At 45.1% G+C, this 130,902-nt stretch overlaps 1 protein-coding gene and 1 long non-coding RNA gene across 3 annotated transcripts; both read right to left on the minus strand.

Annotated features, from left to right (window-relative positions):
* Nucleotides 1-2,316: 2,316 nt before the first annotated feature.
* On the minus strand, nucleotides 2,317-7,096 carry LOC307190747. Its single transcript, XR_013829529.1, has 3 exons — nucleotides 6,835-7,096; nucleotides 4,949-5,042; nucleotides 2,317-2,774 (listed from the first exon to the last, which is right to left on the minus strand). It is a non-coding gene; the product is annotated as an uncharacterized lncRNA (long non-coding RNA).
* A 3,197-nt stretch (nucleotides 7,097-10,293) lies between these two features.
* On the minus strand, nucleotides 10,294-98,286 carry MAP6 (microtubule associated protein 6; the record flags this gene model as incomplete). 2 transcript variants are annotated; one of them, XM_079930168.1, is made up of 4 exons in its annotated part: nucleotides 10,294-11,385; nucleotides 36,895-37,091; nucleotides 39,388-39,601; nucleotides 97,376-98,286. In XM_079930168.1, 4 exons carry the CDS (start codon nucleotides 98,284-98,286, stop codon nucleotides 10,404-10,406), a joined length of 2,304 nt encoding a protein of 767 aa, XP_079786294.1. In that variant the 3' UTR covers nucleotides 10,294-10,403. The 2 variants fall into 2 exon arrangements, with proteins under 2 accessions (XP_079786294.1, XP_079786293.1); XM_079930167.1 differs by lacking the exon at nucleotides 36,895-37,091 and having other exon boundaries at nucleotides 11,254-11,385.
* Nucleotides 98,287-130,902: the final 32,616 nt, after the last annotated feature.

A 130,902-nucleotide genomic window follows, 5' to 3' on the forward strand; every position in this document is an offset into this window, starting at 1 on the left:
AGACTGGACTAGAAGCTGGGACTCCTGGACCCAACGCTCAGCCTGCAACAGCTTCCCCACCAGGTGGGCATGGGCAGTGAAGGAAGGCAGGGCTGAGTGTGGGGCTGCCCAGATGACACAAAGGGGGCCCTGAGGCCACCTGCCTCCATCCGGGCACAGGCGGGAGGGTGGTGGGAGGTCTGTGCTCCCACCTCACAGTGAGGGGTGGGGTTGCTGGTGTGAAGGGTGGCAGGGCAGGTGGTGGAGGTGGATAGGTCAAGGTTGGGCTGGGGCTGGACCAGCCACGTCGGCGCCCTTGATGGCCCATCACAGCTCTGTGTGGAGCTTTCTTGCCACCTGGAGGCCACTGAAGGGACCTCCTTGTTAAAAGTCTCAGAAAGATGATGACCCTGCTGCACTGTGTGGGTCTTGGATGTGAGCGCAAGTGTGGGGAGATGGGGATTAACTTTTACTGAGCACCGACTATGTGCCCTGCACTGCCGGGTACACATGAGGGAAGCTCTTAATTCTTAGAGCTTCCCTCAGGGGTAGCTATTACCATCCCAAGTTATAGAAGAGAAAACTGGGGTTTAGAGAATAACGTGACCAGCCCAAGGCCACCTAGCAGGTCAGTGACAGAGCCTGGCACGTATGGGAGCGCAGGTCAGCTGGCTGTGGAGGAGAGAGGTGGTCGATACGCGTGAGCTCCGTGCTCCACGGTTTACAGGAGGCGGTCAGTAACCAATGGGATTCTATATAATCTTTACTCCAGTCCCCGCAGCTAAAGCCGCCTTGAGAGTAGCCCTTGTCTGCCCACGCCCTGGCCACATCCCCAAACCCAGCACAACGCCTGGCACACAGGAGGTGCCTAATAAATGCTCATTCAAAGGAAGTGGTCCAGTGGGTGCTCTGGTGCTTAGCAACAGAGGCATTGGAGCCTGGCAGACCAGACTGGAAGCCCAGTTCTGCCACTCCTAGCTGTGTGGCCTTGGGCCAGATACTTAACCTCCCTGAGCTTCAGTTTCCTCACTAGTAAGATGGGAATGATAATAGCAAGTACCTCATAGAGCTGTGGTGAGAACGAAATGAGGTAACCCATGGTACCTGGCAAATAATATGTGGCCGAGAAATATTAACTATTAATAAGAGAAGGTAAATCAAGATCATACTGCAGAGCTGGGATTTGAACCCAGATCTCCACAACTTTAAAGCCTGATTCTTTCCATCATGCCATACAACCTGGGGGTCAGGCAGAGCTGAAGTGGTCAGGGAAGACTTCTTGGAAGAAGAGGTGCTAGAGGTTGGTAGGAAAGAGGGGAAGAGGCATTCTGGAAGAGAGGCCCAGCGTGAACAGAGGTGCGGCCGCTGGAAGGGCCATGGGAGCTTGGGACACAGCGAGGGGCCCAGGGGAGGGTGGGGGTGAGATAGAGGGAGGCCTGGCTGCCAGGTGCTGGGCTGAACTGCTCTGAGAGGGGCTGGGAGGAGGCGGCTGACGGGGAGGCCCCGAGGTCAGTGAACGCTTCTGCAGGAGCAGAGCAGTTGGTTTTGCCACTCCCACCCCTCCAATTTCCCTCCTTTTCCCACAGCCCCCGCTTGACTTATCCCCTCCCCTGGACTTTCCTCCCTCTACTTTTGCTCATGTGGCCTCTTCTGCTGGTATCATGCCTCCCCCTACCTCTGCCAGTGGAGCCCTCCTCATCCTTCAAAGCCTATCTCAAAGGTTACCGACTCTCCAGAGACCCTTCCTGGGCCCCTGTCAGAAGCGCAGCTGCCTCTGTGCTCCCAGAGCTCTGGGGAAGCATCTCTGGGCAGCACACACCACATTTTCCCTCCAGGTGCTCTCTGGGGGACTTGGTCCTTCAATACCTCTTGCTGTCACCTTTCTTCCTCTCTCTCTGTGACATGGACATGTCTGCTCAGCTCCCCTACGTGCCTACCACCAGGGTTTCATTTGTTGGGGGGAGCACGGAGTCCACATGTCCGGGCATGAGCTGATCCACCTGGCTGTCCCAGCAAGAATTAGAAAGTGTTCTGACACTTCAAACACACCTACTGAGAAGCGGTCAGCTCTCAGACTTCCTTTTGTTTTTCATGTCATTCCTCTGTCTTGGTGTAAACCAGAGATGACAAACTCAACAGGGGAGCCGAGAGGAGGCCCAACAGGAGGGGAGAGCTAAGCTGTGTTATATAACTTACCAAGACAGGAGTTTGATGCTGCCGTCAACAAATTACATTGTCAGTTTGTCAGCTGAATTCACAGTGCTGCTAGATCTCAGGTGAAATTTAGGGCACTGATCTCAGGGAGGGAATTAGAGGCCATATGGCAGGATTTGGACGATTTAGAGCACCCCTAGCTCCAGTAAATCCCCGTGCAGCCCAAGCTGCCTTGCCTGAAGACCTTGAAGTGACCTTGTCTTGGAAGTTACCCTGCAAAGTGTTCTAGTTGTTTATTGCAGAGAAACAAGCCATTCCACACTTAGTGGCTTAAAATGACAATTCACTCTTTTTCCCAGTTCTGCGGGGTGGCTGAGCAGTCCTACTGGTCTTGTCTGGGTTCGCTCGGGTGACTGTATCCACTGGACGCTGGGCTCAGCTGGGATGGCTGGGCGCTGAGCCTCTCTCTTATGTGTGCCTGCATCCCCGTCTTCTTCCTGGCACCGTGGTGGCCTCAGGATTCTGAGAGGATGAAGGCGGGAGCTAAGCCTCTGAGGCCTGGGCTCTGCAGCTTATAACATGTCGCTTCCATCACATCCTGTTGGTCAAAGCAAGTCACGAGGCCAGCCTGGATTCGAGGGCTGAAAAAGAGACTTCACGTCTGGATGGAAAGAGCAGCGAAATATCATGGGCATGATTTCAATCTACCCCACAGGGGGAGGCCAAGTCTCTTCACGCACCAATCCCATTGTCTCCAGTCCTATAACTGGGATTAGACACTTTCCTGTCTCAGAAGACTAGTTCCAGAGTCAGATGGGGGAGGAGGAAGCAGCCACATCAGAAGAATTGCAAGATTTTGCTAATTTATGTCACCAAGGAGTCTGGATGATATATGTGGGAACGTTTTCTGCGGGTGCTAGTGCATGGAGGCAGGAACACAGTTTTCACTGGGCTGGATTTATTAATACGGGTACATTTACCTCAGATCGCAGAGTCAGTGTGCCAGTTTGAGCACCTAGGAGTGGTTTTCATTGTTTGCTTAGCTGGTTGACTGAAACCTGGATTCAACTGAGGCCTATGCTTAGTTGATATTGAAATGCCAGAATTCCTTGCTTTAACATAGAGGAAGGAATCCAGTGCTAAAGCAGGGAGCAATGTTGGTGTGGATTTACCCTGTGTGACCCACTCACATACTCCCAAGCCAAGTTCCACACTCCCGACTTCCTCTTATAGAGCCTGGAGGAAATTCCCTTCGCCAAGGCATGAAGAAACATGTTAGTGAGGGGAGCATCTCTGAAACATGATGCAGTACTTGTTCTCTGCAGGCTAGGGATACTAGTGAAAGACACTGCCACAGAAATGGGCTCCATGATTTCAGTGGAAATGATGGGATCCCAGGGGAGCAGAGCACAGACAGCAGCACTTGGCCATCTGGGACGTCAGATGCCAAGTGGTACTCAGAATGGTCTAACCCACAGATGTCTTTAGCAAAGACTAATTGTTTAAGGGCCAAATAGGACCAAAGGGACCAAATGGATAGGCAGCCTCTAAGTCCTCCTTAATGTATAACAGAAACAACAAAGCAAAACAACGACCAAAACCCTCCAGGCCTGGTAGCAGAAGCCTGATTTGACCCACTATGAAAGAGAACTTTGGTCTCTCACCCAAAGCCCCTTGAATGGAAGAGAGGTCAGTACCCTTCAGAGCGGCCCCTTCAATAGCACCCCAGATACATACTGTAAATCTTCCTTTTAGCAGCCTACCTTCCACAAAGGGCCCTAGGGCATTTGCCAGAGAACTGTGCTCTGTGAAAGGAAAATACACAGGCTTTTCAGGGATTAGCAGACCTTGAGCTTATCTAATGCTAATTCCTGAGGACACAGAAAGCCACTGTGTAGAGGCTCAGGTGCATCAGGTGACAACTGGAGCTTTGACTCAAGTCCAGGCATCATCCTGCAATTGTATTTTTAGTTTCAGGGTGTATAATTGAAATTTACAGCACACATGAGCCTCTAGACCTGTGGAATAAGGGCCATTATGGTAGAAAGGGCCAAGTGGAAGCTTCTGGAACTTTTTCTTCTTACCAATCAATAAACTGGTACAGATCTGGGAGAATCACAGAAATTTGTGCCCTCATCAAAACTTGAGAGATGCAGGCTGGTTTCTATTACATCCCACTTAATTTACTTCTTTGGTCTGTGCAGAAGGCACAGGTCTTGGAGAATGACAGCGAATTATCATAAGCTTACTCAGATGATTCCAGCAGCTACTATTCTAGGTATGGTCTTTTTATGGGAGCAAATACACATATATTTTGTTACTTAATGTGAAACTATTTATCTGAGAAAGAATTTTTTTTTAAACTTCCTCTGCGGAAAATACCAGAAGCAGCTTTCTTTTTCTTGGCAGGGACAGCAATACAGCTTTCTCATCTTGTCTTGAAACTCCCCAAGTCTCTGATTCTCTGTTACAATGTAACCTGTGGGGATTTTGACCATCCTCCCATAACACACAACATCATACTTGTCTGCTACACTGATTACATCATGTTCCTAGGATTCAGAGAGTGGAAAGTAGCAGGTACTTTAGATGCATTGATAAGATACAAATGTGCTGAGAATGGGAGATGAATCCCATAAGAACACAGGGCCCTGCCCCCTGAGTGAAGTTTCTGGGTGTTCAGTGGTCTGGATCGTGCCAAGAAACATATATTAGTCAGGGTTCTCCAGAGAAACAGAATCAATAGAAGATACAGCTATAGATATGTGTATATAGAGATAGATACAAAGAGATGTATTATAAGGAATTGACTCACAGGATTATGGAGGCTGAGAAGTCTTGTGATCTTCTGTTTGTAAGCTGGAGACCTAGGAGAGCCAGTGGTATAGTTCCAGTCCAAGTTTGAAGGTCTGAAAAGCAGGAGAGCTGATGGTGTTTAGTTCCAGCCTGAAGGCAGGGGAAGACCAATGTCCTAGCTTGAAGACAGCCAGGCAGAGAGCAAATTCTCCCTTACTCAGCCTTTTATTCTGTTTCAACAAATTAGATGAGGCCCACCCACACTGGGGAGGCCAATCTGCTTTACTCAGTCTACAGATCCAATGTTAATCTCATTCCTTACAAACACACCCAGAAAAATGTTTGACCAAATATCTTGGCACCCAATGGCCCAGTCAAGTTGATACATAAAACTGTCACATCCTGAAAAGTTAAAGGAATTTGCTGTTTTCTGTCCCTAGTAGTAAGAAAGAAGCACACTCGTTGGGCTTCTGTGTATTTTGGTGGCAATGTATGTCACATTTTGGTGTTCCACTCTGATTTATGGAGTAACTAGTAAGAACCAAACTGAGTTCATCCTCCTGCCCAAACCTTCTGTTTCCTGTTTTCCTATTCATCCACCCAACACATAGTTATTACATATCTATTGGGTGTGTAGGCAAGAATGGAAGATTCTGTAATAGACAAAGAAATCACTGCTATAATAAAAATGATGGACAAGACCAAGTGTTGACAAGAATGTGGAGAAACTAGAACGTTTCATGTGTTGCTGGTGAGAATATAAGATGGTGCAGCCCTTGCCCCCCCAAGAATCAGGTCTAAGCTCACAGAGGATGTTAAACTGGATGGGCTGAGATGGAGAGGGGGGAAAAGTGTAGGTGCTTTGATGGATGAGGGGGTAGACTGGCCTGACTTGGGAATGGGGGTGTGTAGAAAGGGCAGGGAGCTGGGGGGTCTGGATTACGGGGCCTCTGAGGGATGGGCTCAGATGTGGATGGCTACAGGAGTATCTGGGGAACGGCATTAACACCACACAACCTGGGCAGGCTTTGGGAGCTCCGCAGCCAGACATGGTGCAGGGGGTGTGGGGCTGCCAGTGCCCCTCTGGCTGGGCTGGGGCAGCCATAGTGACAACCTATGTGTCTTCTCAGGATGGCCTAAGCCTCCTGGACCTAGGGACAGGGTGAGGCTCTAGGAAAATGACTAATATTAGAGTTCCTGCCCACCCTGGCAGTGAGAGGAGGGGCTCCAACTTGATTTAATTTGATCTATCAGAATAAAGAAATGCCTCATTTCTTACACCCTGAGTGCCATCATGTAATTCACATACAGAATTACAAACTGTGATATATGTGACGTAAGAGGGGGTGGTCATAGAGATAGAGAAAAGAAGGCAGATTCACCATTTATTTAGCTGGTAGAGGGCGCAGGTCTTAGTGACGGATTGGAAGTGGAGGGCTGGTAATTGGTGCAAAAAAATATTTCCAGGTTTCGGACTGAGAATGGCGTGCATTCCCCATCCCCTTCCTCTAGGTGATCCATCCTCGCCGCGACAAAGACAAAGACTACGGAAGGTGCCGCTGCAGTACGATTTGGCCCCATGGTCTGCCCTGAATCCGCACGCACCGCCTCCTCATTACACAAAAATGCCAAAAGGTGTCCAGGCAGTGAGGGGGTGTCCCCGGCAGGTGTTCAGGGCGGGGATCACTGTGCGAGGAGTAAAATCGCAGTCTTTCCTTGGATCCGCCACAAGGGGCTCCAGCGAGGCCTCAGCCCAGCTCCAAGAGGGCCCCCCAGACCCGCCTTCGGGGGGCGCTCGCCCGCGGGTCCCCAGGCTTCTCTAGACAGCCCGCTCCCAGGCCCTGGGCCGACCCCGCGCCGAGAAGCTCCGGCAACTGGGCCCGGAGCCCAGACGGGGAAACTGACCTGGCCGCATGGGCAAGACGGCGTGCGCGTGCGAGGACGGCCGCGGCTGGGGACTGGGGCTCAGCGCCGCCCGCCCGGGGGGTATGTCGGATCCCCAGCTGTCAGATTCAGAGCCGGGAGCCCGGTTAAGGGCTCTTGGGCGGAGCCTGGGCATCTTCGGGATCCGAGTTTCGGATGCCGGCGCGCTTCCGAGGCCGCTCCGCGGGGAAGGGGCGCCGCCCTCTCCTCCTTCCCTCAGGCAGCCGCGTCTGGGTGGGGTTACTGGCCGCGGCCCGCCGGGTTCCTTTATCTGGATTCGCCAGGCCGCCGAGGGGCGGGATTGAGAGGGGTGGAGACGGCGCGTGCTGGGGAGGGGCTGGGAAATGGCTGCAGCTGGGAAGAACCAGGCTTAGGATGAAGTCTGCATCTGAGAAGGGCCAAGAGCATCTAGTTCATTTCCCGCCTTTCGCCGCCCCAGCACAGGGCGGGGGCCTGAGCCAACCACCTCCGTCACTGGGCCTTCTTCCAATGCAGTAGAGAGCTGGGCGTGATGCAGGTGAGGCGGTGGCCTGCAGCTCAAGCCTGAGCTGGAGGTTTTCTGCCTCAGTATCACCTCTTATCATCAGAGCCACTTTATCATCAGGAGGAAATTGAGGTGGCTGGCGCTGGGCTGGAAGCCGACCTGCTTCCGCCACTGCCGCCTCTCGGTCATCTGCACTCTCTCCCTCAGCTTTGGACCCTGGGCATCGCTCTCCTTATTGAATCACTCCTGGCACCGCAGGCCCTGGTCTCTCCTTACAGCTTTGGACGAGACCTTCCTCAGCTTCCTTTGTGCCCTTCTCTTCCTACCTTTAAAAAGTCATCAGAGCCTTGGTCTGGGCCCACTTCTCTTTCCATTCTGACAGTGTCCCTGAGGGAGCTCAGCCTCCCCATGTGGGGCTGACCCCCACACATTGTTTCCAGGCAGCTGTCTCTTCAGAGGCGGAGCCCTGGTAGCCAGTGGCTTTCTGGACATTTGCCCCTGGATGTTGCCCATCACAGAGAGAGCACCATCTATGTGGCCCGTGGGAATGTGTGTGCCACGGGACCAGGTGTGTGGGTCAGAGGGAGAACTGAAAGGAGGGGCGCGGTGTCCGTACACAATACTTCTTTAGCCTCAGCGTGGTCTTTTCTTATCTGCAGGGCCCTATTAGAATTCACATGGCAGCAAACTCTGTGTTGGGTGAGCCAGGAAGAATCCTCATGGGTGTGTGTGTGTGTGTGTGTGTGTGTGTGTGTGTGTTTATAGAGGTGGCTTGTGGGGCAGAAAACACTGGTGCTGTTGGGAGTGGGGTGAGGAGGCAGGACTGGGGCCTGTTGCTCAGAAAACTTCACCATTTGGAAGTCATCAGTACTTCCTGTGATTTCTCTGTTAGAACCAAGCTGAGCTTCTTAAAAAAGAGACCTTTAAAAGGGGTTAGTGTTCATAATGGGTCTCAAAGGTCTTAAAGGGGTAGGAGTGTTCCTTGGGAGCCGGCTTTGGTGGGGTCAACAGGTGGAGCTCTCCCCACACCCCCAGGCCCCTGAGGGCTCTGGGTTTTAAAGGGGAGGCTACTGTGACCCACACCAGTGGGATCCTAGCAGGACCCATCTCTGAGCAAGACTGAGCCTTAGCCCCCAGCCTTCTTCCCAGTAACACGCTCACAGCCTACAGGACTGACTCCCTGACTCCCTCCCTGAGGTCCTGGGGTTCAGAAAATTGGTCACCCCTCCCTGGTCTCCGTTGTCTGCCCCAGAGGCCTACTACACCCTTTGGTCAGGCCCTCATGAAAATCAGGTTTCTTTGATTCAAGGACTTCCAGAGGGGGCTTACCCTGGCCCTCCCAGCCACATCCATGATACCCCTTCCTATCCCTGCTGCCTGGGCTGTCTCTACTTCATAGCCACTTTCTCTGAGAAGGCTTCCTGGATGCCCCTACTAGATTTTCTTTCTTCACTGTCCTCTCAAAGCCAGGCCTTTAGTTGTCCTAGGGCCTCATGCCACGCCACCTTTTATTGTCATAAGACTGGAATTTCTGTACCACAGTGACCTCATGCCCAGCACTGAGCGAGGCACAAAGTGAGTGCTAAGGACAAGTCAACTGCAGGCACGAATGAGTGGGGGACTTCAGGCGTTGTTTTAAAAGCCCCGGCTGAGCTGTCCTGGATACTGAATGAGGACCGGCGAATGTTAGGTTCTGCCCTCATGAGTGTCCCGGGACCCTTCTGATCAGAGGCCTGGTTTACTCAAGAAGCATGGCCCCTGGAGGACCTTTAGGACTGAGCCCTTGGCAAACAACTGTCATCCAAGATGATCCTGGGCACCTGGGTCCCTGCTCCTGTTTCCTCTGCAGGTTTCAACTCTGAACAGTCAGCTGCTGCAGTTTGGTCCCTGTTGGGTACCTAGGCTTTCATGGAAACTGACCTGTGAAATACTAGAGCTCTTAAAACCCTCAAAATTTCCTGGGTTCTAGCAGTGTCTTTTGTTTTAATGAGGGGACTCTTGGTGGCTTCTGGATCACTTCAGGATGGGGGCTGGTCACCAGAAAGACCAAGTCACGATTAGAAGCTTGGAATTTTCAGCCCCACCTTCCATCCTCTGGGAAGGGGAGAGGGGCTGGAGATTGAGTTAATCATTGATTATGCCAGCATGATGAAACCTTCATAAAAATCCCCAGAGTCTGAGGTTCGGAGAGCTTCTGGGTTGCTGGGGGCACTGGCAGGGTGGTGTGCTTGGCAAGGGCAGGGAGGCTCCGTGCCCCTTCCCCTGTACCTTACCCTATGCATCTCTTCCATCTGGATGTATGCTTTATCCTTTGAGGATAAATCAGTAAACATAAGTACGTGTTTCCCAGAGTTCTGTGAGCCATTCTGGCAAATTATTGAACCCAAGCAGGGGGTTGTGGGAATGCTGATTTATAGCAAGTCAGTCAGAAGTACAGGTGATAGCCTGGGACTTGCAATTGGCATCTGAAGTTGGGGGGGGGTGCGGGGGGACAGTCCTGTGGGACTGAGCCCTTCACCTGTGGGAGCTGACGCTGTCTCTAGGTAGATAGCGTCAGAATTGATTTCAATGTAGGGCCCCCCAGTTGGTGTTAGATAATTGCTTGATGTGAGGGACCTCCTCCACCCCCACCCCCCCCAACCACCTCTGGTGTCCGAAGTGAAGTGTGGTCACAGTGTGAGAGTAAAAGGGAAACACATGTGTGTCCCGCCCACACCCTCACGATGGGGTCCTGTCCTCAGTCTCAAGCAACTCCCACCCACTCCCATCTCATAGCGACAGCTCACAGGAGCTGGGAATTTCTCAGATGGCCCGGTTGGATGAATGCAGAGCCCTGAATGCCCACCCTCAAATGTGCATGGCGCGCACACACACACACACACACACACACACTCAAATGAAGCCAGACAGGGAGAGGGACACTGCTGAGCCAGAGGGACAAGTTTTATTAGATTCCAGCAAGACTATACAATACGTGTTTCATGCAGATTAAATAAGTGTCTTTGCCGCCCCTGAGAGGGAGCATTTTCATTGCTAGCTCCTTCTTTGGCATGTCGAGGGGTGAGTGTCAAGGAGAACTCTCAACATATTCTGCATAGGGGACAGTTGGGATCATGACTGGGGGTGGAGGTTGTACAGTGGGCAGCTGAGGGCTCCTGAGACCTTGAATCTTCAGAGGCTCAGGGACCACAGGACCTTGGTCCTTTGCTGGTGGTGGCACCAGGGGACCTTGATCTTTCAGAGGCACTGGGGGTATAGGAACTTGATTCTTCACAGGCTCTGGGACCACGGGGCCTTGATCCTTGACTAGTTCTGGACCTTGATTCTTCACAGGTTCTGCAATTACAGCATCGTGATCCTTTAGGAGCTCTGGGGCCCCTCCACCTTGATCTGTGACTGGCTCTGGGACCACTGAACCTTGATTCTTTCCAGACTCAGAGAGCACAGAAACTTCATTCTTCACAGGTGCTGTGACCATGGCACTTTGATCCTGCGGTTGCTCTGGGACCATAGGACCTTGATCCTTGACAAGTGCTGGGCCCATGGGGCCTTTACCCACAGGTTCAGGGGCCATGGGGCCTTGATTCTTGACAGGTGCTTGGACCCCAGGGTCTTGATCCTTGACAGGTGCTGGGGCCACGGGGCCTTGATCCTTCAGAAGCTCTGGTACCACGGAACCTTGATCTTTAACTCTTGCTGGAACCATAGGACTTTGATTCTCTAGAGGCACTGGGGCCGAGGAATCTTGGTCCTTGACTGGTGCTGAGATCACAGAACCTTCCTTCTTTAAAGGCTCAGGGACCACGTGATCTTGATCCTTAACTGAGGCAGGGACTATGGGACCTAGATCCTTCAGAGACCCCGGGACCACAGGAGGTTGATCCTTCAGAGGCTCTGGGACTGTGGGGTCTTGACCCTTTGAAGGCTTTTGGATCACAGGACCTTGATCTTTCAGAGGCCCAGGGCCCACGGGACCTTGATCTTTGTCTGGTTCTGTGGTTACAGGACCTTGACTCTTACGTGAATCACTGGTGGGTTCGACCTGGTTCCTGCAGAGGAGAGAGAGGTGGTCACTGTGAGGGCCACTGCTCAGGCCAGGGACAGGGCAGAGCACAGATTGCCTGATAAGTCTTGGCCTAGTGGAGCCTGGGCAGGGCAGCTCTTGCTGGAGAGTCAGGAGGAGAACCTGATCTCCACATCCTTAGTACAGAATGTGGGGCTGGGTGGGGAGCAGGCTTGGGAATTGGTCATTCAATGTGCTTGCCAATTGATTATAACCTGCGCGTGGCACGGAGGGCAGCCCCTGGGTGACAGCGGCAGCACCATAGCGGGACTCAGAGTCCTCCAGTGAGCGTCCTAGCAGCCTGTCCACCCCACACTCCACAGGACACGCTTCCTTCCTCCAGAATATCTGGGCCCATCCTGGGGGCCCATCTTAGCTATCCTCTCAGAGGACTCTACAGGCTAGGGTGCTCCTGTTCTCAGGGCCTTCCCAGACTCCTTCCCTCCCCAACCCCCTACTTAAGTGCTGAGTGGGGAGGGGCAAAGGGTCCAAGGCATGCATGAAAGAAAGAGGGAATATTCCTCTTCCCCACCTCCCTGAAAAGGGAAAACGTAAAAACGTATTTTATCACCGACATTGCTTACAACAGCCAGCAGGCCGGGGTGACAATGAAAAGCAGACCAGCTTTTAATTGGTTTTATTATTGCTTTTAAATTCTCTATAAACAATGCTCCCCATTGTCGCCTGTATCACATTTGGTAGGTGACTGGCTGGGACTCCCCGTTCAGGCAGTGAAGAGGCCCTGCTCCCCTCGCTCCGTCCCCACTCTGGCTCCCTCTACTCTCCCTGGGCCCTTGCCCTCACTTACTCCAAGGCTCTGGGGCTGATTTCCCGGCAACCAAGAGTCCAGGCCTCTCATCAGAACCCTCACAGGCTGCTCCACCTGCCTCACCGTGGACCCCCGCCCCACCTCTCGGCCCACCCACATCATGGAGAGCAGGTGACATCACTGACACCAAGGGCAAACGTTGCCACACTCAGACCACCCCAGTCAAGATGAGAGTGCACCCTCCTGCCCTGCAGGCTGGGCTCAGCCAGTGTCACAAGCCTATGCACACTTACAGCACATTCTACTTTCCAAATCACTTCTTTCCAAAGCTCATTTCAGCAACCCAGCAATCCTGTGAAGCTCGAAGGGAGGATTAATTACCCTTACTTGTATGATATACAGATGAAGAAACTGAGGTCGAGTGGGCAAGTGATATGGGAAGTGAGGGGACCTGCGTGGACTGTAAAGTCTGGGTCTTTCCACTCCCGGGGCCTGTGCTCCTTCCCTTATAGCACCTGCCACATAGTAGGTGCTCGATCTTGGTTGTTATTATTACTCTTTTACACATTGCAGTCACGTCTTTATGCTTAAAATCATTTCAGTATTTTAACAGTTCCTATAGTTTAAAGCTGGTCCAGTAAGACTTCTACTTGGTAACACTTTCTTAGCTCATTATGGTTTCGTCTCTCTGGGCCCCAAGTGTGTCATCTATTTCATTGGGTAAAATGATATTCACTCAGAAATTTATGATGCTGAGAAATTATGTACATAGAGCACCTTGTACCATATTACTATGTAATATTATAATTATTTTTCTATTTACTTACACACATCTGGACTATTTTTATTCTGACATGTCATCCTGATCCAGAAGCTTTTTACTATATTTAGCACCGTGAGCCCTTAGGAACTGACATCTCTCAGAAGAGTACACAGTGCCCCGGGCAGCCTGTCCATCCAGTCCCTCTTGATGTCTCTGAGCATCACAGTGGACAGAGAGGGGCCGGGGTGGCTTGCTGGTTCAGCACATCACAGAGCACAGCTGTCCCAGCCACGTGAACCCAGCTGGCTGCCATCAGTAGGACCTTAGTGTCTGCGGAGGGAGCCAGGCAAGGCCACGAAAAACATGCAGAATCCAAGGATGGCATTAAAATACCTCTAATACCTGGTGGTTGGCCAGAAAGGAAAAATAAAAACCTAATTCAGAATAGAATCCAGCAGGACACTGATTAGATGAATCCTATCTGCGAGTGAACAACTTGGGTAGAGTCATCCTGAAAGGGGTGATGAAGCTGAGACAGGAGACAAAAGAGGTGACCAGGGCTTAACTTGATCTCAGGAGCTTGGGTTGCAAAACCTATCCCATTGGCAGGACATGGACTCAGTGTCCCCTGCTGGCATGGAGATTTAAAAGAGGGCCAGACCCACAGCATGGGGTGCAAAGTATAGTTTCCCGATGTTTGGGGCACTGGCTCCCATGCCCTGCCTCATTTTTCTGAATGAGCATTCTCAGCCAGCTGTGAACTAACCTTAAATTTGCTCAGATATACACCCCTATGTTGCTCTGGTTAGTAAACTTGTTTCCTTAGTAAGTAAGTGTCTTTAATCATGGAAATTTTAGAAAAAAGATTAGAAATGATAAATTAAATCAAATCTATATATTACCTTTTTTGGGTAATAAATTTAGGAAAAATCTGTGTAGATTTAGTTTGAAAGTATTTGTAATGTTTAAAATAATTTGGCATATTATATCTAACAGATTAGCTTTGTGATTCCTATAAAAAAGGTGTAATTTAATAATTAATTTAGACTTGATTTTAAGTTGAAAGATATAAGTTAACTGTCCTGAAGCTCTCATACTGTAAAGAAGCCAAGTCTGGACTTTTGGAAAAGCCACTTGGAAAGGCCATATGGAGAAAGCAAGAGGTACCCAGCCAGCTCCCAGCTGCTCTAACCCCCAGCTGTTCAACTCACCCCAGTTGATACACTGGAAATTTTAGGCAAGGCCGTGTGGCTGACAGGGTCTTGGTGCTCTGGCCGGGTGTCAGGCCTGTGCCTCTGAGGTGGGGGAGCCGAGTTCAGGACATTGGTCTACCACAGACCTCCCAGCTCCATGTAACATCAAACGGCAAAAGCTCTCCCAGAGATTTCCATCTCAATGCTGAGACCCAGCTCCACTCAATGACCAGCAAGCTACAGTGCTGGACACCCCATGCCAAACAACTAGCAAGACAGGAACACAAACCCACCCATTAGCAGAGAGGCTGCCTAAAATCAGAATAGGGTCACAGACACCCCAAAACACACCACTGGACATGGTCCTGCTCACCAGAAAGATCCAGCATCATCCACCAGAACACAGGCACCAGACCCTCCAGCACGAAGCCTATACAACCCACTGAACCAACCTTAGCCGCTGGGGGCAGACACCAAAAACAACGGGAACTACGAACCTTCAGACTGCGAAAAGGAGACTCCAAACACAGTAAGTTAAGCAAAATGAAAAGACAGAGAAACACACAGCAGATGAAGGAGCAAGGTAAAAACCCATCAGACCAAACAAATGAAGAGGAAATAGGCAGTCTACCTGAAAAAGAATTCAGAGTAATGAGAGTAAAGATGATCCAAAATCTTGGAAATAGAATGGAGAAAATATAAGAAACATTTAACAAGGACCAAGAAGAACCAAAGAGCAAACAAACGATGATGAACAACACAATAAATGAAATTAAACATTTTCTAGAAGGAATCAATAGCACAATAACCAAGGCAGAAAAACGGATAAGTGACCTGGAAGATAAAATAGTGGAAATAACTACTGCAGAGCAGAATAAAGAAAAAAGAATGAAAAGAATTGAGGACAGTCTTAGTGATTCCTGGGACAACATTAAACTCACTGATATTCGAATTATATGGGTCCCAGAAGAAGAAGAGAAAATAAAAGGACTGAGAAAATATTTGAAGAGATTATAATTGAAAACTTCCCTAATATGGAAAAGAAATTGTCAATCAAGTCCAAGAAGCACAGAGAGTCCCATACAGGATAAATCCTGTATAATCCTGTATAATCAAACTATAAACAATTAAATACAAAGAAAATATATTAAAAGCAGCAAGGGAAAAACAACAAATAACATACAACGGAATCCCCATAAGGTTAACAGCTGATCTTTCAGCAGAAACTCTGCAAGCCAGAAGGGACTGGCAGGACATATTTAAAGTGATGAAAGGGAAAAACATATAACCAAGATTACTCTTCCCAGCAAGGATCTCATTCAGATTAAACAGAGAAATTAAAATCTTTACAGACAAGCAAAAGCTAAGAGAATTCAGCACCACCAAACCAGCTTTACAACAAATGCTAAAGGAACTTCTCTAGGCAGGAAACACAAGAGAAGGAAAAGACCTACAATAACAAACTCAAAGCAATTAAGAAAATGGTAATAGGAACATACATATCAATAATTACCTTAAATGTAAATGGATTAAATGCTCCCACCAAAAGACATAGACTGGCTGAATGGATACAAAAACAAGACCCATATATACGCTGTCTACAAGTGACCCAGGTCAGACCTAGGGACACATACAGACTGAAAGTGGGGGGAAAAAGATATTCCATGTAAATGGAATTCAAAAGAAAGCTGGAGTAGCAAGTCTCATATCAGACAAAATAGACTTTAAAATTAAAACTATTACAAGAGACAAAGAAGGACACTACATAATGATCAAGGGATCAATCCAAGAAGAAGAAGATATAACAGTTGTAAATATTTATGCACCCGACATAGGAGCACATCAATACATAAGGAAAATGCTAACAGCTGTAAAAGGGGAAATCAACAGTAACACAATCATAGCAGGGGACTTTAACACCCCACTTTCACCAATGGACAGATCATCTAAAATGAAAATAAGTAAGGAAACACAAGCTTTAAATGATACATTAAACAAGATGGACTTAATTGATATTTATAGGACATTCCATCCAAAAACAGCAGAATACACTTTCTTAAATGCTCATGAAACATTCTCCAGGATAGATCATATCTTGGGTCACATATCAAGCCTCGGTAAATTTAAGAAAATCAAGTATCTTTTCCGACCACAACGCTGAGTCTAGATATCAATTACAGGAAAAAATCTGTAAAAAATACAAACACATGGAGCTACACAATACACTACTAAAAAACCAAGAGATCATTGAGGAAATCAAAGAGGAAATCAAAAAATACCTAGAAACAAATGACAATGAAAACATGATGACCCAAACCCATGGGATGCAGCAAAAGCAGTTCTAAGAGGGAATTTTATAGCAATACAATCCTACCTCAAGAAATAAGAAACATCTCAAATAAACAACCTAACCTTACACCTAAAGCAATTAGATAAAGAACAAAAAAACTCCAAAGTTAGCAGAGGGAAAGAAGTCATAAAGATCAGATCAGAAATGAATGAAAAAGAAATGAAGGAAACAGTAGCAAACATCAATAAAACTAAAAGCTGGTTCTTTGAGAAGATAAACAAAATTGATACACCATTAGCCAGACTCATCAAGAAAAACGGGGAGAAGACTCAAATCAATAGAGTTAGAAATGAAAAAGGAGAAGTAACAACTGACACTGCAGAAATACAAAGGATCATGAGAGATTACTGCAAGCAACTATATGCCAATAAAATGGACAACCTGGAAGAAATGGACAAATTCTTAGAAAAGCACAACCCTCTGAGACTGAACCAGGAAGAAATAGAAAATATAAACAGACCAATCACAAGTGTTGAAATTGAGACTGTGATTAAAAATCTTCCAACAAACAAAAGGCCAGGACCAGATGGCTTCACAGGCAAATTCTATCAAACATTTAGAGAAGAGCTAACACCTATCCTTCTCAAACTCTTCCAAAATATAGCAGAGGGAGGAACACTCCCAAAGTCATTCTACAAGGTCACCATCACCATGATACCAAAACCAGACAAAGATGTCACAAAGAAAGAAAACTACAGGCCAATATCACTGATGAACATAGATGCAAAAATCCTCAACAAAGTACTAGCAAACAGAATCCAACAGCACATTAAAAGGAGCATACACCATGATCAAGTGGGGTTTATCCCAGGAATGCAAGGATTCTTCAATATACACAAATCAATCAATGTGATAAACCATATTAACAAATTGAAGGAGAAAAACCATATGATCATCTCAATAGATGCAGAAAAAGCTTTTGAGAAAATTCATCACTCATTTATGATAAAAAAAAAACTCTCCAGAAAATAGGCATAGAGGGAACTTACCTGAACATAATAGAGGCCGTATATGACAAACCCACAGCCAACATCGTCCTCAATGGTGAAAAACTGAAACCATTTCCTCTAAGATCAGGAACAAGACAAGGTTGTCCACTCTCACCACTATTATTCAACATACTTTTGGAAGCTTTAGTCACAGCAATCAGAGAAGAAAAAGAAATAAAAGGAATCCAAACTGGAAAAGAAGTAAAGCTGTCACTGCTTGCAGATGACATGATACTATATATAGAGAATCCTAAAGATGCTACCAGAAAAATACTAGAGCAAATCAATGAATTTGGTAAAGTAGCAGGACACAAAATTAATGCACAGAAATCTCTTGCATTCCTATACACTAATGATGAAAAATCTGAAAGAGAAATTAAGGAAACACTCCCATTTACCACTGCAACAAAAAGAATACAATACCTAGGAATAAACCTACTTAAGGAGACAAAACACCTGTATGCAGAAAACTATAAGACACTGCTGAAGGAAATTAAAGATGATACAAACAGATGGAGAGATATACCATGTTCTTGGATTGGAAGAATCAACATTTTGAAAATGACTATACTACCGAAAGCAATCTACAGATTCAATGCAATCCCTATCAAACAGCCAATGGCATTTTCCACAGAACTAGAACAAAAAGTTTCACAATTTGTATGGGAACACAAAAGACCCCGAATTGCGAAAGCAATTTTGAGAACAAAAAACGGAGCTGGAGGAATCAGGCTCCCTGACTTCAGACTCTACTACAAAGCTACAGTAATCAAGACAGTATGGTACTGGCACAAAAACAGAAATATAGATCAATGCAACAGGATAGAAAGCCCAGAGATAAACCCACGCACATATGGTCACCTTATCTTTGATAAAGGAGGCAAGAATATACAATGGAGAAAAGACAGCCTCTTCAATAAGTGGTGCTTGGGAAAACTGGACAGCTACATGTGAAAGAATGAAATTAGAACACTCCCTAACACCATACACAAAACTAAACTCAGAATGGATCAAAGACCTAAATGTAAGGCCAGACACTATATAACTCTAAGAGGAAAACATAGGCATAACACTCTATGACATAAATCACAGCAAGATGCTTTTTGACCCACCTCCTAGAGAAATGGAAATAAAAACAAAAATAAACAAATGGGACCTAATGAAACTTCAAAGCTTTTGCACAGCAAAGGAAACCATAAACAACATGAAAAGACAAACCTCAGAATGCGAGAAAATATTTGCAAATGAAGCAATTGACAAAGGATTAATCTCCAAAATTTACTCCAAAATCTCTAAAATCTCCATATTGAGCTCGTGCAGCTCAATATCAAAAAAACAAACCACCCAATCCAAACATGGGCAGAAGACCTAAATAGACATTTCTCCAAAGAAGATATACAGATGGCCAACAAACACATGAAAGGATGCTCAACATCATTAATCATTAGAGAACTGTAAATCAAAACTACAATGAGGTATCACCTTCCACCAGTCAGAATGGTCATCATCAAAGCATTTACAAACAATAAATGCTGGAGAGGGTGTGGAGAAAAGGGAACCCTCTTGCACTGTTGGTGGGAATGTAAATTGATGCAGCCACTATGGAGAACAGTATGGAGGTTCCTTAAAAAACTAAAAATAGAACTACCATACGACCCAGCAATCCCACTACTGGGCATATACCCTGAGAAACCATAATTCAAAAAGAGTCATGTACCACAATGTTCATTGCAGCTCTATTTACAATAGCCAGGACATGAAAGCAACCTAAGCGTCCATCGACAGATGAATGGATAAAGAAGATGTGACACATATATACAATGGAATATTACTCAGCCATAAAAAGAAACGAAATTGTGTTATTTGTAGTGAGGTGGATGGACCTAGAGTCTGTCATACAGAGTGAAGTATGTCAGAAAGAGAAAAACAAATACCGTATGCTAACACATATATATGGAATCTTAAAAAAAAATGGTTCTGAAGAAACCAAGGGCAGGACAGGAATAAAGACACAGATGTAGAGAATGGACTTGAGGACATGGGGAAGGGAAAGGGTAAGCTGGCATGAAGTGAGAGAGTGGCATGGACATATATACAATACCAAATGTGCAATAGATAGCTAGTGGGAAGCAGCCGCATAGCATAGGGAGATCAGCTCGGTGCTTTGTGACCACCTAGAGGGGTGGGATAGGGAGGGTGGGAGGGAGACGCAAGAGGGAGGAGATATGGGGATATATGTATATGTATAGCTGATTCACTTTGTTATAAAGCAGAAACAAACACACCATTGTAAAGCAATTATACTCCAATAAAGATGTTGAAAAAAAAAGAAAGATATAAGACAATTTTATAAATTTTGTAAACAATGATGGAACTTTTATTACAGCCCAGTAGTAAACATATTTTTAAGCTTAGTTTATTTTAAGTTACTTACAATTTATTTAAAAATATTTAGGGGAATTGATTGAAGTCATAAAATCCTCCTTAAAAGAGTTTGTTAAATTTTACTAGATTTTTAAGTTTGTTACTTTTATAAATTAAGCTTTTGTTTTTAAAACGAATGCAGCCTTGGTTGGTTTTCCTGTGAACAAAACCACTCTCAAGGGCAACATAAAACTCTCATTGACACTGACTGGCCATCACTTCGTTCCATGGTGGCCTGCCAGGCTCCCCATCTGTAAAATGTCCCACCACTCACAGTGCCATCTGTGTGAATGAGACAGAGCCACTCCCCTAGGGTGGAAGCAGATGCGTGGTAGGTGAGTGGAGATGGGCTGGGTTCAGTTCCACTCAGCCCACAGGCCAGCTGCCCAGGGGCCCAGCCCAACCTGCACAACTGAGTCTGAGTCTGGTGCCTTGAGCCAGCAGCAGATCTTCTCAAGACAGCATATGAGACAGGTTCCTTTCACCTCCCAGCCTGTGTACCCTCTTAGAAACTAGAATGACCTGCTGGCTTTCTCTTGGTTTCTGTGCTGCTAATTGCCTGCCAGACCTTGGGCAATTACTCAACCACAATAGACCTCAGTTTCCTCATCTGTAAAATGGGGATAGCAATACAAATGTCAGGGACAATTACGACAGAGGATTAGATGATCCTGTTGGGCAGGGATCTGAAATGATAATTTGTGACATCTATAGAGTGCTTTTGTGCCTTACATGAATAAGTCCATAACCATAATAACTGTGTAAGAGTTTATCAGATGATCACACGCTCATCACTTTAGCTCACTGGAGCCTCCTGGCAGCCCTGGAAGAAGGCAGGGAAGGTGGTGGACAGCCCTGCAGCCTCCCCCCTCTCACTGTCCTCTGGCCACCCCATGATGCTGTTTTGTTTCTGCTGCCTGGATTGCCCTCTTTAACCCACTTTTCCTGTCTGTCCCTGATGGCTTGACTCAGATCCCACCTTACAAGGTCTTCCTGGATGCACCTCTCCAAATTAGTTTTGTCTGTATCTCCCTTGCAGCACCATTTTACAGTCTCTCCCCACATTCGTAGATACCCTAATCGCATGTCAGTTTTCCCCCCATTCGACTGTGAACTCCCTGAAGCCAGGGGCCATCCACCTGGCCTGCAGCCCCAATGCTCAGCACAGTACCTGGAGCAAAGAAGGTCAAACAGAAAGATGTACAAATTATTGTTGCTGAAACCTGGTTCATCATCTATCCCATGGCCCCAGCCAGAAACTCAGAGTCATCCTAGATACTTTCGACTCCCTCAAAACCTTCACCCAATCCATCAGGAGCCATCTGTTCCGGCACCTAACATTTATTTCCTGAATATTCACATTTCTTTCCCTCTCTCCCTTCCCCCACCAGCTGTGCCATCATCTCTGTGGACCACTGTCACCGTCCCCTAACTGGTATCCCTGGCCCCTCCTCCAATCCATTCTTCATACAGAAATCAGGATGACCTTTCAAAAAAGCAAATCCTTCCCCTGCTGAGGTTCTTCAAGGTTTCGCCTTGCGCTGAGAATAAAGAGGTTTTACGCTGTTCCATGGCCTCACCTCGCTGACCAGCCTGCTCCCACCGTCTCCCAGCTCTCTATGCCCCGGCCTCCCATGCTCTGCTCCTTTCCATTTACAGCTTTTGCACATGCTGTTGTCTCCTCCTGTGACCTTCTCTTGCTTCCTCTTCTCCTGTTCATACTACTCATCCTCCGTCTCTCAGCTCCCCTTCCCAGGGAAGCAGATGTGACCAGGCCCCTGCTACAGCCTCTCCTAGTCCCTGACACTTTCTTTCATATCCCTTATCACAGCTAATTACTTGCATTCTTTAATGTTTCTCCTGCTAGACTGGAGCTTCAAAGGGCAGGACCGTGTCAATTTCGTAAATCATTGTACCTAAAACAGTACCTGACCCAGGGAAAGCCCTGACTAGATACTTGTCGAATGAATGAATAAATGAGAGACTTTTCTGTGCCAGGCTCTGTCCTATCTGTAAAATGTAGCGTTCCAAGGTTACATGAGACAACCAGTCTTAGGAACTTAGTTTTCTGCCCTTCTTCCTGTTTCCATGGTGACAAGCAATGCCTCCTGGGTACACACACGCTGACCTTGGATCCAAGCTTTATTAGAGTCTGTAAACAGGATTACCAAGCGCTGCCCGAGACTATCTGGAGAAAGGCTGATTCTTGCCATTGCACACAGTTCTAATCCCATAATCCACCTGGTTTTTTTCTTCTCAGACTCTCCTGATGCACCATCACAGCAGCCCAGAGCTGGGGCAGTGCTCCTGGTGTAGGGCCCTGTTCAGAAATCAGGGACCTATAGACCCTGTCCTTGAACCCCCTGCTTCCACAGCTTAGAAAAGCCCTGAGAAAGCAAGAAACTCATATTTCCTGAGCAATAACCATGTGCCAGGCTCGGTGCTGGGTATTTTAACCTAGGTCATTTCTTGGACGGTATAGAGCAGGCTGCTGGAGGAGAAAGTGCACTGACTGTGCTCGAGGCCAGAAGAGCTGGGTTCGAAGGCTGACTCAACTCCATCCTAGCCATGGTGTCATCATGGGCATCCAGGCTGCAACGTTTCAGTTTCCTTAATCTATAAAATGGGGATTACAGTGCCCACCTTCCAGGGAGGATTCATTTATGGAAACACTCATGGCATGACCCCTGGAATACAGGTGATATTTAGTATTAACTAAATGTTAGTTAGTTAGTTAACTAAATGTTAGTTAGGGACTTGGTGATCTGGTCCAATGTCTCGTTCTACAGATGGGAAACTAGGCCCAGAGTGGGCAAGCAGCTCTCCCAAAGCCACACAGCTAGAAATAGCAGGTCCAGGACTAAACAGAGACCTCTCAAAATCTCACTGGGTGGGTAGAAGGGATGGAGCAAACTCACTTGAAACAAAGATGGGCAGGAGGGGCTGAGAGGGGCCCTGCAGGAGGAGGGGGGACGGTGGGCCGGGCGATTTCACAGCTTTGTCTCCTCCTGTCTGCCTCCAAGGGCCCTGGACAGGCACCCACGTTTCCTAGACACAGACAGAGCTCCCAACACATTATAAGAGATGCAGTTACCCGAGGGGGGGTGTCAAGGAAACCGTCTTTGAAAGGCTTGTTATTCTTATGAAGAATTGCAGGAGACAAGGCCTTCTCAAAACAAGAACTCGCGCCCCGCCCCTCCCCCCCCCCCCACGGGACTCTGTGGCCTCTATTCTAGAGATTATCATGGTGTTCGGTAATTGCCTGCCTCTCCCCCTAGCTCATGGGCTGCGTTTTGTTCATCTCTGCACCGTCAGTACCTAGTGTCTGGCTCACAGTACCTGGCAGCTATCTGTGGGAGTAATGGGTGGCTGGCATATAGCTTTTTCTCTTTATTCTATTTGATGTTTTTTTCTCTTTTATCCATTCATTGGACAAAGTCGGCTGAGCCTGCGCTCTGGGTTAGGTCCTCTGCTGGGGGAACAGGTGGGAATGAGCCCGGGGCCCTGACTTGCGGAGCCCCCCGTGTGGGGTGCACACCACGAACACTGTAAAGCTACCAGTGCACCAGGACCATCAGCGCTGGCCCCAAGCCCTCACCTGCCTGAGTTTCTCCAACCGGAGAGGCCTGAAAGTCCTTTCAGTGCAAAGACGTCACTTTGCTCGAGAAGTCCTTTCTCTCTGGGCCCTGAAAGCACAACTCCGCAGAGACACTTCAAAGGCGCCCAGGCTGAAAGGACAGACCTGGGGGTCATTGGGTCTCCTGAACTTGTGCTGCTGTCTCCCGCTGGCTGGCCCCAGCCTCTGCCTGCGCTGCCCCGGTGCGGGGGGGGGGGGGGGGGGGCGGGGGGGGGGTCAGGGCCACACAGCCGGGTGAGGCAGCCCACCCTCTGTAGCCTGGACCCTGAACAGAAGCCTGTATTTCTGTCAGCTCCACTCCCTGTGTCCCTGCCCTGATCCGGGTTCTGTGCTGTGGGGCCACCCTTCCAGAGAATGCCATGCTGCCTGACCCAGGACTGATATCTGAAGATATTCCTGGCTTCTCTGGGCAACGCATGTCCCCCAACAGCTCAGAGCCCTCACCGTTCTGACTGCTCTCCTCGCTGCACATCTCCGTTGGCTCCCCTCCCTTGGAAAGTGTGCCCCCAGAACTGAAAGGGATGTCGCAGTTACGGTCTCCAAGAAGCAGCACCCACCGCCTCCGCCCTGGCACCTCTACCGATACGGCCCTCAGCAGCTCTCTCTAAGGCACGTCAGTGCTGTTGCCCAGCACCACTGCCCATCTGCCTAGTAACGCCCTCAGCAACTAAAGGTTCAGGTCCGGGGTTACTCCCTCAGGGAGATCACCCTGACCCTCCGCCTCCAGGGGTCGAGTACTCCCTCTCCTGTGTCCCCGCAGCCCCCCGCTGTCCCCATCCCCTCGCCCCATCACAGCAGCCTCCATCAGATGAGCTGCCTACCTTTCTGTAGCTGCTTCTCCAGACTGGGGCTCTTTAGGGCAGAGACCACGTCTGCTTCACTCTCTTTCCTCTGTCTTTCCTTCCCTCCCTCTCTCCTTCCCCACCCTTCGCCCTCCCCTCCTCTTTACTCCCTCCATCTTTCCACAAACATTTAATAAATGCCTACTCAGTGCCAGGCTACTGACGAGAGTGGAAAGCCAGAGCACCCTGGCATAGGGCTGGCACATACAGGAGGCCTGCACCCCAAATGGGAAGATTAAAAACAAAAACTCACACAAGATCAAATTCTAACAACTGCATTTACAAGACACACAAATGCTTTCCTATTCTTAACTGCCTTAGCACCTTTTTTGTCCTCCCAAACTGTAACCTCTCTTTCTGGTTTTCTAAGAGGACTTTACATTCAATGTGGCACATTGTATTCTCACAGCAGCCCGTCACCCAGGCAGACAGGGGTCACTCGTGCCCCCATTTTCCAGAGGTGGAAGCGGGGCTCTGAAGGGTCACATAGTGAGTCGGTGGCAACGTCAAGACCTTAACTGAGGATGACAGACTTTTGGTCAAGCTCTTTCCTTTTTACAACAGTATCCCTCAGGGGTGTGACTTCAACCATAGAGATTCCAAATTTGTCTGCTGAGGTCTGAACTGGGTCTGGCTTGACATGACTCTGACTGGTTCTGCCTGGTCCAGGAGGCTGGAGCCATTGACCTCTGCAGGTCCCCAGTTTCGAGCTCCCAACTGTTTCTCCTGAGAGTTGCCCCTCTGGGACTCCAACAACCAGTCCCCCTTTGCCTCAGCCCTTCCCGCATCCACTACGTGAGGACCTCCCTGGTTTACCTCCTGGTGTTCAGCAGACCCTGGCAAAGAAAATCGTCTCAGAAAACAGGGGCATCCTGGTCTAAGAGTGCCCATCTGCACCCACACCTGTAAACCCTACCTGTATGGCTGCCAGCCAGGCTACCAGCCCGGGGCTACAAAGGGAGTCCACCCAGATGTGGCTCATTTGCACAGGAAGAGCAGCTAGGACCATGGCTAAAAAAATGCCTGCCAACACAAGGCTTAATTCTGGGTGGAGGGGGGTGGGTAGGAGGTAGTAACTGTGCTGATCAAACTCAGCATCTGTGACCTTCATCTGACTCACTTTCCAAAGATGATGAGAATACTTAGGGTCACTGAAGGTTTTGGAGCAAGGAAGAGAGAGGATGAAGAGACTGCCCTTTCAGGAATTCTTTACAGTAGGAATCCTAGAGATGGTCCCAAGTACTGGACAAGGAATGGGTTTCAGTCACCCAAACCAGGCTCCAAATCCTGGCTCACCACTTACAAGTTGTGTGACTTTGTTATTTAATCACCTGGTCTTGACTTGTTTATCTGTGAATGGGGATGATGCCTACAACAGACTCTCTAGCCCTGTTGTGAGGATTAAATGCGAACAACTGTGTAAAGGTCAAATAAATGCTCCTTCCCTTCCCCTAGGTTGTGCCACCTCTGCATTTTACAGAAGTGGCACCAGACAGCTGAGCAGATTCCTAGTTCGGATTTTTCTCCACCACTCCAGGTCCCCTGTGGGAAGATGTGTTCTCCTGAAGTACAGGGAGATGGTTGCAGTACATAGCTAGATAGTTTTGTTTTCTGCCCTGTGTTGTTGTTGCTTTTTCTTTCTTTCTTTAAAAATTTTTTACTTTATTTATTTTTTGGCCACGCCATGCATGGCATGTGGGATCTTAGTTCCCTGACCAGGGATCGAACCCATGCCCCCTGCAGTGGAAGCACGGAGTCTTAACCACTGGACCACCAGGGAAGTCCCTGCGTTTTCCTTTTTACATTTTTGCTGGTAAATACCTTTTCTGGATATAACCTCCTAAGAACTAAATAAATTCCCATTTGCATAAAAAATATTTTAAAAGCTCCCTTGGTTGTTTTAACACCAAGAAGGCAAAGTCAGGGGCATAGTTGACTGTCTCAATGAGCTGCCATGAATCTGACAATCCTGCTAATGACGCTTTTAAAAATGTGAAGTTCTGCATTAAAAGGATCATACACCATGATCAAGTGGGGTTTATCCCAGGAATGCAAGGATTCTTCAGCATACACAAATCAGTCAAGGTGATACACCATATTAACAAACCGAAGGAGAAAAATCATATGATCATCTCAATAGATACAGAAAAAGCTTTCGACAAAATTCAACACCGATTTATGATGAAAACCCCTCCAAAAAGCAGGCATAGAGGGAACTTACCTGAACATAATAAAGGCCATATATGACAAACCCACAGCCAACATCGTTCTCAATGGTGAAAAACTGAAATCACTTCCTCTAAGATCAGGAACAAGACAAGGTTGTCCACTCTTACCACTATTATTCAACATAGTTTTGGAAGCTTTAGCCACAGCAATCAGAGAAGAAAAAGAAATAAAAGGAATCCAAATCGGAAAAGAAGAAGTAAAGCTGTCACTGTTTGCAGATGACATGATACTATACCTAGAGAATCCTAAAGATGCTACCAGAAAACTACTAGAGCTAATCAATGAATTTGGTAAAGTAGCAGGATACAAAATTAATGCACAGAAATCTCTTGCATTCCTATACACTAATGATGAAAAATCTGAAAGAGAAATTAAGGAAACACTCTCATTTACCATTGCAACAAAAAGAATAAAATACCTAGGAATAAACCTACTTAAGGAGACAAAACACCTGTATGCAGAAAACTATAAGACACTGATGAAAGAAATTAAAGATGATACAAACAGACGGAGAGATATACCATGTTCTTGGATTGGAAGAACCAACATTGTGAAAATGACTCTACTACCCAAAGCAATCTACGGATTCAATGCAATCCCTATCAAACTACCACTGGCATTTTTCACAGAACTAGAACAAAAAATTTCACAATTTGTATGGGAACACAAAAGACCTCGAATAGCCAAAGCAATCTTGAGAACGAAAAACGGAGCTGGAGGAATCAGGCTCCCTGACTTCAGACTCTACTACAAAGCTACAGTAATCAAGACAGTATGGTACTGGCACAAAAACAGAAATATAGATCAATGGAACAGGATAGAAAGCCCAGAGATAAACCCACGCACATATGGTCACCTTATCTTTGATAAAGGAGGCAGGAATGTACAGTGGAGAAAGGACAGCCTCTTCAATAAGTGGTGCTGGGAAAACTGGACAGGTACATGTAGAAGTATGAGATTAGATCACTCCATAACACCATACACAAAAATAAGCTCAAAATGGATTAAAGACCTAAATGCAAGGCCAGAAACTATCAAACTCTTAGAGGAAAACAGAGGCATTAACACTCTATGACATAAATCACAGCAAGATCCTTTTTGACCCACCTCCTAGAGAAATGGAAATAAAAACAAAAATAAACAAATGGGACCGAATGAAACTTCAAAGCTTTTGCACAGCAAAGGAAACCATAAACAACATGAAAAGACAAACCTCAGAATGGGAGAAAATATTTGCAAATGAAGCAATTGACAAAGGATTAATCTCCAAAATTTACTCCAAAATCTCCAAAGTCTCCATATTGAGCTCGTCCAGCTCAATATCAAAAAAACAAACAACCCAATCCAAACATGGGCAGAAGACCTAAATAGACATTTCTCCAAAGAAGACGTACAGATGGCCAACAAACACATGAAAGGATGCTCAACATCACTAATCATTAGAGAAATGCAAATCAAAACTACAATGAGGTATCACCTCTCACCAGTCAGAATGGCCATCATCAAAAAGTCTACAAACAATAAATGCTGAAGAGGGTGTGGAGAAAAGGGAACCCTCTTGCACTGTTGGTGGGAATGTAAATTGATGCAGCCACTATGGAGAACAGTATGGAGGTTCCTTAAAAAACTAAAAATAGAGCTACCATATGACCCAGCAATCCCACTACTGGGCATATACCCTGAGAAAACCGTAATTCAAAAAGAGTCATGTACCACAATGTTCATTGCAGCTCTATTTACAATAGCCAGGACATGGAAGCAATCTAAGTGTCCATCGACAGATGAATGGATAAAGAAGATGTGGCACATATATACAATAGAATATTACTCAGCCATAAAAAGAAACGAAATTGAGTTACTTGTAGTGAGGTGGATGGACCTAGAGTCTGTCATACAGAGTGAAGTAAGTCAGAAAGAGAAAAACAAATACCATATGCTAACACATATATACGAAATATTAAAAAAAATGGTTATGAGGAACCTAGGGGCAGGATGGGAATAAAGACACAGACCTATTAGAGAATGGACTTGAGAACATGGGGAGGGGCAATGGTAAGCTGGGACAAAGTGAGAGAGTGGCATGTACATATATACACTACCAAATGTAAAACCGAAAGCTAGTGGGAAGCAGCTGCATAGCACAGGGAGATAAGCTCCGTGCTTTGTGACCACCTAGAGGGGTGGGATAGGGAGGGTAGGAGGGAGGGAGACGCAAGAGGGAGGAGATATGGGGATATATGTATACATATAGCTGATTCACTTTGTTGTAAAGCAGAAACTAACACACCATTGTAAAGCAATTATACTCCGATAAAGATGTTAAAAAAAAAAAAGTGAAGTGCTGGACTAAGGCTGCTAGACAGTAGTGGCTCAGTCCTTGTCTACCTGGGAACTTGCAAATCAATCTTTGTCCTTCCCCCTACCCCATCTAAAGCAAAGGATGGGATCTTGAGCCATTAATCAAAAATTGGTTTGGTGTGTCCAGAGGGGATCGATGAAAATGACCGTGTAATTGCAGAAATGGAATCTGCACCAGGAGGTTGATTAATAAGGTGCTCAGGGAGGAGGGGCTGGGGAAGGGCTGGGAAGGCGAGGGGGCAGCAAGAGCCAGTACTAGAGGGGCATCATCTCAAGCTGTTGTGTGGCAGAGAGAGTGGCTTTGCCACGTGTAGCTCCAGCCACCACCACTCCGTTGGGACTAAGGGTGGTAAGTAACTGGGAAGTGGTGGTGAGCAAATTACCCATAAAGTGAACTGTGACAAGGGTGTTCCACTTACAGTTCACAGAGGCCTTCGTATGCAGTCTTACGGGGCCCTCATAATAGTCCTCTGAATCACAAACAGGATTTTCTGTGATCAGACCTCTTACCACCTGCTACCCACACTCTGGAACCAAACAGATTCAGGTCACACTATATTCCTTGCTGACCAAACTCCTACCTTCTGAATTTGGGAGTCATATAGATCTGGGTAGTCGTTGATACTTGTATTCTTGTTATTTCTTTGAGGCTCAAAGAAAGTAAGAAATTCAGCCAAGGTTACACAGCTACTAACTAGTAGAGCTTGGATTTAGAACCAGGCCTGCTGGCTCTAATTCCCAGCCCTTGTTGCTAAGACATGCCCCTGGAGGATGCCTCTGCCATCACGGAGTTAGCACCTCTGCACTGGGCAGGGGCTGGGCTCAGCCAGCCTCTTAAGATTACCCTCTAACCACGAGTCTATGATTTTATGAAGTCAGGACTGTTTAGAAAAAGTGGCCACATGACGTACAGAGGAGGCTGGCCCAGAGGCTGGCCATTATAAAAGCAGCGGTTGACTCCTCTGTGCTCAGCCGTTGCCGTGACCTTTCTTGAAACCAGCCCTGCCTTGTGAGCAGAGCCAGTTACTAGGCAGAATAAAGCCTTGCGGAGGCTCAGTGGTGCCTATGGAGGCAGATGGTGGATATCATCAGTCATTCATTCGCTCACTGTTCATTCAGCAAACACTTTAGAAGACATTATCTGTGGAAGACAATGGGCTGGGAGCTAGGGCTACAAAGATGAGCAGAAGGACAGGGTCTTTGCCCTGGGGGAGCATTGTCTAGTGGTGGGGGGGACACACACACACATATGAGCAGATGACACAGTACGTGTGCTAAGTTCCACGATGAAGAACACACAGGGAGCATCTTACCCAGCCTGGGAGGTGCGGGAAAGGCTTCCTGGAGCTGTCCCCTGAGCGGAGTCTTGAAGGATGAGTTAGCCAGGTGGAGAAGCAGGAGAAGGGCAATCTGAGCAGGTGGGTGAGCGTGGGTAAAGCATGGAGGTGAGAAGCAGCATGGTGCGCTGAGCAGACATAAGCTTCTGCAGGCCGAGAGAGGAACCCACGGACGGTTTAAAGCAGGGCGTGACATGGTCAGAACTGCATGTTCTAAAGATCCCTCTGGCAGCTTAAACCAGTACCAGTGGCGGTAATTTGCGTATCTCAGCATCTGAAGCTCCCTTGGCCCCAGGTAAGATGTCCAGGTTGAAATAGATATACACAATACCAAATTAACAAGCGACTGAGGGCCACTTATATGAGGACAAGGGACAGAGAGTTAAGCTCGGTTCCACTGTTTGAAATAAAATGCACAAGCTGGCGGTCTCTGATCCAACACCTCCAGTGTCAGGTTTGGGCACCTGTTTTATCTTGGTATCTCTAGTACCAAGTATATTTCTTATGAATGAAAACAGTTGGATCATTCTGTATTCAGTAACCCAGTCAGTTAATTTAGCACCCAAAGGAGAAAACCTATATATTTGGCTGAGACAATTGGTCAATTCATTCAGGAGGTTTGAGCCAGTTGTGTGTGAAAACCTGACCCAACTCTTACTTCCCCTCATTTGTATCTGGTTCCCAAGACTTAGAGGGGATCCTGGGTGAGCCTGCAGTTTGCCCAAGCAGACAGGGCACCTCGAGGTGAGGATATAGCTTAGGAGTCCAACTCATCTGAAACCTGACTCCCTTCAGGCCGGCCTCCTCCCTTGGGTGAAAGGGAGAAGCGGCCCAGGCTGTGGAGCAGCCAGGTGCAGCTGGCACACACCCTCCTCCCTGAGCTTCCCCCTCCTGTCTGTCACCTGGTGCAAACACCTGCTCCACTACATCAGGAGGGCTCAGCGGGACTGCACAGAAAGAAAGGCTTCGTAAGCAATCGGTAGTTATAAATCCTTAGAATATTATTGCTTAGGTTTGTGAACTCAAGGTAATTCAGTAGCTGGGATTCTTTAAAAGTGTTCTTCTTGATCAGTGTTTGCCTCAATCAGCTTCATCTATTGTCAGAGTAATTATCAAAAAGACAGAGAACACAGACCTTTCAAGTACTGTACAGGGAAGGCAGAGGGGCCTGAAATGGGCTCTATTTAGTGTCCACTATGGGTTGCCTATAGCCATCAAGTCATTTCATCCTCACTCCTCTCATATGAGGTGGGTATTCGTGTCCCAATTTTTAGAGGAGGACAGTCTGTGTTTAGTGAAAGACACAGACTGGCATAGCTGCCACCGACATCCATCCATGAACCTGGTAAAGGCCTATGGGCACCGCCACTGTTAACCCGTATTCACATGCTAAGGAAGAAAATATGCAAGGATGGCAACTCTGTTGTTAGAGCTATTCTAGGATGGTCTAGGTGTCATGAGGATCGATGCATCAGTGGCAGTGGGATGGAGAGCTTGGGATCACGTGCCGGGTTCTGCACGAGGGGAAGCCGAGCAGGGTTGGTTCCATTGGTTGGAAACAGCTGCCTCTCCTGTCTCGGCTCGGCTGTCCCTGCTGCTGTCCCTGCCCTGTTGGCCTCCGGTGGGGCTGCTCTAGGTCTCCCCTTAACTGTAGATGGTCCACGGTCTACATCCTGAAAGAAACGTTTTATACCTGAGGTCCTGAAAATGTAAACTGCTCTAAGCATTTTAGCAGGGAGAGGGCCTTGAACCGTGATGCTCATGGAGGGAGTCCGCACGCAGAGCGCGTCCGCTTGACACTCCCTGAATCTACGCGAAGCAGGCTGTGCATTTGTAAACCCTAGTGGAAAAAAAAAAAAATGAGGGAAGAACTTCACTAAGAACACAAACTCTAAGGAAGGATTAAACTACGCTTATAACGAATGTAGCAGTGGGGACCTATTTTAAAACTAGAGGCTGGTTTTGTCTCCATTTGCTGTTTCAGGGAGGTGATGATAGTGAGGGGTGGAGATTCGCCTCCTGGGCTTGGGCAGCATCAGGGAGCACAGCGGAAGTGAGGCTGAGGCTCCAGGTGAGCCTGACCACGGGGTGGTTCCCACCTTCCTGCTTCTCCGCGGCCCATTCTTGCCCTTTGATTCTGAGTGCGTCTCACCTTCTCCTGGGTTATTCTCAGTGTCTTCATACATGTGTGTTTTCTGGGTGTCTTCTCTCTTTGCCTGTTTCTACTTCTCCTGTCTTTTCATCTCTCAATCCCTAGTTTTGATCAAACAATTCTTAACTGATCAAAAGAGAGCTAATAATATACTTTTAGGTATGTTTTATTATTGGACAGTATTTTGCATTTTCTGCCTCATACAAAAGCAGGCAGGTGGGTGGAATGCTTTCTGTTCATCTGGAAAACAAATATATAGTGTTTTGTTCCACATACATGATCCTTGATTATTCCTACCACGGCTCCTACGCAAAGTCCAGATTTTGAGAAACAGCAACAGAATGAGTCCCAGCCTAGCTCCCAGCCTAGAGCAAGAGAGGACCTGTGGCTGGTGCCCGGTTTGAGGGTGAGGGTGAGAAGCATGATGGCAGGAGCATGCGCAGGTGGGGTACAGCTGGGGGTGTGAATAGAGACCCTGGTTAGTGACCTCCCCACCCCACCCCCGACAGCACCAGGACATCCACGGCACCCTGACCCTCCCAAGGACTGAGCTCACCTGGCATTGGGCTCCCACATTTCTGCTCCTGCAGCCCTTCTGCCTGTCATGACTGGCCGCCCCCCACCCGGCTCTGTTCACTTGGTCGCCACCTGCCCATCCACTGAGGTCCTCCCTGACCCACAGAATCTGCTAGAACAGACTCCTTCTTCACGTTTCACTGTGATTGGAGGTGGGGTCTCAGCCATCCTGCTTCTCTGCTCCAAGCACAATGCCTGGCACATGAGAGGTATTCAGTCAACATGCACTGGCAAAAGGAAGCGGGATCCCAAAGGACAGAATCTTTTGTCTCCCATTCCAGCAGAAGGACATCCAAGTGGGCACCCTCGGCCCCGGCTCTGAGGTGCCCACCCTTCTGCTCTCCTGCCTGTAGGCCTGCCCCTGCATGCCCCGCATACCCACATGCCACCCACTCGCCAAGCTTCCCCCCCATGAAGACTACAGATTCCCCACTCCCGGTGGGAAGAATCCTGTCTTCCATCTGAGCTCCCAGCTCCCTGGCCTGTTGTTACCTTGTTTGGACTCCCTTACGGCGGCTTCCACACCCCCGTGTTAGGCGCACACCCGACCGTCACGCCATCACCCACACAGTGAGCCAGCCCCTGAGCGTGGAGCCTCCACAGTGACCAGATTAAATAAGTGAAGGCATCTCTGCCATCTCTTGGGAGGAGAAAAGCCATCACAGACAGTCCTGCGGGTTGACGGGAAGAGGGTGGAGGTCGGGGGCCGGCCTCCCAGGGTGGCGAGGTGGTGCTGGCCACTCACCCCCAGCTACATGGGATCAGATCGTTACACTACCTTGTTGGCCACTGGGTCTCCCGGTCCATCGTCGCCTTTCCCAACACTTAGCTCTGACTGCTTGCAATTAGTATCTGAGAGGCAAGTATCTAAAAGAGTCAAGCTGCGTTACGGAGAACCCCAGAGAAACTGCAGGGCGCAGCTCATCTCGTGGAGAGCGGCTCAAATGGCAAAAGTTGGTTCCTTCACCTACTCAGCTGGGCCTTACCAAGGAAATAAGATCAAGAAAGTGGTGTTCGTCTTTAGCATTTATTTATAATTGGAAAAACTGTTGGTTTGTTTTTCTGAGCAAGCACAGACCACAAGCACGTCACAATCAATTGGCTATACATGAATATTTTTGTCATTTTCTTACTAACAGCAGGAATGAAATAGCACCAAGAGAGGTGTGCGCTACACAAACATAGACAATCTGTGGTTCGCAACAAAACCCAGGCCACAAAATCGTAATTAGACGCTTCCGGTCTGCCTTGAGAGAGGCAAAGGCGTAACGGGAGCACCAGCAGATAACAAAAAGCTTTAAGGACCCAACGCACAGCTTTAGGGATCATCTTTGCAGGTGAGTGAAGCAGAAGGTGAGAAAGCTTCAGTCCTAGCTCTTTTGTCAGGGGAGTTCAGGGAACCACAGGGAAGTGTACAAAAATGGGGCGAACAGGCATTTGAAGCTTGGCCACCTTCAGAAAGGCAACACTAAAACACTGCTTGTGAAACTGAAATCAGTTTCAGTCAGCGCGTTTGGGATGCAGAACTAGACCGGCTGAGTTTTATTTGTAAACAGTAGAAATCAAAGGAGGTTTCTTGCCAGTGAAGTGACACATTCAAGAGTCAAAGCGAACTACCAACAGGGTTTTCTCAGTTGGAGGCACTAAAAAGATGGGGAGACTAAAGGCCTGAAAAGACATCCTACAGGTCATCTAAAGCATCAGGTGGGGCAGGGAAGAAACTCAGTGCCTGGGGCCACAAGGTGGGTGGTTAACTCTACAATTGGGGCAACACAAACTCGAATCAGACACAGGGGTGGAGTCCTACGTATCCTGGTTGTGCTGTGGTGGAGACATTTACACACGCTACCCACTACAGCTGGCCCCGTGTCGGGCACACAGGCATCCAATGAACGAATGTTGAGTGAATGGTCCCCTGTGCGTCGTAAAGTTTGATTTACTTGATCTGCAAAAAAATAGATGACTATTCTACAGAGAAATCCAAATCGTGGCTAACATCAACATGTCTGACGAATGCCAGATCTCAAGAGAACGAACATACATTGGCAGATTCTCCGGACAAAGTTAAGATCATGCTGACCGAGCTCTCAGCATGAGATTATCGTTAAGATCAGATAGCAAATACCTGAATCAGTACCGAGATCTACTCTAGCCCTTTCCAGCTAGGCATCAAAATCTGTGATCCATAAACACTGAAACTCACTAACGTTTTCTACCTTCCTCGGTACTTCTTCCTCACAGTTCCTTCCCTGGGACAGAAAGGAAGATGGCAGAGAGGCCTGGCCAAGCGCTTCATTTCTGCAGGTTCTGTCCTCTTAGGAAATAGGGCCTGCATAGCACAGTCTCAATTAATTTGCAAGAGACTTCTCAATCAGCCCAAAGGTGACAAAGAAAATGGTGTAAATGGGGATTTTGCTGCCTGAATGGTCAGAAGATGAGAGAGCTTGTGGAGGCTCTATTTCCTCCAACTTGAAGGACCTAACGGGACTTTTGAGGTAGGGAACCGTGAGAACTTCACTCATTACCACTTTTATTACAAAAGAAAAGTACGCCTGAGCAGAGGCTGGTGTCACACAACAGCCCAGCGATTTCAGAATGACGGCGACAGGAAGCACCCTGGGGATGTGGGAAATAAAGAGTACTGCGCAACCTACACGCCGCCACGGGGTTTGCAAATGTAATTTTTCTAGTAGGTATGTGGGGTCTTTCCACAGCTCCCTGGCTAATGCCTACAGCACAACTCTAGCACAGCTAAGGTGGCACTGCTGCCACTGGCAGCTTTGGCCACACAGACACGAGACACACAATGCAGGGAGAGCTGCTTTTATTCAGAAATGAGGTCAAAATGCTTGCTAATCACATAGCAGGGAACTGTCCTCGTCTTAGGCTAAGTCACAGAAATTTCCCATAACCTGAAGTTCAGCATCTCCTATCCTCTCTGAGGAACAGAGCAAGCAGAGCCCAGGCAGGAACAGTAAACATTGTCACAGCAGCCACTACATCTGCTTCCTGCTGTGTGTTTCTCGGAAGCAAGAAAGCCACATTCTAAACACACTCTCTTTACACCTTGAACTTTCTTCCTCAGTCCTCTGTAACCAGTCACTTTGCAAAATCTGCAGCACTGGATAGGCGGAGAGTTAACAGGAAAACAATCTCCTCATTTTCGTCATCTTCCTATGCTGTCTGGAGTGTACCTACAACACCTAATCTTTCTGCCCTGGCCTAGTTTTGGTCATCAGTGGCACATCATTTACTTGGTATATGATTTAAAGCCCACTGATAGGAAACTAAATGCAGTCACATGTTTCTAACAGAAGAGTCTATGAAAAAATTACTTAAACTTAACAGACGCAACTCATTTTATTGATATGAAGGCCAGAATATTTTTGTTTGCTTGTTAAATATTTCCACAAATTTTGTCAATTGCCGAAGCCCAGGTCAAGCTTCTATAGCGCATGAGTTTTGGAAAAGAACACTTTTACCTAAAGTTCAAAATTGATCACTGGCACAGACCCTGGGGAGGAACAGGAGGGGGACGCCCTACATTCATGTCTAAGCACCGCCAGGACGGTTCCCCTGTGGTCCCCTGGCCTCCCTCAGCAGGTATATTCTCCCCCGCCAGGAGGCACCGCCCTGCACACAGGCTCTGGCTGGTCCAGGGGCCCGTGGTGCAGACCTGCTCTAGATCTGCACAGGAGGCAGGCCGCCCAGTCTCTGAAACAGGATCCGTCTGTTCAAAGAAACCAAAGAGCTCCTAGGACGTTCAGGACCCATGCAGATGGGAAGCCTCTAATCAATTTTGTGGCCTTTTTTGTTGGTTAGTGAAAAAGAAAAAAGAAAAGGAAGAGAAGAAGCAAGGGAAGTGCAGTGCATTACTCTTTAGCCTCAGCCAGCTTATTGTTCATCTCTGCGCTCTGCTCCTTGTCAGCAGGCGGGGCAGCGCTGGCGCCCTCCGCGCTCTTTTTCTTGGAGGCCCGGCCCAACACCACCTGCTTGTCTTTGGCCTTCCTCGGGGGCTTATGGCTCGCTGAGGTCTTTTTTGGTTTGGAACTCTGGAGACTAGGTTTCTCCACCTGCACGGAGAGACAGACAGACGGCGAACAGAAACACAGAAGGGGAGGGAGTAGGAGGACGAATTTAGAGAGAAGACGTGATTAGTGAAAGGATAACAGTGACAACACAGGACTCGGAGGGGCGTGGCGTGTAAAGCCTCTTCAGGGACGCTAGGGCATCCGGCATCTCCCCTCTGAAGCCCCCCGTCAGCCGTTCTGGCCGCCCTCTCGCTGGCCACACTGGCTCCCGCCGCCAGTCCTTGCGTCCCGGGCCCCGCCAGGCGGACTGTGTTCTGTGATGCACTCCCTGCTGCCCCTGCCCGCGGGAGGACTGTACCTCACCATCCTGCTCAACTCAGGCAGGCACGTGAGTGGCTTTAGGCAATGAGATGTGAGCAGAGGTGATGGGTCACCTCCAGACAGAAGATCAACAGTTGGCCTGTGCTTCCCAATGTGCCCCTTTCCTCTGCCACAGAGAGGCTACTCTTCACCCTGAGTTCTAGATGGAAGAAGTGCCGAGGAAGAGAGCTGCAGCCCACCCACGGTGGGCCCATACTGGTAAGAAATAAACCTTGGTTGGGCTTCCCTGGTGGCGCAGTGGTTGAGAGCCCGCCTGCTGATGCAGGGGACGCGGGTTCGTGCCCCGGTCCAGGAAGATCCCACATGCCGCGGAGCGGCTGGGCCCGTGAGCCATGGCCGCTGAGCCTGCATGTCCGGAGCCTGTGCTCCGCAACGGGAGAGGCCACAACAGTGAGAGGCCCGCGTACCGCAAAAAATAAAAAAGAAATAAACTTTGTTGATGGAAGACACTGAGATTCTGGGCGGTTTACTCCCACAGCAGGAGCCGGCCTTTCCTGTTTCTGAGCTCCTGTGCACAAACGTCCTCACTGAGAGGCTTGGGCGGGCAGTCTCGCCCAGTGAGCCCTTCAGCGCTGTCCAGCCATCCCCTCCTCCCCTCTGGCTGGCTCCCCAGACGGTCTTCCCCAGGGCTGCTGTTCAAGCCCACTTCCCTCTCCCCAAGCTACCTCCTGCCAGTTCTGCCCCCTCATTCCTGGAAGATGGTCTTTTCTTCTCTTTTTCAAGAACTCTGGGCCACTGGGTATGATGCCTCAATATGCCACCCTCCTCCCACCCACCTCTGGATTTACGTTCCCCAATCTTCCCTCGCTCCTCTACTTGAATCTTCTTTTGTCCAAAGTCAACCCCATGTCCTGGGTCCCACTTCATCTGTGGAAGGTGGACAGAGATGATGTTGGGCCTCACAGGCTGGGTCATCCACTCAATGAAGTCTAGGGGTTTTCAAGTCACCCTTGACCTGGAAATAAGGTAACCGATCGTCCTGGTTTGCCCAGGACTGAGGGCTTTCATGGAATAGGGAGTTTTCAATGCTTCACCTGGAGTAGTCTAGGCAAACTGGGCTGGGTAGTTGCCTTACCTGTAAACCAGTCCTGGGCCAAAGAGGAGACTCCACTTGACTGCAGGACTTTAGGGCAAAGCAGAGCAAAGGCTCTTAGGTTTTCAGACTTTTATAGAGAGGAGAGCTGATAATTGCACAATTCCGTATGGCTTGACATCATAGAATAAGCTATGGCGTGTATGATTCCCGCCTCAGCAGCAGAGTCTCCAACATGATTCTCCCTCTCATGAATGCATATTGCGATGCAAATAAGGCAAAGCTCTGATGTCACTGGAAAATCCCTGAATCCACTGTAACTTACTTAGGAGTGAAAATCATTCACAAACTGTTTATTATAGTAGCAAATTACTTGGAACACATCTTGCAGCTGATGTGACAGACTGAGAATTGCTGCTGGCTGGAGGGAAAGGATAACAAAAGGCAGGTGATGTTTAGGGATTTGGGAGGTAAAGAAGTGTCCAGTGATTGGAGCTGAGGATGAGGCAGGGGCTGGGTGGGAAAGAAGTCAGGCAAGGAAGCCTCCAAGGCTGGGTCAGCACTTCAGGGGCAAAAGCACAGTTATTTTAAGACAAGGGGATTTAGGGCTCATGTGAGATTTTCTGCCATTTTGGGGGGGGCGTTTCTCAAAATCAGAAGCTAGTTCTCTGGAAGGCTACCAGTCTTTAAGCTGTTTTCATTTTAGGTAATGTTCCTTTAAAAATTCACTTTGAATTTAGCAAAGGTCCCTGGTAAGAAGCCCCTCTGTCTCTGTGTGCTGTGAAGGAAAGGAGGGGCTTTAAAGAAGCCCTTGGGGGCGGGGCCAGAGTTGGCAGTACCCGCTTCCCCACCCCACCAATCTCTGCTGCAGTTAACCCCTCCATGCCAGACAGTGCTGATGGGTCCCCAGAAGTTCAGTCTCACCTTTGGCGGTTCCTTGAAGGGCTCGCTGTAGAGGCTGCGTATTCTTCTGCGATCAATGACCTTATTGTCAGCTGGGGTTGGCTTATTGGCCTCGCCTTTGAACTGGGCGCTGTAGCTGGTCTCATGAGCCATCTTATCATCCGGGGGCTTGTACTGGGGCTTGGCTTTTATGGGTTTCACGGGCTTGATGTCAGTCCATGCTCTGAACTCATTCCTGCAAATCAAAGAAAGCCTCAGTGATACGATACATCCTATATCCAGAAGCAGCGCTCTCACACAGGGCGGCGAGCGCAGCGGGTTCTCAGTGAGTGCTTGTCGGGCTGACTGATGTGTGGCTGAAGAGTGAACTCACTCTCTCCTCCTGCGTAAGTGTAAGTGTTCCTTCCTGCCCGGTCGAGGCAGGTTGTGACAACAGCAGCAGTAGTTCAGAGAAAGAGCACGGGCTCCCAGCTCCCACTGTGTGACCATGGACAGGCAGTTCTCATCTTTAGGCCTCATTTTCACAATACCTAACATGAGGCTGAAAAAACTCAATCCATTCAGTCATTTATGAGTTCGACACATACGACCGAATGCTGCTGTGTGTGAGGTTAGAGAGCTGTGACTGTTAAATGAGACAACGTGTTGGACATTGTGCCTGGTATGTTGTGGCCAAACGAAAAAGTGCCAGTTCTGACTGAGTTATTTGTAGTGAGGTGGATGGACCTTGAGACTGTCCTACAGAGTGAAGTAAGTCAGAAAGAGAAAGACAAATACCGTATGCTAACTCATATATATGGAATCTAAGAAAAAAAAAAGGTTCTGAAGAACCTAGGGGCAGGACAGGAATAAAGACACAGACGTAGAGAATGGACTTGAGGATATGAGGAGGGGGAAGTGTAAGCTGGGACGAAGTGAGAGAGTACCATGGACATATATACACTACCAAATGTAAAACAGATATCTAGTGGGAAGCAGCCGCATAGCACAGGGAGATCAGCTCGGTGCTTCGTGACCACCTAGAGGGGTGGGATAGGGAGGGTGGGAGGGAGACACAAGAGGGAGGGGATATGGGGACATATGTATACATATAGCTGATTCACTTTGTTATACAGCAGAAACTAACACACCACTGTAAAGCAAATATACTCTAATAAAGATGTTAAAAAAAAAAAGAACTCTACAAAAAAACCCCACAACTAACCAACAAAACAAACAAACAAAAAGCCAGTTCTGTTCCTTCCTTTGTCATGATGAAGATGCTCTGTAACCCTGAATCTTTAAAGTTAATACTTCTCTTCAAAATAGCAGAGGGCTTGCTTCTTGTGCTACCTGAACCTTAACAATCTCAATCACTTTAGATGAAAATCCTTATGAAATGTCTAAATGCCTGCAGGTCATAAATAAGCAAGATGTACTGAACACAACCGGATGTCACCATGGGGACTTGTGTTGGGATACATGATGTGTAAGAGAGTCTTGGTGGGTTTGGTGTGAATGGCTATTGGTCCTTACCCTAAATGATCCCTATTTGGTGTTTTTTGAGTCAGTGTGTCAGTTTGCTTCTTCATAGCAATCTCTCTCCTGGTTTCTAATGAGCCATATCTGATCTGTTACAGGACTGGAGAGTAGATGGTGACAGTGTTCAAAACAGGGTAAAATAAATGTCGCTGCTGATGTAGGCCACAGGGTCCATCCTGTTTGTTGAGTGCAAGACATCCAGTACATAAGCTCTGTGGCTCTGAGGTCTTTATCAGTCTCCCCTGATTTGGGGCCATGAGAAGCTGTGCTGTGGGAAAGGAAGAGCCAGTGTACGAATATCTGTGGAGTGAGGCTCTCCAGCACCTTCTCTCATCCTCATGGTAACTCTCTCCTTCAGGGCTCAGACACAAGTGCCACAAACAACAGGCCACAGGGGACGGTAGAGAGAGCTCAGGCTGCCAAGGAGACACACGAATTCTAGCCTTAGCTCTGCCTCTAGGTAGATGCTGAGCAGGCCCCTCCCCTCTCTGAGCCTTAGTTTCCTCATCTGTCAAAAAAAGAATTGACCAGACAATGTCCTTATAATGCCCTTCAGGCTCTGAGGGCCTCTGAGTTGATAAAGCTGGTTTGGTAACACTGAGCCATATCCTGGTCATTTGAGCTCCTGAGGGGCACTGGCTCATGTGTGAGCAGACTGACCACAGTTTCTTAAGAGATCCTCCCGAAGCTTTAGACTTGCCTTTCCAGTGCAGTTGGACCTACTTCTAAATGCCCCACCAACTCAAACTCAGCATCCCTAGAACCAAATCATCTTGTCTCCCCTGCCAAGTTGTCTACTCTTCTTGGATTCCCTCACTGCTCCATTGCACTCATTCATTCATTCATTTATTCATTCATTTATAAAACATTCATTTATTCATTCATTTATAAAACATTTACTGAGTGCTTAAGGTCTGCCTGGCAGGATGAACTCAAGGTGTGGGAGAGGGAGGGACTGGAGTTTACTCCAGGACAATAAGATAGGCTCCATGAAGGAGGAGGGAGTGGGGAGCACAGGGCAGGAGCTCCTGCACCAGCCCGGGAGTTGGGGGGCGGGTTCTGGAAGGAGTCATGGAGATTGACAGGGAGCCGGCCGAACGTGGCGGGGCGGGTTTCCAGGCAAAATGGGGGGCATGCAAAGAGGCTCACGAGAGGCCCAGCCCCCCAGGAGGACCTGCGGGCAGCTCGGGCGGCTGGGTTGAAGCTTGGTGGGGAAGGACAGGAGAGGCTGGGCAGGTCATGAAGGTCCTGCCAGCCACGTCAAGGGGATGGTCTGACTGTAACAAGAAGTTGCCAGATGAGTTCAAGCCATGGATGCGTGTGGCCAGATTCTTCTTGGGGAAGAGAACTTTGGTAGCAGTGTGAATGGGGACAGAGGGGGAGGGGTGGAGTGGGAGGCCAGAAGGGATGTGCAGTGAGCCGGGAGGAAAGCAGAGACCTGAACCAGGATCGTGGCAGTGGGGACGGAACACGGCACTGAGTCGAGGGAAATGGGCGGGACTCGAACATGGCTGAGCTGAGGGAGGCCAGGCTTGGAGAGATATTTGGGTTTGTGGGTGGGGACACTACCCCCCTGAGCCGTGGAACCTGGGAAGAGAGGGGATTTGGGAGGAGGGTTGAGACCCTCCTGATTCTGTTAATGGCGGCCACCTACTCGGCTTCAAGGCTGCCTTTGGAGCCTCTCCTCCCTCCTCCTCCTCCCCCCATTCGCCTCTGTAGCCTCGACCAGTTACCGTGACCCGACTTCTGAGCCATTTTGGCTCTACACACAGGCCCAGTGCTGGCCCGGGCTGCCTCTGGGGCTTGGGCCCCATTACCTGCCTGAGGCGCCAGGACTCCCTTCCTTCCTCCCACCCTCGGGCCCTGATACTTGGCCTGCATCTCCCAGTAGCCAAAGCAGTAACAGCCTGGCTCCCAAAATACGATGGCAGAAACCCGGATTCTCTGCTCCCACCCCTGCCTGCCTGCCTGCTTGCAGAATGAGGGCCGAGATAGGTATACACTGGCCCCAAGCACTGATTCTGGGTCATTTCTCCCAGGCCAGCTTCTGCAGCTTTCTCTCTCTCTCTCTGCAGCGGCCCCTGTGGGCTGGTAAGTGTCTCTCTGTGAGCATTAACCACGGGACGTGTCCTTGTGGGGACAGCTTGGTCACCCTGGTCTTGAACGACTTTGGTACATCATCTTCACGTGGGATGTGTTAATGAGTCCCATAATAAGTTCACTGTACTTATAACAGGCTGTTAGGTTTAAACCCAAATTCTATTACCTAGAACTTTCTTTGAACTCTCCACAAAACCTTCCCCAGCCACATGGAACAATTAATCATGTGTCATAAAAAAATTATGTACCATTCATTAGTCACCTCTTATAAAGCTGGAAGGTTGTTTTTCTTTTGTATATTCTCTATAATCCTTACAACAACTTTGAAAGGAAGCAGTATTATTTCCCTTTTATGAAAGAGGGTCACCAAGGCTCAGAGAGGTTAAGTGGCTTGCATAAGGCCACACAGCTGGCAAATAGCAGAGCTGATTCTCAGCCCAGGTCAGTCGAGCTCCACAGCCCACATCCTTCCCACTGCACTCGGACAATGTGCTGGAGCTGCAGCGTGCTGGTGGCCCTCACTGGAGGTGCTTGTGCAGGCTGTGGCCTCCTGTCTGCAATGCTGTGGAGGGTTTATATGACAGACTGCACAGAGAATACCTGAGCTCCCCCAGCCCTGAGATGCTCCTCCCAGAGCAGTATGGGCCACACTCTCAGGTCAGTCATGTCCAGTTCCTTTTGCCACGAGCTCATGGTCCCCTGTAACCATCAATTCCCCTTTCTGTGCAACCAGATTTCAGCTTGATCATTCATTCATTCATCTGTTTGGCATTTGCCAAACTCCAGCCATGGCTATGGCACGTGGCCCACAGAGAGGAGGAAGCCAAGGTTGAGGTCTCTACAGTTTAGTGAGTCAGGGTCTGTCCATGTGTGACCCTAAGAAAAGGCAGAATGAAGCAAATGGAACAGAGCTCAGAAGGATAGAGGGGAAAGGATGCTTTATTCTGAGGGGTGAAGTGGGGAAGGGGGCACTGAAGGATGCAGATAGAGAAGTGTGTGGGGGGAATCAGGCAGCAGTGAGGTATTTGGGGCAGGTTCACAGAGTGGCTGAACCACTCAGGGAGCGGGAGGGTGGGGCTCTTGGAGGGATGGCATGGTGACCGGGCAGGCAGGAGCTAGAAGCAGGCTGTACAGAGCCTGGAATGCCATGCCTGGATGCTAGTGGGAGGCCTGGGGAGCCGCTGAACACTTCTGAGCGAGGCAGCACTATTCCTATTCCTCCACTGATGGTGTCCTCCTCCTCTCAGACTGTCCCAATTTTAGTTATTCTCCAAGGCCCAGCTCAGGGCTCTCCTCTTCCAGGAAGCCCTCCTGGATTACTCAGCCCAAAGTCTCCCAGCTCTTGGCTCCTGGACCCTCTACTGTACTGTCCAACTTTGTGGTTACCTAGCAGTTTCACATTCTTTAATTCTTTCATGAGTCCGTTTGTCTCTCTCGAGGGATAACATATACAACAGAAAATTCATGACAGAACTCTCCTTCAAGTCCAATCTCATTTGCGTGGCTGCAGAGGGATATTCTTTAACTTACCCTGTATCAGACTACAGGTTAGGGGCCTGGCTGGGCGAGGACCTCAGTCCTCAGTCCCGCCAGAACCCTTCCCTCTCCCGGGCCATCATTGAGAGCCACACTCCATATCTTTCCTACATTCCTCTCAGGATTGAAGGGTTTGGCATTCAGTAGGCATTTACTAGAAACAGCTGTTATTTGATTTCCTTTCTGGTCAGCAACTGGCCCTCCTCCTGAGCCCTTCCTGCCTGCCTAGATGGTGCAGAGCTTGCTCCTTGGAAGCAAGAGAACATCTTATGCTTCTATCCGGTGCCCATCATGCTGAAATGATGATGGTCTCACAAACTTGTCTCCTGCCTTAGCCAGAGGCCATTCTCACCAGGAACTGAGCTCTGTTTATCTGTGTTTCCCTGCTGCCCTGAATAGCATAGAGCAAAACATCCAAGAAACATTTGGAGAATCAAAGAAAATCAAGGGTTCTGTTCAACTACAGAGACTTGTGAAGGCTGCTCACACGCGGGGCTTCTATTACTGCTTAAACCACGTCCCTAAAACCCATGAGCCGCAAGTCTTAAGTTCTTGTCGGGAAGAGTTTCCCTCATGAAAGTAAACATGTCAAGTCACCCAAGCTTCCACAGAATCCATCCTCCCTAGATGGACAGGAGGCACCTAGCGCCCCTGCTGAGCGAAGCTGCCTCAGGTGGGAAAGGGGCTGGCTGGGGGCCGTGGAGAATCAGGACAGGGAAGGAGAGGAAAACTTAACAAACACTTGCCCAACACCTACTTGTTAAAAGGCTGAGCCCTTTAAGAATCTAACCCTGCTTTAGCCTTTGAACACCCTGTGTGGTCACTGTTATTCACCCCATGCTGTGTGTGAGGAACTGAGCACGGGGTGGGGGTGGGGGGGGTGGGGGGGTGGGGGGGGTTGGGGGGGGAACGAAGGGACGCCAAGCCAAGCCAGTACAAGCCAGTATGTAGTCAGGCAGTTACTGGACCGCAGTCTGCCTGACTCAAAGGCCTCGTTCTGTCTGCTTCTCCACACTTGGGGGTGGGTGCGTAACCCACCTCAAGCTCATAGCGACTTTGGATCCTGGCAGCAAACACAAAAAAGCACTGCCCTTCAGCCTGTCTGGTACACACCACGGTGAGGCTCTGGGCAAACTGGGAGGCTCCACATCTGCAGGCTGCTGCGTTGGCCTCCCAGAGCTGTTCCTCGTGCCAAGGCTTCTCCTGTATCCGGATGTAAGGAAGTCATGGGGATTGGATGATCCGACCACATTGCCAAGGCCTCACTGTCCCCTAGAAGGACCCCATCACTTGAGGCTTAGGGCATCACGGATGTCCTAATAATCCCTGCAGGGGCAGAGAATGGCTTTGGGACTACGATGTCCCTCTGTGGGTGAGTCAACTGCACAGAGAAGTGGCCCCACTGCTATGTTCGGGTCTGGGCATAAGGACTCCTTACGGGACTCTGCTGATGGCCCCTGTGTGCTGGAGAAACCTATGGAGGGGAGCCTGGGCCGGTGTGAGCCGTCTCAGTGTGTGGGGACTTGGTGGACAAGATGTTCCTGGGCTGCTCCCTCGGGACCTTCAAATCACAGCACAGTCACGCTTAGAGCAGCTGCTGAAGTAGAGCTTTTGGATTGTGCTGACCAGGCAGAGTTTTTAAAGGAGTCAACAAATGCTCTACCTTCACCTCCTCCTGTGCAGCCCCTGTGCCCACCTCACCTGGGCCCTCAACGCCTCCTCTCCCTGGACCACAGCACCAGGATCCTGGCTCCCATCTCCTCACTTGGACCCACCCAAGACATGCTGCAGGATAAATCTGCTGGGCTGTGAGCGCACTCTCCCCTGTGGGAGCACCTTAGCGGTTCCCAGTGTCCTGAAGGACCAAGTCCCAGCTAAGGTCCCTTCTAGCTGCCACGTGTCACGATTCCTTAGGATGATAGGCAAAGCCCTGGGACTTGGCCCCAGGTGACCACTCCAGCCTCATTTCTCTACCTTCATCAGTCATCCGCATCATCAGTGAGTGAGTGTTTTCTGCGTGCCAGGTTCTCTGACTGCACTGTCTTATGCTGTCCTCACAACGACACTGTGCCACGGGTACCATCACCGACCCTGCCCAGGAGGACTCCACGCTGCCCTTCCCCAGACACAGACTGCACTTTCCTGCTGTGCGGTTCCCCTTCCTGGCACGCTACTCCCTCCACGCCTCCAGTTGCTGAAGCATTACATGACCTTGCATGCCAGGATCCAGTGCTCTCCCCTCCAGGGAGTCCCCAGGCCCACTGCTGAATCAGGCCTTCCTCCTCTGACCTTCATCTCTTGGTAGCACTCACTGTCTTCCAGCTTGTCCTAGGCCACCTGTGTAGATATCTTCCTTCCCTCCCAGACTGTGCCCTTGTTGAAGGTCAGGACTGTCTTTCTGCATCTGTGTAATCCTCACTGTGCCCTGGACATGGATTCAGAATGCAGCCTCCACCTCACCCCTGTGAACAGCTAAACAGGAAGTCCCTGGGCTGCCCCAGCCAGGGAGGGGGCATAAGGTTGCTACACGAGCATCTTATGGCCTATATACCACTTCTCACAGTATGTCCACAAATTCCTTGACATTCTTCCCTTAGATGGAGTTTAATCCCCCACCCCTTGAATGTGATTGGACTTAGTGACTTGCTTCCAATAAACAGAATAAGGTGGAAGTGATGGTATGTAGCTCCCGAGACTGCACCGCAAAGCCATTGTAGCCTCGTCCTTGCTCTCCCTCTCTTGGATCACTCAGCCTGGGGACAGCATGCTGCCACATCACGAGGACACTCAAACAGCCCCTAGGGAGAGGTCCATGGGGCAAGGAACCGAGCCTCCTGCTAAAAGCCATATGAGTGAGCCGTCCTGGAAGTGGACCCTCAGCCCCAGGCAAGCGTTCAGGGGACCTCACGAGAGGCCCTGAGCTAGAACTCCCCAGCTAAGTGGCTCCTGGATTGCTGGCCCTCAGAAGCTGTCTGAGATCATTAACGTTTGTTGGCCTAAGCTGCTAAGTTGTGGAGTAATCTGTTACATAGCAATCAATTCTAACACAGACCCCAATCAGAAATTACTCTTCCCATTGAAAGGAGTTTTAACAACCCAGGGTTCGGGTCAGCAAGGCAGAGAGCACTGGTGTGAGCAGAGCCCGGGAAGTTCAAGTTCCCAGCAGAGCTGTGGCATCAGGTGAATAGAGATGGTCAGGCTCCGGTGGTAAGAACCTGAGGGGGAACATTTTGCAGCCTTCACTAGAGGTAGCAAAGCCTCCTATGCAGCAAAGCTGGTTGAGAAATACGTGCCTGGGGGCCTGGTCACAAGCAGAAACAAAGAAACTCAGGCCCTCACAGGAGAAAATGATGCCTCAGTGCACACAGCACATGACAGGGCTCAGGGAAGCACAGGCCGAGGGCAGGGAGGTGGGAACAAGCATCGAACCTGGGTCAGAAGAGAGTCGGTGGTTCCCTGGCAAGAACACAGGCTCTGGAATAAAATAAACCTGGCTGCCATCTTGGCTCTAACCCTCCAGTCAGTCCCTCACTTGCTCTGAACTTCAGTGAGCTCATTTGGAAAGGATTTGCTCAAGGCCTGTTTCACAGGATTGATGTGGGGTTAAATGAGAACGTATTAGTAGCAGAAGACCTGAACGTCAGAATTACCAAGTCTTTGGCGGATAACTGTATCATAATGTATTTGGTTTTCATTACAGAGTCACGTGCTCAAGAAAAATGATTGAACATCTTCTTCATCACAGTCACGAGGCTGGAGATGCGGTGTGAAAGCCAGATGCTGCCCCAGCCTCACTGACCTCGCGGTTAGTGGGAAGGTCTAAACAATTACACAGACATCAAATATCTGTCCAGCTATTGTGTTCTCTGACCACTGCAGTCAACGGTTTGGTGCCCAATGTGGACAAAATTTGGACAGAAGCTTCCAGTGGCAGGTTCATTTCTGAATGCATTTCATGTTAGACTTGAACAAAGTAGCGTTCAATGAATGCCTGATTAATTGAATCTCCAATACTGAGGGCCCACTGTACGCAGATGTTCACTCCTTAAGGCCTTGTCGCACTTAAGCACATTTTTTTGCAGTGACTCAAGGGGAGATATTGAAAGAGCAGTTACAGAGGGAGAGACTGAAGACGGGAGAGAGCTGGGTGATTGATGAAGCCAGGTCCCAGAAGAGGAAGGGGGGAGGCATCAGGAGAATGCAGAGGGTTTGGCCTTGAAGAGACGGTGTTGTAAAAGAAGAGAACAGAGGCTGGTCCTTCATTTCTCATTTGGAAAAGCCTGACATTTACAAGAAACAATGAAACAGAAGTATAGAAGGACAATTTTACTGCTGTGAAGAATATCTACATGTGTTAATTAGTACAAATCTCCTCTCGACAGAAGTGGAGTCTTAGAATAATAGATTATTGCCAACTACGATCATATATAAATTCTACTTCTCTGCCCATAAGCCCCAGATTTATTTATTATGTGTCTAAGTCCTTGGGAAAGATACTTCTTTCCCCATTCTCTTGACAACGAAATTTTCAACAACATTCCTCAACTGCTTTATGAAGGAAGAAAACCACCCTTTTATATCTTAATGGTTTAAAATCTTCCTGTAGATTTTCATCAGTAATTTATGTTGCCATGGAAACATTGTCTTTGTTCAAAAATCCTGTCCACACTTTTATATTAAAGTGTTCTAGAAGAAGGGAAGCAGGCTTCTTATTGAACTCAGGTTGGAAGCAGTCAGCGAATGCTGTCGGTTGCCAAGCTATTGTCAGGAGTTGGTTAAAGGAAGTAGGATTTGTAGATTAAAAAGAAAAGAACATCCCTGGGCCTGGTGGGTTGCAGGGGGCTTAGAGAGGCTTCTCTCTCCTTCTAGGGGGAGTGGATGATTGCTTCTTCCCGCTAGAGATGACTGGGTCAAGAGAGGAGTTTTATGATCTATGCATGTATATGTACTGCATGCATTTTGCAGCTTCTTTTGTGTGAAAGGGAATCTTATAAAGAATGCCAACATTCTAATCATTTAGGATTGCTCTTCTTATCCATTAAAACCCAATAAACACATGCACACCATGTGTGAGTTTTTTTTGAAATGAGGAAAGCACACACTGGGCAAAAAACTTGTCAGTATATAAAGTTTGAAGCTTATCGAATGTGAATGGAGAATGAGAGGAAAAGCATCCTCCTTTCCCTTCCATGGAAAGATCTAGCATGGGCATCAGGTGGCAATGACAAGTGTCGGGACGTGGGTTCCCCTCATTAGGTAAATGGCTCATTCTGCAGCTAACTGCTGTCTCAGTCTGTCACGGGCTGCATGGGGCTCACAGGCCCCCGTGCACCTGGGAAACAGCGCCTCACACAGAGAAAGCCATGTGCACGATATATATGAGTATGATATATATGAATTATGAGTACAGATAGTTAAAAATGAAAACTGCTCAAAGTAGGAGTCAGTTTGATTCTACACAAATTAATTTAGGTTGCAGTGTCTAGCAGGCACTACGCTAGGAACTGTCGGGAAGAAAAAGGGTCCAAAATAAGAAACCTACAGTTGGCAGAGGTGGAGGATAAGAGTGGGGGAACGTGGTAGTTAAAGTAAGTGCACATACAAATACACCTCACGTAGAAAAGAGTAAGAGCTAGATGAGAGGTTATAAGAAAATTACAGTTCCCCTTCCTTGCTTGCTAGCCCCCACTTTCGCATTATTGTCTGCGTTTATTATTCGCAGGAATGCGGGATGTGCTACAAGACCATAGTTATCTGGTTGAGGCCACTCTCTTCTGGATGGTTGGGTCCCCAAGGACCTGTGTCCGTTACTTGCAGAAAAATGGTTCCTAAGACAGGAAATGGGAACCCTGAGAGTTGCCCTGAAAGGAGGGAAAGACTGCTGCCTCCTTCTGGGTAAACCTAGAATTCTGGGAGGACACTCCTATGAGATGATCTATAAAAAGTGCCAAGGACATTGTATGATACATCCAGTGAAGTGCTCAATAAATCCAGGTTTCCTCATTCTTTGCTCTGTGTATAGGAGGGACTTGATGAATATTTTTTTAACAAATAAAGCTGGTGCTAAAGATAATATCATTTTATGACTTCTTGAGACCTATGCTAAGTTACTCTTTAAAGTGTAGCTCCATTACAAGGAAATACTAGGAACAACTTCATGTCATTAAACTTGACGATATAGATGAAATGGACAAATTATTAGAAAGATGCCAATCACAAAAGCTGACTCAAAAAAGAAAGAGAAAATCTGAATCAATGTATATCAAGTAAAGAAACTGAATTAGTCACTTAAAATCTTTCCACAAAGAAAATCCAGCCCCGGTGATCTTTTTTCAAGCATTAGAATTAAAATTCATATTGTTGAATTCTATCAAACATTAAGGAAAAAATAAACACCCGGCCTAGGGCTTCCCTGGTGGTGCAGTGGTTGGGAGTCCGCCTGCTGATGCAGGGGACGCGGGTTCGTGTCCCGGTCCGGGAAGATCCCACATGCCGTAGAGCGGCTAGGCCCGTGAGCCATGGCCGCTGAGCCTGCGCTTCCGGAGCCTGCGCTCTGCAACGGGAGAGGCCACAACAGTGAGAGGCCCACGTACCGCAAAAAAATAAACAAACAAACAAAAAAACACCCAGCCTAACAATCTCTTTTCAAAATAGAGGACGAGAGAACACTTCCTAACTCATTTTAAGATGCGTAAAATCTCGTATTACCCTGATACCAAGCCAGTCAAACACGTTTTAAGAAAACTACAGGCCAATATTACTCATGAATATAGATATCAAAACCCTTAACAAAAGATTAGCAAATCAAATCCAGCAACATATAAGAAGATTTAACAAGTGAAGTTTATCCTAGGAATGCAAGCTTGGTTTAAGATACAAAAAAAAAAAAAAGAAAAATTAATGTAATATGCCATTGTCATAGAATAAAGAACAGAAACCATATGATCATCTTAATAGATACAGAAAAAATGTTGGACAAAATCTAACACCTTTTCATGATTAAAAAAATCTCAGTAAACTAGGAATAGAAGGGAACTTCCTCAACCTAATAGAGGACATCTACCAAAACCCTACAACTACCATCATACTCTATGGTGAAAGACTTAATGCTTTCCCCTTAAGATCAGGAATAAGGCAAGGATGTCCACTGTTATCACTTTTATTCAACATTGTAGTGGAGGCCACAGCCAGTATAATAAAGCAAGATAAAGAAATTAAAGGCATATAGATTAGAAAAGAAGAGTAAAACTGTCATTATTTGCATATAACATGATCTTGCATTTAGAAACTCATCAGGAATCTACAAAAAGTTCTAGAACAAATGAGTGAGTTTAGCAAGGTTACTGGATACACAATGAATATACAAAAATTAATTATATTTCTATAGACTAGTCTCAAACAACAAGAAAATAAAAAATTTAAAAATCCATTCACAACAGCATCAGAAAGAATAAAATGCTGTGGAATAAGTTTAACAAAAGAAGTGCAATGCCTGAACACTGAAAACTACATAATATTGCTGAGAGAAATTGAAAACCTAAACAAATGAAGTCATATACAATGTTTATAAACTGGAGGATTTAATATTGCTCAGATGGCAAATCTAGAAATGGATCTATAAATTTCAAAGCAAATATTATCAAGATCCCAGCAAGAGTTTTTGTAGAAAATGACAAGCTGATTTTAAAGTTTATATAGAAATACAGGAGATATAGAATTGATAAAAATTTTTTGAGAAAGATAAAGTCTGAGTAGTTATATTTCCTTATTTTAAAACTTATTATGAGGCTATAGTAATCAAGTATGTTACTGGCATAAAAATAGACACATAGATATATGAACAAAATAGAGAGTTCAGAAATTGATCTTTGTATACAGTAGTGTGTTGAAGCTGGCCTATCCTGGCTTACAGAGCTGACTGTCAAATTTTCAGGAATCTGGTGAGCTGACTGTTAAACTATTGGTAGCTTGAAATGAGCCATGTAAGAGTATTCATACCAGGAAATTGGCCAACACTACAAATTAAGCCCCTTCTTTTTCCCAGAGAGTTAGTTGTTAAACATTTACCATCATATCATTGCTCACATATATGGTCAATTTATTTTTGACAAAGGTGCTAAGGTAATTCAATAGAGGAAAGGGTAGTCTTTTCAACAAATGGTGCTGGGAAAACTGGATATCCATATGGAAAGAGAATTAATCTCAACCACTAACTTACACCACACACAAAAATTAATTAGAAATGTACTATAGACCTAAACTAAATTAAACCTGAAAATGATACTTCATAAAGAAGACATGGAAGAAAATCTTTGTGACCTTGGAGTAGGCCAAGATTTCTCAGATATGACACAAAAGGCAAAAACAATAAAATTTTAAAAATGATAAATTCAATTCACCAAAAATAACATTTTTAGTCTTCAAAAGATACCATTAAGGCAAGGAAAAGACAAATCATAGTCTAAAAGAAAATATTTGCAAAACATATACCTGATAAAAATTTGTATCCAGAATATATAAAGATCTCTTAAAACTCAATAATAAAAGACAATCAACCCAATTTTAAAATGGGAAAACTACTGATAGACACTTTACTAAAGAAGATATGCAAATGGCAAATAAGTACATGAAAAGATGGTCAACACCACATTTTAAGGGGAAATACAAATTAAAACCACAATGAAATACCACCACACTCACTAAAATGGCTAAAATAAAGATCACTGACTACACTAAATGTTGGCAAGAACGTGGAGCAACTGGATCTCTCATACATTGCTGATGGGAATGTAAAATGGTACAGCTACTTTGGAAAAAACATTGTTTTTAAATTAACCATACACTTACAACATGTCTCAGCTATTCTATCCCTAAGTACCAAGAAGAAATGAACATATACATCTACAAACAATTGATACACAAATGTTAATAACAGTATTATTCATGGTAGCCAAAAAGCTAGAAACAACCCAAATATTCATCAACCAATAAATGAATAAAGAAAATGGTAAATCCACACAACGGAATAACACTCAGCAATAATAAGGAATGAACTAACATGGGTGAATCTCAAAAGTATCATGCTAAATGAAATAGCCAGACAGAAGATATGACATATATGATTTTGTTTATATGAAATTGATAGAAAAGGCAAATTATAGAAACAGAAAGATCAATGGTTGCCTAGGCCCGGGAGTGGGAGGGAGAATTGATTGTAAATGAGCGGGACAGATGACAATATTCTAATACCATCTTTCAGGGATGGTTGCCCCGATGCATAAATTTACTAAATCTCATCAAACTGTACTTAAAAGGGGTTAATTTTATGTTATGTAAACTATAACTCAATAAAGCTGTTAAAACATCCAGCTGTCTTGTCTTCTTTCCTGACATCCCTCCCCTTGCAGGGAGCTGACCCCTGCCTCCTTTAGTGCCCTGGGACTTCTCTGCACCAGCTTCTTTGTCTGGTTGCTCACACTGCATTCTTGGCTGTTTCCAAGCCCATCTGGGAGGCCTGGGAGGACAGCCAGGGCTTCCAAGCCCTCTCTGTGTCCCAGGTGCCGGGTTTGGAGGCTGGAACCTTTGACCATTCGCCCAGTCAGTGTTGCTGAACATGTAAATAAACACCCTTGTCTTTACTTTTTTAATTGTAAAAGTAACACGTAGCAGTTACAATTAGTTGTCTACTATTCTTTTTCCTATTAATTGGTATGAATCTCTATAAGTATTAGAGATAAAATAAGACATAATATTTCTTTGCCACTGTGTTTCCCAGCTTGTCCTTTGCCTACCTCTCTATGGCTCTATCTATGTCTATGCAAATCCCAGCTTACATAACAGTGACCTACCATGGCCCCCTGTTTGGACTAGAGCCCTGCTCTAGGGGCCTCAGGGTGTTTAGACAAGTCCATGATGAGAGACCCCAGTGTTCCGCAGCAGTCTCCTGAGCATCACTGGAAAGCTGTGTACATAAGGCCTGAGGAGGGACAAGAGTCAGCGTGACTTCCTCACTTGTGGCTACATCCATATATAAGCTTTAAATTTGCACATGGCCTATTCTATCAATCTTTTCCTTTATCCTTTCACTCTTGAGGTTAAAAACCTTTAAAAACCCTTCTCTATGCCATAATCATATAAATATTTACCTAGAGTTTCTTCTTTATGTATTTATTTTTTACCTTTAAATCTTGGGATTCCATTGGGAATATATTACTATTTTCATGTAGACGGCCAAAACAGAGAAAGAATCACAGTACACACTATTGTCAAGGATGTGGGGAAAGTGTAGCCTGGTCCAGTGCAGCAGGGCACTACAGTAACTGCAGGGCCCAGCAGAGGGTCTGGAACATCATAAGTATTTGTTGAATTTGTGAATTAGTGAACGAGGCCTTTAAAATTGCTATCCTTTGATCTAGCAATTCCATTTCTAGGAATTTGCCATAAAGAAACAACTGGAGGGCTTCCCTGGTGGCACAGTGGTTGAGAGTCTGCCTGCCGATGCAGGGGACACGGGTTCGTGTCCCGGTCCGGGAAGATCCCACATGCTGCGGAGCGGCTGGGCCCGTGAACCATGGCCGCTGGGCCTGCGTATCCGGAGCCTGTGCTCCACAACGGGAGAGGCCACAACAGTGAGAGGCCCGCGCACCGCAAAAAAAAAAAAAAAAAAAAAAGAAACAACTGGACAAGAAAGTCTTTTTTTCAAGTATCACAAACTCTGGATTATCATCATGTGTGAAGGCTGCAAATCAATCCTCTGTTTGGAAATACGAATGCATTCCAAGTCTGACAGTGCTGGAGCACAGCTAAATCTCAGAAATTATTAAATAATATTTAGCCTAACGATATTAAATAAGTGATCTCCATGATGCCATTTTTCGTGCATTGGATGTCAGTGTGTTCTTGTTGCTAATGATTCACTGGAAGCGGTACCCCTTAAGTTCTGCCTTTGACTGCCTACGCTCCATCTTGTCTGAGGTCAGGGGAAGTCTGGGATGCGTCAGGGAAAGAGCAGCCTGGCAGGAAAGGGGTGGGCAGTTGGGTGAGTGAATTAAGGACTTCATTTACCCAGGCAGACTAAACTTTATGGCTTCAATATCATTCTTTCTTTTCACACGGTAAATTCAGTTGCAGGAGGTCTTTCAGCAACCTGCTAGGTCTGAGGAAGCGAGAGACATCCTCAGAGGCATCAGAGTCTGAGAAAACGTGAGGTTGTTTTCAGGCCACACAATCTGGAGGGGCTTCCTCAAAACTGGGGTCGAGAATTGCTTCATGCCGCTGCAGCGTAGAACTCAAGTCTTGTTTGTTGCTTGCCTGGGTCAGGGACCAGCGTGACAGTGATTTGCTGTGGCAGGTACCTTCAGAGGCTTGTTGCTAAGGGGCCAGAGAAGGGCTAGGGCCGCATTACATCCTTCTTCCTCTCTGTTCCAGGGGCAGGAGGAATTTACACGTTCGCTCTTCAACCATCAGTGCAGCCCTTAAGGCTGGAGGTTCCCTGAGTCTCAGATTGGGGCAACAATTTACTTGGGGTGTGTCTGTCAGTCAGGGCCAGATTTGAGCCCAGGTCTGTTCAACTCCACCTTTCAACTCCATAAGCTGCCCTGTGAAACCCGAAACACTCCCATTACTCTGTGTGTTGCGTAGGCTTGTCCTTAACCTAGAATTCTTTTCTTCCCCCTTTTGACTGGGGAAACCGCTGTGTCAAGATGCAACTGAAATACAGGCCCCAAAAGAGGTCAGGAAAAGGTCTGCATTCCTGAGACGGGCACGTGTTGGGCTGGGACTAGATCCTGCCTGACCCCTGGCCACATCCCGGTCAGCAAACATGATTGAACCCAGCACCTCGCACACAGCAGGCACCCAAATAATATTTCAAGTCCTGTTTCATGCCTCTGAGCCTCTGCTAGCTCTCTGTTCAATAGGCACGCGTGAAGCATCCCTGAGTAAGGTGAAGTATGAACTTGCATTTCAGGAACTTTCTGCAGAAGCCCCACCAACACAAGAAAGCAAAGGTGAATGGCAGGGCCTGAGGAGGGCAAGTGCTCTGGAGCTGAAGGTCCCACAGAGGAATCTGAGGGGGTTCAGAAGGTGAGTAGGGGTTTTCAGAGAAGGGGAGGCACTGACATTTCTGGAAGAAGCATTGAAATTCCTGCAATCCTTTCCCCCTCTGAGCTTTCCAGGGCTCTTGATAGGAAGGAGATCCCGTCCAAAAACTCCTGAACATTGTCTATGCACAGAGCCATCTTAGCGGCATCCTCCCCCAGCAGCCTGGAACGGTAGGTTCTAGCTGGTAAGGTCACGAGCTTTCAGCTGGGCAAGCAAAGCCCTTCGGAACACCTAGTCTTTGGGGGAAGCAATTAATATTTCATAGGCAGCCTCCTTCAGATCAGTGCCCTGCCTTCTCTATCTGACACACTGAGCAGGTCATCAGCCTGGCGACTGAGGGGGAGAGAAGAGAAGGGATGTGTCGGGCCCACAGTGAGTCACATGCTTCACAAAAACATGCTCTCACCTAAATCCCCAGGCAGGCAGAGGACTCCCACCCCAGCCCCACAGCACATCCTCTCTGCTGCCTTCGTCTCTCGACAAGCCTGCCTCCTCCTCTAACTGGAGGTTCTTGACGGAAGGAGCTGTGTCCCCAGAGCTGAGCCCAGGGCCAGGCACAGAGCAGACACTCAGAAAAGGCTTGTTGGGTGAACACAACTGCATGAGAGTCACAGAGCAGCAGAGCCAGACAGGTGCCTGGAGACTCTCACCTTATTTTACAGCAGAGGATTACATGAGGGGCAGTGGAGGCAAAGAAGGTGGAGAGGTGAGGTGGGAACACGTACTGGACTTGGACTTGACTCTGGAGGCAGCAGGAGTCACTAGAGACTTGGAAGCGGGGGAGTGATGTGATGATGTGGCCTGGGAGGTACTTTGGTGGGGTGACTCGGGCCACCTGGGGACAATGAGGGGTTGGGGATATGGAGGGACTGAAGCTGCAGATTCAGGTATGTTTCAGTTAATGATGACAGCATTACAAACTTAGTGTCAACTCTGCTAACAAATTATTGAATTCCCCACTTAGTGCCTACAGCGGTTATAAGATGGTTTTCCTCTGCTGAGGGCCTGCGGTGTGCCAGATGCTTTGCACTCATTTAATCCTCAGAACTACCTTTTCAGATGGACGTGATTACCTTCCATCTTAAGGGTGAGGACAGGATGCTCAGAGAGGTGAAGTGAATGTCTAAGGCCTCAGAGAGCTTGGGGGCCAGGCACCGTGTCAGCCCCTGGGGAGAGAGAATAAGGTGCTCCCCTTCGAGTGAGGGAAGAGGAGAAAGATAAGCAGCCTTGAGACCTGTGGTATGAGAGGTGTTGTAACCAAGAAACAAAGGGGCTGGGAGGCCAGAGCAGGGCTCTAATCACTCTTGGGGGTGACAGATGAAGTCTTATTGTGACAGGTGACAGGAGAAATGCATCACAAGTTGGAAACAGCCCATCATCCTATTAGTACTTTTGTTTTTTTGGAGCAAAACCAGGCTATGCAAAACCCAAAAAGAAATAACTCAAAGCAGAAGGAAAAGTATGCAGAGCATCACTGCATGAGATTCAAAAACCATCTTCACGCTTATAATCATTTAACACAGAGGCTCCTGTGTGTGATTTCCCGGCAATGGGATGAGCCCTGTCTTTCTGCTGCAGGAAACTCCGGGGCCATTAGGGGAGTCCCAGGGATCGTGGGAGAGAGATGGCGACAATCCAGCAGCGGATGGCCTCACACAGGCCCACCACTTAATTAGTGAGGGACAGTGTAAGAGAGACACAAGTCAGGGGTGGTGGGGGACAGGGCACCTAGGGTGCTTCTGCAGGAGAGCCAGCATCAAAGGGAGTCAGGAACTGAGACGCCCCCAGACAGCCACTACTCTGCACATGTGGCCGTGCCTGTATGTCTCATTTGTGTTCCTACGTGTGTGCGTGTGTATGCTCCGGCCAAACAGTAAGAGGAGGGAGGGTTGGCAACAAAAGGACATGAAAATGAGGAATTTTCCCACTTAGAGACTGATTTGCTTTGAGATTGATCATGATAATGGTGATGGCAGTGCAGGCAGCTCACATCACAGAGAACCTTCTCAGTGCCAGGGGCCGTAGGAAGTTCATTCTGTGTGTTCTCTCATAGGTCACAGAGGACCTATGAGGCTAGTGCTCTTGTTATCGTTCTCGTTTCACAGATGAGGGAACAGGAGCTGAGGGTGTTAAGGGGCACGACCTTGGCTAGCAATAAGTGGAGTTGCTGGAGGTCTTTTATCAAGGGACCTGCAGGCTGAGATCCGCGTGATGAGTGGGGGTCTCCAGAGAACCCCGCACGGCGTCCACAAGAGAGAGTCCACCCCACACAGCTGCCGGTCCGGACAGCACCGGTCACCACGACTGCGCCAGTCCAGGCTAGAACCCTCCTGCTCCCCTCCCTTGGCTCTCGTTCCCTGAACACCAACCTGGGCAGGTGGAGTGCTGGAGGAGGGGAGCAGGACAGGAGCGACATAAGTCCCACCACAGACTTCCGCTCTGGAGCAGGCAGAGCTGCAGGAGGGGAAGAGCCTTAACTTGAACTAGACTGACCCAAAACTACAACAGGGGAACTGGACTTTTATTTTATTTTATTTTATTTTTGCGGTACGCAGGCCTCTCACTGCTGTGACCTCTCCTGCTGCGGAGCACAGGCTCCGGACGCACAGGCTCAGCGGCCATGGCTCACGGGCCCAGCCGCTCCGCGGCATGTGGGATCTTCCCGGACCGGGGCACGAACCCGTGTCCCCTGCATCGGCAGGCGGACTCTCAACCGCTGCGCCACCAGGGAAGCCCGGGACTGGACTTTTTAATGACGGAAGGACTTTCATTCACTGAAATCTGATGTACAAGTGACGGGACTTGCCCCAGATTTCATGCCAGGGTACGGGAAGACCTTGTCCCAGAATAAATTTCAAGGGATAGTGGAGGCAAAAATAAAGTCGCCTTACTATTCTGTCCTACCCTATGAGTTACAATTAGTGAAAGCCTACTGTGCGCCAGAAGCTTTCATAGTTGATTCACACCCTTGATCTAATTTAATCTCAAACCAATCCTTCAAGATAGAAGTGACTATTCCTGTTTTACACATTAGAACATGGAGGCTCAGAGAAGAAAAGTACCCCGTCTAAAGTCACAGAGCTGGCAGGTGGCAGTGCCGGGGCCCAGACTCACAGGGACTCCACCCCAGGATCTTCCTCGCATGTCTTTGCTCCGGACGCTGGCAGGTCAACCTGAGCCGAAGAAAGTCGGGATGGGAGCTTCTTTGACATTCTGAACCACAAGTACATTTATTCTGCATTAGCTCTGCTCTCACTCAATAAAGACTTCACTACAAAGGATAAAAGGCTTTGGTCTAAATACTAAGTGACTCAAATGTATTTTAAAATTTTGAGACCAAAGGGACTGGAAAGGAAACAGTTTATTCTGAAGACGCCATCACCTGATTGGCTGTCAAAGGATTACCATAAACGGCAGGAGTCATAACCAAGTAAAACAATGAGAGAGGCTGGATTTGGGTCTGGATCTGCATTCAAGTTGTGAAACAAGGCTGGAGCTATACGGGCAGGGGTGTGCTGGGGTTCTATGCAGCGAGCTCTTATTATAGGACAGGAGAGAATAGGAGGGGAACGACGGCTGAGGGGGGAGAAGAGAAGTCAGGGAGAGTAAATCTCGCTGACACAGGAGCAAAAGTCCCGATTGTTGCTCATAAGATAAATATTTAATTTTAATATCTTCTGTTAATACATTATAATTATCCACAGAAAGGAGCTATCTAGAGAAAGGCGAAGACCAGGATCTACCTTAGAGAAGATGTCTCACAAAAACACATGGCTGAATTTCAGTCTGTGTGTGTGTGAGAGTGTGCCCGCCCTGTTGTAATGATAATCACTACCACCGTCTTGTCATTGTTTTCATCACAGCTGATCTTTCTGTCCCACCCGCTCCCTGAAATCTGCCTGCCAGAGTCAGAGAATGAGCAGGTGATTCGGGCTCACACCTCCCACCTTTGCAGGTGAATCACATGCCTTTGTCTGGTTTTGGTAACAGGTAACACTGGCTTTACAGAATGAATTGTGAGGCGCTCTTTCCTCTACTATTTTTTGGATGAGTCTGTGAAGGATTGGGATTGATTCTTGTTGAACATTTGGTAGAATGCACCAGCTTATTTATTTACTTATTTTTGGTAACCCATTGCACCTGGCACAGAATTGCTATTCATTAAAGGATATTGAAAAACAGAGAAAAAACTAGTGGGGAGACAGAAGAGGGAGGGGCAAAATAGGGGCAGGGGATTAAGAGGTACAAGCTACTCTGTATAAAATAAACAAGCTACAAGAGTATATTGTACAGCACAGGAATACAGCCAATATTTCATAATAATTATGAATGGAGTACAGTCTTTAAAAATTGAGAATCACTATGTTGTACACCTGAAACATATAATATTGTACATCAACTATACCTCTATAAAAACTTTTTAACTTAAAAAAGGGATATTGAAGAAATGAATCTGTTTCTACAATTTTGCATCTTATAAAATGCATTATAAATATTTTACTTAAATATGTAAGAGGCTACTTGATACATCATAGAATATTACACAAGTCCAGAATGGAGGCCATTTTCCAAACTATTTATACCAGGACTTGAATTTTATAGTTGTGACTACAATCAGTCCTAAAAATAAACTCCCTCAAATTCCTCTGACTGCCCGGAAATATTCACTTGCCTCAGCCTGTACTGAGTTCCAGCTTCCTCCTTTCTCTTTCCTAAACTCACTCACTGTTCACTAGAAGAACCTATAACTGCACTTCAAATACAAAATGCTTAGCTCAGAAAGCCTTCCAAAAAAGTAGTGATTTTCAGTGTTGCATTAATCACAAGAATTTATTACCTTTTAAAAACAACTGTCCTCCAACTTTGAGTGGCAAACATTACCAGAGAATTGGTTAATAGTGAAAATTCCACTGTCCGCACCCCTGGGATAAAGTCCTGGACTCTGTATTTTAACAGGCTCCTTGGGTGATTCTAACACAGCTGGTCAGAGGAACTCATTTTGGGAAACATCTCTTTAAAGTTACCATGACCGTGTGGATGGAAGGTGATGAATAAAGAAACCGTGTCTGGAGAGGGCTGGGCACAGCCCCAGGCTCAAGGCACATGCTGAGGGGCCAGTGTGACTAGTTTAAGTACCAGCTGAATTACCTCCAAGAGGGTTGCAGCTGGGTAAAAAGTTAATTGTTGGCGGGCTTGTAGGCCATATCCAAGTATTTGGGGTCACTCTTTCACAATCTCCATTCATTCCCAGCAAAGCCTGGCCTATCAGAAAGAGCTTGGGTTTGAATCTCAAACGTGCCATTGACCAGCTGTGTAACCAAGAGAGTCACCTGCCCTTTCTAAGCCTCAGTTTCCTCACCTGTAAAACGGTGGTAATGTCATCTACCTTGCTCTAATAGTGTGATGACTTAATGAAATACAGCAAAAGTATTTTCTTACCTGACCTTCGCCCTTTGCTAACCCCCTTCCCTGCCCCTCCTCCAGATGAGATCATTTAACACAGAGCCAGCAGGACACGGCACAGATGCACTTTCACGACTCTGACAACGGATGACTGTCAGGTGGCTCTCTGAGCTAACAAAACTCCAACATGAAAAGGGGGAAAGAGAGGCAGACTCAAAGGCTGGCGACCAGAAGATCACAGGCTTGCTTCTGAACACAAACCTCAGCATGAGAGCAGTGAAACTCAACTGAAGGAGAAAACGCTTATATCCTTGGTGCTTTGATATATTTAGGGGGAGACAGGAAGGAATACCAAGGTCAGATCTAAAAGCAGATCAATGTAAAGTGATCATTTCTGCTGTCCCAGGAGATAGGCACTGAGTATCCAATTATGTTACTTAGATGGGATCATACAATTCCATCCTGCCAAGGCCTTTCTGGCCTATTTTGCTGCAATGGACACCAAGGGTGTGAGTGAGTAAATCTCCAGCGATGGTGAAATTACCTCTACGGGCACCATGTAGACATTTCTTACTTTAAATCTGTTAATCAACAGATAGTCTAAAACTATGAGTCTCTTTTGATTCCTTTTATATCCACTTCCTATGAGAGCTCTGGGGTCCAAATGATTAGTTCTGTGACCTTGGAGGCATGTTACTTTACTTCACTGAGCCTTTTTATTGAATTCTCACTTCAACCCTATTAACTCTATTCCATTTCCAAGAAAATGAGGTGTAGGGGGTGCCTTACCCAAGGTCACCTAGAAAGTGACTGGTGGACTGAAACTGGGCAGGCTCCTCTGTGTTCTCATCCACTCCAATTCTGGGCATTTGCCCAAGGATACCAGGTTAGGTGGGCAAGATCTCCTTCACATGTTCTTCTGGGTCTTTCCATATCCAGCTATCTGGGATTATAATTTGCCAGAGGGAAGAGTCAGTGTGTAATTCTCTGTAATTCTTGTGCAAAAGCGTGTAAAGGAATGACTCTCAAAAACAGACAGTAACAACTAAAGCAGGCTCCATGAACTTTATCTTCTCCCACAGTTCTTGGAAGTAAGTCAGTATATTTATCCCTCTTCTTCCTTCCTTTCTCACAGAATAAATATGCTTCAGGTACCATCATTTCTGCTTTTTACTATTCTATAATCTACTGTTTGCTAACTGTCTACTATTCAAAAAAGACATAAGGACCTCAGGGGTATACATAACAAATTTTCAGGTAAAGAACAGGGATCTTCTGGACTAGGAAAGAGTAGAAAGAAGAAACTAGAACCAATCAGGAGAGTTAATCCTGGGGAAATGTGGTGGAATTTTAGAGCTGGTAGATTCTGGAGATGATTTAATCCAGTATATTAATTTTACAAATTGGGAAAATGAAGTGGAGAGAGGGAAAGTAACTCCATGGAGTGGCAGAAAAACTAGTGGCAGAGAGGGAACCAGCAATCAAGTCGCTCAAGTCCTAGTCTGTTTATTTTATTTTCCCCACCAGAATAGACTGATTATTTTAAAGTTGCTAAAATACGTTGTCATTAAAAACGACAAGAGATACTATCTGCGCAGAACCTAACAGTTTGCAACGTACCTTTATGTAAGTATTTCACTTGAGTTACCATTTAGAGGGCATTAGAAATCATCCCATTGTGTTCTTCAAGTTCCTTGCTCATAAATCCCTATCCTGCAGGACTTCTGAAGGCAAATGATCTTTCCGACAGGCCCACCTGCCTATTGTTCTTTAGGTTAATCCTCATATGACTTGAAATTAAATCTCCCTCCTTGGGCAGATAACCTGAGCACACAGGATTTTCCATCAGTAACTACTGAGGGACCACTGAGTGATGCTCAGTAATTCACTCATTCATTTATTCGACACATATTAACCTAGATTCTGTGGACAGGAGATTGGGATACAACAGAGGCCAGGAGAGACCAAGTCCCTGCTGTCTTGGAGGGAGTGACATACATTCCGGTGAGGGGAGACGGGCAATAAGCAGTTATATAATAGGTCAGGTGGTGGTAAGTTCTAACAAGACTAATAAAGGTGAACAGAGAGTCACATATGCCTGTGTCAGTTTGTGCTGTGTTACCTAGGGTCAAGGACAACCTCTCTGATGAAGGGCCATTCGGCAGAGACCTGATGGGTGAGCCTTGGGAATGTGTGGGGAAGAGTGCTCCAGCAGGATGCTAAGATGCTGAGGCAAGAGGCGTGTGAGGGACCAAGGTCAAGGGAGACGGGAGCAGAAAAGGACAGGCAGATGGGTAGGCCTTGCACATACGAGCGAGGGATATGATTTTATTCTGTGTGAGTCGGGAGTCACTGCAGGATGTGAGGAGACCCCATCTAGTGTTGAGCACCACGATTCACTGGTCATTTTAGGAGGTTAAGAACAGCCACTACTTAGGCAAGGAGGAAGCAGGGTGGCCAGGGAGAGGCTACTTCCACAGTCCCTGTGAGAGATTACAGGTGAGTGGGCTGCAGTAGCTGTGTCCCCATCTCTGGGCCAGGCAGATGACACTCTGAGTAGAGACAGGTGCTAAATGAATGAGTAATCTCACACAGGAAGTATGTAAAAAGTGCTAAGGGCAAATAAATGAGAAGATGGATTCCACTTTATGGGAGAGGGGGCAGACATGTCAAAGAAGTTACAGTTGAAGCTTGATGATTAAGAATTCACCAAAGATGCAGAACACAGGGCTTTTCAAGGTCAAAATGGTGAAAGCAAATTCACAAAGACCCCTGTGGTCAGAGTCCTGAGGGTAGGGAGCACGGGGGCGCGTGGCAGTCAATGACCAGACGGTGGGGAGCCAGCCCTGCTGTGCCAAGAGCCCACTCACATTCCTCCACTCCTCAGGCCAAAAGCCACGCCGGGTAGGCCCAGGCAGGACAGAGGCTTGGCCTCCACGGGCTTCTGACCTGGCTTCAGCAGAACGGACTTTGAGGGGCTGGCGCCGGAGACCAATGACCAGGATACTAGTTCTGCTGGCGGGTGTGTCTTTCTCAGTTTTACGAGGGGCAGTGGGGCATGTGAGGCTGCTCATCATTGTTGCTGCTACTCTTCTTTTCTAGAACTTTCAGAGGGCCTTCACTCACTTAGGAATGGGCTCTTCGGAGCACAAGGAAAACTTAGAGAAACATGTATTGATTAAGAGTTATGCTGACATTTTGCAAAACATTGTGCAGGAAAAATTCCCCCTTTTCTTTTAGTGAGGGTTTAAGGGCTATGAAAACTGCAATTGTCATTTGTAATCTTTTCACTATAAAGAGACACCCCTTTTATTATTCTTTCCCGGAGCTTTCTCACACCAAATTACTAATGAGGTAATTACCAACACAATAATTACTGCATGATTACTAGGGGAGTGGAAGGAAAACGCCGCAGCCAGGGTTTGGGTTGTTCTGTCAGAGATCCCATAAGCATGGTTTCTGTGAAAGGCAGTAACTGAAAGTTTTTCAGTTCATAAAGTGAGAGCTACATCACCAGGGTTTTATAAAGTAATTAGTTACAAGCATGCCTCTTAACCCCAGCCCCCGGGGTTCCGGTATCTTCTTGAGGCAGCCTTGCTGGGAAAGCAAGGGGCCTCTGTAATCGAACAGCTGCCTGGAATCCCCTCCACCCCTCCCTTCCATGAATCCTGCGCAAGCACCTGAATCCGCCGGAGCCTCTTTGTACTAGAGACACAGTGGGAAGTGCACCTTGGAGGTCTTCTGGGAGGATTAACACAGCGACCCCAAGGCCAAACTAGCGCGGCTTACTAAGCCTTCCTCTCAACCTCCCCAGTCAGCACCGGTGGCCACAGCACCATCTGCCGAGACCCCAGTTAGGCAAGGCCAGAGGACTCAGCATTATTCGTAATTCTTACCCACGTATTTTCCCTTGAAAGTGCCCCTATCACTTTCAGTTAGTCTGTCAGTTCATATTTTTTTAAAAAAATCTGAGCTAAAAATAGAAATACCGGGGATAAACATGGAATTCGAAAGATCACACAGCCACACTGGAGGCCAAGCTGGGCGTGGAGCCTGCTGGCCTTCTGAGGGGACTTGGTGCCCCGGCTGTGTTCCCTCCTGAGGCCATCAGAGCATCTGTAGTACCAGCCTTCCCCAGCAGCCAGCCTCAGACAGCCAGGGCAGAGGAGGCAGAGCCGCGGCTGTATCTCTGTCGTCCTGTGTTTAACACCTAGCTCAGCAGATGCTACATGAGGCAGGCAACCCAAACATAATTCTTGTTTAAGAGCTGACATGTAGAAGATACTGAAGCACAGCGAAGGTAATGGTTGGAGTAAGTACCTAAGACTTCTTTACATAGGTATAGTATTTTACTCTTTAGATTCTAGAATACACCTAGCTTGTTTTCCCTAGGCTGGTATCCAACTTCAGTGTTCCTGAGGATCAGCTATGGTGGGAATGACTGGCTTTTTAACATGCAGACTCCTGGGCCCCACCCTCATAGTCTGATTCTGAGCCCCAGGAAGCTGCATTTTAAATAGACCCTCCATGCAGTTCTTTCTTTTTTTAAATTTTTTAAAATTTTTTAATTTTTTGGCTGTGTTGGGTCTTTGCTGCTGCGTGTGGGCTTTCTCTAGTTGCGGCGAGCGGGGGCTACTCTTCGTTGCCGTGCACGGGCTTCTCATTGCGGTGGCTTCTCTTGTTGCAGAGCACAGGCTCTAGGCGCACAGGCTTCAGTAGTTGTGGCTCGCGGGCTCTAGGGCGCAGGCTCCGTAGTTGTGGCACACGGGCTTAGTTGCTCCACGGCATGTGGGATCTTCTCAGACCAGGGCTCGAACCCGTGTCCCCTGCATTGGCAGGTGGATTCTTAACCACTGCACCACCAGGGAAGCCCACCATGCAGTTCTGATACAGGTCACAGGGAGAGAAACAACTGAGGTATTCACTTGTTCTATACAACTTTGATATAAACAGAATATACACAGATATACACAAGATTTAAACAGAATAAACTTCGGTCAGAGGGTTTAAGTGATTTGCCCAGGGTGGGCAACTGGCCAATGAATGCAGAGCTGGGATTCTCTCCCCTCACCCCGCCCTGCTGAAAAGCCATTTCTTCCATTAGCCTTTGTCAGAACAAGTATTCTTGAAATAATCTTTTCCTCTTAACACCCCAAGTGTGCTTCTGTTTTTATTACTTATAGCTTTCCTCCTTGTACAATACAATGCTAGAATAGGCACCTGCCCTGTCTCTGCATTAAGCATGTCTTTTTATTCTGGTGTTTTGGTATCTGGGGACTTGCTGACCCTGGGGAGACTGTTCCCACCTCCACCCTAAGGCTGGCTGTTCCTAGAGAGCAGACAGGCCTTTCACATGCAAACCCCCCAAATCCAGTGCTCACCACCCCCCACCTCCTTTACTGGGCTCTCATTCCTGGGCCACTACCCTCCTGCCCTAACTACCGCAGGGCCAAGGCACCAGATAACCATGGATCACCTCTGTGCCCCAGAGCCACTGGAATTACTGAAACTATCCAATCCTGACCCTGCTCAGCCTGCTTACTCTGCCTCACCTGTTCCTTCTCGTGAAACCCACAACAAAGGCTCCGGCCCAAGCTTTCCCTCACTCCTTCTGCCTCCTGGCCAGCCCCTGTGCCTCCCCACGTGGCCCTGCAGTGCATGTGTGGTCTGCCCCTCCTCTGACAACAAACTGTCTTTTCAGTAGCCGTCCTCTGCTGATGTGTTGGCTTATCACACCTGAATAACAATAAAGCCTACATTTTCTAGCGGTGTCCCATAGTAAACTAGGAGCAACTTGAGGACAAATTCTGGCTCTCTCCGAACAGCTATTAGACTAACTCAGTGTCTTGTTCACTACGGGTGTTCAAAATATATTTGTTGAATTGTTTCTAAAATTTAATCGAGAAACTTAAATGAAGCTTCAGTGACTTTGTTCATTTTGGGGGTTAGAATTTGAAGTAAAATTTGAAGCTACTCCCAAACTTACATTGTTTCTCTCAAGCAGGAGTGTACAAGTGAACAACATATGGTCACATGATGGTTGGGTTATTGAAATTGTGGGTCAAATCCATTTCATCTGCCTTCACTAATCAAGGTCATTTTATTTATTTATTATTTGTTTATTTATGGCTGCGTTGGGTCTCGTTGCTGCGCACAGGCTTTCTCTAGCTGTGGCGAGCAGGGGTTATGGTTCGTTGCACTGCACGAGCTTCTCATCGCGGTGGTGGCTTCTCTGTTGCGGAGCACGGGCTCAGGCACATGGGCTTCAGTAGTTGTGGCACTCGGGCTCAGTAGTTGTGGCTGGCGGGCTCTAGAGCACAGGCTCAGTAGTTGTGGCGCATAGGCTTAGTTGCTCCGCAACATGTGGGATCTTCCCGGACCAGGGCTCAAACCCATGTTCCCTGCATGGGCAGGTGGATTCTTAACCACTGCACCAGCAGGGAATTCCTCCAAGCAGCACTTAGCCTAAACAATAAGATGTTTGCCTGAGTTGTTTTCCAGGAACTTGGAGTCACCTGTGTCTTTTTCGAGCTGAGTTGATTAAAGCTGGATAGGACCACTGACCATTCAACTGAGCATGCGTGAATGTCCACTCTCCACTCAGTAACCTTTTGAATGTGCCGAGGGCTGAAGCTTAGTTTGGCCTGCGCAGAAGACAGTTGTCGCACCTTTTCCCAATCACCTTTCCCCTGCTCCCCAAGCCTCAGACCGCCCTGCTTCATTATTCTTTACCCCATAAATACCCTGAGCCCCTTGCCTTTGGGGAGGCAGATCTGAGACTTTTCTCCCATCTCTTCGTTTCGCTGCCTTGTGAATAAACCCTCTCTTTGCAGCAAACGTTGATGTCTCAGTGTTTTGGCTTGCTGAGCGTAGGGGAAAATAAACCTAGTTTGGTAACATTATCACAGGCTCCCTTCAATCATGCAAGGACAGTATTTACTGACACTGAATTGAAAAAGACACATTTCCTGCTTTCTAGTTTGCCATGAAAACAGACAGTTTTTACTCATTAATAAACATGTAAAAGGACAGAAATATTTAAAAGGGCAGAAACATATCCAATAAAATAAACTCAGCTATTTTATAGAGTCTCCAGTGGGCTAAGTTGGGAGTACTTCTGTGCAATGGGATGAGAAATATATGAGCAAGCAAAATAAAAAGATGGAGCTGCAGGTTGCTTGGTGAGAGAAAAGAGAGCACTGGACCAGGAGTCCAAAAAGACTTAGATTTGATTCCCTATTCTGAGCCCATCTGTGTGTGTCACTGGGTGAATCACAAACCCAGATGTCAGCCTCAGCTGCCACATCTGTAAAATGGGAGTTCAGACAAATTACTTTTAAAACTACTTCCAGTCACCAAGCTGCCAGTGGATAAAAATTAAGGCCTTGAAATGTAGTTCTTCTGAAAGAAAGAAGAAAGGAAGGAAGGAAAGTAGGAAGGAAGGAGGGAGGGAGGGATAGAAGAGGTGCAGCAGGGAAAATGACATCCATCATGATGTTTTGAATTAACAGTGGTAAAAAAGTGAAAGCAGGTGAAATGTGCGGTAATAGAAGAATGGTTAAATAGAAGGCACTATGCCCACGTGATGGAAGAGTGTGCAGTCATTTAAATGATGTAAATAAGGAGTTTAATGCTTCAGGAAAATTTGAGGATACTAAGGTAGCCCTTATTAGCCCTTATTTGATCACACTCTCCTCACTCATCACCGATAGCCCTTATTACAGCTCTCATGGTGGCTGCTATCACCCCTGTGGAGGTCTTGCTCAAGGTCATACAGAACTGAGTGAACCCATGAGAAAAGAGCTGGTGTCAACAACGAATCAATCTGAGAAACACTCTTTCAAATGGCATCTTGGTCTCACCAGCAGTTTGCATATTTCAGTTGGTGATGTCACTTTCCCTCAAATATGACTGGTCACTTGAGGACACAGCACCCGCCATGTGGTGTAAGTGCTCTTGGGGTAACAGGAATGATTGGGCTTCGTTGTATCGGGAAATTCAGGAGAAATGATCCAGATACACAGTTCTTACCCACTATGCCACATTCTATGTTCCATACAGCATTTAAATCTCAATGCTCTTTTCAAAAATATCTCAGCAAAACAATCTCCATTCTCTTCTCCCTTTGGAAGTTGCTTTTCTTTATGCACAAGCTTTATCAAAGTTGCTTAAACACACAAGAAATGCCCAATTCAAAAACTGGTGAAACTACTAAAATGGGCACCACTGGCTCAGATGGCACAATAGAAATCACTTAGGAATATCCATTTTGCATCAATTTGTCCTTTTGGCCTCAGCCATTCATTTTCAACCCGGCAGATCTGCGATGCGAATGCAGGGGGGCATCTCACTACACATCCCATGTTTTGTTTTGTTTTTTTCTCTTGAAGCTAAATGCCTGACTCAAAAGAACCTTTAAGAAAGCAGAATACTGAACTGAAAATGCATGATATCAACCTTACAAAAATATGCATAGAGAAAAAGGCAAACTAACACCAAAATTAAAGCACCCGATTATGAGTGGTGGGATTTGAGGCAATTAAAAATTTCATGTTTGGGGCTTCCCTGGTGGCACAGTGGTTGAGAATCCGCCTGCCGATGCAGGAGACACGGGTTCGTGCCCCGGTCCGGGAAGATCCCACATGCCGCGGAGCGGCTGGGCCCGTGAGCCATGGCCGCTGAGCCTGCGTGTCCGGAGCCTGTGCTCCGCAACGGGAGAGGCCACAACAGTGAGAGGCCCAAGTGCCGCTAAAAAAAAAAAAAAAAAAAAAAAATTCATGTTTTACTTTTCTACTAAGTTGTACTTTTTAAAAAAACCCTAAATTTCCTATTAAAGGAGGGAGGGAGAGAAGGAAGGAGGGAGGGAGGAAGAGAGAGGGAGAGAAATGCTAACATTCAAATTGCCTCAAGAGATCCTCCTGGGCGCAAGTCACAGTGCTGTCTGGAGGTTTCCTTCCGGGGCCAGATGCTGGGTTGGCTTTGCTCATGCCTCACCCTTGCTCTCACAGCTGACGGCTTCCCACTCTATTGAACACACATGAGTCTGTCACTTTCAGTTCCACTTGATTTCCATTCTTCCCTCTGGCTGATGGCCCTGGAGCCGTCCTGGCAACCTCCATACTGGTTCCCATGGATACCCTCAACTCCCAGACAGGCAGCTGCTCAGAGCAGATGGTCGCGGGCTCTGGGTGGGGCACAGACAGGGAGACATGGGAGTTACCCAGCACCCTGCATCCTTCTGTTACCCCACTCCCAACGCAATGCACACGGACACACACACATACACACACACACACGTCTTTCCCTAGATCCTGCTTGGTTCTGGCCTTGACAAGGAACTCATGATGTTTTAAGTATCACAAATACTACAACAACAATGCTAACATTTATCGAGCACCAACCATCTGCCAGTCATTGACCTACGAAGTGCTTTGCACACGAAGCAAAAGAAATAATTTACCAAAACAGTTTAAGCAGTTCAGTTTTTCTGACCCAATTCCAACATGACTGTTTGGACCAAGTCTTTTGGGGATTAACGTGACTGTTGACGTGCCTAAGAATAATCTCAGAAACCTACTGAAATTTCAGGTTCCTGGGCCCAAACTTAGAAATTCAGATTCAGAAGGTCAGGCGTAGGACCAGGAGTCTGGGAGGGGGCTCAAGTGATTCCAACGCAGGTGGTCTGGACCACTTGAGAGAAAGCCTGCCCTAACCCAGGGATGCTCAGACTTTAGAGTACCCATGGGGTCTGTTAAAATGCAGTCTGACTCAGGATGTCCAAGGTGGTCCCTGAATTTCTGCATTTCTGATTAGCTTCCAGGTGAGGCTGACGCTGCAAGTCGTTGGAACACACTTTGAGTAGTAAGAAACGAAATGGTCAGTCTTCCAGAGGCTGGTGCATGCAGCACTTACCTGCCAACAGCCCAATTAGGTAAACCATTGGACTTAGCAATTATTCAGTAGTATGGTTCAGAGAGAGAGTGCAGAACACCGACCCCACTTCCTGCCAGGGCAGACCAAGAGCAGACTACATCCAACACATCCACTGGCATGAGAGTCCTTGGCACTGTGCCAACAGTGCCCAGGTTTCCAGTCACATCCCTGCTATTCCCCAGCAGGAAGTCTATGCCCAGGCCTCCCATACTATCCCATTTCCTGTGCTTGGTTTCTCACGCCTCAAGCCTTTGCACATGCTGTTTGGGGTGCACTTCCCTTACCACGTGACCTCCATTACCTGGCACCTTGCTGACTGCACCACAGCATCATGGCACACCAAACCTCTCACCACACAGCTCCCAGACAGGTCTCCTGAGAATGCAAATCCAATCACTCACTCTCTTGTTTAATATTCTTCAATGCTTCCCTAGAATTCTGGGGATAAGGGGTCCACAAGACCCTTCATGAATTACCTCTGCCTTTCTTCTCTGGTTTTCTCCTACTTCCCACCCTGTTCCTCAGAAGCCTGGGAATGAGCTTCCCTCATTCTGTTCCCTCTGCCTGAGATGCCTCCCTCTACCCAGCAGACTTCTATTCAACCCTCAGAACCCTGCTCACACACCAGTCCTTCAGAAGCTTTCTCTGATTTCCACGTCTATTTCAGATGTCAGTGATGTGCTGCAGCCAGCTCATACTATCTGGAGGGAGCCAACTGCTAGATTTTCTGAGCTAGCTGTTAAGCACAGCCATTATAGAAATGTAATATATCAACATATGATTAAATAAATTATATTAAAAATAAAGGTAACAAATGCTCAAAACGCACAACTTTCTAATTATTTTACCACATTTTACTGTTATCTATGCTCTGGGGATGATTTAGATCGACTGTATGCACTGGATGGAAAGGCTACATACCGGTATGCTCCTGCCCACCCTGTAGCGGGTGATGTCAGGTGGGCAGCCTGAAATTAGCCGTGGTGGGATGTGGTGGGATGTGGACACCATGGAAATCAGCAAATGTTACAAATCAGCACTAGCTTTCTTGTTTTGCTGACGGTCCAGACTTAAGGAAGTGATAGGGTAAATGTTGCTGAAGCAGATTAAACTTAAAAGTGTGCTATATCTGTGGCTGTTCCATCGTGAACAGCACAAAAAGTTGAGGAAATATTTTTCCAGTATTCAAAACTATTATCTGAGCAAAGACGCTCACAGCAGTGACTACTGAGTGAAGTTCTGACGTGTCTTTGCATCTTCATTGCTTCCCTTTCACCTCCTCCTTAATATAAACAAGAGTAGCAACCAACGTTTGTCAGACCTACACTCGTGTGTCAGTAACATTAGTGCCTTCTTTGTAAAGTCAGATAGTGATGTCTGGTCTGTGACCTATTTGTTGGTGGTGGAATTATAAAAACTGATGGTGGATTTTTGCTAAGAAATATAAAATCATACTGAAGTTATAGGTGTTTGGAGTTTTCAATAAAAATATTGTGTATTTTATTATTATTTGTCAAGTGTGTTCACATCCTTTATGTCAATAATACAGAATGTATTTTTTTTCCTTGGGGACCTGGTTGTTAACCATTTTCCAGCACAACACTGCAGATGCCCCTGCTTTGTTTTCTTACAGCAGCCCAACCTTGCATTTTTTTAATACTTATGAGCCCACAGTCTATAAAATCTCTGATTTACATATTTGTTTCTTCACCCAGAATGAAGACTCCTTGACAGCAGGGACCTCGAACTTTCTATCTTCACAAACCCGCTGATTAATAAGGTTCTTGGCACAAAGGAGGACATTGGTAGGTGCTGAAGGCAAATCTGACTTCATCTACCAAATCTTTCTTGAAACCCACACGTGATAGAACCAGCCAATTCTGTGCACCTGCAGCAATTTCCACACGTCTCACACGTCCCTCCTGGCGGTCCTAGAGATGGAGCTCAGAGTAGGCCTCTGACTGTATGCAGAACCAAGTAATAATAATAAAACCCGACATTTCCTGCATATGTTATGTGCCAGGTGCTTCTCTAAGTGCTTTAACTCATTTAATCCCCACCCCATGAGGTAGGTGCTGTTATGATTATTCTCATTTTATAGATGAAGAATGTGAGGTCTAGTGAGGTCAAAAAGCATGTCCAAGGTTAAGGAGCAGAGCCAGGATTAGAACCCAGGTCACCTGGCTTTAGGCATCCAGAAATGAGTGGATGGATGGATGGATGGACGGACGGATGATTTGCAAAGCAGCTCCTCTCCTAGGTAGCTTCTGATTCTATATATTATAGTTTACGTTTTCAACACACTGGAAAACAGGAATTCTTATTCTTAGAGGCGCATGGCTATAAGCTTATTTCTTTCTTTGAGGTTCCTCTCAACAATCCTGCCTGGCCCTGAGCTTTTCTCCCTGCTTGCTCTGGAAGTGCTGAACAAGGTACCAGGACCCTTGTCAGCCAGTTTCCCACAGATGGCCTAGCAAGTACTCTGCCCAGGGCCTGATTTTGCAACTGTACAAACCACTACTCCAATGGGGGCAGGATAATCTAGGGAGGGGAAGATACAGCTTCAGGAGACCTGCTCTGGGGTGTAAAGTATGCTTCCCATTATTAGCTATGAGACACTGGGAAAGGTATTCAACCTCTCTGAGTCTCAGATAACAAACCTCTACAACAGATTTGGGAAGACTAGCTATAATGTATGCTAAACTTTTACTATTATTTCTACTGCAACTACTACTGCTGATAGTTAATATTTACGATACTTGTATTATGTGTCAGGTACTAATCCAAGTGGTTTACATATAGTAACTAGTTTAATTCTAAAAATAATTCTTCAAGGTAAATACCATTATTATCCCATTTTATAAATGAGAAAACTAGGTTTAAATAAGTTAGCAACCTGCACAAAACCAGAGGTATTAAGTCACAGAGCTTGAATTCAATCCAGACTTGCTAGATACCAAAATTAACCACTATATTATACTTCCTTGGCCTCTATACTAGTCTATGGAGAAGCTCTGCAATGGTGTACTGGTGTTCCTAGACAGTGATATAAGATAAAACTGAATATATAAGAGGGAGAAAGATTGTGAAGACAGAGGAAATACTGTCATTAATTGCAGATAATATGATCATCCAAGAATGGAAATTTGGTTGAGTATGCTAAGTTCTCCCCCCCCGCTTAAAACACATAGAAATGCTGGATAAATTATAATAAAATATAACAAAAATCTTTTTTACATTCAGAGATGAGCTCAAAAGAAATAAATGGGAAACCTCAGATGCCAAAAACAAAGGCATCCCCACATCAGAGCAGTAAGCCTGAGAAGTGACACCACTACGGCCGAGGGGAACCCTTGGACCCCAGTATCAGCTCTAATGGTAAGGCAGTGGGAGGAGACCAGGCCTCTGGAGTCTGGGGAGTGGAAACTGAAACTCCAGCATGAAGCAGGGCCACAGAGGCACTCCTGCTGTGTAAGCGAGTTGCTGGCCTAGAGAAGTAACAAGGAAGCCCCTTTCTGTTAAGGGTCTAGGTGGGGGTGATGGCAGGGGTGAGGAAGTCTGTCACAACTAATCGATCTGCTCAGCATGGGTGTGGAGTCCCTAATTGTGCATAATTGCTCTAGGAGGCCACTTTTACAACCCACAATAAAAACTTTAAAACCATATGAGGAAAGGGTTTGCCATGATGATTAGTGTCCTAAAAGCTTGAAATAACATCATGACCTGAAAGAGACTATTTAATAAATGTTTAAAGACACAAAGAAAAAGAAATCATAATGAGACAATAGGGCACTATGAAAAAAAGAACAGCATATTTGAAAAAATGAAATAGAACTTCTAGAATGAAATACCATAGAAATGAAAAACTCAGTGGATGAGGTAAAATCATATATGTGAAAATTAGTGACAAATTCAGAAAATTATCCAGAATTAAGCACAAAGAGATAAGACATATGAATAAGAAGGACTTTCAAAGACAAGGAGGATATATGAGAAGAAACAGTGTATGTAAGTTCTAGGCGGGAGAACAGAGAAAAAGGAGAGAGGCATCATTCAGAGATACAGCCTGAGAAATTCATGGAACTGAAGAAGTGATGCATCTTCAATCTCAGGAAAACAGTGAGTCTCAAGCATAAAAATAAATCCATGCCTAGATGCATTATAGTAAAGGGTAGAACAGCAAAGACAAAGAGAACAACATTTAAATAAAAACAAGGAAGAAAGATCACACAGAAACGAATGACTGTTAGAGTTATGGCATACTCCTCACAGGTAATGACAGAGCCCAGCAGACAGTGGAATGAAGTCTTCAAAGAGCTAGAGAAAACGCTTGTCTACCTAGATTCTTCACTCAGCTATCACTAAAGCATGAAGTGAGATAAAGATATTTCAGACAAAGGACATACTCCAGAAGGCAAGAGTGATAGTCAAGAAACAATGGTGAGCAAAATATTGCTGAGTATTAAGGCAAGTCTAAATAAGAATTGAATATAAAAATGTATGATTAGGGCTTCCCTGGTGGCGCAGTGGTTAAGAATCCACCTGCCAACGCAGGGGACACGGGTTCGAGCCCTGGTCCGGGAAGATCCCACATGCCATGGAGCAACTAAGCCTGTGCACCACAACTACCGAACCTGCGCTCTAGAGCCCACAAGCCACAACTACTGAAGCCCATGCACTTAGAGCCTGTGCTCTGCAACAAGAGAAGCCACTGCAATGAGAAGCCCGTGCACCACAACGAAGAGTAGTACCCACTCGCTGCAACTAGAGAAAGCCCGTGCGTAGCAACAAAGACCCAACGCAGCCAAAAATAAATAAATAAAAATTTAAAAATGTATTATTGATTATTTCTATATGAAATGTCTTATAAAGCAAAGATGAGCTAAAATATAAGACAAGAACATGCAGGCTGGGGGGTGGTGATCAGAGGTATAAAGTTTGACTAACTGGAAACTGAGATATACAGATTGAAAAAATAAGGATAGCTGCCCAAAAACTATCCAACAACAATAAAAAACAGAAATAGAATGTATAACTACTACACAGAAGGAAATACAGAAAATTTTAATCAATTCAATAAAAGGCAGGAATAGATCAAAGCAGGAGCAAAGGAAATCATGGCAAATAGAAAATCTAAGACAATCAGAAGAGAAAATATTAGAATTAATGGGAGAATACAGCAAGTTTATAGGCACAAGGTAAGTATACAGCAATCAAATTGTTCCTATGCATCACCAACAACCAATTAGAAAACATAATGGGAAAACAATCTTATTCACTACAGCAACAAAATCTAGAAAACATCTAGGAAAAACAAAGAGAAAAGGACCTTTTTGAAGTATATAAAAGAAAACCTGTGAAAATGTAATGACGTATAGTTATCCCTCGGTATCCGCAGGGGATTGGTTCCAGGACCTCCATGAATACCAACATCTGAGGACGCTCAAGTCCTTTAGATGAAATGGTGCAGTCCAGTCTGCCCTCCGTATGCCTAGGTTCTGCATCTGCAGAATCTTGTTTACACATAGAAGTACTCAGTATTATTCAAGATCAATTTTCAGATTAATCTATAACTTTAACCCAAGTCCAATCAAAATCTCCACAGTAACATTTGTGGTGGCTGAAAACTGAGTCCAAAATAATTATGAAAGGGTAAATGCCTAAGAAAGATGAAGACAATTCTAAAAAAAAAAACAAAAAACAACCAGACGGAGACTTCCCTGTTAAAAATCAAAACACATTGCAAGGCTATAATAGTAAGTGCGGTGTTTGTGAGGAACAGAAATGTAGGTCATTGAACAAAATAAAGAGCCCACAGCAGATCCACACCAGTGAGGGAACTTGCTATGAAACAGAGGGAACTTTTTAAATCGGGAGGAAAATGACCCTTCAAACAAGTGGATTTGGATCACTGGCCTTCTACACAGAAGAATGTGAAACATATCCCTATCTCACACTATACAGAAAAACTAATTCCAGGTGTATTACAACCCTCAATGTGTGAAAATAAACCTTGAAATTATCAGGAGAAAATATAAAAGAATGTGTCTCTCTCTTTGGGATAGTGAAGTATTTTTTCAATTAGGAATAAAAACATAAACCATAAAGGCAAGGACTAAATACACTGAATACATTAAAATGAAAAATTTCTGTGTGACAAGACACTCTGTAAATAAAGGTAAAAGACAAGACACAGGAAAAAGGATTAATAATCAGAATCAATGTAGATCAATTAAAAGAAAAGACAACCTCTTAACAGGACAACAGCCATAGGGTATGAATATTCAGTCCACAGAAGAGGAAGGCACATGGCCAATAAACACATGAAAAGTTTCTTAATTTCACTGAAAATTAGGGAAATATGAAATAAACAATATACCATTTCCACACTATGAAATTGCAAAAATTTTAAATTCTGACATTAGAAGAAAAAGGGGTATTTTTATACACTATTCATTGAAGTATAAATGAACCCAGTAATTTTCTAATATCTAGTAAAATGTGTACAACCCAAGATTCAACAGTTTCATGTTTAACTCATAAATATATTCACAGAGAGACATAAGAAAATTCATTGCAATATTATTTGTGATAGTTAAAAATTAGGAAAATCTAAATATAAGATAAGTAATAATATGTAAATATGTAATATATTCATATGCTGGTAGATTATACAGCCATTAAAAAGAAGGAACTGGGCTTCCCTGGTGGCGCAGTGGCTGAGTCCGCCTGCCGATGCAGGGGACGCGGGTTTGTGCCCCGGTCTGGGAGGATCCCACGTGCCGTGGAGCGGCTGGGCCCGTGAGCCATGGCTGCTGCGCCTGCCTGTCCGGAGCCTGTGCTCCGCAACGGGAGAGGCCACAGCAGTGAGAGGCCCGCGTACCGCAAAAAAAAAAAAAGAAGGAACTATATGAGTGGATGTTTACATATGCATGTTTGTATTTTTTCAAGATATATAATGTTGCATGAAAAAAACAAAGTCACAAAATGATACATAGCGTTGGAGGTCATTTAAGTAAACACACACACACATACAGCAATGCCTTACATAGTTTATGGATAAAGAGGTGTGTACACCAAAAGTGGTGACCTCCTGGGGAGCAGAGGGAGGAACAGAATGGGTCTTTTGGCCAGGTGGGCAAAAAGACTTTTACTATGGAAGAAAAAATGTTTTAACACAAAAAAGACAGGAAGTAGATATAATAATTTTAAAAATTCTGGGTAGTAGCAATATGGGTGTTATACTATTCTTTGTAGAGTATTTTTTAAAGTTCTAAAAAAGAAAGAAAAGAGAAAGTGCTTTGAAGATTTCTCAGACAAGATAGCATCAGCTATTTAGCAGGGAATAAGAGCAGTATCAAATGGATGAAACCAAATCCTTAGCCACAAGCTCCCTCTTCAATGTCATTGGATTTTCCAGTCACGGTCGTGCTCCCTCCTCTACCCTGTGTTGTCTACTGCAAGCCAATGACAAGGGCTCTCTGGTACCATGCACTGGGGGTCTTTGAGTCTGGTCCTTTAGCACTGGGAAGGACTTGAGAGGGGGCTGGGCCAGGCTTCTAGAGACAGGCGAGGAAAATGAAGCCAGAGGAGAGGCTTGTTCAGGGTCACACGGGAAGGCAGACGTCAAGGCTCATCTTCATCCTTCAGGGCTCGGCTCAAATGCTACTTCCTCAGATGACAGCTCCAGCTCCTGGTTTAGGTTAGGCCTGTCAACTCTCATTAAGTGCTCTGTTAGCACCTTGTGCTTTCCTTGCCTAAAATTCCTCACAGCTGTGTTTAATACTAGTTATCAGAATGCATGCTTAACACCATATCTGTTGTTGTACTGCGCACCCATGATGAACCGCGTCTGTCTTGCTCATAGCGGTAATCCAGGAACGTAAGTGAAGAGCCTGATCCCGAAGTGATTGCTCTCCCGGCCTCTAAAGTGCTGTGCATTTAGGTTCCACGCTCATTTCTGAGTATAAATATTTAAAACTGCAGGACCTAATGGTTTACAAAACATGTTCACATCCACACAACCTGTGACATAGAATACTGCCCATTTTCTGGAGGAGGAAATTGAAGCTCAGAGACTTGAAATAACTTCATCAAGTTTGCATAAATAGTAAATGGAAAGGCTGGGATTTGGACTGAGGTTTATCTGATGCCAAGACATTTGGTTGATCCACTGCACCATGGCTACCAGATCAGTATCAGTGATTATTATTATTTTTTTAACATCTTTATTGGAGTATAATTGCTTTACAATGTTGTGTTAGTTTCTGCTGTATAACAAAGTGAATCAGCTATACCTATACATATATCCCCATATCCCCTCCCTCTTGTGTCTCCCTCCCACCCTCCCTATCCCACCCCTCTAGGTGGTCACAAAGCACCGAGCTGATCTCCCTGTGCTATGGGGCTGCTTCCCACTAGCTATCGATTTTACATTTGGTAGTGTATATATGTCCATGCCACTCTCTCACTTCGTCGCAGCTTACCCTCCCCCCTCCTGGTGTCCTCAAGTCCATTCTCTACGTCTGTGTCTTTATTCCTGTCCTGTCCCTAGGTTCTTCAGAACCATTTTTTTTTTAAGATTTCATATATATGTGTTAGCATATGGTATTTGTTTTTCTTTTTCTGACTTACTTCACTCTGTATGACAGACTCTAGGTCCATCCACCTCACTACAAATAACTCAATTTCGTTTCTTTTTATGGCTGAGTAATATTCCATTGTATATATGTGCCTCATCTTCTTTATCCATTCATCTATCAGTGATTATTAATTTCCCTTACATTCCTCACAATTTCTTCAGAACTCTTCCCTCTTCTATTGCCCCCAGCCCTAAACACCCTTCTGGTTAAAAGCACTCATGCTTCTGCCAGTGCAAGATCTTCTGCCTTTTCCTCCTTTTCCATCATCATCATCACCATCTTCCTCCTCCTCATGTATCTCCCTGCTATTAAAGTAGGAACAGACACAGAGTAAATCAGGATGTCTCAAACTGTGGACCTCACAGTCATATCCCCAGAGCTGAGCTCAGTGTCTTATACATAGGAAGTACTCAACAAATAGGAATTGAATTAAACTGAATGAATGAATTGAATATGAATTGAATTGAATCCATTCATTCACAAAGTAATACTCTCTACCAAAATTCCTCCGTCTAGGTAGAGATTAAGGTAGCACTCATAAAGTATCACCTTCTCACAAATGTTGTTTGAATTAGGACTATCAGGATGTGCTAAAAAGGCTCCCCAGAGAATGGTGTTAGATTAGATTCTTAGTAGCTAGAATCACCAAGCCTCTCTCCAGTTCATAGCCAGCCTTTGGCCAACTGGAGGAATGCTGGATCAGGCGCTTCTTCGAGGAGTCAGAACAGAACTCCCACGGCAGAGCTCTCTTTCATACTTTTCTTGGATGCTGAGTCCTAGGCAAGTGGATTACGTCCCTCTACAACTTTTAATACCACTATTTCCTTGTCTATTTCTTTTAAAGCCTGTTTCAGCACCTGGGGAAACCCCAAACAGATGGTCATAGCAGCCAGAGACTAATAATATTTCACAATGGAGACTCCTGTACCTTGTGCCCTTGGTTGCTATGAGAGATGGGTTGGTTACCCATTATACATAAAGACAAAGAGACTCTCACACGTACATCAGTGCCCTGTTGCTTTTCAGTGGTAAGGAAACAAGAGAGTGACTATGTCGCTTGGGGAGAATAAATGATGTGCTTAACAAGGCATGGTCAAACCAAGTATTCTCAGGCACCCTGTTCAGGAGGTGAGTTGCTACTTAAATACAGAGTCTGAACCTTGGTAGCACAATATTCCGTCCTCAGTGATATAGATCAGAGATTGGCAAACTATGGTCCACGGACCAAATTTGGCCATCAACCTGCTTTTGTTCAGCCAGGAGCTAAGAACGGTTTATGTAGATAAATGTTTGCAATCAATATGATGAAAAAGATCACTAATTTTGAACCCGATTTCAGCAAATGTTATTCCCCTAAAAAATCCATTCTTCGGGGCTTCCCTGGTGGCACAGTGATTGAGAATCTGTCTGCTAATGCAGGGAACAGGGGTTCGAGCCCTGGTCTGGGAGGATCCCACATGCCGCGGAGAAACTAGGACCGTGAGCCACAACTACTGAGCCTGAGCATCTGGAGCCTGTGCTCCGCAACAAGAGAGGCCGCGATAGTGAGAGGCCCGCGCACCGCGATGAAGAGTGGCCCTGGCTTGCCACAACTAGAGAAAGCCCTTGCACAGAAATGAAGACCCAACACAGTAAAAATTAATTAATTAATTAATAAACTCCTACCTCCAACATCTTCTTAAAAAAAAAAATCCATTCTTCTCATTAGTAGACCCATATTGCAAAAGATTATATTCTAGTATTATTATTATATTTTGAATTTCATCAATAAAAATTTTTGGGAAATTTTTTCTTTCTAGTTATATAAGGTCCAGTAAAGCCTAAGATATTTACTATCTATCCCTTTACAGAAAATTTTCCGATCACTGGTCTAGACCTTTTCAGACTTGCCTCCTGCCGTATCATTCCTCACGCTGGGAACATTTGCCATATCTGAATAGCTGTGGTCCCCAAATGCACATCTAGTTCCACATGCTCCAGCTATCCCTTCTGCCGGCAGTGTGCCACCTCCCTGCCCACTGATGGTTTTGTCTACTGAAATCGGCTGATCCTTCAAAGTACAGCTCAGATGATACCCTCCTCTCTGAGGTCTTCCCTGATCCTTCAAGTCAGACTAACAACACTCACAGAAAATCTTTTATCTGAGCAGTTCATGGTTCTGCTCCCAGAAATACAGACTGTGTGCACACAGAAGGGCAAAATTACCTCTTTATATTAGCCAAGTGGTGCTCGAACCCACTGGGGAGATGGATGATGAGCATAGTTGTTGTTTACTGAGCACTCACTATGGGCTAAGCATTATGCTAAGTACTGCACATATATCATTCATTCAGTTGTTCAATTAAAACCTACTAAGCATCTCCTAAAGACCATGCACTAAGCTTGGTGCTTGGGGTGCAGTGGTAAATATTACAGGTAAGAGAGTCACAGACTTGGGCTTCCCTGGTGGCGCAGTGGTTGAGAGTCCGCCTGCCGATGCAGGGGACACGGGTTCGTGCCCCAGTCCGGGAAGATCCCACATGCCACGGAGCGGCTGGGCCCATGAGCCATGGCCACTGAGCCTGCGCATCCGGAGCCTGTGCTCCGCAACGGGAGAGGCCACAGCAGTGAGAGGCCCGCGTACAGCAAAAAAAAAAAAAAGAGTCACAGACTTAACGAACTGTTAAGTCTTTCAACAACCTTGCAAGGTAGGTGTCATTGTCAACCAGTAAACAAAATCAGAAAAGAGAGGTTAAGCAACTTGACCAAAGACATACAGTTAGTAAATGGTAAGCAGGATTTGAACGCAAAGCTCCAAATAAAGCTAGATATCTGGGAGGGGCTGGAATTACTATTAAGTATTGTATTCTTTTTTTTGTTTTTTTGTTTTGTTTTTTGCGGTACGCAGGAGAGGCTCCGGACGCACAGGCTCGGTGGCCATGGCTCACGGGCCCAGCCGCTCCGCGGCACGTGGGATCTTCCCGGACCGGGGCACGAACCCATGTCCCCTGCATCGGCAGGCGGACTCTCAACCACTGCGCCACCAGGGAAGCCCAAGTATTGTATTCTTAAAAGGCCTTCTTCATTTTTATCTTATTGGTAAAGACCTCTAGGAAGGAATATATAGTTCCTAATCTTTGCCTTCCCAGTGGAACTAACTCCATGCTTTTGACACACTGCACAGGTCAACAACTCCTCAGGAAGTGGTCCCTGATTCAGAATGAATCAGACCCCCCTTTCCTCTATATCCCCTCAATACCTTGTGCATATTTCTATTATTGTACTTGCTACCATTACTATAATTTTCTTAATATGTTTCTCTCACTAGGAACTACGGAAACTTAATATGTTTCTCTCACTAGAAACTATAGTTTATCTCACTCGACCAGGAACTCTTTTAGGACAGGTACTATGTAATTCATTTCTAAATCCCCAGGTTCTAGCATAGTGCCTGATGCAAGATGTGGCAGATGTTAAATGAATGGATCAGTGAAAGACTTTTATCGGTAACCCACTCTGTTCTGTTCTCTCAGTGATAACAAAAGTGGGCAGCACTTACTGATGGGCACGCACTCCTAAAAGCATTAGCTCCCTCCACCTTCATCATGACTCTGTGAACTCACTACTGTAATTATCTCCTTTTATTGATGAGAAATATGAAGGCTTTCTCAAGGTCACACAGATTTTTAGTTAGAGAGAGATGATTCAAACCCAGTTTTAGTGGTTACCAAATCCTTTACTGGCCACCAGGACACTGCCCCGGACTCATACAACCATCTCTTCCATGAATCTTCCAACAGGATTAACCAGTCCTTGTTGTGGCCCTTGAGAACTCTGGCCCAGATTAAACCTCACTAGGCCCTGCCTGGTACTTATGATACATGCATCCATGTTACCTCCCCCACAAGACGGCAAGCCCCCGTATGGGGGACCGTGTGCTCGGCACCTTGAATCCTCATAGCCCACAGCCCCAGCCGTGGCAGGCTCCTAAGATGATGCACTGAACTTGAAATAAAAATGATATTAAGCCCACTAAATTATTACTATGCTATTATGATCGAATAAATCCAACCTAATTCCCTGCTTTTATAGCATAAGCCTCTTTCACAATGGACTAAAAGCCCCGAAGGATAGGAAGGATTTAGAAAGAAGATGGAAGGTGGGCAGGAGGGAAAATTGTGAGCAAAATCCAGCAATGGTTACGTGTGGAGCTTGTCATGGCTCAGCTCAGCCTGTGATTTGGCTAGATCACCCGCTGGGGACCCTGAGATTTTAAGGTACAACCAGAACTGAGAATCTGCAGGAAAAAGCATCAGGTGTTGTGAAGGGAGCAGTGGGCAAAAATGCTGGATGCACCAGAGAGGTCAGATCCTGGAAAGCCTTGACCACAGGCTGAGCCGCCAAGGCCTTGCTCTGGAAGGGAAGGGGATCCATGGAGAGTTCAGACAAGGAATAGTGAAACCATCCATCCCTCTCCCCATGCAGAACCAGGTGGTGAAGGAGGATGGCGTGGGCTTAGGAGAGTGGGAGTTGGGGGGCAGGTGGCAGCCCTCCCAGGAATGGCATGTTGAACTGCGGGGACATGGCAGGGGTCGGCTTGAGCCCACGAGTGAGACACAGCTGGAGGCCGGAATGAGGAGAACCAGGTTCCTGAGCCAGCCCAGTCACTGACTGGTTGTGTGACCTCAGTCCCCAGACCTCCCTGACTCTATTCTTCATCTTTAAAGAGAGAGATGTTTACCTTAAAAGGTCATGATAACATCTAAATAAAAAAAATATGTTAAAGCAATTGGCACTGTGCACTCAGCAAATGAGGCTGGAACTCACTTATGTCTCTGTTCTAATGTGCTGCTCTTCTGCTTTCTGCCATTGTCTATCTTTCGCCCACTATCACGGTTTAATAGAGAACGATTCTTAGAGGCCAAGAAGATTGCAAAAAGGCACTCTAGGATGTGCCACAACATGGGCCAGCTTTTTGAAGTCATTGCACAAAGTAGACAGTGACCACAAGCAACAGCACAGTGGAGGCACTTATGGTGGCTTTTGTGGTTTGGGGCTTGGGTCCTATTTTCCTACCGAAAGAGGTTCCATCAGGCTTGTTCCTGCAAAGCCTCTTCATTCAGTTTGAAGAGAAACACACACTGACAATGGACTATGCCGGGATAGGGAGGATGGAAAAGACTACTATTACGTTATACACGTGTGGGTAGCTTTTGTGGGACTCTGGCGGGCCTATGCTCTCGCTCTCGGATGGGAACAACACAGACACACATGCTCCTTCCTCGCCTGACTCTTCTTCTGCTCATCTCTGATATGTTGGGGAGGCTGGGCTGTGGCCGCAGCATGTTATTCTTCTCACTCTCTTTCTTCCCACCCTCCCTGACCCCTACGGGTTTGATCCTCACTGACAGCTCGATATCCAGATATTTCTTTTCTGTTCTGCCTTTTCTCCTGAGCATCAAACTTATATCTCCGTTTACTTAGTTTGTAATTTGTTTCTTATTTTTTGTGGAGTTATAACAAACAGAACAAAGCCCATTAATCTTAATTGTCCATATGTATAGACCCACATGACCACCATCCAGATCAAGAGACAGAATATTTCCAACATCTTGGTCAATTACCCCCCCACCCCCCCCAGAGATCATCACTATTCTGACATCCATCACCATCACTTACCTTTGCCTGTTTTTGAAATTTCATATAAATGGAATCATTCGGTAAGTACACTTATATCTGGTTTCATGCACTCATCACTATGTCTGTAAGATCTATCCATATTAGTGAGTGTTTCAGCAACTGTCTTTTTCTGCTGTGTAACAGTGGATCTCAACCAGTGGCAATTTTGGCACACCCAGAGGGCTTTGGGCGATGTCTGGAAAGATTTTTGATTGTCACAACTTGGAGGGGGATAACGTGGGGAACGCTACTGGCAAGGCTTGGAAAGAGGCCAGGGATGATGCCAAACATCTACAGTGCACAAGACAGCTCCTCACAACAAAGAATTATCTGGTCCAAAATGTCAGTAGTGCCGAGACTGAGAAACCCTGTGTATTCGTTTGCTATAGCTGCTCTAACAAATTACCACAAACTGAGTGGCTTAAAACCACATGAATGTATTCCCTTATAGTTCTGTAGTTAAGAGTCAGAAATGGGTCTCACTGGCTAGAATCATGGTGTCAGCAGAAGCAAAGTGTTCCTTCTGAAGGCTCTGGGAAGAATCCATTTCCTTGTCTTTTCCAGCTTCTTAGAAGCTGGTGCATCCCTTGGTGCATGTCACACTTCCGTCTTCACAGCCAACAATGGCTGGCCAAGTCTTTATCACACTGCATCACTGCCTCTTTCACTTATAAGGGTCCCTGCGATTACAATGGGCCCATCTGGATAATCCAGGATACTCATCCCACCTCAAGAGCCTCAACTTAATGACATCTGCAAAGTCCCTTTTGCTTTGTAACATAACATATTCACAGGTTCCAGGAATTAGGATGTGGACATTCTGGGGTGGGGGAAGGGCACCATGATTCTGTCTACCACACCCTACCAGGAGACAGTCCACTGTATGAATATACCACAGTGTATTTCTCCTATTGTGGATGGACATTTGGGTTGATTTTACTTTCTAGCTATTATTAATAAAGCTGCTACACGTTCTTGTACAAGGCTTCTGCACTCATTTTTGCTAGGTATATACTCAAGAGTGCAATTGCTGGGTCATAGAGTAAACATATGTTTAACTTGAATAGATAATGCTGAAGAGTTGTATGAGGTGACTGTAGCAATGTACACCCTTTACCAGCAGTGTGGGTTTCTATTTTCATTTTCTATTGAACACCTCCATGTAGTCTTTCTAAAGACACCTCAAATTCAACTTATCCAAAACTCTGCTATCTAGCTCAGTGAATGACTGTTTCCCCAGACATCCAAAGCATCTAAAGGAAACATCCTAGACTCTTCCCTCTCCCTTTCTGCCGACTTTCAATTAGCCTTATGTTATTCTGTACCATCAGTGCTTGTTTACATCCTTTCGTGGCTGGAGGTCTTCATCATCTCTCACCTAGACCACAGCTTCCTTTCTGGATTCCATGCTCCCAGTCTAATCCCCTCCAATCCATCCTTCCCACTGCTGCCAAAGTCACCTTTGCTAAAATCCAAAACCTAATCCTCCTTCTTCATTTGCTCATAGGATAAAGGAGCTGGTCCAGCCTACCTGCCTGGTCCACCTCTCGCCATTCTAGCCTCATCCAACGAGACCTCTACGTTTTACCTGCACAGAACTGCTGACAATTTCTCTCCTGTACTTTTGCTCAGACTGATCCCTTCCCCATGTAATGCCCATTCATCTTTGAAGATTCAGCCTACCAGTCCCTTCTCTACTGAACCCTTTCCCTGATAACCCTCAAATCAAGTAGACTTAACCTCTCTCTCCTCTGCGCCCCACCAAACCCTGCATAGACTTTTTGTTAGGGCACCTATAACTTTTCAGCTCACCTGTCTCTCCCTAATAAACATAAGTCTTCCAAGAGCAAGGACTACTTTGTCTTCCTAGGAATTAGCCAGATACAGAGCAGACACTAATCAATATTCAGTGGATTGAAAATGGTTTGAGACAATACATGTTAGTATGACGTGGAGGAAGTGCCCTGTGTAGAGAGAGATTAGTGTTAGACAAAGTCTGTGCCTTCAACAGTTTTAAAACCTAAAGACAGACAAGAGGCCTTGTGGGTCCTCAGCTCTAACAGGGAAGTAACAGGACCACTTCTTCAGAGCTACTATAAAGATTACAGGCGAAAATGCGTCTAAAGTTTCTAGCAGCCTGCCAGGCATATAGGAGGCATTTGATTAAGTACTACTATTGTTTCTAACGGTGAAAACTAGCATCTTTAGTGAACCTCGAAAGAATTTTTAGTTTGCTGGTCACGGTCCATTTGCAGTTTTCTTCATTTGGCGGAGAATTAGAAGCTCACCTGTCTAGATGTCTGCAGCTGACCTAATTTGGAAAGCCAAAGCTGCATTGATTACAGAGATGGCTCTTAATCCCAGTGGACATGGTTGGATTCTTTTAGTTTTATATCCTGGACACAGTGATTCTTTGTGATTATAGATTTAGAACTATCACTGGCTTGACTTTTTTTGAAAGTTCGTAGATGCATTAGATGCCATTTTTTTCTAGGACAGCAACCAAGGATTAATTGTGCGTATCTTATCTCCTCTCCTCTTTGTGGGTTAGTTTCAGTAACATTATATCTAACTGCTCAAGGTCAACCAATGATCTAGAAAAATGCTTTGCACACAGTAATTCCTCAGTAAACATTTCCAGGGCAGCATAAGGCTTTGCTGAGTTAGGTGCCCAATGTGGTTTCCATGATTAGTCTCTCTCCTGCTTTTCTTCCCTCCCTTCCGATCACTCTTTTGTCTTTTTCATGGTTATCCCTTCTGCTGTCAGTACCCCAAATACATGTATCCCTCAGGGCTCCACTCTCTGATGGCTAATTTTCTCTACTTCCTCTCTAGGGATGATTTCACCTCCTCCCATGGCTTTAATAATATCCATAGGGCTTCCCTGGTGGCGCAGTGGTTGAGAATCTGCCTGCTTATGCAGGGGACACGGGTTCGAGCCCTGGTCTGGGCGGATCCCACATGCCGCGGAGAAACTAGGACCGTGAGCCACAACTACTGAGCCTGCGCGTCTGGAGCCTGTGCTCCGCAACAAGAGAGGCCGCGATAGTGAGAGGCCCGTGCACCGCGATGAAGAGTGGCTCCCGCTTGCCACAACTAGAGAAAGCCCTCGCGCAGAAATGAAGACCCAACACAGCAAAAATAAATTAATTAATTAATAAACTCCTATCCCCAACATCTTCTTAAAAAAAATAAAAATAAAATAATAATAATATCCACAGGATGTTTCAAATCACAGCCCGGATCTCTCTCTACACTTCAGATCCACTTACTCAGCTGCCCCTTGAAATTTCTTGTCAGATATCTCATAGACAACTCAAATTCTAGATACTAAAATTAAGCTCAACTTCCACTCCTGACTTTCTTCTCCTCTACATTCATCATAGAATTCTAAATAAAAGTCTGTTGCTTTTTTTAAAAAATATCTTTATTGGAGTATAATTGCTTTACAACGTTGTGTTAGTTTCTGCTGTACGACAAAGTGAATCGGCTATATGTATACATATATCCCCATACCCCCTCCCTCTTGAGCCTCCCTCCCTCCCTCCCTATCCCATCCCTCTGTTCCAATGACTAGGACCACTACCAGTTAATTACCCAAACCAGAAAAGAGTTATCCTGGATTTACCCTCTTCCTTGCATCTCAACTGGTCATTACGATCTGTTTTTCAGTAACTGTATGTACTATGTTATAAATCTCCAGTCCCACAGCCTCAGTTCAGGCTTTATCGTTGTCCCTGGATTATTCCAGTGGCTCGTTACTGAAAGGCCACCCTTTCTCTAACCTCCCCTGGTCACCGGTCAGTGGGACATTAATAAAATTTAAATCATATTAAACTATCATGTAGTTCCTCTACCTAGATTCCTTCAGTGACTCATTTTTAAAAAAAAAAAAAAAAATCCAAACTCCTCAGCCAGGGATATAAAACTGTTCCTAACGTGACCTATGCCTACCTCTCAGAGCATAAAAGCTAAAGGAATAGTAAAAATAAGAGCAAAACTTACTGAAAAGGGAGATGATCGACAAAACCAAAATTTGATTCTTTGAAAAGACTAAGCAAACCTCAATAAGACAATTATGAAAAAAAGAGACAAGGCACCAATTAATATTAAGTATGAAAGGGGATGTAACTGCAGATAAGTGGAGATGATTTTAAAATCCACAAGATAGTGCTATGGTGACTCTTACGTCAATAAATTTAAAAATTAAAAAAAATTATAACATTTCCTAGAAAAATATAAATTACTAAAATTGGCTCAAGAAGAAATACAAAAGCTGAATAAATGAATAACTATTAAAGACATCAAACTGGTAGTTAAAAACTAGTCTCTTCATGAAAAAGACACCTGGTACAGAGAGCTTTACAGGAGACTCTTATCAGATATTTGAGGAGGAGTACTTGTTATAAGAATTGTTCCAAATAACTGAAAAAGAGCAAAATCTAACTATCTAACTTTATAGACATAACCATGATTCCAATACTGTACCCAACTGATATAAAAAAGGAAAAAATTTTAGACTAATTTCACTTATGAATAGATATGCAAACATTTCAAATAAAAAGTAGCAAAAGAATTCAGCACCATAAACTATATTTTTAAGTAAGATTTATCCTAGGAATGGAAAGATGGTTCAGTATCAGAAAAATCTATTAGCAGATTAAAAATAAAAAGCATAAGACTTTCTCAGTTGATGTCAAAAAAATCATTTAATAAAATTCAATACCAACTAATAAGAACCTGCTGTATAAAAAGTAAATAAAATGGAATTCAAAAAAAAATTCAATACCAATCCACATGTTTAGAAACCCCTAACAAACTAGTATAAAGACAAGTTTCTTAACCTGATATGACGCTATATTATAATGACACAGAGCAATCCTCATTCTTAATGATGAAACTTAAGAAGCATTCCCATGTCTCAAGACAAAGAAGCCTATTATCAAAACTATATGGAGGGACTTCCCTGGTGGTGCAATGGTTAAGAATCTGCCTGCCAATGCAGGGGACACGAGTTCGAGCCGGGAAGATCCCACATGCTGCGGAGCAACAAAGGCCGTGCAGGAAATGCAAATCAACACTACAAAGAGGTAGTGAGCCTGTGCTCTAGAGCCTGCGAGCCACAACTGCTGAACTAGAGCCCGTGCTCTGTAACAAGAGAAGCCACCACAATAAGAAGCCCACACACCCCAATGAAGTGTAGCCCCCGCTCTCAGCAACTAGAGAAAGCCCGTGCAGCAACAAAGACCCAATGCAGCCAGAAAGAAAGAAAGAAAAAGCATTAAAAAAAAAAAACTATATGGATATCCTCACCAGTGTAGCAATATACATACACACAAAAATATATGAATATCAGAATGAAGACAATAAACTGGTATTTGCTAAAAGTATACATTATCTCCACAGACAGTCCAAGAGAATCTACAAACAAAATTAGAGTGTGGTAAAGTTGTTGAATACAATAAAAACATATAAAAATTAATACATATGAGCAATAACAAATTAGAAAATGTAATAAGATATATGCTTGAAAATAGGAAAACTAATTTTAAATAGCTCAGAAAAAAAGATGATAGTATGGCATTAGCTCAGATTAATGGAATAGAACAGAGATCTCAGAAATATATTCAAGCATACGCGACCCTTATGTGATAGAAGAGATATCAGTGGGGATATTAATGGGGAAAAGTTGAACTGTTAAAAAGGGTATTGGGGGCTTCCCTGGTGGCGCACTGGTTGAGAGTCCGCCTGCTGATGCAGGGGACACGGGTTCGTGCCCTGGTCCAGGAAGATCCCACATGCCGCGGAGCGGCTGGGCCCATGAGCCATGGCCGCTGAGCCTGCGCGTCCGGAGCCTGTGCTCCGCAACGGGAGAGGCCACGGCGGTGAGAGGCCCGCGTACCGCAAAAAAAAAAAAAAAAAAGGGTATTGGGATAAATGACTTTCCATATGGGAAAAAGGAAAATCAGTTCCCTGCCTCATTCCATACATAAAGTTAAATCCAATTATATTACTAGAGGCTTAAATATAGAAAAATAAAACTTAAAAACTATTGTGTGTGTATGTGATTTTTGTGGAGAAAATTACAAAATGTAAGTGAAGGACAAAAAGACAAATAAATGGCAAGCAATACCACGTTCGTATATGGGAAAACTCAATACCTTAAAGATAGCAAATCTTCCCAAGCGGTGTCTTCACAAGCAAGTCTGAAGTTAACCTGCATAAAAATTACCTAGAGTGCTTCTTAAAATATAGATTCTTAGGCTCCATTTTAAAAGTACTGAATCAGCACGTCTGAGGATGAGGCCCGGGAATCTGCATTTTAGAAAGCTCTCCAGATGATTTTTTTGTGTACTAAATTTTGAGAACCTCCGTCTTAAGGGAAGAGGTCATAACCTGAATTGCACATGAGAATTATCTGGCGCAGTTTGAAAAGATTCACATGCGCAGGCTATACCCCAGACCAATTAAATCAGAATCTCTGGACAAGGCAGCTATGTAACAGCATATTTTTTTTTTTTTTTTTTTTTTTTTTTGCGGTACGCGGGCCTCTCACTGCCGTGGCCTCTCCCGTTGCGTAGCACAGCCTCCGGACGCGCAGGCTCAGCGGCCATGGCTCACGGGCCCAGCTGCTCCGCGGCATGTGGAATCTTCCAGGACCGGGGCACGAACCCATGTCCCCTGCACCGGCAGACGGACTCTCAACCACTGCGCCACCAGGGAAGCCCTGTAACAGCATTTTTAAAGTTCTCCAGTGATTCCATTGTACAGCCAAGGTTGGGGACCACTGCCCTGGGTGAAGGTGCACCTAGAGTCAGGTCTGTAGGGTTTGCTGCCCTTCCCCATTTGAACATTCACTTCTAGTGCTAACCCAGTAGGAATCCCCCTTTATTTTGATTAAGGAAAACACAATTTCTTTACATAGGGTTATCACTTTTTGGTATCTCCAGTATCCTGTCTGATACATTGCAGGGGCTTGGTGGTCATTTTCCAAAATTAATTCAGCTAAATGAAACTGAATGAAATGAATCGATATGTAGGTGAATAAATTTTTCATCTAACTTTAAAACTTTCACTGGATTCAACAAATCTATATGATAGTTAGGCACAATGTTACACTGTGAGAGGTACAGAGAGGAACAAAATACAGCCCTTCCCTTCAAGTGTTCCTATCTGGTAGGGGAGGCAGACAGAGGCAAAAGTATCTTACAGTCAAGCAGACAATGACAAGTGTACAGAATACGAAAGGGGAATAAGAGAAAAATTAGTCCTGCGTGGCAGGACCTGGAAGGCGTTGTTGAAGACTAGTATCTGAGATTGGCCTTGAAGTATGGCTGGGATTTAGTTAGGAAGATCCTAGGGAAACGGGCAGTTGCCCTGTAGGCACAGGGCAGTTCTGTATAGCATAAGCTAAGTCAGATGGGCCTTTCTCTAACCTTTATGGAAGACTGCAGGGTAGATAGGAAAGGCTCTTTTTCTTTCTGATTTCCTTGTTACCGCTCTCATTTTTCAAGTACTATTTTGCCTCTGGTTTATTAATTCTACCTCCTGGTGCCCCAGCTGATTTCTTCCAGGAAAAGTTGCTCATTAGCATTTCTATGGGGAGCACCTGCTACCCTATCTATCACTCTTAACCGACGGCTGGGGCAATGGGGTTGGCTGAGAGAGGAATTTTAATTCCCTCCTATGACTCATCTATTTCCTAACTGAGAATGCTAGGTCTAAAGTCACAAGTAGCTGCGCAGTAAAATCCATCCTTAACATTAAAAATAACGAAGACATGTTTCTCAATTTTATAATGTCATTTATGTCATACGAATGTATTGAAAATGAACTTCATGATTGAGAATAATTCTAAAGATACCTCAGATACCGCTTGAATGCAAAAAGTCTCAGGCTAGTGTGGATAGGTCATGAATTAAATGAACTGTTGAACAGGGAAGGTTTCTCAAAACCATAGCGTCAAAGGACATTTGATGTTATCTACTGATTGTACATTGCAGGAGGAAACCAAATAGCATGTATATGACTCTGGATGCTGAATATATATTTTATATTATGTACCAATATATCAAGCTGATGGGTTGTATATCCTTTCTCTATTTAAGCAAACTGCTCACACTGATGTTACATGACATGTCATTTGTAAAGCCCATGAGATGAACCAGTCACCATGGTGTAAACCACCGTGATTTATGTAGAGCGGCAGTAGAAAAGGATTTGTCAGATTATCAGTGAAATGTAGCCCAGCTCGGCTTCTAAGGTGATGTAAGGCTCATCTACAGAAGACATGGAACATACTTAAATTCAGGAGATATTTAGAATCCTAGCAAGGAAAAGGATGTGAGAGAATAGGGGGGAAAGAAACAATCAATGTTCCAGATAAGCCTATAATTTCCAGGCATTTTTTTCTTTATTGTATACTTAATTAATTGATTATCTTATTTCTTCATATCTACTTTCACCCAAAGTGCATTTCCCTATTATTAGTTAATTTTTCTTCTGGAACAAAAAATAATGTTAAATTTCACATCAAATTTGTCAAGTACTTAAATTGTCCATTAAAGAAATTGATGTTTCTTAGCAATACTCATTCTCTTAATGCTTCAAAACCCTTCTGATGATACAGCAAAATGGAACGGCTGATCCCAAAGTCATATGCATAATTAAATTTTACAGAAGACTCAAATTAGAAAAAAAATGTTTTTTGAGGTACACAGAGATTTTTCTTGACAGGTTGATGAAATTCTGATAGCTATGAAAAATAATCATTCTTACCAGCTGCAAGAGCATAGCCTGCCCCTATTCAATCAAATCACTTGCAGGATGTGTGTAATTCTAACTGTAAAGCATGACATGCTTACTGCACAGTTAAGGTGTTGTTTGGGAGGAAAGAGCCTACACAGAACAAAGGTACAACCCAAAATATTTGGAGTGAGTTGTGTCTGAAGGGTGGTTTACGCCCTGACTGAACCATCATTTACGAACAAAGCAAGTCCGACCAGCCTGGAAACATAAACTGAGTAGGATCATCAAATGAGATTTGAGAATCTGGATCTCTCTTGATTGGCATTGACTGTATTGAGGTGAGGAGAGGTAGATTCTGTCTGGTAGGTGGTAAGGTTCCACCTGCCGCAGGGTGGTAGACTGCGAGTAGGATGATGAAGAGGCCAGTCCAGAAATCTGTGATGTTAGGCCAACCTTAGGGTTCTTAGGGAACAAAGGTAGGGCCTTGTAAACAACAAAGCCATGACAGAGTCATAAGATTGTATCCTGGCTTTGTTTTTTTATTCCCCTTGCTTATTTGTTTCCTTTCTTTTCTTTTTGATTCTCCTTGGTAACAGCATAAAGATTTTGTGAAAATTCCACCTTCTCATAGCGAGAACCAAGGAAAAGGATCCATGTCCTTGCCTGACCCAGAGCTTTAAAAGGAAGTGGTGTATTCCTGGGGGACCAGTGTGGTCATGATAACAAGACACCAAGAGACAAATGCCAGGTGGGAGGTAGAATTCAGGAAGAAGGAATAGGGGCCAATTGATTAACTGCCCCTTTTCATTGGGAAATGCTTTCTAGAGGTAATACCTGAGTGGGGGGCAGATTTTGCCGTAACAAGAGAGGATGTCTATCAATGCTATTCTTCCTCAGCATAAGAGGGAGTGTTTGTCATATTTAATGGAGAAGGACATCAGTCTGATGAGGCTATATATACGGTCCCGGCAAAAGACACTAACTCTGCAGTCCTCCTGTCCACACCCTCCTGCAGGAAGGAGGCAACTGGCTGTGGCATTGATGAAGGACCCCATAAGCCACATTTTGAACACCTCTAGCTCAGTTACTCATCGTGTACATCTTCTTCCCCAGAGACCCCAAACCCAATGCCACATATTCAGAGTCAACAGTGATCTGTCAGCTAATTGTTTCCATTTGAAACATAAGGGCAGGACTGAAAGCTAAGCATTCAGAAATACATATTAAATGAATGAAGGGTGAGAAAGCAGACTGGAAGGACTGAGGCTGCAGCAGAGGGAGAATTCTAGAAAAAGAGACAGAGAGAACGAGAATGAATGAATAAATATGCTCTGTGGAAGGCATTCATTTAAAGGGAATTTAAATGTGCTGAAGAGGGGGTTCTTGGTGGTAACAGAATGAGAACCACATTTGGCAAACATGAAAGGAAAGGAGATGCATCAATAGGGGAGAAGGCTGGAAGTGTCTGGGAAGTGGAAATCAAAATAATGAGGCATCATGTAGAAGGCTGGAATGGAACCAAGATGTACTAATTACCTACCATGTGCCAGGCATAATTCTCCTCCTGAATCATCTCATTTAATCTTCAAAATGTCTAGCACAGTGCTTAGCATATAGTAGGTGCTCAAAAATATGTTGAGTATTTAATATTAAATCAATACATGAGCAAACAATCTAAGCGAAGAATCTATTATCCATCACGTCTTACAGATAAGAACCCTAGGCCAAGAAATGTTAAGAAATTTGCCCAGTGAGTCACAGCTAGAGGTGTAAGGAATCTGCCTTCAGCATAAGTGGCTGAAAGAGGAGGGTGCTCTATAAGGGACCGGCAGGGAATCTAGAAAAGGGTGTGGTGCTTGGTGGTCTCCCAGGGATTGAGACAGAGGGGGTAAGAATGAAGGGCCAAGTGAACCGGGCTAGGGAGGAGGGGAAGGGGGAGAGATCACTCTTCTTTGGGGAGGATTGGCCATGCAGGAAGGCACGGAGGCCCTTGGGCGGCAGCTGAGCCAGCAAGGGGCAGCATCCAGGCTAATGCAGCCAGTGAGTTGGGTGGGGCAGAATGGAAGCACAGCCAGTGAAGAAACTGCAAAGGTCTCTGTTGGGCAGGCAGGGACTCGGGTTGGGGCAGAGATGGGGAAAAGATGGCTGAAGTGGTTAAGTGAAAGACTTTGGCAAGATGGGATGGATAATACTAACAGCTTTCACAAAAGAAAGAGCCAAAGAGCAGTCGGCCAGGGCTGGGGAGGGGGAGAGGGTGTGTTCTGGGCTGGAGGGGGAGGATGACAGGGAGGCCTGCGATGCAGAGAATCTGTGGGAAAGGGTAAGGATGACCAGCCCCGTGGCCTGAGCTACGGGCTGCGTCTCACCTGTAAGAGCTGCTCACGGCACTCGCCACCTCCTCGCGGATTTGCCTGTTGAGGGCGTCGGCCGCCGCACGCCCCTTGCCCCCCTCGGGGCCCGTGGCCTGGACCTGGGCCTGGGCTGCGGGCAGCAGCGTCTGCTCGTGCCCCAGCCCCTCGGCGCGACGCACCATCCAGGCGGGCCCAGGCTTCTTGCGTGTGTCGCGCTCTTCCGCACTGGTTGATCTTCCAGCCGCAAGGCCACCTGCTCCTCCAGGGGCCGCCTCCTGCTCCTGGGCCTCGGCGGCGGCCTGCACCGGCCAGCGCTCCTGGCTCTGCGGCCGGCGCTGAGGCGCCCCGAGCACAGGCGCCGCCGCCTGGGAGGACGTGGGGATATGCACCGGCTTGGGAATCCACGGGTGGTCCCCGCGTCGCGGCAGCGGCCAGGCGCGGAAGTCCTTCTGGTACTGGGTCTCGCGCTCAAAGGGCGCGTCCGAAGGCTGGTACTCGCTGCGCGGCCGGCAGCTCGGCTCCGGCCGCTGCACCTTCCAGGCGCGGTAGTCCTGCCGCATCACCGAGTCCGCGGGGCCCGCGCTGGAGGTGGAGCCGGAGCCGGAGCCCGGTCCCGGGCCGCTCCGGCCAGAGGTGGCCCCAACCTCGCGTTCGCCGCTAGGCCCCGGCGCCGGCCCTGTTGCCCGGGCAACCACATCCCCTTCGCCTTGGGCCGGCTGCGTTTCTATGGCGACCGCGCGCGCCGAGGGGGGCGCGGGCGCCTGCTGTGCAGGCTGCGCCGGCTGCTGGTGCGGCGGCTGGGCGCCCGGGTGCTCGGTGGCCTCCGAGTACTTGGTGAAAACCAGCGGCACGGCGATGTCTGCCTTGTCCAGCTGGTTCCAGAAGCGGGCGATGCAGCAGGCGCGCGTGATGCACGGCCACGCCATGGTGCTCGCCTCAGAGCTAGTCCTCCCTCTTCTTGCTCGTTTCTAAAGCAAGTCCCTAATCTTCCTCAGCCCCCTGGCCCTCGTCCGGCCAATCTGGTTCTCACCGTGTTTTCCTTGGTGGCCTGAGCTACCGCCCCCTCCTACCTCAGAGAGCACCCGGGAAGGTTGCGTGGGCAGAGCTATCACTGAGAAAGTCCGTAAAGTCCCTCGATGCCCGGCTGTAAACGCCTCCGGGAGCCGCCGCACAGGTCTCGGGAGCGCGGTCTGCTGTAAGCTGCGCAGCGTGAGACACCGCGTCCCGGGTCCCCAGGCGAGGGCGTCTGGGACGCGCCCCTCCCTGCGGCTGCTGCGGCGCTCAGACCCCTGCCAAGCAAGGCAACGCGAGGCGAGGTGACTGCAGGCTTAAGCCATGGCGCAGAGGAAGGGCCGGGCAGTGTGGCCGCAGGGGCCGCGGACAAAGCTCTATCTTCTCCTTCCCGCCGGCGTCCAGTCGCAGCCGGCCACCTAGCAGGGCTCAGAGGAGATCACCTCTCGAGGAGACCGAGCATTGCTGCCGCCACCGCTGCTCCCAATGATGCTGCAGCCGCCGCCGCTGCCGCTGCTGTCTCTGCTGCGGGGAAGCGGCCCCACCCTTTTCTGCCGGTCAGTAGAGGGGGGGAAAAAATCCAGGAAAGATGCTGAGAGATAGCGCGATGCAGAAAAAAAATCACCTGCTGTCGTCAGCGCGCGCTGCTGGGAACTCGCCCTCTCTCTTTTCCCTCCTCCCTCTGATCTGGCAGCTCCTCCCTCTTCAGTTCCTAGGCAACAACAGAATCTGGGGCCTAGGTAGGTTCAAGTACCAGGCTCCTTATGACTTGCTGTCCTTACACTGGTTGCTTCCCAACTGGGAGCCTCAGGCTCCTCTTCTGTGAAATAGGGTCAAACATGTGGGAAGGGGGGGGGGGATTCAGTTTAAAAATACGGAGGAAACCCCTAGTGAAATGTCTGTCCCAGAATATAGGTTTTTTAAAAAGGAAGTTCCTGTTATTGGCCAAAGTCTCTGGCCTGGATTTGAACCCCTTTGGCTGGCTTCTGATCCAAGCACTTGTCAGTCTTATCCACAGACCTTGCTCAGATGTGAGAAGAGGAACCTGCAGACTGATGGTACCTTAGCTGTTCCCTTCCTAGGGGACCCTTGGAGGAAGGGACGTCTTACAGCTTCCCAAGAACCATCCAATCCCTGTTCAGCCCAGGGGCCACACTGGAGGGGAGACAGTGAGAAGTAAATTCTTGAAAGGGGCCTAAGTGGGGAGGTCAGGGAGGGTGGGAAACAGCGAGATCGTGTCCTGGGAAAGGGTAGGCCTGACATGCAGTGGCTTTCTGCTGTATTCCTGACCCCTAGCCTTTGCTTTTCTTCTACCCGGGAGGCAGAAAAATTTGGGGGTCAGATGTTCCTGCTTTGGCTCTGATACTTCCTACCTGTGTCACTTGGGCAAGTTGGGTCATCCCTGAACTTCAGTCTCCTCACCTATAGAATGGAGGAAATAATAGCTACCTCAAGTGGTTTTGTGAAGATAGCTAAGGACTCAGAGCAGAAGCTATGAGTCAAATCAGATCCCAGAGGATTCAAATCCTGGCTTTTCATGCCTTAGCTCATGGCCATGGGCACATCACTGCAACTTTCTGACCTTTAGTTTCATCTTTGAATGGGGGTGCCAGCTCTCAACTCACAAGGTTGTTCTGAGAATTAAAATGAGATAATCACTAAAAGTGCTTACCACAATATCTGGAATCTACTAATGGCTCAATAAATGGTAGCTATTAGTATTCACAGGACCCACCCTGGGAAACCCATAGGTGGAGCTTCCCAAGCAGGCCAGGCACTTGGACACCTTTTCCAGGAAGACCTCTTGTTCTTCTGAGTATCTCCTTTTGGTATCTCCTTGCACTGTTTTCCACTCCCTACCCCTAGCTACATTCACCGGCCTACAGCTCTGTTTCTCTCCAATACAAACAGAGTTTTCAGCCTCAGTTAAGCTGGGGGCATTGGTATTTATGGGGGAAAAAGTCATTTATGTGTTTAGATTGGGAATTGATTGCAAAATACAGCTTTTCTTTTAAACCTTAGAATCAAACAGGATAGATAGCTCTAATTAGTCAATTGTCTGCTGAACTTCCTCCTACTTGGGTCTTGGCCTCTTGGTGATTTGATTTGAGTTCCACAAATAAAATGATGCCTGGCACTGTTTTCAGTCATGAGGAGATACATTTCTATAAACAAAATAATCTGATCTCACCCTTCCTCTCCCCAATTCTGCAGAACTCCCTGGGATTTGGCTTCTGTCTTTCCAATAATCATTTCCAAAGGTAAAAAAATGGACTAGCAATTGGAGTTGGAGGTCATTAAGAGTCATTGAGATTTTACCCTTCCTTAATTTAGATGCCCACTCTGTGCCTTGGGCACCGTGGAACACAGATGAATTCTAGCTCTGGGGGAGCCCTCAATTACAGGTGCATTATGAAAGGACTGGGAGATAGATACATAAATAAATAATTAGCAAATAGTATGGTCAGCATAAGAGAGGTTCATTCACAAGGTGCTGAATGAATGACTAACAACAGATGAGTAGGAACTCTCCTAGCAGAAGTGTAAGTAAGAGTGCTCCAGGCAACTTTACCATCAATATCACCTCCCACATTTGGATTTTCTAAACACGTTCAATCGTACAACCTTCTTCAACCATACAATGGCTCAGTGGGATAGTCAAGTCTGATGGTTATCTGTTACGTGGCTTGCTTAGCATCAATTCTGATGATAACACCTCATTATTTGATTTTGGAGACTGCTCCTTTTCTAATTTCAGTCCATATGATTTGGGTGGGGTTAACCTACTCAGTCCACTTCCAGATGTGACTATGTGACCCACACCTGTTTGCCAGTCACTGCATCACGCTGGCCAAAGTGACTAGTTTACTGATTGACATGTGGTCCACATTGGACCAATTGGAGGAAATCCTAGACTTTAGCTGAAACTATCTGTAAAGAGCCACTCTCTTTTCTACTGAATTGCTACATGCGAGACCATGAGGCTACTGTTGTTAGTGACCATCTTTGCCATCACTGGGGGATGCTGCCTGCCTAAGGCTGACTCAAACAGAGAAAATCAGAAGAGGCTGCAAGATTCTGATGATATCTACGGAAGACTGCAATTTGTGCCCCAAGCTCATTCTCTCCTTCTTCCTTTTAGGAACAAAACCCTCCAAGTTTTAGTTGGGCTCTTGGTTACCCAACCAGAGACAACATTTTCCAACTTCCTGCAGCAAAGAGCAATCATATGTACTTCCAGGCCACTTAAAGAAGTTGCTTGGGTTCAGCTTCATCTAGTGTAGAATGTGGACACAGTAGAGGTGAATTATCATCTGGGGGTTTCAGTGCCTATGACATGGTGGATAAGAACGTTCAGGTGCCAGGATCCACCCCGGGTATGGGAGGATAGAGAACAAGATAGAGGAAACCTGTCTTGGATGACCTCCTAGCACTGAGCTCTCCCAGCAGCCTTGGACCACCTGCCTTCTTCTGCACTGTTATGTGAGAAAGACACACACTTTTCTCTTCTTTGAACCATTGCTCTGGGGTCTCTGTTTCAGTCTTTTAGCCATTTGAGCATGTGGATCTGGCCATGCTTGAACTAATTTGAGGAACATGAAGACAGTGTGGAACTAAGATACATGTACGATGGGAGAGAGTGATCAGAGTTAAAAGTATTCCAAAGTCCTTATTTGTTTGTGAGGAGAAGAGTTATTGATTAACTTATTAACCTAAAATGTTTATTAACTTAAAAATGCACATGGAAGGAAAGAAAAGCAGATATAGAAAACCTTATTAAGGCCAGAAAAAGGGTAAAAATAAGCAAAGAAAACACATAGCAAATAGAAAATAGAATACAAGGTGGTAGGAATATTTCCAAATATATTAGTGATTGAGGTAAATGTCAATGATCAAAACTTTCCTGTTAAAAGAGAATGTCAGACTGGAGAAAAACACAAAACAAAACGCAACTATACACTGTATGCAGGAAACATATTTAGAACATAATGACACATAAATATGGATAAAAAGTGATGGAAAATGTGTAGCAGGCAAATACTAACCAAAAGAAAGCTGATACCATTATATTAATATCAGACAAATTGATCTTAAAGCAAAAATCATAATTGGGGATAAAAATGAACGGTCATCACATAAAAATAGAAGAAACAATTCACCAGAAATATATGACATAGTTTGTATCTAACAATATAGCTTCAAAATATATACAGCAAAACTTGCTAGAATTTTAAGAAAAAATGCACAAGTCCATTATTATCATCAAAAAGAGAGATTTAAAAAAACACATCTAAGTAACTGGTAAAACAAACATAAAATATTGTTAGGAATGTAGAAAATTTAAACAATTAATAAGCTTGATCTAATGGACCCTGCATCCAACAATTAGAGAATACACATTCTTTTCAAACTTAAATGGAATATATACAAATTGACCATACAGTAGGCTGCAAAACAAACATAAACAAGTATCAAAGACTCCTACAAATCACTTCTTCTGATGACGGTGCAATGATATTAGGAACCAGTAACACCAGATAATCACAAACCTCCACATGTTTAGAAATTAAGCAAAAAAAAAATACTTCTAAATAATTCATGAGTTTAAAAAGAAATTATAATGGATACCAGAAAATATTCAGTGCTGAAAGAAAGTGAAACATTATACATCAAAGTTTATGGGATGCAGCTAAAAACAATATTTGCAGGGAAATTAATCACCTAAATACATACTTTAGAAACAAAGAAAGATTAAAAATACTCTACTAAAAAAAAAAAAAAATACTCTACTGATCAGATTCAGGAAGTTAGAGATCATCCAGAGCAAACATAAAGAAAATAGAAGAGCAAAAAAAAAAAAAAGAAAATGCAAGGTAATTAAATTAAAAAAAACCTTATGTTAGAGAATGTCAAAAAATTCAAAAGTTGCTTCTTTAAAATAGACAAACCTTTGACAGATTCATCCAGAAACAAAAACACACAAGTAAGCAAAAGTCACACATCAACAATTTTAGGATAGTAGGAGGGACAATTGTAGATATAGCAGAGATTTAAAGACTCATCGGCAAATACTAAGAATTACTGTCTGCTGATAAACTTGAAAAACCTTGTGCGGTAGGAGCCTCCAGGATGGCGCACAATAATCTTGACCTGGAGTGCGTAGCTCTGTGTAGTCCGCTCCCACACTGCCTAGTGCTAACCCGAGCAACCAATAGGATATTGTGAAAATGATGGTGTGTGAGTTTCGAGGCCAGGTCAGAAAAGACATTGTGGCTTCATCTTGCTCTCCCTTGGATACCCACCCCGGGGAAGCCAGCCACCATTTGGGAGGATACTCAGGCAAGCTCGGCTGCAAATGATGAGGAACTGAGGCCTCCTGCTATCAGCCATGTGAGTGGCCCAAATTAGAAGTGGATCCTCCAGCTCCAGTGAACCTTCAGATGGCAGCAACCCTGGCTGACATTGTGACTGCAGCTTCATGTGAGACACTCTGAAGCAGAAGCACCCAGCTAGTCACTCCTGACGCATAAAAATTATGTGAAGTAATAAATATTGTTATTTAAAGTGCTAAGTTTAAGGGTAACTTTTAAATTTTTAAATAAACTTTATGTACTTATGTATTTATTTTAAATATACTTTATTTCTTAGAGCCTTATTAGGTTCACAGCAAAATTGAGGATAAAATACACTCAGTTCTCATATACTCCACTCCCCATCGCCACACAGTCTCCCCAACTATCAACATCCTGCACCAGAGCAGTACATTTATTACGATTGATGAGCCTACATTGACACACCAACACTCAAAGTTCAGAGTCTACATTAGGGTTCACTCTTGGTGTTTTCCAGTCTATGGATTTTGACAAATGTTTAATAACATGTATCCACCATTATAGTATCTACAGAATACCTTAAAAATCCTCTGTGTTGGGCAGATTCATCCCTCCCTGCCCCCCTGCTCCTGGCAATCACTGAACTTTTTACTGTCTCCATGGTTTGCCTTTTTCAAAATATCATATAGTTGGAATCATTCAGTATGCAGCCTTTTCAGATTGGCTTCTTTCACTTAGTAATATGCATTTAAGGTTCCTCCATGTCTTTTCATGGCTTGGTATCTCATTTCTTTTTAGCACTAAATAATATTTCATCGTTTGGACATACTGCAGTTCATTTATCCATTCACCTACTGAAGAATATCATGGTTGTTTCCAAATCTTGGCAAGTATAAATAAAACTGCTATAAACATTTATGTGCAAGTTTTTGAATGGATATACATTTTCAACTCATTTGAGTAAATACAAAGCAGCATGATTACTGCATCATACAAGAGTATATTTAGTTTTGTAAGAAATTGCCTGTCTTCCACAGTGACTGTACCAATTTGCATTTCCACCAGCAATGAATGAGAGTTCCTGTAGCTCCACATCCTTGCCTTGGTGGCTCCACATCCTTGGTGATGTCAATGTTCTGGATTATGGCCTTTCTAATAGGTGTGCAGTGGTATTTCATTGTCTTAATTTGCATTTCCCTAATGGGATATGATGTGGAACATCTTTATATATGCTTATTTGCCATCTATACATCTGCTCTGGGGAGCTGTTTGCTCAGATCTTCTGCCTATTTTTTAATCAGGTCGTTCATTTTCTTATTGTTGATTGTTAAGTGTTCTTTGTACATTTTGGATAACGGTCCTTTTTCAGATATGCCTTTTGTAAATATTTTCTCCGGGTCTGTGTCTTATCTTCTCATTCTCTTGACAGTGTCATTTGAAAAGCAGATGTATTTAATTTAATGAAGTCCATCGTATCAATTCTTTATTTCGTGTCCTCCTATGCTATTTTCAAGGAGGTTTATGGTTTTGCATGTAGGTCTATGATCCATTTTGAGTTAATTTTTGCGAAGGGTGTAAAGTTTGTGTCTATATTCATATTTTTGTGTGTAGATGTCTAGTTGTTCCAGCACCATTTGTTGAAAAGACGATCTTTTCTCCATTGTATTGCCTTGGTTCCTCTGTCAAAGATCAGTTAACTATACCTACATGGGCTATTTTGGGGATCTCTATTGTGTTCCATTGATCTATTTGTCTCTTATTTTGCCAATACTACGCTGTCTTGATTACTGTAGCTTTACAGTTAAGTCTTGTAGTCAGGTAGTGTCAATCCTCCATCTTTGTTCTTCCTTTTTCAATATTGTGGCAACTGTTCTGGGTCTTTGTCTTGCCATACAAACTTTAGAATCAGTTTATTGATATCCACAAAATAGTTTGCTGGGATTTTGACTGGGACTGTGTTGAAGTTTTAGGGTAATTTTTATGCAGCAATACAACTAACCCACCCAGGGGAAATAGAAAGTTTTCTTAGGAAAAAAATGTATCTTACTAAAACTGATTTTAGAAGGAATAGAAAGCTTGAATAGTTCAATAAGTTGAATCAGTAGTTAAAAATCTACCCACAAAGGAAAACAAAAGAAGACAAAATAAAATACCTGATACACTTACCTTACAGGTGATTCTCACAAAACTTTCATAAAACAATCCCTATGCTATGTAAATTATTCCATAAAACAGAAAAAAAAAGGGAGAACTTCCCATCCCAGTTTGGAAAGCCAATATAATCATTGTACCAAGATAGACAAGGATAATATGAGGAAGAAAAAATTATAGGCCAATCATAGCTGTAAAAATCCTAACTGAAATGACAGCAAACAATTCAAAATTCTACATAAAATTACTAAAATTTCAATATTAGTGTTTAATCCCAAGAATGAACACGTTTTAATAACAGAAAATCTGTAGATATAATACTAAACGCTTCTAGACTAAAGAGAAACATCACACAACCATCTCAAATAGATGTAGTATTTTGAAAAACATGATAAAAGTTGACACCCATTAATTAATTTTTAAAAACCCTTAGCAAGCTAGAACGTTCTAATATGTCAAAGGATATCTACCAATAGCCTACCAGAAATAGTACACATTATAGTGAAATATTGGAAGCCTTCCCTCTGTCTTCAGGAACATAACCAGGGAGAGTTGATCCCAGTCATTAGGGTTGGCTGAGAGAGTCTGGTGGTTTTGGATTTCCAGTTCTGCAGCTAGGTAATGACTGGAGTCAAATACCTCGGTGCTTTTGCTATGGCTGGTATGACTACAGAAACAGGAATTTTACCAAAATCGTGAAATCTTTGAATCCTGGAATCAGAATAAAAGAAGGATAGAATCTTAGAATCATAAAATATTTATTCAGAGTTCTAAATCTCATAATAATAGAATGATACCATCCTAGAATCCTAGAAAAATGAATGTTAAATTCCTAGAATCTGGGAATAATTGAATATTCTTCTAAACTATTTATTTATTCATTTACTTGTTGCAGGCTAAGAAATTCTTCCTTTATTGAGCCAAAATAGGAATTCTTGCAATTTCTTTCTTTCCTTGAGACCACCCATGGCAGCATTTTAAAGACATATTCAAAAACAACTGTTATATCCCCTCATCTTCTCTTCTCAGGGTAAATATTCGTAATTCTTTCACTTATTATCATATCCAAATATTATACTAAAAACCAGATACTTTGATACTCTATTGATCTCCTGTTACTCATCAAACTTTCGTCCACTATTTTAACAACTATTGATGGCTCTTGCCTGAAATAACTATTATTATGTTGTTTGCCAAATAGCGATTTTCTAACTCCATCATTCCTTATACGTTTATTAGTTGACATCATTGTTTATACCCGTATGGATTCGTGAATTCTTTTTTTTTTCCAGTGGGTTTAGTTTATTACTATCACTTTTTATTTTGATGCTCAAACTGCTCCAGATTTTCACAGCGGGAGCCCCTTGGTATGACTCTGCAGCTCCATTTAAATAAATGATACAGACACATCTTACGTTCCATAGTGAACACACTCCCTGCCTTCCTTTCTCCAAAGTTACCTCCAAAAGAAGATGGTATAGATGTATGTTTTTGTACATGGATTACATACACATGTACCTACAATGAATGTGGTATTTTTTCCTGAATGGTATCATACTTAATGAAGCCTTTTCAATGTGCCTTTTCCCTAATCAATAGGAATTTGAGAGTCATCCATGCTGATACAGCTAGATTTAGTTAGGCTGTTTCAACTGCTCACTAGTAGTCTGTTGCATGATAAACAACTTAAAAAAATCTACATCTCCATTGATGAACAGTTAGGATGTTTCCATTTTTTAGTTGTTACAATTGGTACAGGGTGTTTTTCCTTATGTCTGTCTCCATTGACCATATGAGAGCATTTCTCCAGGGCTGACAATCCAGAAGTAAAATTTCTTGGTCATACTATATGCTTCTTTTAATATAGAAGGAACAACTTGCTCTCCAAAGTGGTTTTACCAATTTACACTCCCACCTGTGACATGTGAGAGTTCCTATTTCTCAGGATCCTCACCAATATTTGGTACTACAAGACTTTTTAACTTTTGCCAGTGTGAAGGCTGTGAAATGTTATATTAGGGGTATTTAAATTTGAATACTAGGGAGGTTAAGCATCTTTTCATGTGCTTATTTCCTGTTGGAGTTTCTGTGCATTACCTGTTTGTCTATTAGGTTAACTTTAAAGAATTATTTTATGAGTTCTTTATACATCCTGCATATTAATCACTATGGCTTGTATGTATAGCAAATATCTTCTCCCAGTGTGTAGCTTATCATTTAACCTTGTTTATAGTATATTTTGGCATACAGAGGTTTAAAATTTTAACATAGGCAAATGTACCAGTGAAATCAAAGTTTATCCAACTTTGTGGGTTGTAATTTCTGCATCTTTAAGAAATCTTAGCTACTCTGACGTTAAAGATAATCTCTTATATTGTCTTTAAAAGGTTTTGTCTTTATATTTTTAATCTATCCTCTGTGTGTGACGTGAGGGTGTGTAGCAGACTCCCATTCTTCCTTGTTTACCACACCCCAACTTATTTCAGTTCTCATTAACAGTGTACTTCCTTCCTTTTATGACTGCCTTACAGCCAGAAGTGGTCATGTAACCTGATTCTGCCCAATGAGGTATAATCAGAAGACTGCTTACAAGAAGTGGCAAAAATGCTGCACAGAGGACCCTGTACCCATCACCTATCATCTCCTGATGGTAACATCTCAAATAACTATACTACATTACCAGAAGGAAATTGACATTAACACCATAAAATTATTATTTTTTTAACATCTTTATTGGAGTAAAATTGCTTTACAATGGTGTGTTTGTTTCTGCTTTATAACAAAGTGAATCAGCTATACATATACATATATCCCCATATCTCTTCCCTCTTGCGTCTCTCTCCCTCCCACCCTCCTCTATCCCACCCCTCTAGGTGGTCACAAAGCACTGAGCTGATCTCCCCGTGCTATGCAGCTGCTTCCCACTAGCTATCGATTTTACACTTGGTAGTGTATATATGTCCATGCCACGCTCTCACTTTGTCCCAGCCTACCTTTCTCCCTCTCTGTGTCCTCAAGTCCATTCTCTAAGAGGTCTGCGTCTTTATTCCCATCCTGCCCCTAGGTTCTTCATAACCATTTTTTTTATATTCCATATATATGTGTTAGAATATGGTATTTGTTTTCTCTTTCTGACTTACTTCACTTTGTATGACAGACTCTAGGTCCATCCACCTCACTACAAATAACTCAATTTCGTTTCATTTTATGGCTGAGTAATATTCCATTGTATATATGTGCCACATCTTCTTTATCCATTCATCTGTCAATGGACACTTACGTTGCTTCCATGTCCTGGCTATTGTAAATAGAGCTCCAATGAACATTTTGGTACATGACTCTTTTTGAATTATGGTTTTCTCAGGGTATATGCCCAGTAGTTGGATTGCTGGGTCGTATGGTAGTTCTATTTTTAGTTTTTTAAGGAACCTCCATACTGTTCTCCATAGTGGCTGCATCAATTTACATTCCCACCAACAGTGCAAGAGGGTTCCCTTTTCTCCACACTCTCTCCAGCATTTATTCTTGGTAGATTTTTTGATGATGGCCATTCTGACTGGTGGGAGGTGATACCTCATTGTAGTTTTGATTTGCATTTCTCTAATGATTAGTGATATTGAGCAATCTTTCATGTGTTTGTTAGCAATCTGTATATCTTCTTTGGAGAAATGTCTATTTAGGTCTTCTGCCCATGTTTGGATTGGGTTGTTTGTTTTTTTGATATTGAGCTGCATGAGCTGCTTGTATATTTGGAGATTAGTCCTTTGTCACTTGCTTCATTTGCAAATATTTTCTCGCATTCTGAGGTTTGTCTTTTCATGTTGTTTATGGTTTCCTTTGCTGTGCAAAAGCTTTTAAGTTTCATTAGGTCCCATTTGTTTATTTTTGTTTTTATTTCCATTTCTCTAAGAGGTGGGTCAAAAAGCATCTTGCTGTGATTTATGTCATAGAGTGTTAGGCCTATGTTTTCCTCTTAGAGTTTTATAGTGTCTGGCCTTACATTTAGGTCTTTATCCATTTTGAGTTTATTTTTATGTATGGTGTTAGGGAGTGTTCTAATTTCATTCTTTTATATGTAGCTGTCCAGTTTTCCCAGCTTATTTCCCAGCTTATTTCCCACTTATTGAAGAGACTGTCATTTCTGCATTGTATATTCTTGCCTCCTTTATGAAAAATAAGGCGACCATATGTGCATGGGTTTATCTCTGGGCTTTCTATCCTGTTCCATTGATCTATATTTCTGTTTCTGTGCCAATACCATACTGTCTTGATTACTGTAGCTTTGTAGTATAGTCTGCAGTCAGGGAGCCTGATTCCACCAGCTCTGTTTTTCTTTCTCAAGATTGCTTTGGCTATTTGAGGTATTTTGTGTTTCAACACAAATTGTGAATTTTTTTGTTCCAGTTCTGGGAAAAATGCCAGTAGTAGTTTGATAGGGATTGCACTGAATCTGCAGATTGCTTTGGGTAGTATAGTCATTTTCACAATGTTGTTTCTTCCAATCCAAGAACATGGTATATCTCTCCATCTCTTTGTATCATTTTTAATTTCTTTCATCAGTGTCTTATAGTTTTCTGCATAGAGGTCTTTTGTCTCCCTAGGTAGGTTTATTCCTAGGTATTTTATTCTTTTTGTTGCAATGGTAAATGGGAGTGTTTCCTTAATTTCTCTTTCATATTTTTCATCATTAGCATATAGGAAGACAAAAGATTTCTGTGCATTAATTTTGTATCCTGCTACTTTACCAAATTCATTGATTAGCTCTAGTAGTTTTCTGGTAGCATCTTTAGGATTCTCTATGTGTAGTATTGTGTCATCAATAAACAGTGACAGATTTACTTCTTCTTTTCCGATTTGGATTCCTTTTATTTCTCTGATTGCTGTGGCTAAAACTTCCAAAACTATGTTGAATATTAGTGGTGAGAGTGGGCGAGCTTGTCTTGTTCCTGATCTTAGTGGAAATGGTTTCACTTTTCACCATTGAGGATGATGTTGGCTGTGGGTCTGTCATATATGGCCTTTATTATGTCCAGGTAAGTTCCCTCTATGCCTATTTTCTGGAGGGTTTTATCATAAATGGGTGTTGAATTTTGTCGAAAGGTTTTTCTGCATCTACTGAGATGATCATATGGTTTTTATTCTTCAATTTGTTAATATGGTGTATCACATTGATTGATTTGTGTATATTGAAGAATCCTTGCATTCTTGGGATAAACCCCACTTGAACATGGTGTATGATCCTTTTAATGTGCTGTTGGATTCTGTTTGCTAGTATTTTGTTGAGGATTTTTGCAGCTTTGTTTATCAGTGATATTGGCCTGTAGTTTTCTTTCTTTGTGACATCTTTGTCTGGTTTTGGTATCACGGTGATGGTGACCTTGTAGAATGAGTTTGGGAGTGTTCCTCCCTCTGCTATATTTTGGAAGAGTTTGAGAAGGATAGGTGTTAGCTCTTCTCTAAATGTTTGATAGAATTCGCCTGTGAAGCCATCTGGTCCTGGGCTTTTGTTTGTTGGAAGATTTTTAATCACAGTCTCAATTTCAGTGCTTGTGATTGGTCTGTTTATATTTTCTATTTCTTCCTGGTTCAGTCTCGGAAGGTTGTGCTTTTCTAAGAATTTGTCCATTTCTTCCAGGTTGTCCATTTTATTGGCATAGAGTTGCTTGCAGTAATCTCTCATGATCCTTTGTATTTCTGCAGTGTCAGTTGTTACTTCTCCTTTTTCATTTCCATTTCTATTGATTTGAGTCTTCTCCCTTTTTTACTTCATGAGTCTGGCTAATGGTGTATCAATTTTGTTTATCTTCTCAAAGAACCAGCTTTTAGTTTTATTGATCTTTGCTATTGTTTCCTTCCTTTTTCATTTATTTCTGATCTGACCTTTATGATTTCTTTCTTTCTGCTATCTTTGGGTTTTTTTTTATTCTTCTCTAATTGCTTTAGGTGTAAGGTTAGGTTGTTTATTTGAGATGTTTCTTGTTTCTTAAGGTAGGATTGTATTGCTATAAACTTCCCTCTTAGAACTGCTTTTGTTGCATCCTATAGGTTTTGGGTCGTTGTGTTTTCATTGTCATTTGTTTCTAGGTATTTTTTGATTTCCGCTTTGATTTCTTCAGTGATCTCTTGGTTATTTAGTAGTGTATTGTTGAGCCTCCATGTATTTGTAATTTTACAGTTTTTTTTCCTGTAATTGATATCTAGTCTCATAGCATTGTGGTCGCAAAAGATACTTGATATGATTTCAATTTTCCCAAATTTACCAAGGCTTGATATGTGACCCAAGTTATGATCTATCCTGGAGAATGTTCCATGAGCATTTGAGAAGAAAATGTTTTCTGTTGTTTTTGGATGGAATGTCCTATAAATATCAATTTAGTCCATCTTGTTTAATGTATCATTTAAAGCTTGTGTTTCCTTATTTATTTCATTTTGGATGATCTGTCCGTTGGTGAAAGTGGGGTGTTAAAGTCCCCTACTATGATTGTGTTACTGTCAACAGCTGTTAGCATTTGCCTTATGTATTGAGGTGCTCCTATGTTGGGTGCATAAATATTTACAGTAGTTATATCTTCTTCTTGGATTCATCCCTTGATCATTATGTAGTGTCCTTCTTTGTCTCTTGTAAAAGTCTTTATTTTAAAGTCTATTTTGTCTGATACGAGAATTGCTACTCCAGCTTTCTTTTGATTTCCATTTGCATGGAATATGTTTTTCCAACCCCCCCCCCACTTTCAGTCTGTATGTGTCCCTAGGTCTGAAGTGGGTCTCTTGTAGACAGCATATACGTGGGTCTTGTTTTTGTATCCATTCAGCCAGTCTATGTCTTTTGGTGGGAGCATTTAGTCCATTTACGTTTAAGGTAATTATAGATATGTATGTTCCTATTACCATTTCTTAATTGTTTTGGGTTTGTTATTGTAGGTCTTTTCCTTCTCTTGTGGTTCCTGCCTAGAGAAGTTCCTTTAGCATTTGTTGTAAAGCTGGTTTGGTGGTACTGAATTCTCTTAGCTTTTGCTTGTCTGTAAAGGTGTTAACTTCTCTGTTTAATCTGAATGAGATCCTTGCTGGGAAGAGTAATCTTGGTTGTATGTTTTTCCCTTTCATCACTTTAAATATGTCCTGCCAGTCCCTTCTGGCTTGCAGAGTTTCTGCTGAAAGATCAGCTGTTAACCTTATGGGGATTCCCTTGCATGTTATCTGTTGTTTTTCCCTTGCTGCTTTTAATATTTTTTCTTTGTATTTAATTGTTGTGATTAATATGTGTCTTGGCGTGTTTCTCCTTGGATTTATCCTGTATGGGACTCTCTGCACTTCCTGGACTTGATTAACTATTTCCTTTCCCATATTAGGGAAGCTTTCAACTATAATCTCTTCAAATATTTTCTCAGTCCTTTTCTTTTTCTCTTCTTCTTCTGGGAGCCCTGTAATTCGAATGTCAGTGAGTTTGTTGTCCCAGAAGTCACTAAGTCTGTCCTCAATTCTTTTCATTCTTTTTTCTTTATTCTACTCTGCAGTAGTTATTTCCACTATTTTATCTTCCAGGTCACTTATCCGTTCTTCTGCCTAAGTTATTGTGCTATTGATTCCTTCTAGAGAATTTTTAATTTCATTTATTGTGTTCTTCATCATTGCTTGTTTGCTCTTTAGTTCTTCTAGGTCCTTGTTAAATGTTTCTTGTATTTTCTCCATTCTATTTCCAAGATTTTGGATCATCTTTACTCTCATTACTCTGAATTATTTTTCAGGTAGACTGCCTATTTCCTCTTCATTTGTTTGGTCTGGTGGGTTTTTACCTTGCTCCTTCATCTGCTCTGTGTTTCTCCGTTTTCTCATTTTGCTTAACTTACTGTGTTTGGGGTCTCCTTTTTGCAAGCTGCAGGTTCGTAGTTCCCGTTGTTTTTGGTGTCCTCCCCCAGCGGCTAAGGTTGGTTCAGTGGGTTGTGTAGGCTTCCTGGTGGAGCAGACTGGTGCCTGTGTTCTGGTGGATGAGGCTGGATCTTGCCTTTCTGGTGGGCAGGCCCATGTCTGGTGTAACACCATACAATTAAATAGGCTACATATAGACCTCACTTGGATTTTAGCAGTTTTTGCATGTAGTTATTTTTTTTTAATTTATTTATTTTTGGTGCATTGGGTCTTTGTTGCTGTGCGTGGGCTTTTTCTAGTTGTGGCAAGTGGGGGCTACTCTTCGTTGTGGTGCGCGGGCTTCTCATTGCAGTGGCTTCTCTTGTTGTGGAGCACAGGCTCTAGGTATGCGAGCTTCAGTAGTTGTGGCACATGTAGTTGTGGCTTGCAGGCTGTAGAGCGAAGGCTCAGTAGTTGTGGCGCATGGGCTTAGTTGCTTCGTGGCATGTGGGATATTCCTGGACCAGGGCTCGAACCCATGTCTCCTGCAGTGGCATGTGGATTCTTAACCACTGTGCCACAAGGGAAGCCCCTGCATGCACTCATTTTTAAAAAAATATCTCCTGTGTATAGTCTATGACATTTTATCACATGTATAGATTTGTACAAACACAACCATAGTCAAGATACAGGACTGTTCTATCACCACAAAGCATCTCTCTCTCCTGCTACCTCTCCATAGTCACACCCTTCCCTGATTTTCCTGGTGGAAAATGCTCAGAAAGGAGGGGTGGGAACCACTGGTCTGTTCTCCATCTCTAAATTTTTGGTGCTTGAGAATGTTATCTATATGTAATATGTAGCATATAATATTTTGAGACTGCTTTTTTCACTCAGCAGAGTTCCATGAAGATCTACCCAAGTTGTATATGTCATTAGTTTGTTCCTTTTTATTGCTGAGTATTATTCCTTCCATTCATTCATGGAAGGACACTTGGGTTGTTTCCAGTTTGGGGAGATTACAAACAAAGCTGCTATGAACATGCTTATACAAGTTCTTCTGTGAACATGTTTTCATTTCTTTAGGATAAGTGCTCAAGAGTGCATTTACAGGTTGGATGGTAAGTGTATGTTTAATTTTTTAAGAAACCACCATCTGTTTCCAGAGTGGCTGCATCATTTTTCATTCCCATTAGTGGTGGATGAGAGATTCAGTTTTGTCACTGTTTGGTGCTATCAGCGGTTTTCATTTTAGCCATGGGTGTGTAGTGGTATCTCATCATTTTGATTTGCATTTCCCTAGAGGCTAGTGATGTTGAACATATTTTCATGTGCTTCTTTGAAATGACATATTTAAAAGTCACATCTTTCACTGTACTTATAAAAAAGATTGTTGAATTTTGGCATATACTGATCTCTACTCAGCAGCTATACTAAACTCTTAATTAGTTTTAATAGTTTCTAGATGATATTGAACTTATTGTTCACAAAAATGACAATTTTGCCTCCTTCCTTCTTACTTATACCTCTCTTCTTTCTCTTATCCAGTTGTTCCTAATGTACCCCTAGAATTATTATTCTCAACTTTAATGAAAATGTTTCCACTACCTTACCATTAAGCGTGATGTTGATTTTTGGCACAAGATATTTAGAATCCATTCATCTACTCCAATTTTACTAAGAATTTTTTTAAAACATCAAGAATATATGGTGAATTTATCAAATGTCTTCACAGTCTCTTCAGAGATGATCACATCTTTTCCACCTTTATCTTTCAACATATTTAATTATAATTTAGATTACTAATATTGCTGTATGGTGAGGCAAAAAAAAGAAAAAGAAAGAGAGAGAGAGAAAAGAAAAAGGAAGCAGTCCAAGCTTGTTTGTAAGTTTTTTTTTTTTTTTTTTTTTTGTCTAAACCACGTGGCACGCAGGATCTTAGTTCCCTGACCAGGGATCGAACCCAGGCCCCCTGCTATAGAAGCGCAGAGTTCTAACCACTGGACTGCCAGGGAAGTCCCTGGACTGTTTTCTTTTTGCTGCACTTGTTTTGGTCACAGTCGCCAACAGTGTTATGATAACTTTACCAAAAGCATTTGGATACTTTCCTTTTCTGTGCGCTCTAACAGTTTAAATGCAACTGCAGTCATCCCTTTCCTAAGGACTTGAGATAACTTACCTGTGAAGCGTCTGCATCTGGGGCTTTTGGGGGGCAGCTCCTTGCCATCTGCCAGAGGGATCATGTCATTCCCCTATTTGAGACTCTTCAATGGCTTCCCAGTGCCCTTAGAATAAAATCTGACTCCTAGCCACAGCTTTCCAGCCCTGCAGGACTGGCCCAGATCTGTTAACAACCTCCTTTCATATAGTCTCCTGCTTGCTGTTCACTGCACTCCAGCCTCACTGGTCCCTTTTCTGATCCTAAAACATACCAGGCTCTTTCCAGCCCCGGAGCCTTTGCATTTGCTGGCTCCTCTGCCTGGAATGTTCTTCTTTTAGCTCTTATATTGCATGGCTTATTCTCATCCTTCAGGTCTTGCTTAATATCACATCTCAGACAAGTCCTCCCTCACCATCTTATCTGCTGTGAGGTCCTTTACTTCTCTCTCATCATTCTGTTTCCTTAATGTATCACTCATTATGCTCTGTTATTATCTTGCTAACTTTCTACTTGCTTATTGTTTGCTACACCACCGTCTATTCCACTGTCGACTATGAACCCCTTTGAGTTCCCTGGAAACTTGCCTGACTTAGGTACTCTGTTTCCATTCTCTAGAACTCTGTTTGGCACATAGCAGACAGACAAACAAACAAATGAATAAAAAATACTGTTGACTGAATGAATTAATCAGAGGACCAGTGAGGGGACCACCGTTGTCAGAAAACAGATAAGAAGGAATCACCTAGGGTGGAGCTCAGGTTTGTACAGGTTTAGGTGACAGCAAAAGAGCCAGGTGGAAAGTTCTGATAGGCATTTGGAGATGTAAGAATGTAGTGAATTGAAATGTCGATTTGAGAGTTATCCTTGACCATCTGTTAATGCACTTAATTACCTGCCTGCTCATCCATTAATCCATCTGTCTCTTCATTCATCTATCCATGCATTGATATATTCATTCATGGATTCAGGCCACAAACTTTTGAATAAACCGTGAGTAAACCATGAGCCAAGCCCTGGGCACCAGGGTTACATTGACCAATAGATAGTCTCTGCCCTCAAGGAGAATAAGTCTGAAAGGGATGGGAGAATAGGGGACATAAGTAATAACAGACTCTAGTAAGCACTGCTATGAGGTAGCTACAAGTGCATAATACAGAGCATAGTTGAAAACATACGGATAAAATAAAGAATTTAATCTTGAGGGTATGCCCGAAATTAGCGAGCCGTGGAGAGGAGTAGCTTATGAGAGCCGACAATCAAAGGAAGAGGTGGTTCACAGTGATAAAAGGAGACATGGGAGAGAAATTTTATCATAGTAGAAAAAACTTGGGCTTTAGAGTCAGAATGACCACACTCCGAATCCTAGCCCTGCTTCTTACCTGCTGGGTAAATTTGGAGAAGTGATTTATTCTCTCTGAGCCTCAGTTTTCTCCCTGAAAAATAGAGGTAATAGTGCTACCCTCATAGAAATGTTGTAGGGTACATCCTGCCTGATACACAGTAGATGCTCACGATGGTGGTTGGATGATGATGATAATAGTGGTAATGATGGTGGTGATGGTGATGACAACAGTAATGGTGGTGGTGATGGTAGTGATGGTGGTGGTGATGATAGTGTTGAAGATGGTGATGCTGGTAACTGGAAGACAATTTAGATCAGGGGTCCCCAACCCCCGGGGCCTCAGACCAATAGCGGTCCGCCGCCTGTTAGGAACTGGGCCGCACAGCAGGTGAGCGGTGGGCGAATGAGCAAAGCTTCATCTGCCACGATGCACCCCATCGCTCGCACTACCGCCTGAACCATCCTCCCCCCTCCCCCCCACCCCGTCCGTGGAAAAAATTGTCTTCCACAAAACCGGTCCCTGGTGCCATAAAGGTTGGGAACCGCTGATTTAGAGACCTTACTTCTTGCTTGTTGAGCGATATTTCACTTGGATTTCTTGAGGCGTTGCCCCTTGTTAGGAGAAAGCGTCATGAAATTTTGATGGACAATAGAAGGGTGGGCCAAGTTTGTGCTGCCATCTTTTGAAGGATGACTGTAGTTTTGGTGGAAGCTGGACACAGGCCATCCACTTTCTGCAAGGAAAATGCATCAGCTACAATCCATTAAGCTGCTTTGCTGACTCAAAAGTTTTTATGATGAGTGCTGAAATTAAGTGATGATATTTTTTTCTGTTTGAAAAGATATGCCTTCCTGCTGGGCTTAGATAGTAGGGTCAAGTATGATGGTCAGGGGAAGGAACTGGTTTTTAGTTAGAATCAATTTTCTCTTGATGACTATGGGGGACTGTGGCTTGTAACTTTGCCAAGAGGATCCGCATTTTGCCTTCTGCAGCTCTGCAGAGTGGAGAAGCACCGGGGATACTGAGGGTGGGAAGGGGGAGCAGAGCCTGTTGGAAAAAGATAGCTATTTCTGTCAGGCAGGGCTTAAAGGGTGATAGTGTCACCTGCTTAAAGCACCCACCACTGTGCCCAGCACCCATCAACTATGTAGCAAATAGACGTCTCAGGGACTTCCCTGGTAGTCCAGTGGTTAAGACTCCGCATTTCCACTGCAGGAGGAGTGTGTTCGATCCCTGGTCGGAGAACTAAGATCCCACATGCCACGCGGTGTGGCCAAAAATAACACAAAAACCAAATAGACCTCTCATCCCCTCCCTCACATAGGCTTGGCATCCTGGTGCCCTATTGGCAAGGACCACCTAAAAAGGGCAGGAAGCCAGGACATGAGAGCCAAACTCAGTGACTGGTGAGATTGTGGGTTCCGAAATGGCTGGGGGGAAGGAGACTACTCTTTAGCAAGCGCCTTCAGACTGCCAAGCATCGTGCTAGGGGCTTCATGTTTGATCCTTACCATAGCCAAGAGTTAGTATTATCAACTCATTTTGCAAATGAGGAAATCAGGTCTCAGAGAAGGGAAGTGACTTGCTCCAAATCATCAAACTAATTCACTGTTGAGCCAGCACGTGAGTCCAGGCCTTTCTGACCCCAAAGTCTCCACTCTTTCCATTATATACCCCTGTGAGACTGGAATGCTGGGGACGTGGGGTTATTAAAAATGGAGTATCGGAAAGGAGACTGAGGTGTGGGACAGCCAACAGCTCTGATTTCTCCCCACTTACCTCAGGGCGTTAAGTTCTTGGAGAAGCCAAACTTCAAGAGAGCTAGGTCTGAGCTGGCAGCACATGCGGGGGAGGGAGCATGGGAAGCAGGAAGATACGAGGGGAAGGTGGGAGGGGTTGCTCAGAATTTCCAGGATCTCCTCCTACCCAAAGCCTCTCTCCACCATTTCTCATCCCCAGATCCTCCACGGCACAGTGCAGGCCGGGAGCCACCCTGCTCTGGTGTGAGTTCAGCCCTAAGCTCTTTGGGGAGCCAGGCCTCTGCAGAGACCCAGGGACCTCTTAACAGTCTCGTGGCCTCATGGGTTGGGGCCCATGAGCTTTCCAGGATCTTACACAAATATTTAAGCCCTGAGAAGAAAACTATACTGGCTCTAAAACATGAGCAGATGAACAGCAACATCAAAATTAATAAATGTTTAACTAAATGACGACAAATGCAGTATTATGCCAACTAGTCACAGGCATCCCAAACGAATTCTTAGTTAGAATAAAGTTAAGTACAAGTTACAAAACAAAATAATTCACTCTTCACAAAACTCAAAATTATAAAAATCCTTTGCAAAACTTTTACTGAAGTAAATGGTATTTGATGCAGGATCCGTTTATAATGCTTGTCACAGCACGTTTATTATGCTTGCCAGCCTATGAAGGCCTTAGAAGGCCTCTGCTGGTCTTGCAGGGCGGGGTCCCTTTGGGTCACAGCAGTGGGCACAGAGGAAGGAAGCTGCAGCTGGTTTCCTTATAGAACTGGGTATCACAATTCAGTAGACAGGGACGTAGCTGGAGGCCATCTGCCATCAGCAGATGTGGTCTCCTAGGAAACACTGGAGAAGGACAAGGAGCAAGGCAGCTGATTGGCTACACATAGGAGACCAAAACACCCATCTGTCATCTGCTCTGCCTGGGCCAGGAGAGCAACATGCTCAGATGTGGGTTTTAGCAGCTCCCTCTGGCTGCTGCTGTGTGGAGACGGGGCTGGTCAGAGCAGAAAAACCAGGGAGGAGACTGTAGCAGGGTCCAGTGAAGAGGTGATGGTGGTGTGGCCTGCAGGAGGGGCAGTGGAGATGGAGGAAAGAAGATGGGTTTGAGAGATGTGCATAAGATAGAAACAGCAGGACTTTCTAAATAACTGAATGTGGAGAGCGAGAGGAGGAAGAGGCCTGGATTGGAGGAGGGAATGAATGGTGGTGCTGACAGCGGCAGGGGATGCAGGAGAGCAATGTCTGGTACATGCCGATGTCAGCTGGCATCATGCAAACCTAGTAGGCTTGAGGGGCTTATGGGATGTCCAAAGGAAACTGTCCGGGATGCAAACTGACGTAGTGGCTTCACAAGGTGGGCCCAAGGTGCGGACACAGATGAGGGCACACACAGGGGTCGGGCAGAGCATGTTTATTTTGCTGAAGGACCATAGGGCAGAGCCCTCTTCCACCCTGGGCTTTCACCTTATACACCATTCATTCGTCCATCCACGAAACCTCTTCCGGTGTTCACAGTCTGGTGGGGAACGAGACGTGAATGAGGGCAGCTGTGCTACGAGGTGGACAGGGCTCCCCCTGTGAATGCTGTGGTCTCTGCTTTATCTGTGGGGTGTGGTGGGGTCATCGCAGGCCTCCTGGAGGAGGAGGTATTGAACTGGTTCTGGGAGGTTGGGTTGGGTACATACAAGAGAAAGTTACTCTGGACAGAGAGAAGAGCAGGCTAGCTCATGGAGCACAGATTACTGGCTAAGGGTTTTGCCATGGCTGTTTGGGATTGGAAGAGAAAAGAAAAAGTTCTGAATTAAGACTTACTGAGGGGCTTCCCTGGTGGCGCAGTGGTTGAGAGTTCGCCTGCTGATGCAGGGGACATGGGTTCGTGCCCCGGTCCGGGAAGATCCCACATGCTGCGGAGCGGCTGGGCCCATGAGCCATGGCCACTGAGCCTACGTGTCCAGAGCTCTGTGCTCCACAACGGGAGAGGCCACAACAGTGAGAGGCCCGCGTACCGCAAAAAAAAAAGACTTACGGAACCTCTACAAGGTGCTGTATTAGTTTCCTATCGCTACTGTAACAAATTACCACAAATTTAAAACAACACAAAGCTGTTCTTTTACACTTCTAGAAGTCGGAAGTCTGAAATCAATTTCACTGGGCTAAAGTCAGGGTATCAGCAGGGCCGATTCTTCCTGGAGGTTCTGAGGGGAGCATCTGTTCCTTTGCCTTTTTCAGCTTCTGTATTCTTTGGCTTGCGGCCCCTTCCTCCGTGTTCCAAGTTCGTCACTCCAGCCTCTGCTTCCATCATCACATCGCCTTCTCCTGTGACTCTCACCCACCTGCATCTCTTTTATAAGGACTGTTGTGATTATATCAGGCCCACCTGGATAATACAGATTAATCCAGGATAACGGCAAACTCCTTACTTTAATCACATTGGCAACGTCCCTTTTGCTATGTAAGGTAGCATTCACTTTCTGGGGGTTAGGATGTGGTCATCTTTGGGGGCCATTACTCAGTCTACCATAGGTGCCCAGCACATTCATCATTCCCAGGGTATGGAGAGCACACTCAGGCCCTGAGGAGCCTGTCTGGCCCAAGGCCCAGGCTTTCAGTTTCTACTCCAGGCTGACTGCAGAAATTCTGTGTGGAATCTGGCCACTGTCCCTGAGCTCAGACTGCCTAGTTTCTAATTAAGTTGTACTGCAATATTTAGGTAAACGAGGTAGGTGCGGAACAGAGGAATAGAACAGAGCTAAACAGGCTCTTTACAACAGGACTTCAGCATACTGTGTACTTTGACTCTCAAACCTTAACTCGTCATGAAACCTTTTTGAGATAGCAGCGCTCCACCAAACACAGTCTAGGCAGTGCTGCATAGACCAGGCTACTGTGTTGCCTGTTTAGCCTGAAGGGGAAAAAACCTCAGGGGAGGAGGTGTTTCCTTCAGCTCTGAGAAAGGTGAGAGTGGGAAGGAGAAAGCCTTAGTCCCACATTTCTTTACTCAATAAATGCACCTTCTAGGTGCTGGGTATATATTGGTGAGTTGTATAATTTTGTTTCTTGCCCTAAAGGAGCTTACAACCTATGTAATGGATAAACATAAAAATGATTGATTTCAACACTACCCCTTGAGATAAGGGCTGTGGAGGAAATGTCCAGGATGGAAGGAGAGGGAATAACAGGGTGTTCAAAGGTGTCATTTAAACCAGAACCTGAAGGAGAAGGAGACAGCAATCCAAAGGCTGGAGCAAGAACACTCCAGGCAGAGAGGACAGCATGAGTAAAGGCCCTGAGGTGGGAGGGTGTGTGACGTATTTACGGAACTGAAAGGATGAAAGGAGGGCAGTGTGGTTACAGCACATGAACATGGGTGGAGAAGAGGAGAAGGTTGGCAGGAGAAACTACCAGAGAGGCCAGATCACATGGGCACTTGTGGGCCAAGGCTAAGAGTTTGGAAATCGTTGTGTAACTGTTAAGCAGGGAAGTTGCAAAATTAAAAAAAAAAAACAAACAATAACAACACAATGACAACATTGTTTGGAGAATAGACTATAAGAAGCCAGAGGGTAAGTCTTGCTCCTACTGTGTTCCCAGTGTCCAGAGCGGTGCCTGGCAAATAGGACGTGCTCATTTAACAACTACTGGTTGAGTGAATAAGTCAGTAAGAGGAGTAGGAACCTTAGAACAGAGGCTGTTGTGGAAGTCCCTGCAGGTGAAGGACAATGGATATGGGAAGATGTGGGGGCATTCAAGACGTATTTTGGAACTAGAAGTGACAGGTGTTGCTGATGGGTTGAGGGTAAAGGGAGTGGTAAGGGAGGAATCTAGACTGTCTCCTGGGTTTCTGTCTCAAACTCCTGGGTAGATGATGGTGCCATTTTCTGTGAAGGGGAAGATTGGGAGAGTTAAGGAATATTGGGAGTGGGAGTGAAAAAGAAAACCAAGAGTCCACTCTTGCACATGTTAGCCCTGAGATGCCTTTGAGATATCCAAGTGCAGATATCAAGTTGGCAGTCTGGAGGAGAGGTAAAGTATGGATTTATAAACGTGGAAGTCATCATACACAGATGGGTATTAAAACCATGTCATGATCAAGATTGCCCAGGTTGCGAGTGGGACTGAAGGGAGAAGATGGCCAGGACTTAGGTGGATTCAAAATGGTGGTCTTAAGTTCAGACAACACTATAAAGCTACGGTAATCAAAACAGCGTGGTACTGGCACCAAAACAGGTATATGGATCAATGGAACAGATTAGAGAGCCCAGAAATGAACCCACACACTTACGGTCAATCTTCAACAAAGAAGCCAAAAATATACAGTGGAGAGAAGACAGTCTTTTCAGCAAGTGGTGTTGGGAAAGACAGACAGCTGCATGTAAATCAATGAAATTAGAACACTCCCTTACACCATACACAAAAAGAAACTCAAAATGGCTTAAAGAATTAAATATAAGATATGATACCAAAAGACTCCTAAAAGAGAACATAGGCAAACCATTCTCCAACATAAATCGTAGCAATGTTTTCTTAGGTTGGTCTCCCAAGGCAATAGAAACAAAAGCAAAAATAAACAAATGGGACCTAATCAAACTTATAAGCTTTTGCACAGCAAAGGAAACCATAATCAAAATGAAAAGACAACCTACTGCATGGGGGAAAATATTTACAAATGATGTGACCAACAACGGCTTAATTTCCAAAATATACAAACAGCTCATGCAGTTCTATGTCAAAAAAACCCAACAACAACAACCCAATCAAAAAATGGGCAGAAGACCTAAACAGACATTTCTCCAAGGAAGACATACAGATGGCCAACAGGCACATGAAAAGATGCTCAACATCTCTAATTATTAGAGAAATGCAAATCAAAACAACAATGAGGTATCACCTCACACTAGTCAGAATGGCCATCATCAAAAAGTCGGCAAATAATAAATGCTGGAGAGGGTGTGGAGAAAAGGGAACCCCCTTGCACTGTTGGTGGGAATATAAATTAATACAGCCACTATGGAGAACAGTATGGAGGTTCCTTAAAAAACTAAAAATAGAACTACCATACAACCCAGCAATCCCACTCCTGGGCATATATACAAAAAAGATGAAAGCTCTAATTCAAAAAGATACATGCACCTGAATGTTCATAGCAGCATTTTTACAATAGCCAAGACATGGAGGAAACCTAAGTGTCCATCAACAAATGAATGGATAAAGAAGGTGTGGTACATATATACAATGGAATATTACTCAGCCATAAAAAGAATGAAATAATGCCATTTGCAGCAACATGAATGGACCTAGAGATTATCATACTAAGTGTAGTAAGTCAGACAGAGAAAGACAAATACCATATGATATCACTTACATGTGGGATCTAAATAAAAGATACAAATGAACTTATTTGCAAAACAAAAACAGACTCACAGACATAGAAAACAAACTTATGGTTACCAAAGGGGAAGGGGGGGAGGGATAAATTAGGAGTTTTGGATTAACAGATACACACTACTATATATAAAATAAACAACAAGGTCCTACTGTATAGCACAGGGAATTATATTCAATGTCTTGTAATAACTTATAATGGAAAGGAACCTGAAAAACAATATATGTGTATAACTGAATCACTTTGCTCTACACCTGAAATTAACACATTGTAAATCAACTATATAACAATAAAAACAAACAAAAAGGTAGTCTTAAAAACAAACAAAACAAAAACCAAATAAACATAAGCGTCATACTAGTGTGATGATCTGAAGAAATCTGTTTAACTCCTGTGAGTTTGCTTCTTTCTCTGTAAAATGAGAAGAATTCCTCCTCCTAGGACCATACTTCGAAGAACCAGACACACAAGTAGGGGCTCAAGGGGGAAGACAGCCCTAAGAGGGCTTAGAACTCCCCATTCTGAGAAAGCTGGAAAAGGGACAGACTTAGCTCTTCTGCAGCCAAACCCACCAGAAATAGACCACTTAGCCATCTCTGTGAGCAAGTTCCCCTCACTGCTTTGCCTGTTATCCAGGCTCCTTCCCCGCCCCCCCCCTTGCCAGCCCTGCCCTAGAAAGGCAGTCTATCCTGCTTGCAGATTCTCAGAATGGCCACCAGAGGGAGCGCCTCCTCACGGCTGGCACAGGCTGGCTCTCTCCTCTTCCCCTCCACCCCAAAACTCTCCCACCTCCTTGCCCTCCCTTTCCCTTTACTCGCTTTCCCCCTTTCGGCTTTGTTGTTGTTTTGTTTTTTGTTTTAATTTCAGAAGTATCTGCGAGTTTTAATAAACACAAGAGTCCAAAGAGAATTTGGACAGCTCCCAAATCTTCTGTATTGTTACTGCCTTTTATAGTCTAGTTGTAATTACTAATAATCCTGTTTGAAGACTTGTTAGAGTCTTGAGAAATTTTGACCATTTAATCTGGGTCTTAGGAGCATCATTTCTTTGTCTTGAAGGAGAAAATGACTCCACTGAAGACTACTTTCTAATCCAGAAATTTTAGAAATACAGGCTCAGTGGACAGAGGGGCTGAGGCTGGAGTCCACAGGGCTGCTTTTGCGAACCACTCTGAGCGAAGGTGGGATGTGAGAGGCAGGTGGGCCACAGGTACTAGAAAGGGGTGGACGTGTCACGAGACTCGACGTGGCGTATGCAACCCGCGGGCGGGCCCAGCAGCACAGAAGGCTGGACGGGAGCACAGTGCCCAGACCCTGGCCGGCAACCAGGCTGCTGGCCTAGGGACAGGGGCAGGGGTTGGGGGCAAAGGTTGAGGGGTGGCAGAAATGGGGATCGGGTCAAGGGCCAGGGACTCGAGATCAGGGTCAGGGTGGGGGGCAGGGGGGTTGGAGGCAGGGGTCAGAGGCAGGGGTCGGGAGGGGCGGGTGCGGGCCCCACACTCATGAATCTGCCCGAGGAACTCGACGCTGATGCCCTGGTGTTCCAGCCGCTTGCTGGGGTTCTTGAGCGCCAGGCTCACCTTCCTGGACACCGTCTTCCAGTCGCAGAAGAGTAAGTACCTGTCCTTCCTATCCTCCGTCTTGTGCTCGGCCCATTTCCGGCTGTTCGCATCTTTCAGGAGGAAGTCCACCTCCACGCTCTGCCGGAAGCCGCAGAAGCTCACGTCCCCGCCGAGCGCCCGCCAGTGGAAAGGCGGGAGGGCTGCACGCGGCGCCGGTACCCGCGCTAACCTGTCAGCGCAGAGCCTGCGCGAGGCCCCACCCGCGGGTTCGTGTGGCGGGGACAGGCCAGCCAGCCGCCCGGCCAGGAGCAGCGCCCGCCGCTTTGGCCTCTCCGCCGGACGCGCCGGTCTCCCTTTTTTCTGTATTTTTTTTTTTTTTTTTTGCGGTACGCGGGCCTCTCACTGTTGCGGCCTTTCCCGTTGCGGAGCACAGGCTCCCGACGCGCAGGCTCAGCGGCCATGGCTCACGGGCCCAGCCGCTCCGCGGCATGTGGGATCTTCCCGGACCGGGGCACGAACCCGTGTCCCCTGCATCGGCAGGCGGACTCTCAACCACTGCGCCACCAGGGGAGCCCCTTCTGTATTTTTTTTAATCAAAACTTTTCTCTCATCTTCTCTGGGCTAGACTCTGTCTCTCATACTGGGGACACACAATTCCTGAGCTTGAAGATTTCGTGGACTGTTCAAGAAAGGAAACCAGTCATAATCATGGAATGGAGAGTGTGATGTAGCGGAAAGAAGGCTCTGGAGCCAGAAAGACCCAAACGGAACCTCACTTCTGCCTCCTGTGAACTGAGAGCTCTCAGGTAGGTCACTGTGCCTCTCAGAGCTGTGATGGGACCAAGAGCTACGTTGGAGAGTTGTTGTGAGGATTATGTGAGATGACAGTTTTCATGTGTGTAAATTAGTGATACCAATAGCACCTACCCCATAGGGTTGCTTTGAGAATTAAATGGAATAATGCACATAGATTGCCTATTTCATAGTGGGCACTCAAAAATGTTAGTTGTTTAATAAGTATTAATATAAAGAACAACTCATAGTAGGCCCTTAGTCTCAGTTCTTTCCCCTATAGCTCTAACCCCATCTGTTCTACAGATGTAGAAACTGAGGCCCAGAAAGGGTCTCTGCTTCCTCAAGGTCACCTAGGGAATGAGAAGCAGAGCAGGGACCAGTCAATACCTTTCTTTTGTGCCTAGCATAAAGCCAGCAGCAAAGACAGAAATCCTGGGCTCTTAGGGTCAAACTGTCAAAAAGGGTTCCTTCCTTCTTTTGCTAAAGGCAGGAGGCCACCTGGATGGCAGAGCAGACAGGACCTTGCCCACATGCCTGGGAGCTCAGCACCCAGCAGCTGATGGAGCCCTCTGCACAGCACCCACCTGCTGCACTTGGCTTTGGACTCAGGTCCATTTGGTTATTTCTAGTTGGACAGTTCAGCCTGCTTGCTGGGAGCTCAAAAGAAGTCAAGGCCTTTTACCAGTTAGTTATAATTGAGTTCTTAATTCCATGCTTGTCTCCCTCCATTCTCCCAACACTTTATGCTCCAGATACTTTCATTCATTCATCCAATAAATATTTGAGTGTCTATTATGTGCCAGATCAGGGAGCTCTTGCCCGTTATAGGCTTGAAAGGACAAGGGGAGGAGCTATCACTGGAGCCTGGGGGGAATGGTGAGATGGAGAAGGTCACCTGACAGGATCTATGCAGCCAACCCTTGAGACCCAGAAGGAAGGTAGTGGTTGATGAGGAGCATAGGAGAACACATGACCAAGGAAGTGCATGTCTCAAAGATAGGCAGCCTGCTGTACTGAGAACCTAGTGTTAAAATTAACAGAGAGCTGGAAATAATAAGAAAGAGTCAAATGGAAATACTAAAATTTTTAACAACCAATGAAGAACTTCTCAAGGCTCACCAGTAGGCTCAACACATCCAAAGAAAGGATCACTGAACTTGAAGATAGATCAATAAAAATCACCTAGATTGAAACACAAAGAGAAAAAGGAGAGAAAACAAACAAACAGAATAGAGCCCTAAAGTGTTGTGGTACAATATTGAACAAACATCCATGTAACTGAAATCCTGGAAGGGGAAGAGATAACAGAGCAGAAGAAATATTTAAAGAGATAGGCTGAACATGTTCCAAAAATAATGAGAGATGAAACCATAGATCCAAGAACACAGAGACTCTCAACAGGACAGTTGATTTTTTTGTTTTGTTTTTTAAATCTAGACACATTATCTTAAAACTGCTGAAAACCAAATGTAAAGTGAAAATCTTGAAGGCAGCCAGTGAAAAAGGTACAATATATTCAGAGGAACAAAGAATTGCATCTTTAAAGAGCTGAAAGAAAAAATACTGTCAACTCAAAAGTCTTTATCCAGCGAAAATATCTTTCAAAAATTAAGGCAAAAATACAGATGTTTTTAGACAAATAAAAGTCAACAGAATTAATTCCCAGTAGACTTGTGCTATAAGAAACATTAAGGGAAGTTTTTCAGGCAGAAGGTATACGATACAAGATACAAACCTGGGTTTACACGAAGAAATGAACAACTCCAGAAATGGTGATAATGGAGACAAATCCAAAATACTTTTAGGGCTTTCCAGGTACACAATCATATCACCTGCAAGGGATGGATTTACTCCTTTTCTCCCCAATTGTTATGCCTCTTATTGATTTCTCTTCTCTCACTGCTTTGCCTAATGTGTCCAGTACAATGTTGAATAGTAGAGGGCCTCTTTGGTTTATTGCTGATCTTATGGAAATGCCCTTAGTATTTCCCCATTAATTTGGATTCTAGCTTTAGGAACAAAGTATATATATTTTACAATATAAAGAAACCACTCATCAATTTTACTCCGTGGTGAGTTTGGTCAAGAGCTTTTCCAGCATCTATTGAAATAACCATGTGATTCTCTTCTTAAATCTATTAATCCAATGTACTATAGTAGTGGTTTCCCTAATCCTACCTGTTCATGGTATATGATGTGATGTTGGATTGTTTCCTGAAATTTTCTACTATAATATTTCTAATATTTTATTTAAATGTTTTGCTTTAATATTCATAAGTAATGATCAGTCTATACTTCTCTTTTTTGTGCTGCTTTCTGAAAAATTGTGTTTAAATATCAATGTAATACTTGCTACCTAAGAGAGAAATTGGAAGTTTTTCTTCATTTTAAAAGATTTGAAACAATTTATGGAGCATTGGGGCTATTTAGTCTTTGCAGATTTGGCAAAATTCTCCTGTGGAACTGTCTGGGACTGGTGCTTTTTTGTGGGGAAATTCCTTGGCAATATTCTCTGTTTCTTCTATGGAAATTCATCTGCTTACGTTTTCTATCATTAATTGGCTCAGTTTGGTAAATCGTATTTCCCTCGGAAACAGTCAGTTGTGTCTAAACATGCAAATGTTTTTGCATTAAAGTTTGCAAAGTAGTTTCTTTTGATTTTGATTTTTTTATTTTATTTTATTATTTTATTTTGTCCACTCCACACAGCTTGTGGGATCTCAGTTCCAGGGATCGAACCCGGGCCGTGGCAGTGACAGCGCCAAATCCTAATCACTAGGCCCCAGGGAACTCCCTCGTTTGATTTTTAAAATTTCTTCTACATCAATTATATCTCCACTGTCCTTTCTTACTTTGTGAATGTGTGGTTTGTCCCCTTTATTCTTGATTACATTAGCTAGTAGTATGTTTTTTCATTAGTTATTTTTAGAAAACTAAAAATTTAATTTATTCATTAGAGCTATTCTTTTTCTAACCTCTCATTAATTTCTGCTTTTATCATTATTATTTTCTTCCTGTGGTTTCTTTGTTGCTCTTTTGATAGATATTATGATGTGGGAATTTAATTCATTTATTCTTTCCTTCATTTTTATTCACATGTGTGTTTCCTCAAAATGAACTGTGATTCAACATTTTATGAATTCCAACATTCCAAGACAGAATTTTGGAAATTGTTGAGATGATTCTAAAATGTATATGGAAGAGTAAGGGTGAATCATAGCCTGGACAATTGTAAGACAGAAGAGCAAGGAGGCTTGCCCTCCTAGATATTAGAGCTAAGTAAATAATTAAGATGGTGTGGCACTGGGAGAGATAGATAAACAGACGATAAAAGAGAATAAAAGCCCGACACAGGCCACAAATGTGTAGAAATCTATTGTATGACAGAGGTGGCATATTACCTCATTGGGGAAGGGGGGTGGTGAACAAATGGGACTGCACAGAATGGTTCTCATATGTTAAAGATACAATTGGAACCTAACTCATACTGTATAAACATCCAGATGTAGTAAGGACTTACATATGAAAAACAAACAACAAACTTAAAAATTTTTTTTTGATTAATTAATTTATTTTTGGGCTGCTTTGGGTCTTCATTGCTGTGCATGGGCTTTCTCTGGTTGCGGCGAGTGGGAGCTACGCTTCATTGCGGTGCACGGGCTTCTCATTGCGATGGCTTCTCTTGTTGCAGAGCACGGGCTCTAGAGTGTGCAGGCTTCAGTAGTTGCATCACGTGGGCTCAGTAGTTGTGGCTTGTGGGCTGTAGAGCGCAGGTTCAGTAGTTGTGGCGCACGGGCTTAGTTACTCCGTGGCATGTGGGATCTTCCCGGACCAGGGTTTGAACCCGTGTGCCCTGCACTGGCAGGCGGATTCTTAAGAACTGTGCCAACAGGGAAGTCCCAAACTTTAAATTCTTAATGGTAAATATAAGTAGGAAAAGATTTCCTGAATCAGACCAGGCAATGACTATTTAATAAAAGGCTGATGAATATGAATATATTAAAATGTAAAATGTTTGTTCATCCAGTGACACCTTAAAACACAAGTTAAAAACTGGGAGAAGAGATTCGCAATGTGTGCGACCTCAAAGGTTAGTAACATGAATGCATAAAAAACTTCAATTTCGGCAAAAAGCACAAAAAACTCTGTAGAGGAATGGAAGAAAATTTAGAATGAGCTTTTCACAGCAGAGGCAA

Source organism: Stenella coeruleoalba (genome assembly GCF_951394435.1).
Source record: "Stenella coeruleoalba genome assembly, chromosome: 8".
Lineage (NCBI taxonomy): Eukaryota > Metazoa > Chordata > Mammalia > Artiodactyla > Delphinidae > Stenella > Stenella coeruleoalba.